Genomic DNA, 104414 nt, shown 5'->3' with positions numbered 1-104414 from the left:
AATTCATTTTGGCACTTTTGACCCTCCATCCCGCCTTGTGGCGCTGTACACTTTCTGGTAATCGGCAAGAGGGCGACATCGTCATCCCTCATGTCGCTCTTCCTCAGCGGCGAGTACTGTACTAGTACAGTTTACTCGTCCTGGTGACGTCATCTACAATACAATACAACAGGCGATTCAAACAGGAAATGAGTAATGCCTTCAAAATAAATGATCCATCTAGTGTTTGACAAACATCGTTTCTGGTTTTATTTTGAAAACCAACATCGGAAGTGTAGCCATCACCCTTTTCTAGTTTGGTTCTTGTGAATGCGGTGTGGAAGGTTGGCGCTGTGGTGGAGGCATTCACGCCTGCGACAGAAAAACAAACGAGTACATGTATTGCTTGAATATTGCCGTCCGCGATTTCAACAAAAAGAAAAATCAGCAAAAAACATCATTCGCTTTATTCAAACGGCCGTTGTTTGCCTAAGTTACTTTTGCCAGGCGGCTTTTTTTTTCCTGGGGTCGTGCAGTGTTTGTCCCTGAAGCCAACATTAAGGTAAGCTCCGAATCGTGAAGCAACTTAACAACTTTTTACCCTCCAAAAGCCACATGATGCTGTGTTGAACGTTGTTAAGAGTCGCAAACGGCAGTAAAAGTTGTGACGAAACGCCTGCTTGCTCTCGTCACTTTTGAGGCTCTGACGCAGGGTCTTTGTCCGGTCAGAAGCGCGACTGCCTCCGCCACTTGCGCCGCATTTGGCCTGCTTTTCCCCAAAACTGCCAATATATTCCATTTTATCCACCCCATTTAATTAATAACCCGAAACAGCTTCACTACATGTGTTCAATTGCCGTGTGTGAGTCCAGGAATCGTTTTAATCGTGGCATAGGCGTCTACGCGCAGCTGTTTTGCTGGATGTATGATTTTTTTTTTTTGTAGTAGTAAAACAATGGTGTCAACCCAAATGTTAGGTTTTTAAGTGGCTACAGTATTGAAATCTTAACATCGAATCTCACGGATTGTCGTCATTAGTTGTAATGGTTCTTCATGGCTACTGCAACCTGTCTTGCTTGGCTGTTCAATGGGCTCCATGTACACATTTGGGGATTTCTCCCTGACATAGGCAGATGTATTCATATTTCTTACTTGAAAGATTTGTAATGTTGAAGTTTGATGAGTGGGCTTCGGGTTTCGGTGCAGGTCTATTTTGCAAGTCCTAGCTTTTTTGCAGGCACACCCTTCCTGTAAGGCCGGTGGTGGAGTGCTGGTACAAGGTTCACCTAGTTAGTTGTAATGTCAGGTATGTGGAAGGTGAGCGGACGAAAGAGTGTAAGGAATGTTTTGAAGAAACTTGCCTCTTACCTCATTGAAACACTCTTCTCAGTGGCCTAATTTATTCAGTTATAAGGATAACAAAAGTTGCAAACCAAATGACCTAGTCTAGCAGTGTATAGAATTCCCTTGCTACAACTATTTTCAACATTCAACGGCACCATTCCATTGTATTTAAATCCTTTTTTTGGTACTCTGAGGCCGGTCGGTGGTGTATGCGGGTCGTGGACCGGATGGCGGTTCGGCGCTTGGAGGAGACGCAGTTTGGAAATTGGAGCCTTCTTTTTGTGTGTATGGTGCTCATCGCGGACGCGGCGACTGCTTGTTTATGAGCTAGCTTATAAGCAAACTTAGCTTGTAGCAAACGTGTGTGACGTCATGCATGTTGAGATCGTGTCTCTGATCAACTGCTGAAAGGAGACTGATTCTGTCCTCTTTCATCTAAAACTGCTTCAAACGTCAAAACGTATGTTGGGATGGAAGAATGTTGACTTGTTGTTCTTATCCTATTAAAAATTCCGTTATGAAGTGATAACCGTACCACCTGAGCCAAGCTCATCGTTGTATAGCACTGACAATGTAGCATGATGCGGCTGTAGTTGGTTTTCATTATTTTCCATTGGCAAAAGCTCAGAGTATGTCTAAAAATGAGAAAGAAATGAGGATGACAATAAACAATAGCTAACATGAGTTTCCCTGTTAATGTGTCTTGGCTCTGGCTGCCGCAGTGTTATAATCCGCAGTCTCCATTTTGCAGCAGAGATCAGTCTCCTAATTTCATTTGTCTACTTGCAGTGAAAGTCAATACAAGAGACCTCCATTTTTGTAGTCCTGTAGCATGTTTTGCTGTGATTTAAGCATTCAGTGCATTTGCTTTGACGTTTTACCATGGCACTGCCTTGAATGATGTGGGCCACCAATTTCCTCGAGCCGAGGCAAGTTAGCTGAGTCGAGCTGGTGCTATGCAAGGCAAGAGCAGCATCAGAGATCCTGTACGGTCTGATACTGCAACTAAAATGCTAATGTATAAGAAATCAGACAAAATACTTCTCACTTCATCTTTCCCTTTGTAGCAGCTTGTTGTAATGTGTAGCTGACTGTCTATCCTGTCTTCAATCCTGCTGATTGTTTGTAATTTGACTTTTCAGAGATGAAACCCTGAGTCACCAGCAACTCTTCTTTCTAAATAGATGCATGATGTTGATATTGTGAAAACTGAAAGTGTCTGATTTCCAATTTTACACACAGCAGTGCCAACTATTTTTGTCTGTGTCAATATTTGCTGAGCACCTCAAACGATTGCGTGATTGAAGCTTGATTGCCCCGTCATGAGATAAGACTAATTGCTCATTGTGGGTTTCTGATGAAGGATTGGAATCAGGAACACTAATGATTACCCTATTTCACACAGACATCCTGCAAAATGGCTTCATCGGAGCCATAGCAGAAGATATGGCAATAGGCTGGCTTACTTTTTGCACGGAACTCTGCCAAGGGGGGTTGTTGACACACAGGTGTACTTTTACACATTGACAATGAAATGGTTAGATTTGTGATGATGTCAGGGACTGGTTTATTCTGACTAGGGGTGGGTGATATTGCTTAAAAATTCTATCTCGATATTTCAAAAGAAATTTGCGGTGATGATATTTTTGACGATATTGGTAATAATTACTGAACAATAGATTTGTGATTGACATTTCAGAATAATAGCACTTTTATTGCAGCAACAATATTTAAGCCACCATTCTTTTCCCAGAATTGAAATGTAAACAAAGTGCAAATATACTAACTGAAATGGAATAAAATGGAAATAAAAACAGGCCATAGTGTTTACCCTGCGAATTATAACACAACTGCTTAAAGGACATTTACTTAGCAAATACAATGAAAGCACATACCTTCAGAAATCAGTGGCAAATTGCATGAGTCAAAAAAGTCCACTATTTTCTCCTGTGGAGTTGAGCCAACCGGCGGCAACCCGAAATTGCCGCGTTTCCTTGTAGACATTACTAGCAGGTATGAATAACACAAACGTGCACTTTTAGGGCGCTGCATGATCGAAACGTGCACACCTTCTCCTCGAGAGCATATTAGCTTAGCGGTCGATTAGCATCACAAACTCACGTGAACTAGATGGTGAATTATCGGTCACGGTAAAATAAACACCGCGGATTGTTGATCTTGGCCAAAGGATACGCGACCGTTTCAGTATTAACCAACCACCGTCTGTTTCTTTTTTTTCTTTCCCATAAGTAGTGCGTCGAATCAAGAGTGCTCCAGTAATTAATGAACAAAACAGCCTCCACACGATGAAGCTCACTCCCACTTTGTCGAAGACACGACAGAATTGAGCTCTTGCAGCCTCACATGCTCCTACATTGTTTTTTGTGCAACAGCGAACGGCGCGTGGAAACGCATTACGTCATCACGTCAATTTTGCGATATGTCAAATTTTTAGCGCCTAAAAAAATACATCAGACGATATTTTTTGGAACATCCCTCGTTCTGACAGTGACAGTGTTCTTCTTATCTATGACTTATACAGTTAATACATTCAACCAACAACAGGCTCTGCACTATTCACACAATCTCGTTTTATTTCAACCGTTTCCTCTCTTTATCTTTTTATGACATTGTGAGTGACATGACTGCAGTGATCAAGGCAGGCCACTTCCCAGTTGATCGCACAATTTTGCTACTTGTCGACTGAAAATGACCTCACAGTTGCTCAGGGCTCACGTAACGGCCAATCATGGCTTCCTTGTTTTCTGAGTTTGGTGACTTAGACAAGTTGAGCTGTGATTGATCAGAGCAACTGTGATGTCATTTTCGGTCGACAGCAAGTGGCAAAATGTCCGCCTCCTGTGCTGGATAAAAATGGGTGCATTTTGCTGCTTAATTCATATTCCACGAACGCAATATTCATCAGAATGCCGTGTTCAGACTAGTGGGGGCGCCTACAACATATTATTGTCAAGAAGATTTTGCGGTTGACTTTCTTTTAAACTTGACATCCCTTCCCAAAATTCTGTAATAGTTTGCACACAGGTAGCGGTCCGGCTGTGATGCTACCTCCGAAGATACTTAATATACTGGAAAATAATTTGAAAGCAAGGAAATTGCTCTGGTTTTCAGGCAGTTTAAAAGAGACTCCTGATTATCTGGACAATCCCACTGTTTGATTGATGGGAGTCGTTTGCATGCAGCGAGCGTACTGTGGATTATCCCATGAATCGGTGTTTCAATGTTGAAAGTGAGATTTACGGCCCTTGTTGGAGCAAAGAGTTTAATGAAGAGCGAGCACAGATGGGCACACTGGCGACGAGCGCGATTGGGTGGCAAGATAAAGGTCATTCCATTGTTATTGTAATCAACTGTAATCTGGTCAGTGGGTAAACATTAAACTCCCTGTGTTTGCCGCTAAGACAATGGCGAACACTGCTCAAGCGCCATTCGTCAGGAAGGAGAAAGAGGATTTGTCTTATTTTTAATTTGTTCACTTTTCAAGTTGGCATGTTAAGCTCTTTGTCCTTAGCATTCCCCTTTGTTTGTTCTGGTCTCGACGCCATCCGTGTCTGTCATCGCTTCTATCGGCAGCCACCCGGGCTGAATTTCTAATTCACAGTCCAACAACTGAAGTAAGTGTCTGTCAGCTCACACACTTGCTACCACCGGGCACCAGGCCTAATCCTGCTATTGGATTCCGAGGCAGAGAGGAGAACCAATGAGGAAGGAAGCTGGGAGTGAGTCAAGGCTGTTCCAGTATCTGTGGTGTCAGAACTCCCAATAGTACGGGAAGTGAAGTGAAGTGAAGTGGAGGTAGAAAAGTTGGAATGTGACGCTGATATACAGAGACGCTTTGGAGATTTCTTTGCTCAATTTAAACTGCTGGATGAAATTTAAAAAAATAAATAAATACAAAAAAGACTGTGTGAGTTTAACAGCCTGGATACATTTGTTAACATGGCCTCCAGGTACCTGTAGGCCATGTTTGCACTGCAGGGCATGATGCCCAATTTAGATTTTATGTTACATTTGATCTTTTTATGTCGTCGTTCACTTCACAAAAACAAATGCACCCTCTAATGTGACCAGAATGTGTCCATGATGTGACACGCATGCACACAAAGCACAATATCGACTGCCATACTGAATGTACACAAAAAACCCAACGTCATTTGGCACAGTGTTTACAGAAGTAAATATTGTCCTGTGTGTGCCTCATCTTATCATCTCATATCAACAGTGGAATGAGGCGAGAGGAGGTACAAATATTTTGCTCCAGAAAAAAGTATGAACAATGACATTGCTAGTCAATCAAATGACCAATGGGTGTGCTAATACTTTGGCTAATGCTATTGCTAGCTTGGTTCATGGTTCAACAGCTGTAAACAAGTCAATCCACCTAACAGATAGGCAAACATCCTCACTTAACGTTTTCCAAGCCTGCTCCTTTTTGGATCAATCCTGTCCGGTATTAGAAGTTGGCTGTGTTGTGCAGCTCACGGTGCCTCGCCGCATCGCACACCTGTTTATGTGAATTGCATTGGCACAATATGTAATTGCATCATGAGAATAGTTTGCGTTTGATCCGACATTAGCATTAGGAATGTCTGCACAACAAATTGGTAACAATGTGTATCAAGTTGAAATAATGCAATGATGTTATGATACTGGTAGCATTATCCTTATTCAAGATTGATTCAAGCAAAGCACTGGCAATCAGTTTTTGGCTTCCATGTCTGATCTTCAAATCAAAGATAAATGAGGAAGGAACCTCGTCCGCAGCAGAAGTCCGTATTTGACATTGTCAGCAGTGGCAGCAAATGGAACAACTTGTAAACCATTTTAAAACATACTTTCATTGGTTGATTATTGCTAAACATACAATTTTAACAGTACATGCCCGAGAACCTCGAGAATCTCATTATGTTAGTCTGGCTCTTTGTGAATCTTAGACTTAGACTTGACTTTATTGATCCCTTTGGGATGTTTCCCTCTGGGAAATTTACATGTCCAGCAGCAATAAGAACAGATCATAAAATAAAAAATAAAAATTAAGAGGCAGAAAATCAACATATGTCCATAAAATTGGCAAAAATGACTGAATTTTGACAAGAAGAAAGAAAAGTCTAAAAACAAACAACAAAAACGGGTGACGGAAATTAGAAGGAAATGTTTCTCTACGTAGTTGATGCTGCGTAGTTTTCTGTCATGATGCAGCTCTAATTAGCTCTTGGGCCCACATTAACAGTAGCACACTGTGTCCTTCACCACAATCATCAAATGTTTTTCGGCTCCATTCGTTTTTTTGGATATTTATTTAGCTTAAAATGGCTCTTTTGACAGAAAAGGTTGCTGACCCTGTGTTAGTCCAAGTGGACGAGGTTGTCATTGGGCACTGACATATACTTGAATGATGAATGAGAGACAGTTCAGCTCTGCATATTGGTTACGCAATATTTTCCAGTAGAACATTTTAGTGCATGCCATGAGGAGAAAAACGCGTTAATAGTTGTGTTCCAGAGAAAATCAATATTTCCTGCATTTGTGTGTTTATGTGTGTGTGTGTGTGTTTTTTTTAAGCTTTTAGGGTTTCTCCAATTTTTTTGTGACTTGTAATTAGTGAAAATGTTTGAGGTGTTTATTCCATCGTCTTGTTTGGATTGGACGCCACAGCCCTTCATGCTCTAATTCTCCCTTTTGGCAGCCAAACATTCATTCGTCTCGACCACAACATGATCAGCATCTCACCGAGCGCTCCATGCGAGCGGGTTCCCCGTAGAGCGACAGTACGCAGCCCGTGTTAACATGCCTCCCTTTGAGGTTGGCCCTCATTAACAGTCTACTAGCACTCCTGCGGAGGCAGCGAGAGGCGTCCGGGCTCCACTAACCACTCCAATTCACAACTGGAGGTTGATGGGGAGGGAGGCTAAAGTCAATTGATCTTTGCTCACCCATCACCCACACCGTTCAATAATACGACTATGTAGATATGAGGGAAAGGGCACCCTGTTGTTCTATGCGTGAAAGTAGCAACTTGACATCAGCATGCGACTGTATCAGATTCAGACAGTATGATAACCTTGAGCAAAGATTTTTGGGACCGTCGATCAGCGAATTTAAAAAAAATCTGCGATCATAAGCCACAAATGTATTACTTGGGTACTGTGCTATCAACAGAAATATTCACCAGCATTTTCTCCAGGGTTTACCAATCCGTCTTTGCCATCCCCCAAGGAAGGAAAGTAGGGAGAGAGAAAAATCAAGGGATGTAATTTGTATTATCACAGCAGAACTTTTGTTGTTGTTGTTGCTGTTTTTAATAACAATCTACCTTTAAAACATGCAGTGCACAAATTCACAACTGCTTTTGTTTTAACCTTTTCAAAATGATTCAAATGAAGAACGTGGATTTATGCATGACAGAATGAAGTGAAGCAGGATGCTGATGAATTACAGCACTGTCATCTTCTTCCTCTTTTAAGGCATTATGGAGTGAGGTCATCACATTAGTTGATATAATGTCTTGTTTACAAGGATATTTTGGACACATAAAAAAAAAATTACAATTGTGAACCATAATGGAGTTGTGCTCTCTAAAATGTGTGTGGAGGTGTAAAAAACTAAATAAAAAAATCAGTCGCTGTTAGAGGTGGGAATCTTGGGGCACCTCACGATTCGATTGCGATTACGATTCAGAGGCTACGATTCGATTATAAAACGATTATTGATTTCCCCCCAGGCAGCAGAAAAAAAACAATGTATTTTGGTGCTTTTAATGTTTCGTACATTAGTTACAAAAATAGTACAAAAGTCCTCTCAGGCCTAAACAAACTACTATTTCAGTATCAAGTTAACAGTTCAAAACAGTAAATAAAATACTCAAGTCCTCATTCTGTAACAACAGCTTTTAAGTATATTCAGTCTTCAACAGAATAAAACATAGCATTGAGCAAAAATATATTATTTTTATCCACTCAAAAGCGCACTGAGATATAAATGAAAGACAATGTGAACTACTACTTCAATACAAATGCCTAAAAAAAAAAAAAAAGTGCTTTCCTGCTTTTTAAGTTGTGTAAAGATGAACATGTAAACATTAAAGTTTCTCAGAGGTACAAAAAAAAAAAACCTCAAGTGCTTTTCTGCTTTTTAACTTGTGTAAACATGAACGTGTAAACATTAAAGGGATCGTTCGGCTTTTTTAACATGAATCTCAATTTGATCCTCACCTCCCGTGTGTGCGATCAGCACTGACTTCTTTCTGACAGCGTTCGGTGACACGCGTTCATGTTCGACGTTGGACGAGAAGAAAATAAAAAAGAAAATAGTCCAGCAAGCTGGCTGGGGTCTCGGAAATAAAGCGTTTTTCTTCTAAAAACTTTTTGTTTTCAAAAGCGTGATACATTTCCACCACAATACTCTTTTCTGAATAAAGTCAGACACCATTACCGCCAGCCACTACTTTTCTGTTCGTTCGTTCGTATCACTGCGCGGCGCCCTGTAGAACGCTAACCGACGCACTGCAGCCAGCTAGCTGATACTTCCGCCTGAAGTTGTTTGCCTTTTCGGAGCAGGTCTGATCTGACGAAGAGGTGGGTTGGTCAGCTCAGCCATGCTTGTTGTTGTTTTGAATGTCGAGGCGTGAGTTGTGGATGTGTACTCTCGGTCCGTCCCATTAAGCGTCCCGAAGACCGCGCGCGCTACTGCGTTTCAGTTCCGCGTACTTTCCGCTCCGGTCCACTTTTAGTTTCGGTTCCCTTGGCATATTTATATAATCGGAATTTGGACTTTTGTGAATCGTTCTCGATTGTTCCACGGCCGAATCGTGAATAATCTAAGAATCGGAAATTTTGCACACCTCTAGTCGCTGTGCTTGTGATCGCTTCGGTTCCCATAATAGCATAAGCACGGAATAATCCCAAAAAGATGATGACTGCGGGCTTTGGCCAACATGGAGTGGTGTCTCCAAGCCAAAATAAACACAGATGACAAAAAGAGCACCAAGTTTGTTGTGACGAGACCTCAGACCAACGTTGCACCTGCTGGAGTGCCGTCATCGATACTTGTTGAAGCCATCAATGCCTCTGACCATAGGGGAATTTCTTCAAGACACAGTTTTATCAACAATAAATTCCAAGAATTATAATACGGTCATTTATTGAATCCATTACTTTGCCCATTCTTTATCCCTGCTGTTAATGCCCGTGTCCCGTTTGTCTTCAATGTATCCTTGTTGTCCTTTACAGAAGGACTTTTGTTTTTGTTCCCCCCCCCCCCCCCCCCCCAACATTTGCATTGGCTTACATGTCAGATTGGTTCATGGGTTGGTTGTTGCGACACCTGTTGCTTTACTGTGTGCTTTGCAGCCAGCAAATGTATTGCAGCAAATGTGGAGATTTTTTAAACATCGTTAATGTGTGTAATTTCTAAAAATATTATTACAAACTTAGACACGTTTAATTTAAACAAGTGGCCAAGGTGGTACGTTTCTTTTATTTAAAAATGTCATAAACTCAATGTGACAAAGCAGCACTGTTGATTTCTTTTGTTTTGTTTTGTTTTGTTTTTAAACCCCAATGATGGCTGTTACTAATCGATTTTTGCGGTGGTTTCAGCTTGAAAAATGTCTTAACTTTGTAAAGATAATGAAGTCAATAGCCATCTCATTTTGAGCCTGTGCTGTTGTCGTCCTCAAGGACATTCGTCCTGGGATGTGCTGCTGAGATGAATAGAGGAATATGATAGGCTTCCTAATGGGGATAGACCGATAATCGGCTGGGACGATTATCGGCACCGATATTAAGCATTTTGACGAATATCGGCATCGGCCATTTTGAAGAATCATATGGCCGATAATAGATCCATTTAAAAAAAACAAAAAAACAAAACAAAAAAAAACTTAACTTCAAGGAACTAATTTAAATGTTTTTTGTTTTTTTTTCAATTTAAATTTTCAGAGACGCTGCTGACCCTGGGAACTCTCAGCACCATCTGTTTTTGTTTGAAATTAAAACTAAGATAATTTAAAAAATAAATAAAATACTTCAAATATATTGAAATACTTTGTTTAGTGTAAAAAACAATTGTTTGTTTTTATTTAACTTTTGAAAACATGCCACTGCACCTGGGAGATCCTGGGACTTGTTAGATTTTAAAAACAAAGATGTCTATTGACTAAGATTTAAAAAAAAAATTTTTAAATCCAATATTTGACTAACCCTAAAAGTTGCTCAATAAGTATATACTTTAAAATTAAAAAAAGAACTGAAGTTTGTATTTTTTCCAAATTTTGATGCCAATATTTTCCCTTTTTAGTGAAAATTAATATCGGCTCCAAATATCGGTTATCGGCGTCATTGACGACTAATAATCGGCATCGGTATCAGCCCTGAAAAAACCATATCGGTCTATCTCTACGTTCCTAATCCATTTGTCCCCCACCTCCACCACCTCCCCTTTGCCTCGCTCTTGACGCGCACGCGCAAACATGACTGCAGCTGAAGGAAGTCCTGCTTTATTTATGAGCTGGATCGCTGTGAATGCCACAGGGCTCTCTTGAGGATTCACGACGGCACACAAACCGTATTTGCTCTCTCGTGCTCAGACACGCACACGCACCAATACACACTTCTGCACGTTGGTTCTTTCTCGGCAGTACGCGGAGAGTTTAACAGCAAGCGATGAGCACAGTTCCACACGTCTCCCACTTGGTGTGTTACATCACCCACTCAGCAGCTGAGGCTGAACTTTACATTTGGATGAAATGAAGTCCGCCGTCACATTCTACAGGCACACTTAACTTCTACTGCTGAGCAGTGATACCCAAAAGTGGGTCGTGGATTCATCTGGGTGGGTCACGGACAAGTGGTAAATAATTACAGGGGGTTCTTCGTTTGATTGTCTTACAGTCATGTTTATTCACAGATACTTTGTTTACTGAAAGTCCGCTCATGTAGCCTCTCTTCTCTGCTGCTTCCTCTCCGGGTACACGCACAGCAGCGAGCAGCTATTTAGCACAAATCATTACCGTGCGTGGTTGTAGCAGCTGGTTGTCGGAATATTCATGAGAGTTTCTCTTTCGGCATCATTGTATGGATTCGGCGGGGCGGAGTTATGTGCACTGCCTTGCCCCCAGCAGGCAAACATGGTCAAAGTTTGTTGATGTTCTTAGCACATTGTGGGCAAAGCCGAAACGCAAAACTTCATGTGTATAAGATTCTCTGCTTGTTCGATTTCACTTTGGATGGTGAGGACAGTGATGGACGCTTGCTCCGTTTGCAAAGCAAAACCTCCATTTATTGCTAACTTCCAATATAGTGCTTTGTGAAACAATAATGTTTTGGACACCTTTGGAAAAAGAGCATTCAACAAGAAAACCACATATTTTCCCCCCTCAAAAAAGTACACATATGGAGGAAAAATAGTCATCTTTTTAAGTGAATAGTGAACATCAATTCCAAACTAACAGAAGAAGAAAAGAAGCTGATCACCATTCTGCGACTATTGCTGTGCGATACTGTAATGATTCAACCTCGTCGAAAACGAGCTTTCTTCCAGAAAGATTTCATTATTTACTTCAATCTTTTGTCTTGTAACATTACTACCAGTACTTTGTTTTCATAGGCTATTTTTCTTTTCGGTGAAGTTCTATAACCACCCTTTTGTGTGATCATTATTCAAACTCATACAGAGCAAATTACACTGAAATGACTTCAGTAACAAACACTTCTGTTCTACTTGTTCTTTTTGCAAAACAATATTGTAGAGTAGGGTTTTTATTTTTCTGGAAAGCAATTTCATCACAACTTCCTCCATTGTTCTCTTCCTTCCTGAATTTACACCAATGTTGTTGGATAGTGTTGCCTCATTGTTTTTTCATCCATTTTTTTACGGTTGTGCCAGGGGACACGAATATTGCACTGGAGCGCGAGAAAATAAAAATAGCAACGTTTCTTCCGACGGAAAAACCTTCATGATCGCAGCGTGCAGCAGGGTTGTTGCAGGGAGGAGAACTTTTGGGGAAACGAGCGACCCCGGAGGGCCAGCGTGTTTTTTGGGGAAAAAGAAGAACTGCACTGTTTGGGAATTGAGCAAAGTGAGCATCAAGGAGCTCCTCCAAAAAACTCAAATCATCCATCCAAGTACAGTAAAATGCAGCTTCTGTTTGATTCAAGCACAAATGTGCAACTTGCATTGAACTTGCTTTTAGCGCAGAAATATTGTGAATCTCGGCGGGTGACGGAAAGTCAAATTCTTTGGCAATGCCCCCGTCACTGAAAACGAGACCACCCAGCAATGGTTGCCGTGGAGACTCACTCAACAATGTTGGCTATGCTGATGTGAGAGAGCCCTGGAAAGTGATGGAAAGTGGAAGTGACATTAAAAATTACATTCATAAATAAATCAAACTTAAACAACTGTGTTGCATTATGCTACGTTAATTTGCAAGGAAAACCTTTAACTGATGCTTTGCATTTATAGAACAAAGGATAATAACCCTTTTATTAATGAGGGGTGCAAAAGTGTTGCGCAGATTTTTTTTCAGGTTATATTGTTTGTTACACATAAATGTTTATAATGGTTGCAACTGTCGCTAATGCAACTGAACAGTACTGCTGCTAACTAATTGCAAATCTTAGCATCAAATGCCTTTGCAAAAAGGGATGCGTATTATTCCAGCTGCTCGAGAGTGATCATTAAAACTTAACGTGGAAATAGTAAGCAATCTGCATTGCAAAACATCAAGCATGTCTTTGGGCTTGTTGACTCTCATGTTTATCGGCAAAGCTGGCCCAGTTTGGGGTTGCGGTCGACCTTTTTTGTCATCCCCTTGATGGGTTAAGACGAGTGCACTAATCCTAGCCTAAGCCTCGTCCTTTTCTGCAAAGAAGTCGACTAGCAGACAATCCATAAATAAAATTCAAATCAAATCAAATGTATTGCGCCATTTTGTCTTGACACAATTAATCCGCCATCAAGTCCATGTAATTTACAGAATTTTTTTTTAGACTGATAGTTTTAGTTAATTACGATGTCCATCTTTACTGTCGACTGTTTTGATCAATTTCATTTAAAACCCCTTCAAGGAAACCGCCTAAGATATCCTCACAACACGTGCGTGTGCATGTGTGTGTGTTGAGGCGACAGATTGAAAGCTTGTTAAGTTGATCAACTGTTCTAAGAGCTGCCAGTCAGTCAACATCTTTTCGTAGTGATGAGCAGCAGCAGCAGCAGTTGCTGTACTTGTACTTGTAAACACCAGCGAGCTGCTTCGTGGGCCAAAAGTATCTTTGAACAGCACCACTGGCGCGATGAACATTGTCGAGCCTCAAAGCGAGCTGCTGGCTCTGCTCAGTCAATGTCCAACATTCATTGAGTGTTCTCTTAAAGCAGCTTCCCTCTTGAAAACCGTGTGGGATGAAGTGGAAGGCGGGTCGGTGGGAATTTGTGTTGCCATTGGCTGAATGCTCCTCGTGTTTGACCTGAATGGCAGACAGCGAAAGCTCTGCCAGACCTTTTTCTCTTGAAACGTCTCCTCTCGCTTTTTTATAATCCCCTTTTCTCTTTGTGCCATGTTGAAAGAACCCCGGAGCGTTCCCGCCTCACTCTAAGGTGTCGTGACGGGTCGGCGAAGGCCAGTTCAGCAGCCTGCAGCTCAGATCATCTATTTTGCCTCCTCTTTCAATTCTCAGAGGAAGGAATGAACATCTTTCGCGGGGGTGCTCTCACGTTTGATTGCAGTGCAGCTGCAAATAACAACCTGAAAAGCACTTCGGAGGAAGCTTTGATGTCAAATTAACTCCAGGCCAATTTGTTCAGTGTATCGCAGTGTAGTTCTGTGTCAAGTAGACGTGTTGCATGCTGTCGATGTCTCTCTGATGCACATAATCGGTCTGAAGCGGCATCCTTGCTCTCTGGCAAATGACCAGAGACGTCCCTGAGACAAAGAAATGGATATCATGAAGCAGAAGGGACGTACAACAAGCTTGCGACGTTCCGCTTGAATAGTTAACCATGTGGCAATTCCTGCTTGGAGTTGTCATGTTTATTCTTCCACATTTCTAAAGGCCAACTGATACAAACGATATGGAACCATTTCTTAGTTTTGTATTAACTAGCTCATATTTAACAGATTTTTAATACAATTGTCAAATATGGCCTGATGGTATCATTTGCTGGTTGATAACTGTGTCTTTGCTATTTGGCCGTTAAGACTTAAAATTGATTTCCTTGCTTGATGGGGAACTGAAAATAATCTCTGAATGTTTTTTCCACTGTAGTGGATGTTTGCATGCATGTATGTTGCTCACCTTCCGATAGCAGCCAATGTTATGTTTCATGACTTTATACAGCAGCCATCAAACGATACAATATTTACTATTTGGTTTAATCATTTGAATGTACAATCAAATGTACACTAAATGTTTTTTCGCCTACATTTTCATACTCGTTAACATAAGTGGAAAACGTTTTCAAACTCGTATAAATATGACTTCATCTTCTAGTCAATGATACAGCAATTTCATAATAATTCATAAAATTGAGTTAAGATTAAAAATGTGTACTGCGCTGTAAAAAAAAAAATAGTGTGATATTGATTTGTGTTGGTCATTTTTCTGCTGTTTGTGACGGCTCAATGCATTTTTCAATCTAATCTTTAACATGAAGTAACTTGTGAAAATCTGCACATTTTTAAAATTGTAAAATACAACTTGAGCCTAGTCTCCACAAATATGTGCATTATTATTACATTTTGACGTGGACGTGTCTGCTGCATTGCGACTGGAGTTGCCCCAGTGCAGTTTCAAGTCGGGCTGTCATTAATTGCGCGTTAACAAAAATTGGTGGTGTGAAAGGAACTTTAAATGAACTCAAAATCAACACACTAATTCTAATGACAAAACGGCCAATAAAGTGAATTCTGTGCTAGTTGAAATGCAGTTGCAAATTTGTCATCACTGGCGAGCTGTGTTTTGTATTTTCACACTCACTTGTGCATTTCTGAAGTACGCACACTCGCGTCCACTCAAGTGACACTTTATGCCGATCAGATATTTACAAATATGCAAATAAGATTCACTTTAGTCACATCAGTCACAAATTATTGTCCGCCATTTGCGTAATTGGATTACTTTCTGCATTGAACAAGTCGATATTGCAATAATCCAATGTTAAGAATCACCCATCCATGCAAGGAATGGAAATCGAAACTTGCTGTGATTCAGCAGCTGCAGCCCGAGGCGGACAGAAGCCGCAGCTTGTTCGCATACCTCAGTCCTGTCTGATGGAAGAATCGATGTCATTATCGGGCTGGTTTTCCTCTTGCATTGAATTTGGTCTTCTGCAGCTGCTCAGCACTTTGCGAGTGCCTCATGGAAGTGAAGTGAAGTGACCCTTCTCCAAATCTCCACTGCCCTTGTTGCCCCGTTAGAGGCGAAATCTCTGTTGAAAGCAATTCCAACTCTCCCAGTGCCGTGTTGCGCAACTTCTCTCAAATCAAGTTTGACAGCTTCAGTGACTGCAAGCACGGACATATTTATTCTCTCCATTGTAGCACTTTCAACATGCTCGTGCAATGATGTCACCGCTCCTTTTTTGCTTTGTGACTTTAGGTTTCCTTCCACGGAGATTCCACAAAATCGCTGCATCAGACACTTGACGGAAAACCTGCCACTCGCTTTCTAAATGAAGCCAATCAAATGCGGGACGTTGCAGATTGGGAGCTTTCACGCAGCAACGTAGGATCTTGCAATGAAATGATTAAATGCAGCATGACAATGTTTTGTCATTTGCAAAATACTTAAATGATTACAAAAGGATGGGAGAAACTCATTTTGAGTATAAAACTTATCCTTGTACTTACAAGCGCTTAAATCGTTATAGGATAAAAAGTCGGTGTTTCAAAATGTTATATTTGAGTTTGTTTAAAGTTCCTTTAGCGCCATTATTTATTTTTATTTTTTTTTTAAACACGCGATTAATGACCACGTCTTGACCACGAGGAATTCCAGTCACAACACAGCAGACATCAGCAAGTCAATATTTAGCAGTAATCAATTTAATAATAATGCAAATATTGGTGGAGGTCAAGTTGTATTTTACAATTTTAATAATGTGCAGAATTTCACAAGTTACTTCATGTTAAATATTCGATAGCTCTTAATATGAAAAGAAAAATGCACTGAGCTGTCACCGTCGTACAAATGCAATTATGCCATCTAGTGGCAGAAAAATGACCAACACAAATCAATATCACATTCGTTTTTTACAGTGTTGTGTACTGAAAGGTTTGGATCCCAAATGCAGACACAAATAAGATTTTCTCCTTTCATTCACATGGAGAGGCCGAAACTCAGACGCTGTACACCGGACAGTTGGACAATAATCCGGCAAACCACACACAATAATTCTCAGTGAATCATAAAGGACTAAAGAGCGACATCACCTAAAGGATTAAAGGTTGACGTCGCGAACATCACGTTTTGTAAACAGACACTTTTTACATCAGTACCTAACAGACAGGTCATGAACTCTGGCGTACAAGACCCAATATTACTCCTGCATGACTCAAGTCATGACATACAGTATAGTACATCTTTTTCATTTTGATTCAGTTTTGCCAATGATTGTGAAATGACTAAAAGATGCATCCATATTGGTTAGTTGAACATTTTTAACAAGTGTCGAAAAAAGTGTCGGATTTTATTGCATTTTATTGTATATTTTGAACAGATCTAAAATTTGTGATTAATCCTAAGTTAACTATTAGTCATGCGATTAATTCCGATTAAATTTTTTTTAATTGCCTGACAGCCCTAAATAAAAACAAAAAACAAACAAACGCATGATGCTTTACAGCCGTGAATTTAGTCGTATTACTTGTCGCAATGCTCTTATTGAATTTTCAAGAATCGTGTTTTTGTTTGGTTCTGTGTTGATCCTTGAAAATGACCAGTGAAACAAAAAAGTTTAGGGACTACTGCATTTAAAAAATAAAATAAAATAAAATAAAATTCAGTTGTTAAAGGAGCATTGTGGACTTTTTTTTTTTTTTTTTTTTAAGCTCATCACTGCCACCTTTGGCCTACAGCATAACTGCAGCCCCTGTTCAGCTGGTGCATGGCCCCACCATCAACATGGGAGGAAAATGACCAGGTTGGCTTTATTCTCCTCATTCCGTGTCGTTGGCGTTTTTGTAGAAATTCCTAAAATGCTGTCATAAGCGGGCTGTATCCAGTCAGGCTGCATTGTGGAACACCTGGTGAAGATGAAATGTAAAACTTCCAGACTGCTCTCCTCTACCCGTTTTTTTTTTCCCACACACAATTGGATCTTTTATGTAACCCAATTTGTGCGGCTGCATTCCTCATTAGCCGTCACTCTCACTCGCGCTCGCTTGGCTCCTCCATTAGTGTCGCATTCATCCGCTTGAAGTTGTATCACGAAGAATCACTTGAGCAGAACTGAAGTCGATCCCACTTGAACCGCCTTCGCTTGCGAACGGTAGCGGCGCTTGAAAACGAAAGGCACGCGTTGGAATAATTGCATTTGACATACTGCGGAGCTAAATAGAAACTTGAACGCTCGGATGCTTCTCATACCTCGAGACTCCCGTTTTCATCACAAAACGGAAACAAATGGAGCTTCCCATATCCCAGCATGCATTTCGCCCAACGACCTGCTGGACCGTCAGACTTGTCTTAAACTGGAGGACATATTATTACTGTTTTTGCGGATATTCCAATTCTTGAATTTGTCTTTTGTTGAAAAACTAACAGCAGTGAGTCACTTGAGATGTTGAGATGATCCAAGGAATTGATGTAATTGTTAATATGACAACAAGCTTTTCCAGATTGTCATTCAACCTTTTGACAAAAGTGCATATCCTCTCTCACGGCCAAATCCTGATGACTGGATTCAAATTGTGGAACTTTGCTTCTTTGCCAAGGCCGCGGAGAGCCGGTTTGCGCAGCATCTGACGCACGCATCTCTCTTCCTTCCGCAGGGGGACCACATGAAAGATGACAGAGGAGGTGATTGTTGTAGCCAAGTGGGACTACACGGCCCAGCAGGACCAGGAACTTGACATTCGAAAAAACGAGCGTCTCTTCCTGCTGGACGACTCGAAATCGTGGTGGCGCGTCCGCAACGCTGCCAACCAGACGGGCTACGTGCCGTCCAACTACGTCGAACGCAAGAACAGCCTGAAGAAAGGTTCGCTGGTGAAGAACATCAAGGACACGCTAGGTACTCTAAATACAAATTGGGTGCTCTCACTTGCATTCTGGTGGCATCACCAACTTCATTTTTTTCTCAATCAATAGAGCCACGCATGCCAAGCGTCTTAAATAAAATCTTTTTTTACCTTTAACCTGTACAGTTAAATAAATGGAAAAAAAAGGAACGAGCTCTGGTAGCAAGGAAAATGTGGAAGAAAAAAAAGGAATTGGTCTCTACCTACTCCTCAAATAGTTATTAAAGATTTAAAAAGTGTTCTTGTTTTGGTTTGTTGAAAAGAAAAAAAAACAATCCTGGGTGGAAAAAAACAAACAAACAAACTTACCTGCACGCCATAGATAAGGACTAATAAAATCACATATCTGCAAGTCATTACTGTAAGTCAAGTCATATAATCTTGCTCAGTTTTTTTTGTTTTTTTTTAAATTAAGCCTCTTCAGAGCTGCTTCCATCGCTCTTGATGTTTGGGTTGCCACTTCGTACTACCAATAAGTGACACTGACTGGGTTGCCAGGTTGGTGCGAATGAAACGGAAAAAAAATCTTTTCCTTTCTTGCATCCTTTCAAAAAAAAAAACAAAATAGGAAAGTGTGTTAGAATGCATGCAGATTTCCCAGCTATAAACAAGATGACTCGTCAACTCATCAAGTTTCAAGTCTACGTCAGGTCAGTTCTCTTGGATACCAAGTTGAAGTCAAGTTTTTCCGTAGCTTTTGTCCTAAAAATGGCAACTCAAGTCTGATTCGAGTCAAGTCGTATGACTCCAGCCTTCCATCTCTAATATGCATCTATTAACCAGGAGTAGCCAATAATATCATAAATTACTATTCATATCAGTAATGTTAAATGTTGAATTGTAATTTTGAGTTTTTATATAATTTTATACAATCAATATGCTTCTCAAGATTACAATGTCTTTTGGTTGTTGTCTTTGTTGTTCTCATAAATTGCTAAAGAGTTATACAACCCATTCAAAAATACATCCATCACAATTTTACACTCACCATGAAGTCGGATTTCATTTGTACTGTGAGATGAATTTGAGGTTGCATCGCTTTTTCACCTCACTAATTGGGCAGTTGAGTTCATTTTTAAGTATCTCTGCTGCACATTTCGCACGAGCAACATGAAGTCAAATCTGTGGAAAACAAGCTTTTAATTAGGAGACTCTCTCGGAATGACTCGTATTTCCATGCCAGAAAAAAAAAGAAAAAAAAAAAAATGCTGCCCAGAGGAGTCATGACACCGCTTGGATGTCGTTCGACTTCCCACAACAGATTTTGCACAGCTGTCTTGTTTTCTTTTCCCGTTTAGTTTTTGTGTGTTACCTAAAATAACACTTAACAAATGTTTGACGCCTTTAACTTCTGCTTAAAAAAAAACCCCAAAAAAGTTATGACTCATTAAAAACAGATCACAGACCTCAACTGTTACAAGTAAGCGCTACTTTTTTCTTTTTAAAGACAAAAATGTTTTGTCTTTACTAAGATCATGTTTTACAAAGCTGACACATTCTATAGATGTGAAATATGGAAAGCAGATCTGACCTAGTTGCTGCTAAACTTGGATGCTTTACTTTATATATTGTATAATAATCGAAAAAATGTCTAAATGACTTATTTCGAAATGTAAAGTTGTCTGACAGTGAGTGCCACTGCCACCTACTGGAGTGGATGTACAGTGCAGTTACACTTTATTCTAATACGGCAAAAACAAATGAATGACATCACCGTTTGCCAAAGACGGAGTTCCATTAAACCAGGGATGAATGAATGAATCATGATTCACTTCCAAAGGTGGGAAAAGGGCGGGAAATCCATCTGTTATGATATTTGCAGCATGACTCGCCTCTTGTTGCCTTGACCAGGACGGAGAGATGGAAACGTCAGTTTTTATATATTTATGTTAATATATACCCTCATAAGACACAACATTAGGCACAACTAATACAGATACAATTATCATTTGTTTATTTGATATTTTGTTTTCTCAACTGCAGATTGGGGATGCCTTTATTTGTGGGGAAAAATGTATGTAATAATATTGAACAATATTTCTGTTTATGTCACGTGAAAAGGCTGTTTTTCACTAAAGACTTCTATGTTTGTATCTGACCCAACTGCAAACTTCCGTTTCTATTTGAGTAGGAATCCTTATTTGAGGAAATCCGGTCATAATGCTCACCTTTGATTGACAACGTCCGCCTGCTTGTCATTGATAGCGGTGCAAAAAAGCGATGGCGTCAAAACTGTGATTGTTTTGCGACAATGCTCCTCGCTGGTAGTGTGAAAACTCAGTTGGCTGCTTTGACAGGCTGCACGGCACAGCCTGTCACCGTCACGTCACGTCACTCTTTCTTTCTCCACTCTTTTACATCCCAACAGCCGCACTGTCCCCACATCGGCCATTTCTGCCCACACCCCCGCCAGTCACTCGATTGATTAGAAAAGAAAAGCGTCCATCGAATGGATGTGTTGCAATGATGAATCACTCCACTGTCCCAGATTAGAACATTAGCGACCGCCACATTATTGACCTCGTTTCATTCTGCCAGTCGTCACAAGCATCCGATGTTGAAAGCCCGAACTTATGCTGCGGCGGCGGCGGACATTTTCTTGATGAGGTGATGAGCAAGACGTGAGGTCAGAAGCTTAATGGAACTGACCTGCTTGAGTAGGCAATGGAAATTGGTTCAGTGTGTGAGTTGTCTCGGGCTTATACTCTCATCTTCTTTCTCTGTAATTAGGCAACCTTGTATCGACTTTTCTTTCTTTTTATATATATATATAATTTGGGGGGGGTGATCATTGTTAAATTGCTAATTCACTATTCACGCTAAAACATGCATTGTAGTACCTTTAATATCGTTATAATGAAAATGCTCATCTAAGTTAAAAGAATATAATAATAATAATAATATATAAAAACATATCCCAAAATATTTCAATATAATAGCCCAATGGTGTAATACTTTTGTTAAACAATCTAAACTTATGTCTGAAAATGGGGCTGTCAAACAGCATCGCAATCTACATTCGATTTACTGCAATGATTTGGTGAATAACAACTTCAAGTGCAAAAGCCGCCAGGCGCCATTTCCACAAAAGTAGACACGCCTACCAGACGTCCTGTCATTTTGAAAAGTTGTCTTTTCAAATTAGCCTCATAGAATGAAAAAATTTTTTTTAATGTAGAATACCCAAAATATTTTTTGTATTTAATTGGGAAATCAGAAATGTAAATAATAATAATAATAATATAATACTGTTACTAAATTCACAAGAATCTGAGACGTCTGCTTTAGGATTTGAACTTTTCAAAAAAATACATGGATCAAAGAAATGTTTATCTTCAATATAATATTAACTTCAACCTAATTGACACATGCTTATGATTAGCATTCAACAAAAAGCACAGCTGCAGATGAGATGTACTCACTAGTCGGGCTGGGCATCGATTCTAATTTCCGATTCCATTTTGATTCACATTAGTTCAGTTTGATTTGATTTCGATTATTTTTATTTTTACTTCAATCCAATCTGATATTGATTAATTATTGAACATCAGTTCTTCTTAAATATCAAGGACATGCTTAAAAAAAATGATTAAATGTTTTACGGTATTTATTATAATCACTCAAGTGTTACAAAAATATTGACACCAGCACGGATGAGATAAAAATGTTTTCATAATTCTAAATCAATAATTGTAAATCTAAATTGAAAAGATTCTGAATTGTTATAAAGTGCAATAATTTGGGTCCTTTACAAATGTAAGAAAATACTTTTAAATTCATGTGAACAGCAAATTTCAAGAACATACAAGAAAATGGCCTTTCAATTAGTCTCTTAATTTATGGGGAAAAGAGCTATTAAAATAATCGATTTATGGTTTTGTGACTCGATATCACGCTCAAAAAGGAATGTCAAATCTATCGATTATTTTGTTTTTTTAACCCATCCCTACTCACTAGTTCCAATATTAGGTATACTAGTTGCACCATATAATGAGATAACAGAAGTGGGCAAAAGCGTCGTTATATTGGCCCGTCATTGACGAATACCCCCAAAAATACACGGACTGAGCACCAACTAACAGTTCTCCTTCTCTGGGACCACTTGGGAAGTAACTGTTTGTGTTTACGTACAAGCAGCAGCTGGAGAACCCCCTCTTACGTCAAACTCCAAACTATACTGTACATAAGACTATTAAACATGTCGGATGTGTGCTGCGTTATCCATAAACACGATCTACTTGTGATTCCCGCCTCATTGTCAGCTGTGGTCTTCAGCTCGCCAGTAGCAGCTTGTCTTTTTCTCTCCCCCACCGACGACTTGCATGCAACTCTGCGTGAACGCCGCTCCGCTTCCAACAATGCAAATGTGACATTTTGTGGCATTTCGGCGGCGCTCTGTGGACAAACTGTGAGATGAGCTGTCGAGGCGTGCACAATCCAAAAGATTTGCTGACAAAAGCCTCGACCGTCCGATGAACTGTTTGCTTGGCAGATGCATGTGGCCATCCAAATGGAACGCCGGTTTTAGCGCTTGCGATGCTAACAAAGAACTCTCGCCACCTGACTTGACTGCTCGTATGCTACGTTGAGCACTCAAGTCGCCCTGGCGACTTTCAAAATTGACCAATTTTGTATTCCGTGGGCTCACAAAGCTAATAGCAAAGCAATTTTCTTAATGCATCTCATGCTGCACATCAAATTTGTCTTCGTTTATTGATTTATTTTGGACGTAGTTGCAGTTATTACATGAAACTTGGTGCCAAGGGGAAAAAAAAAAATGTCCTTGTTGTTTTAGTAAACGTACCAATGGAGGACCAAAAATGGCAAAATCAAAAAGAGATAAACAAATAAAAGGGAAAATTCAAATGGATTTAAAAACATCATTCAAAACTTAAATACCAAAACAAGTTGACACAAGTTCCTGTAAACAACAAGGTCCATTGTTTCTTAACCAAACAATTTGTGCATCCCGACAGTAGTTTGAATTCTGCCTTACTGTGCAACGGCCAACATAGACTGTCAATCAACCAATAGGGGAATAGTTTGACCCAAGACCGCCCTCTCATTTCATAGTGACATTTAATTGTATTTATATATTTATTTTGAATTTTTGTATTCATTGTTTCTTTTATTTAAATATTTTGTTTTTATTTCCATTTATATTAGTTTTTTGTGTTTATTTTTTTTATCATATACATTTTTATTTTTTTATTTTTCATATTTTGTTTTTATTTTTGTATTATGTTGTTTTATTTACATTTTTCATTTTTGAATGCTCTATTTTTGTGTTTCTTGATTATTTTGTCATTTTTGCTCCTCCGTGTCCCCTTCAAGAGATGCTTGAAGTCAGTCAGTGGTGGCTTTGATGTTGCCGTCCGTCCGTCCCGGGCCGACTTTCGCCTCCCTGACTGCGCTGTCTGTCTATTTTCAGCCTTTTGATGAGCATTGGACGCACGCACGCACAATGCCCAGGGGAAATGTGATGGCATGTGGGAGGGGAGAAAGCGTCGCCAGCGGCGAGTTGCGGGGAATCGATGTCAGGATGTCAACGTCCTTTTCTTGGGACGACGACGACTCTTTTCCCTGAGGAATGCTGACCTGCTTTTTTTCTGGTTTCCATGACGACCTAACAGCGTTCTAACGGAGAGGGTTGAAACCTGCTTTGGCACCGTGGATCGGTTGGTCTCAAGTGGCTAAAAGCGAGATGGCGTTTTAGTTTGGTTGCCATGGCTACGTCTGCAACTCGTTTGGATTTGCTTCCAAATGTGGACGAGCGAGCGATTAACGTCACAACAGCGCAGATGCTTACGGCCAATCATAATGCCAGGATATATCCAGGATATCCCTGAAAAAGGGAAACCGAGAGATTTTTCAAATCTTTCTTGTGGTAGGTTCCATATTTTTATAGCAATAGGACACAATATTCTGTGGGCCTTGCAAAATCAGTCAAAATCCAGCAAAACAGTGAACGGGATTGCGAAATGTGAAAATGAGTTAAGGAAGTGGTCAAATTATCATTAAAAAAAACAAAACAATATTGCAGATTTTCACCTGTTGGTCTTAAATGTAATGAAACTTAAGAAAACAAAAGGTGACGTTTGTGACCCTTATTTCATTCTGGCTGCAGGTTTGGGAAAAACCAAAAGGAAAACGAGTGCCCGCGATGTTTCGCCAACGCCGAGTTGTGACACGGAATATCCCACCAACGGCGGCGGCGGCGGAGGGGCGGCAGAGAGAATCAACGACCTCAACGTTCCCGCCGTGGTCAAGTTCGCCTACGCGGCGGAGCGGGACGACGAGCTGACCTTGAGCAAGGGCTCCCTGGTGGTGGTGATGGAGAAGTGCAGCGACGGCTGGTGGCGAGGCAGCCAGGCGGGACGCGTGGGCTGGTTCCCCTCCAATTACGTGCAGGAGGAGACGGGAGGGGAGGCGGATTCCTCGCGGATATACCACACTCAAGGGACCGCGCTGGCCAACGGCGGCGGCGGCGGCGTGCTGGACCTGGTGCAGACCCTTTACCCCTTCAGCTCCGTCACGGAAGAGGAGCTCAACTTTGAGAAGGGCGAGCTCATGGAGGTGGTGGAGAAGCCGGAGAACGACCCCGAGTGGTGGCGCTGTAAGAACTCGCGCGGCATGGTGGGCTTGGTTCCCAAAAACTATGTGACGCTGCTGGAGCAGCCGCCCGGCAACAGCAAGCCGGCCTCCGCCAGCGTCTCGCCGCAGAACCGCCACGCGGCGGCGGCGGCGGCGCGCTCGGGCAGGTTCGCCGGCAGGGACTGGTACTACGGCAACGTCAGCCGACACCAGGCCGAGCGCATCCTCAATGAGAGAGGCGACGACGGGGACTTCCTCATACGGGACAGCGAGTCGTCGGTGAGTCCAAAGATACGTTTGTTTCTTTTAGGGTTGTTAACACTACATTTACACGGAGGGAAGAAGAATTTGAGAAAGACTTTAAAATAATACGTTCCCCCATAAAATCACCCTAAATCATTCAAATCCAAACGCGTGTAAAAACGTTTAATACTTCACTCCCCAAAAAGTGTTTTCTTTTTTGGTTTGAATGGTCGAGCATACAGAAGGCTTTGATGCAGCTTCTGACATGAAGAGGTGGCTTCAAGCAATCATAGTCGTTATAGGCCTTATTTTTTTTTATAAGCCCATGTAAAGAAATATTATTCATAAGTCTTATTGATAAGATTTGACGCTTATGAGCATATTGTTTTGTTGTATGAATACATCCACCATACTTGGTACTCAATGAATATCATCAGCATTTCCAGTTTCATTTACAGTATCTAAATGAATGATTCACTGCATATGCTCACTTGCTAGTCAAATGATCATTTCTGATCAATTTATTGTAGCTATTTTGTAGCTTGTAAGATGTCGTCATTAGCAATGAAAAAATAATGAAATGATGTTAAATGCATATATTTCACTTTTTTTTTTTTTTCCCAAAGACGCCAGCGGTAAAGAAAACAATGTTTGGGTTCAAGCCATCACGCAGGAGCCCGTAATTGACATATTGATTGCGTTTCAGCCCAGCGACTTCTCGGTGTCCTTGAAGGCGGCGGGCAAGAACAAACACTTTAAAGTGCAACTGTGCGACGGCATCTACTGCATCGGCCAGCGCAGGTTCACCTCCATGGAGGAGCTGGTGGAGCACTACAAGAAAGCGCCCATCTTCACCAGCGAGCACGGAGACAGGCTGTACCTCGTCAAAGCACTGCTGTGAAACAAACAAACAAACAAACAAACAAACAAACACGACTGCTCTGTGTTGGGAGTCAAGCCTTTATCAGGACCTCTTCTGGCGGCATCAACGCTACATCCGCGGCCTCTGTCACCCTCTAGTGGCCATCAGGTGAAGCTCCCTCTTATTTTCCCGGGGTTCTTCAAAGGCTCCATGTGACGTCATGCGTGTCACGTTCAAGTCCGACCTAACACCGTTGCTCTTAATTAAACAGTTGAAAACGACAACTTGATAGTTTTATTGTTTTGTTTTGTTTCTCTCTGGTGTCTTCTCTTTACTTGTCTTTCATTGCGACCACTTCATTAAGTGACCAGAATCGCTCGCTTGCCTTTTGTCACTTCATAACGATTTTGTTTTCCAGTTTTCACTTCATACCAAAATATACTCAGTGTTGAGTTCCTTTATAGCCCAAGTTATTCATAACACATTTTTACTTCATGTTAATTATTCATCAAATCTGGACACATTTGGAGTTAATGTCAGGCCAAATATTTTGAGGATTTGCAAAGGCCAAATTATTCAAAAGTGAAATTCATTTTGGGATTAATTATAAACAACCTGGATCACATGTACACATTTTTTTACCTGAAAATGTCAAAAGATGGTTTGTTAAAGCAGAAGTCGAGTTTAAAAAAAAAAAAAAAAAAGTATTTACATACAAGTTCTATATGTCCCCACAAGTCTAAAAATTGATTTCTGATCAATATTGCGTTTGTGGAATATTAATGAGGCAGAAAAATCTACCTGTATGTATCCAACTCAGCAGGCGGCCATTTTGCCTTGTACTGATTTCATTTTCAGTTGACAGCAAGTGACAAAATGGCCGCCCCTGAGACGGGTTAAAAACTGTTGACTTTTGCGGCTTAATTCATATTCCACAAACATAATATTAATCAAGGTTGCGCCTTCAGGCTAGTAAGGGTGCATAAAACTGTCTCACTTGACTTCCACTTTAAGAAATATTCCAAATATATTTCGGTTTATCAAGAGTTGAAAGTTTTGTTGTTGTCTGAAAGCCACACAAACAAATATTGTAAATGGATGTGAATTGCAGTTTGACGAATTATTGTTTCCCTGAAAATGCTCAAATCAAAATCGCATATGTTGTGATCTTTCTCATCAAGCAGTTTTTAAGAGGAATAACATTAGTACAAAAATAATGTTTGCGCCAAATCACGTTTAGTACCAATTTTCAAAAAAACAAAACAAAAAAAAAACACATTTTGACTTTGTCTCCATTAGTATCGCTGTGACATTTTCTTTCCCACTGAAGTCATCAGATTGTCACGGTGTCAACTTGGAACTTCTTTTGGAAAGCGACTTAAGAAACGTCGTCATGAGATGGAGCCGACTGTGAAAATTGCTCGTGTGCCAAATGTTTGTCTCAACAACAACAACAAAAAATTCCAAGTAAAGCAAAACATTCACTTCAACTCTTTGCTTTGTGTTCGCTTTGTTTACCGATAGAAGTGTTGATGGTTGGTTCACTTTTTTTTTTTTTTTTTTTTAATGATCTATCTGAATGTTATTGAACATTGCTATTTAATTCTTGCCTCCACTGTATGTATATATTCCCAAATAAGACACCAAGCGCTCGGGCTTACAATTATGGTACTGTATCACCGACAACCTGATGACAATTGTTCAATAAAAGTTTTTTTTGTTTTTTGGAAGAATATTGAAACCAGCGCAAAGTGTGATTGATTGATTGATTGATTTATTTTAATCACAAATTGACTATTTAGGTTTGGATTACAGTAATGACAGCAACAATAATTAATCCACATTATTTTTCAGTACGTTATCAAAAAAATAGTTAAGCGTAAAAAAAACACGATGGCTGATAGAATAGTGCAGTAGTAGGAAATGTCCACTGGGTGGCAGTAATGTTTTAGTAAAGGATTTCTGCATTTTCAAGCGTAATTGTGCACTTTGATGATTGCTACATTTGCAAACGAGAACATTTTCCAAAAAGGGCAGCACGAATTAAAAAGTTAACAAGTAAAAGCTACCAAAAATGAAATGTTTGCCTCAGTCAATCAGTGCAAAAAGGAGAAACAAAACAATTAGAGCAGCAACGCTTTTTGCGTTGGCCTGATTGACCTCATCAAGCTAATCACTCAAATGGATCCTGCAGTGTTATGTTACTCGTTGCCATGGTGACAAATCCCACATGAAAAATTTGACTATTGATGAAAACAAAACTTAAAATTATGTGTGATTAAAGTCAATAGCTTTTGTCGTTCGAAAAGACTAGCAGGTTTATTAGTTATTTTACTAAATGACATGACCAAGAACGTTTTTATTTATTTTTTTAATCGATCCACACAGTGTAGGTTTCAAACGTATAGATATAAAATTAGATGTCTTTTCTTTTTTGGTGAAAAATCAACAGTTAGTGGGACGAAAGTATAAATGGCCTCATTTGGGCAGACTGAATTCAGATCAGAAGCTGGTCGCCATTTTGAACAGCTGCGTCCTGAAGTTGAAGTCTAACGCGGGCTCGCTTGAGAGAAGGACCCGGTCCGGTCCGTGACTTTCATGCTTCCTTTTCATTTTCCGGCCCGCTGCCGCCCCGCCCCCCTCCGACTTTGATGACCCTGTTTTCACGGGCCAAACTGGGGGGAGAGTTAGTTAGTTTCCTCTATGTGCATGTTTTCCCTTCAGGGGTTTGTGTATTTTTTGCTTGTTTTTCCATCTGCAGGAGCAACTTGTGCTGGAGGACGGAGGCAGCTCGGAGCTCTCATTTTCAGCTCCAGTCAAATCAAAGTGCATTCATAATAATTGTAAACATCTGCCCGCCGTATGTAGCGACTGTACTAATGTATTGTCAGAGCCAAACAGGATCGTCAAGCTGGTGAAATAATATTGGACGGTGTCAACGTGTCATAGCATTAGAGCAACAACAGTCGTGAAAAATAATCTGCTATATGAGAAAATGGTCGCATGAAAACCTTCCTCTCTTCTAACTCGAGTTTCCATCCATTGGGGGAATTTGCTGAAAACGTTTGCCAACATCTGGCTGCTTCCTGCATTCCACTTCGACCTGCACGTGCATAAAGACGCCGTTCAACACGTACACACTTTCCTGTTGTCACGTCTCTATGGGGACATAACGCAAGATGGCCTCCCTCACTTGTCCCAAAAAAAATATTTTTTTAGTAATCAGTTTTATAATGAGCAATACTTCCATGATTTACGAAGTGTCCCTGAACGCACCTCACGCAGTCTCAATTTCAACATGGATCCTTTGCATTTCTCTTCAATCAATCAATCAATCAATCAATCAATGTTGCCTGACTAGTTAACATAATGACCGCGTTGAGTCTGTCAGGGTTTGAGGCAAGCAACTCAGCTGTAAAAATGACATTTTCAAAATCAATCAATACAAGTGATGGAGGCGTTTTTGTGTTCCTTGCAGCGAAGAAAACAAAAAGCTAATAGTCCTTAATAAGGCCACGAACAACAATCGGCCGTCCCACCTGAGATCACGTGAGTTTCTACTCTTTCGTCAGCGACTTTATTTCGTATTTCGTCAGAGGACACTTGAACATTTGGAATGAAATCGTGTAAAGCAGAAAGCCTGCCTCCTCTTTCCCTTCCACTGCAAATGCACCAATCGCGCCTCGCAGCTGCATTCTCGTCTCCACAGGCGACATTCCGCCTCACTTGCAAGAGTCATCCGGCAGGCAGTGGAAATTCCAATTCAGGCGCCAAATCTCCCCCGCGGTTGTCCAGGCGCGGTTGTTGCCTGCCAGCTCAGCCTCGTGCACGACTTTTCCTTTCTGGCGTGAAGATGGCAGCCCAGCTGTCGAGTTGCAAGTTGTTGGGGTTCGCAGCACTGCTGATATTTTGGGTTCTTACAGGTAAGTCCTAATGGATTCCTTTCATTGACGCTTGACACCTGAAGAAGCATACAAGACATTTTCTCCATCCCCAGAACTGACATTTGCAAATGTTTTCATCCTCGTATTTTTTTTACGAGTACAATTCCAATTCACTTGCAAGTCATTTTGAGTTTGCAGACAAGCTCGTCATCTGTTCATTGTGTTGACGTTCGGAACTTGCACGTCTCAACATGTTGACCATTTCTTAAATGTCCTTGAAAGTTTGCACAAACTACATTTGTAAACACGTTATATACTGGACGACCAAGATTTGTATCTTGATTCAATTAAAATAAATAAATCGCTTTGTCTAGTCAGCAAATTCACTAATTAAGAACAGAAGCAGAAGCAAATTGCATCAAATATTGCACCACTTTTCTTCCTGTCTTTTTTCAGCAAACATTAATAACAATACTCACTGTGGTTCAAATGGTTTATCCAGATGTCAAAAAAAAAGAAAAAAAAAAGCCCACAAGGGACACAGGAGAAAAAGAAGAGTGGAAAAAATGAGTCGTATTCGCGCTGTGAAGAGGCTGTTTGCAGAAAAAAAAAAAAAAAAAATCCGTTTTATTTTCCCACAAATAATGAAGCACTCCAAGTGGAAGATTGCTCAGTTGACGGCATGAAAGGAAGTCATTGGTGAAAGTTGGGGGCAGTGTGGACGACGCGGGGGCGGGCTTGAATGAGGTGACGTGTGCATCGGAAGAGTAGAACGAAGCTGACCTGCAGTGCATACAGACAATTTTTTGTGGTGCTTTGAGATACGAGTTACATGAGCAAACTCACAACTCAAAACTTTCTACTAACTCACTGAGTCACAGTTGTGTCGAAAAGGATGAAGAAGTTATTTCTTTCGACATGTCTTCACATCATTTGTGTTTGCTATTTTGGTGAACTAAATTAACTTCAATTAGATGAGCTTTGACTTCACCTGTTGTCTTTCATCCCAGCAGAAGTTTCAGGTGACGGCAAGAAGCTGCACAAGATCTTGACAAAGAGAGACGGTAGGTGTCCGTCCACACAAAAAAAGTTTTTTGGAACAATATGTCACTGCTTCATTCCAACAGCGTAAGAATAATGAGGAAAGTATTTGTTCCGTGTCGTTGCAGTGGCAGCTGTGGCTCCTCCCACTGCCGCCTCCTCCAAGGCCTCCGTGGCCGTGTCGCCCTCCAAAGCTCAAGAGTTTCTGGCGAAACTGCGGCGTACCAAGAGGAACATTTGGGACCGCAGCCGACCGGACGTCCAGCAATGGATTATGCAGTTTATGTACATGGGCTACGACGAGCAGGTGGGCCACGTGAGCGCAACATCGTAACAGGCGCTTTCAATATGGAGATCCACAGAAACGGTGTATTATAGTGCCTGTCAAGGGAGCCGAGACCATGATGATTATGATTTATGTCTTCTATGTATGATATTATGATTATGATGATGATTTTACTCTTGCTGACTGATAACTGCTTCCCCCAACATTACATCGCTTCTGACTCATTGTTGCTGTTCAGTCATTTGACTGCGTATGTAATATCGATTTATTCATGTATAGTTATCAGTTCACAACTGGTTTACTTCGGGATATTGGACATTTGGGCAAACTTAAAAAGCAGGCAACTTTCACGAGTGGAAAGTTTCCAGGTTTACTCATGTCCATCCATGTGTTTATTATTTCACTACTTTTTACACAACCTGCTGAACTGAACATTTCAAGAGGTTGTTTGATCAATACTGGACCAATAGAATTCCTATTTCATATTCTATTTTATTCACATTTAACTGGCTCTACTTATTCATTATGCTGTTCACATTTTTACATCATGAGAACAAGACATTAAGACTCAATCGTGTCATCAGCAGATTGCAAGAGAGACGAGAACAATCACAGAAAGATCGAAATGTAGAAGGCCTCGTTTCATTTGTGGCTTAAAGACCGAGTGTGAATTTTGCACTTCAGCTTCATGTTAGAGAACCTCAAGTTGGGGAAAAAAGTACTGAAATATTGGACATGCATTCCAAAAAAAAAAAAAAAAAAAAAGTCCCCTGTAAAGGTTAGTGTGCATTTTAGGCTCATTGTTAAATGTCAACAAAAACCCACAATCCCAACTTTTTGTGAGTCATGCATAAAGCGCACTCTTCACATTTGCATTTACATCTGTTTATTCATGTCACCCCAAATAATACTGCTGCTCATATTTTTGTTATTTGCTGATGTTGTGTTTTGCTGGTGTAAAAGTATAATGAAGGTCTGTCATCGTCTCAATGGCGTGTCCGATGATATGAAAATGACAAGCCTGACCAATTTGAACACTTGAGCCATACGCAAGTCCCCGCGTGACCCCGTTCATCAACGACCTTTGTCGCCACATCCCTGAAAGGCGAACGCTGTCGAGGCCTTTGTTGGCCTGCTTGCCGAGTCTCGGCGGGTCATTTGATCCTAACTCTCTTTTTTCCTCCTCTCTGTGGCCAGCGGCTGGAGGCGGACCTGTCCTACTGGATGGACTACGCACGCTCCCACGACCACGGACGTCAGCATCACTATGACGAGAACGCGCCCATCGGCCCGCGTGACCCAAACTCGTACCGACACGGCGCCAATGTCAACTATGACTATTATTAGCGGCTAGCTCGCATGCACGTGGCACAGAAACCAAAGATACACGTACCTTTTTTTCTTTATGCAAAGTAGCTTGCTGCCTTCCTCTGTGCTCTGCTCAGAAATAAAACCAAAGGACGGGTTAGCTCTGTGAAAATATCCTTGCTTTAATAAAATGGTATGTCACGTGGTGATTAAAAAAAAAAATATTTTCTCCATTTAAAATCTACGGCTTGTTCTGCTTCCTATTGTTTGCAATGCAACTTCTTGGGTCCTTTATTTTGAAATCTGAAAACATCGCCTCATCACTTCAAAAGGCCACTCAGAGAAAAATTCTATTCCAACACATTCATTATTCCACCAACTCATTTTACATTGAAAATAAATGTCATATTCAAAATATGGCAAGCTCATCTGAGCACAGCCAATTTTTAATTTTTAATTTTTTTTGTAAAATGACATGCTCTTAACATCACTTCCCATCTAAATCACTGGTAACTTGAAGTAAATGAGCAACAATTCTAGGAATATTATAGTAGTTTTTTTTGTTTCAGTTTTATATTTACTTTGAGGAAAGAAAAAACAACAATCCAAAATCTTCCCTCTAAAACTTACCAAACTAAAATGACTTAAATGGAATAGGTCAGCACTTCTAAATAGGACTGAATTTAACAATCCATCAAATTATGTGGACACCAATCTGAAGGAAATCTGAGCATTTTGCACACGTTGTATTATGCACTTCATTATGCTTCAATATGAAAATACAGTCTGAGAAAGTCTTACATAAAGCAGTTAAAAAAAAAAAGAAAAAAAAAGGGTGAGGTTAGTGACATTTAAGAACAAGGTTGTGCCACGTCATACCACCATGAGTTATTGTAAATGTTTTATTAAAATAATCATCTTCACCTGTATGAATAATGCACATTATGACGTGTGATGTTCCACAAAGTGAAGCAGTGTCACAATAAACTTTTCTTTGCCACAAGACAAGCGAACGACTTGTCTTTGAAAAATCTATTTATTTTTTTTTAAAAAGAAAGAGCACAATGCACTAAAGCACTCCGAGTGTTTTACATATCTTAAGCATAAATTGACATGAAAAATAATAGACGAATGGGGAAAAAAAGATGCTATAGGCTGTGTTTTAAATAACTGGCTTGTCCAATCTAAAAAGCTCAGGCGAGGGAGGCCCCACAGTGCAACTTGCAACTCCTTATCAAGGCAACAATCAAAGTCTTCCCGCAATAAATATCCCAGAATGCACCTCTACACACGCTTCAAAAAAGGGAGGTGGGTCCTGCTCAAATGTGTCTGGGTCGGCCTTTCTTTATGCGGGCCGCTTTGGGTTTGGGGATGTACTGGTTGTTGGCCTGGTGCTCCAGTTCTCTGCTGAAGTACTGGATGGTTTTCTTCAAGCCCTCCTCCAGGGGCACCTGTCAACGCACAAGCACGATGACAGCTCATCATGCAATAAATAATCATTTAAAAAAAGTTTGTTTTCATTGGTCACACAAACCTGACCAGATCCAGCACTACTATTGTCTTGCAAAGAACATTTACTTATAGGTACCCAATTTAAAAAAAAAATAAATAAAAATGCGCATTTTGTCAACAGTGATGCTCGTAACAAGTTACTCTAAAACAGACGAAACACTTCTTTTTTTTTTTTTTTTTTTTCCCCTGTGAATCTACCGTTATTTACAAACAGATAACTTGATTAAAGTTACTTACCCATGTGTTACTTGTGTGCTGAAGATGAGTAACTCAAGAAAAGGTTCAAATACAGCAAACTCCCCTCCATCATGTGTTGCAAGTAATGTCCCCAAGTGGGGCTCAAAATGCGTTATTGTGCCAATATGTTGTCTGATAACTAGTGTTGTTCCGATACCGATACTGGTATCGGCAGGGGGTGCTGGAGCCTATCCCAGCTGGCTTTGTGCGGTAGGCAGGGGACACCCTGGACTGGTTGCCAGCCAATCGCAGGGCACACAGAGACCAACAACCATCCACGCTCGCACACCAATCAACCTGCCGTGCATGTCTCTGGAATGTGGGAGGAGACCGGAGTACCCGGAGAAGACCCACGCGGGCACGGGGAGAACATTCAAACGACTCGAACCCGAGTCCTCAGAACTGGGAGGCGGACGTGCTAACCACTCATCAACCGTGCTGCCCTGTTTGTTATCATGTCCTTGATATTTAAGACTTGATGTTCCATAATTAATCAATATTGGATTGAGGTGAAGTAAATCGAATAAAAAAATAATAATAATAATTGAAACCAAATCGATTGAGGAAATTAGAATCGATACCCTCCCCTAACTACATTACGTTCTGAATGGGGACTCAGTAAACATGATACTTTTACAAGGTAACTGACAAGATTGTGAGCAAAAAAAGATGTATTTAGTTTTTGCCATAAGAATATCAACAAATAAGAATACTTAGTTAAAAGCTTTGACTGTCAGCGAGGTAATAACTTAAGATTTTATACACATCAATCAAATTGTAGCTTATTAAGGTGAGTTACTGGCAACTTTGTAGAATGTTGACAGGGTTCATACCACTGGTTCCCAGCCCAGCATCATCTTGGCTTTTTGGATGTCAGGCCTCCGCCTCTGTGGGTCATCCTGGGCCTCGGGAAGGAACTGGATCTGACTTTTGCTCACTGTGGGAGTGGACAACGTGGGCTTGAGATGACTGGAAAAATAACTAGATCCCATACTATGTGCGCAACAACGTATATACGCATTTTCATCAAAAAAAAGAAAAAACTTGTGCCTGTCAAGAGTGCAAGTGCTGCAGAATAGGATTTTTTTTTTTTTTTTTTTAACTTGACAGAGGCCTGCCCTCTACAGACCGATATACACAGAGAAAAAAATAATAATTTAACAGAACATAACAGATGGCAACCCATCCAGAGTTGAACAAATCAGGATTCAAGTGGCATGACAGTCCGACCTCTGAAGTGGGGAGAGAGTGAGACAAAGCACTTTTCTGCATGTGAAGCGTCTTATTCCAGTGCTGATGGAAGGCCTCAACCTCTCCACTTCTCTTCTCTTCAAGATGCTATACGTCATACGAGGATGATGGTGTCGGCTGTCAAAATGGGCAACTAACTCCAATGTGCACATTCAAAGCATCACAAGCATTTGGGGCTCGATACAAGGACACTTCCACAAAGAGAGACTGAGGAGGAGCTGATGGCGTTCTTTGGCTGTGTTGTTTGGCCTACTCAAATGCAAATTTCATGATTCACCTTTGCAATACTGCAATCGTCGTCGTCTGAATGAGTATTATTTGACCAGTAAAGGACTTTCAACCTTCATAGACGTCATCATTTTCTGCACACGTTAAATCAGAGGCACTTTAAAAAGGAGGGTGCAAAGACAAAAGGTGAACGACATTGCAAGATAAGCATAAGGGCTGGCTAAATCTGCACTGATATAGGTGAAGAGATTGGCCAACTATCTGGATCCATCAAACACACTTACCGACTAGACTTTTGATGATCTGAGCGAACTTCAGTATGGTTTGCTCCTCTGGATTCCCCTGCAGATAAAAAACAAAAAAAAAAACATTTGGGGGAAGTGTAAAGTGTAAAAAGTAGTGTTGTTCCGATACCGTTTTTTGGCCCCCAATACCGATTCTGATATCTAGTTTTACAGTATCGGCCAATGCCGATACCGTACCGATACCTAAGGTTTTTTTTCTCAACATGAAAACGCTGTCGTGCCTTTGGTTCAGCGCATTCAAGGGCCAATAGAATATCTTCGATCCACATGCAGTGAACATTTCACATATCAGTGAATGTCGTGCATGAACAAGACACAAGATGCTGCATCCAAAGTCCTATATTAGCATTAATAATAATCATTTTACCATATTATTAATGCTATCGGCATGTTACTTGTTAGTAGTCACCGATAGCGATACCACTGTTTTGATGCAGTATCGGTATCGGAACAACATTAGTAAAAAGGTTTTTCTGCTCAAGAAGCGGAACTCACCAGATTGACCGGACTGCTGATGTTACTGTTCATCAACACAACCAAGCCGTTAACCAGGTCACTGAAATTCCAATCACACATAGAAATTCATTTACAATGGGCTCAATTCTTGTTCATTCTTATCGTGGGGCCTCGCGCAAATTGTTTTGGTTCATTATAATAACAGAACCTTCCATATATAGAGAGGCAATTGTTTCACACATTTCAACACATTTTGCCATTGAAGTTCATGATGCAATAAAATGTGCAAAGGTCAGGTAAAACATGCCTGCAGCTATTTCTAGACATGTTGCTCATGAGGTCAATAACTGAAGTCAATTTGGGCGCAACTGAAAGTAAAATGGATATATAACGATACCTTGAGGTTCTACGGTTCGTAACTCTACCAAAAGTCGGAAAGCACGAAAGTCAGTACAATCACGTCAAAGGCTCAACAAATGGGTAAGACCATTGAGTGCTGAGGAATGTACTTCATGTAAAACAAAAGAAAAGGGTTTAGAAGTCCTTGGATATACAGTTTATTGCTGTTGCTGCCATAACGGCGCACACATCTTGACAGGCTTGTCGTTGGTGGGCTTACTGCACAAAAACAATCCAAGTGGGAGAGCCGAAAATTGAAAGGCAACAGTGGTAGTAGTTCATGCTGGAGATTAAGGGAGTCTGATTGGCATGTGCACACGATGTGAGCAGGAGTGCGGGAAAACATGACCAATAAATCATGTTCTCTAACTAATGTTTTGAACCTTTAGGAATGTTTGCCCTTGTGTGAGTTTGCACATCAAAATAAATTTGAATCCATTTGGATGGACAAAAATAAGCATCTTGAATTTTTCCATTCACTCAAGCATCAAGAATGGGGAAAACAGCACAACCTCAAAATGTGAACATCCCTTGATTTAGTACCATTTTAAAATTGATCAATATTTTGCTGATCTCCACTTGTTTTACTTTTAAGCTTTGCAGTAATCCCCTGATGACCATTTATAGATTTTACATATTCTTTTTTTTTAGTGCATTCGTGGAAGGCAAGTACAAACACTTTTCAGTGGAGTGTCAATTGTGTGTGTGTTGTTGTTGTTTTTTTTGCTACTTCACAGCAAAGCTGGGTCCCCATTTGCAAGGGACTACTGTACTGTGACGCTGCCACATAGGGCAGTAAAACTGATGGAAATGGGAAAAATGTGATGATGAATAAGCAATTTCATTTCTTTCAACATTTCTAGGGAATAAATATGTGAAAAATCCATCAAAAAGCGAGCACGCTGTGACCCCCCGACATCTGGAATTTGGCCTAATTACTGTTCCTTTCTCCATCACCTCCCTAAAGCATGATTTCTTTCAGGCCAGAAGATGCTGTTGACCTTTGCAGCAGATGCCGTTGATATATCCAGCTGTGGGCTTGTGAAGCCACATTGAGAGAACTGTGTGAATGAGGCGATTGGCATTCTGGTGCCGTTAAATTTCATGTCATGATTAATGTGAACATTTACTGCATATGAAAATACTTTTCGGTTGTAAATATCCAAGGATTGACAATAAGTATGATATCGAACGAGCATGCCTTCTGTTCGTAACCTTAAAACTGTCATATTGTGCATTCCACACGATTTGGACGGATCCAAGGGTGTGCACTGAAGTTTAAAGGGAGTCTATTTGAATGAGTTCATTTCCACAAAGTCACATGAGACACGAAAGCTTCAAATACGCTCACCTCTGATCGCTTCTCGCCAGGCTGATCAAATGATCTAATTACTGAGTCAAAGGGAAAGCAGCGCTCCTGTCACCTTTCGTTTATTTACCACAAATGAAATTTGAGCCAGTTAATGTCAGCACGCCACACAATTTAATAATCCAAGAGATTGCTTTCTTAGGTATGTTAAATAAATTCAGTGCTGAATGCAACAGAATCCTTCATTACATGACAGGTGTTTGAAAACAGATGCATTCGCTGGCTTTAGAACAATCATTTAAGTGGTATTGACCATAATTTAAGCTTATCCCAGTGAGGTAGCAAACGGGAATTATTTCAAGAATGTTCCTGCTTACCTTACATACTGGAAGGCTCTTGTTTGGGAACCAGTGCCATAAACCTAACACAACAACAGGAGATTAATGAGAATGGTGCACTACAGGTGTCTAATGAAATGCATTCAATTACTGTACACGCACACCAAGTGATTACTTTTAGCTTGATCGGGTTCCCAGGTGTAAATGCATTTCACATTCACTTAAATTGGAAAACTTTGTTCCCTGCTAGACAGTTCTGCTTACAGTCATGTTTGTCCAGTGCTACCAAAATTATTTTAAACACAGCTTTATGAAAACAGCTTCACAGTAACCTTATCAACGGCAATCCAAATTTAGGACACTTGATACTCAAATGACATCGAGTAAGCTTATTTTTGTCCAAGTTTTTATTTTATTTTATTTTATTAAGATGGGAGAATGTCTCTCAAAAGTTCTAAACTCCAGTTTCCATGCCATTTTCATAATGAACAGAATATGTTCTGCAGCGATCTCGCACAACTTCTCAAAGGTCATATCATGTCGCTCTGCTGAAAATGAATCTAATGTACGGTGCCGTGAAGAACCTTATTTCAAGGTATCGGTAGGAGAACATTTCTTTTAATTTCATTCAATTGAAGAAAAATGCTATATTGGCATGTATAGGTCATTCTTTAAAATGAGCTCTTTTTTTTTTTTTTTTTTTTTTTTTAATATATCCAAAGTACTAGTGGTATCAGTACTTGTACTGATATCTGTGTGGAGAAAAAAAAAGTGTTATCAAAGCTGTTAAATCACAACACAATAGTGTAGTAATTGTTTAAATTGTTTTTAAGAAGTTTATTTTCCCTGGCAGCCAAGCTTGATTACCTCCAAACCTGTTCAATCAGGTAATCACTTCAATAGAATCTGTCTGACAAAATCAGTCAGTCAAAAGATCTCAAAAACCTACAAATAACCATGACCCAACAACATTCAACAACAGATGACACATGAAGTAAGACATTTCTTAGCCTTCCTAAAGCTTTAGAGCTGTTAACAAACCACGGTGATTTCTCACCAAAAGGAGCAAACATGGAACAGTAATGAAGTTTTCCCAAGAGTGGCCAGACTTCAAAAATGACAAAGAGCACAATAACGACTCATCTTGTATGCTGCAAAGGAATTGAGAACAACATCTAAAGAACTGCTGACCACCCTCTCCTCAGTTAAGGTCATTGGTTATGACTCAACAATAAGGAATCAACTGGGCAAAAATTACATCCATTGCAAAGATCCATGTTGAAAACCACCGAAGCAATTAGAACGTAAAGGCTTGTCATACTTTTTTTTGGGGGGGGAACAAACAAAAAACTCCTGAATGATTCTAAGGCTTTTGTAAGAGTATTCTGTACACTGATGAGACAAAACTTGAACTCTTTAGTTATGTCAAAGTGGGAACATTGTGAAAAAATAAGCAAAACAACAATTACTTCATTTGAGAGGGCATTATGTTTTTCCAATATACTGTATTTCACAAGTGTGACACAAACAAGAAGAAAAAATATTTTCATGGGGGCTCTTACTGTGAGTGGCTCTCCCTGGAGAGCCTGCAGGATGAAGTTACTGACTACTCGCCCATCATTCATGTGCATTCGGGAGCCAAACGTGTTGAAGATTCTCGCCACCCTCACCTCAACTCCTTCCTGAAGGCACATAAACAGAAGATCCCCTTGAGAAGACATGCCAGATTGTTGTCAATTATGCGAGTTTCTTCAACTTCACTTTATGTCCTACTGTATTCAGTCATATTGATTCATTGCCTTTTCAGCACTTTTCAATTAAAGGAGTGCATGACACCAATAAGTGTAAATGTAAATTCCCTAAGTGTCATTTGGTCCTTGTAACAGTCTTAAGCACACACAGTCACACACAAACTCAACCAAATGAGATCACGTGATCACAAATTCTTTTCGAAACTCCTTAGCCTTCGCAGGTGGACGTAATGCATCAACCTTCTCTCTGAGGTGCGATATCATGGACACTTTGGAGGCTGAGCAACATGAATAAAAACATGAAAATTATGCAGAGCACTCGCTGCTAAATGGGGAATTTGTGGACAGGTAGCCAAATGTATTCAGCGCAGTGAAGAAGAGCAGACACAATGGGGACAAGGTGTTAAAAAGGTTATAAAGTGTGGGAGGTGTAAGCAATTTTAATGCTAATAAATGAGATCAGTTTAAGAATATGTATGTAGTGTCAATTGTTAGTTCATTCATGTAGAATGAATGAGTTGTTTGTGCACCTTAAGCTAGTCTGTCCATCCTGTGTACTACTTACCCTCACCGGGGTCGTGAGCTTGCTGCATACTAAATAAATACTATTACTATTACAGTATTATAATTATTATTGCATAAAGTAATCAAATTACTTTGCTCTCATTATCCACATACATAGAAACACAAATAGCATCCATGAGAAATTGACCTTTTCAATGGTATTCATCGAATCCTTGCAGTACAAAGATTTACATTCCCTTCTGACTACACGTTACATATTTTTTGTGTCGTCCTTTGCATAACTACAGTCAACATGTGTAAAGGTTAATGGATTTTGATTACATGACAGGGCAATAGATCGAGGATGTGATAGTCTCGTCCCTGCGCACCAGTGACTGACAGTTGATTATTGAAAGCAGGATGTTTTCAAGAATGATCCAAATGAGTGTTCGAGGGTAAAAAAGAAAAAAAGAGCAGCTGTGTGAGGAGCAGAGACTGAGGCCGATAAATATCACTTGCCTGAACCAAAGGCAACACAAGTCAATCACATCAGACCATTAAAGGCTGGCATCAATCATATCTAATCAAGGGCAAAATTATTCTGAAAAACACTGGAGTAATTTGTGCAGTACTTGCTTGTTCAAACTGCATTTTGCTCTCTCTATTTTTATTTATTTTTTATGTTTTGACATCAGAGGGCAAATTCAACATTTTTCACTTAAACACAATACTTCTTGTTTACATGAGGATTTCTGACATAAGAAAAGGTTGATATGACAGTGTTGCATGCAGGACTTTTTGACTATTTAAAAAAATAAAAATAAAATAACATTTAAAAAAAAAAATTTAAAAAACAAAAACAAATCTACAGAAAATAACAATGAAATTGCCACCTTTTTTTCGGGCCTAAATGATAAAATATAAAACAAATAAACTAAGCTGCCAATATGACTACAGGTCTATTTTTGGTAGCAATACAAGCTCTTAAAAATAAAAATAAAAAATAAAAATAAAAAAAGTTAAACTACGTAAACCCTCTCAAAAAAAAAAGTCAAAGCACCGTATTAATCTGGAAAGCTATTTAAAAAAAAAAAAAGGTTGATAAGACAGTGTTTCTGCATGCAGGACTTTTTACTTTGTACTGTTACTTTTAAAGAAGAATACAAAATAAATCCACGGCAAACACCACTTGCCACTACAGTATTCAATTAGGGTTTACTCACTACTTTGTAATCGAGTTTTAAAACATTGGGTAATGCACACCAATAAAGACTATTAATTTGCTTCATCGCATAGTTGAGTGTAATGATGATACCTGCTTCATGTAGGCATAACACATGGTCTCTGCAACACGTTTTCCTTCGTCGTAGCATGCTCGAGGACCGATGGGGTTTACGTGGCCCCAATACTCTTCATTTTGGGGGTGTACCTCAGGGTCTGGAGCCAAAACATTTCAGTCACATAGCAAGCCAATCTGATCAAATTTCATCAACCAGTGGAAAATCAGAAATTTGAACACCCTAAAGGTAGAGCAAATTGGAACTTAGTCCACTAAAATGTCTCAAAACTTTTGTGCTACTTCAGCTCAGTGAGCATTTACGGAATTACATCCACAAATATGTCCTGCCTTTTCATTGGAGGGTAAAAAAAAATGTATTAAGGATGATAATGATGACACAACAGCATGAATAGAATCCTAAAGTAGCACCAGTATAGCAACGTGTGAATTCCACTTTCATTCTGTAATATTCTAATCTAGGATATCACTTCTGGTATTCTCACAAGCATGAACAATTCATGTAACCATGATGAACTGCTCTCATGGACTTTACAATCTTCTGGATACCCTGGCTCCTCAAAAGACTATTTTAATCACTCATTAGTTAACACCTGAACTCCACACACGCAATGCTAAAGAACAACAACTGGAACGTCTCTATTAAAAAAAAAAAAAAAAAAAAAAAATCTGTTTACAAAGCTACAGTATCCACTCTAAAATTAGCTCCATTTCCATTCAAATTCCATTCCATCACTCCTTCGACCTACTTTCACCTGCACGATCCTGCCTCCATCCATCTCGCTCACAAAACAATATTGCCACTCTTATTCATACACTAGTTCAGGATCCCTTCACACAAGTTACATCACAACTGCTTTATAGCAACTTCAATAACTGGCCATTCACACAGTATATAGCATGCTACCCCACTCATTTAAAGCCAACAAAAAAAACTTGGCCTGCATTATCTCACCAACCAAATCTCTCAGGTCTCCCTCATCTATAAATTTACTTTTTTTCAGCCATTCGGCCACCCACATTTGGAACACTCTCCCTCATTAGATTGCAAATCGGATCACTCTTAAAAGAGCATGTTAAAATTGTCATTATTAGAACTGGTTTGGTTATGAGTACTTGATAATGTAACACAATAGTTGAAAGGGATTCTTACCTCCATAAACCTCCGAGGTAGAAGCCAAAAGAAGCCTGGCACCCACTCGCTTGGCCAACCCTAAGAGACAAAAGATAAAATTATTTGTCTACAAGGCACAAAGAAGATATAATAACCTTGCTAATGTGAATGCATGCGTAACATGAGGGCCCGAGGGCACAAACTTCTACGCATGGCTTTTTCTGCACTTGTCAAAGAACCATTGCACTAAGATTTTACTCACCAAGCATGTTCAGAGTGCCGATGGTGTTGGTCTTAAGGGTTTTGATGGGGTTATACATGTAATTGGGGGGAGAGGCTGGAGAGGCCAGGTGGTAGATTTGATCCACTGCCAAAATAAAAGAAGCAAAGGTTATCCTCTCGGTTTTCATTCCAAAACCGTGTGACTCGACTGCTCATTTCCCGGAATTGAACCACACACAAAGTATCCTATGCGCATGGCTAAGTTTATTCAATATCTTCTTGTTGAGTGAGCATTGGCGAAGAGCAGCAGCGAGCGTATATTGAAAATCTCGTGTGTGCTTATTTGTGGAGCCTGACTGCTCAACAGGCGACCACAGCGTCAGAGGGTTTTTTTTCCAGCTGCAGCATACAAAAATGGTAAAAATTTTCCTCTTTTAAACTTGCTGTCTTTCATGTGATAATCTCAGTTTTCTATTAAAATATTAAATTATTCTCTATAAAATGTTAATACTGCAGTATTAGTGTTTAAGGGTTTTGTATAGCGACACAGTTGTTCGGAAAAAGAAAAAATGGCCAAAGCCCTGGGGGACACCTTGGGACAGATGGGCACAAGATGAGATGCAGTTGTTGAGATGGATAAATTGTTTTCACTCTGTCTCAAAATGTCTCACCTGTTCTGTGAGCTGAGTAAGTAAGCCAACAAAAGGTTACTTTTGTTTTCTCATAATCAATTAAGGAGAAATACCCATTTCTAGCTCAAGCCGCCAGAGTCTAGCGGATGTAATGTTGAATCAAAAGTTGTATTTTTGTATTATATATGCTGTATTAATAATGCCCGAACAAAAGGCAGGACTCCATTGCCAATTTAAAAATCTGTGGGTCTGATGAGCTTGAGATAATGATTTTGTTCCAATTATGATTCTGGGGATATGGTGTTGTCAAGGGAAATAACTTTACCATCAACATTGCTCGAGAGACATCCCACTACTTTTGTCTTTCTCCACTGTTGCACAACATAAACAGTGAACTTTTAAGAGAGCTGCATGGTCATTAAAATACTCAAAATACTACAACAGCAGTTTAAAAAAAAAAAAAAAGTTCTCACATTCCCCAGTGTTGGTCCGTTTAAGTACAGTTGATGAGTGTAACACTAGAAAATGTTGCATAATACTGGTGGGTGAGATGTTTTGCTTAAAGTATTGTTGAATCCATTTTAACTGACAACCTCAAATTCATTTCCCTCATGGTTTGGTTTATCTGTCCTGGTGTAAACACTGAACTCGGGGTGTGGGCAAACAACTGCTCTGGGGGGAAAAAATAAAATGACAACGAAAAGGAAAACGTACCAGTTGTGTTGACACAAGAGTCGGTTGTAGTCAGCAACCTCAATCTGGTCCGACTATTAATAGCATAATGGTGATGTAACTACAGTAACAAGTAGTGTGGCAAATCATTTAAGTCACCTTTACATGATTAACGATCTATCAAGAATGTTATTCTTTGTTTGTTTTTTTTTGCAAACAATTCATGCCCACCTTATTATGCCAAATGGAAGAGCAAACATTAGTAGTATAAAAAAATTGTATAAATATGGCCACAATTAAAAGGCAATTCTAACCCCTGAACTGATGGATTGACTAATTTGACTTGGGTTAGTTTTTTTTTTTCTCTTCATCTTAAAGAGGAAGTCAACCTAAAAAGATTCCTTACAATAATGTTCTATGCACCTTCACTAGTCTAAAGACAGCATTCAGATTAATATTGCGTTTGTGGAATATGGATTAAATAGCAAAATCCACCTGTTTTGATCCATCTCAGTGGGAGGCCATTTGCCACTTGCTGCCCAGTCAAAATGACATCACTGTTGCTCACTTTAACAACCAATCACGGCTCACCTGTTTTCTAATGCTGAGCCATGATTGGCTGTTACATGTGACCCGAGCAACTGTGATGTCATTCGATACCTTCACACATGCATAATAGAAACAAATTTCTGCATTCACTTTACAGGGTATTAAACCGCGTCCTAAATGACTTTTGTCAGATTGTCTGTTCCCAGCAGCTCACTGCTAATCCAAGCATCTTTGATTGCTCTGGACAGGATGGTCCAATTCTGATACCAACGTGCAAAGTGTGCTGAAAGAAAAAAACAAAACAAAAAACAATAACTTTTTGTCCTTTCCTTACCCTCAATGTACAGTGGCTCCACCACATCATGATTGATGAGCTCAAAATTTTCATGGCCAAGCCAGTGCTCCACATTCCTTTTCCTGCCAGTGAAAAAGTTGTCCACCACAGTCACCTCGTGGCCATCCATCATCAGCTTGTCAGCCAGGTGGGAACCCACGAAACCCGCACCGCCAGTAATCTAGAAAAATAATACACTTTTAATATCAATCAAAAAACAGGACATAACACAAAGTGACACATAGAAATATGACAAGCCTATACGATAACAATGCTTTTGTAGCAAACGTGTAAAATGCATTTTGTGATCTCATGCACGCCAACAGAAAAGTTTGTATATCCAGCTGTGTTACTTTCCTACAGATAAACCACAGCAAACATGATGCCCAAAAAATAAACATCGTAAAAACAACAGCATGCTCCAGAGTGCAAGTGCGCATTTTTTTGTTTGTCTTACATACCAGAATCCTCTTTCGATCCTTCTCCGACAGAAATTTCACAGGTGGGTATTTTTGAGAAAAACTGGAGAAGAGAACAACATTTGTGCAACAAATAGCCATGAATCACTCATCTCTGACAAAATGCACCACCATGAACGCATGACCCTGAGAAATTCAAACAAATGGCATCCTCCTAAGTATCACATAAAAAGCTCTTGTTTCCTGAATGAGTGTGGGGGGATTTTTAACGTGAAGCTGTGGCTGTATTTTTACTCAACTTCAAACTCTAATAGTGCTTTATGCTTCCACAGTCAAGATAGCAAAAACGTTCTCATGAATGTTAAAAAACGGAAACTAAAACCCAAAGGAAAATAAGTCAAAATGATTTTCAGCACGGACACCACATCATAATTACATGCCTTCCCCTTAGCAGCTATGATATGAAAATCATCAGTGTCATCATTGCCTCATCGTATTCCTACATAGTTGGAAATTTAATTCAAAATAATAACTCATGGAAAATTATGACAACCAAATATTTCGATATACAGTAAACGAGGGGTGTGCATCTCCAATAGAATACAATACAGATATCGATAGGGTCAGATATGATTCAAGGACGGCATTGAACAAGTCGATTCAATTCAGAGGCATTTACGATTCGATTTGATGTGGTATGGTTCAGTTCAATAAGGTGCAATGAGTTTCTTGTTGAAAGTAGGCAATCATTTTACAATAATAATCAATTAGCCAATTAGGTTCATAACGTTCAGTCATTTCTCCCAGCGGACTCTCAAACTGTGTTGATCTCAAATCGAGAATGGGGCATTGAAGTCATCTAATGGTTGTGCATCAGTAAAGTTGTTTCCAAATTTGGAATTTACAGTAAGTCAGAATCAGAAGTCATGGTCATGCTTTGACAATAACAACAACAACAACAAAACAAAAAACACAAACCTCTGCTCCAAATCATGAATCTGCTCACGGAGAGGCGCCAATGCCTTAAATGAAATGACAAGTGCATGTAATCAGAGTACATTTGACTAATGTATTCGTGTAATCACAGTCAGGGTTCAGACATTAAAAAAAACATATATATATATATATATATATATATATATATATATATATATATATATATATATATATATATATATGTTAATGGCCCTACCAATGTGGTATATATTGCATACAGCTAACTATACATATAGGGGCATATTCAATAAGAATGTGCTGCGTCCGGTAATAGCGCGAAATATTGCACCACAACTGCACCCGCAGTCTGCGCCCAGTTAGCCATCTATTCACTAAGGATATTGCTCTAATCATATACCGGCGCAAACACGGCAACAAAACTGACAGCTGGGAACAAATTTGCACCTGATTTACCACGCATGGCATTGGATTTACGCCAACAACATGGTTGTATAGTAACAGTTGCGAGAAAGATGACATTATCAGAAAACGAGGTTGGACCGAGAGGTGCGCGTTTTCCTCATTAAGCTGTACAGAGCAGAGGACGACAACGATGTCATTCATTCATAAAGTATGAATTATTGCTACGATCATTTAAAAAAAATAAATTTTCAGAGGTTGACGTGGGCGTACAGTATGCATCAGGCACGTAAAAATGATCGTAAAATGCCATTGCCGATCAGCCCGGGTTACATTATGTGTCCTAAACTAACACGGAAATATTTCCCACTCTCTCTCTCCTCTCTGCATGATCTGCCGCGGATGTTGTGCTGCAAATGGCACGTAGTGCTGCCATGATGCCGGGATCGAGGTCGCGTCAGGTTAATACATGCTTTCCAAAAACGTTATTTGCGTCACGCAAACGAGGTGTGGCTATTTGCGCTGGCGTTAGTGAATTAGACGCTCTATATCAATGAGTCTCATTTGCATTGGGGTAGGCATATTTTGTGTTAAATGTATGCAAATTACCTAATTTACTTGGGCGCAAATAACACTGGTGCACCGTGACGCAATCTGTTTGGCCGCGCACTTAGTGACGGATTTCCCCATCTGCGCGTTTTGTGAATTAGGCTCTCCCAGATTTCTCCATTTTTGCCGGTTAGCGCGGTGCAAAGGCGACGCAAACCTTTAGTGAACAGGCCCCATAGTGTATTTGTGCTCGCTTATTAAAAACTGACACATTGGAGGCTCTCTAACAAGGACAAGTGGGGAAAAAAAAAATACCCCAAATAAATGCCTTAGTTCTCATGAAAGTAATTTAGAAGCCTTACATTAAAAATTCATTACGTAGCAAACGTTAGATTTGATTTTGTTAAAAGGAAACTAAATTCAAATTTTTCGCAAGAATATGTTAATGTGGCAGTACTAGTCAAAACATGGTACTCCGATTAATAATGTGTTCAGGCACTAAGAATTAGACAATAATTTGTCAATGTAAGAGCAGTGCCACACTGGGCGAAAATATCCTCAACACTTGTAGCCACGACAAAGTGCCAGTAGACGGTTCCATGCTGCTACAGGCCTCAATTCCACAATGTCAGCAGTGCCACTCACCAGTCTGTATTTGTAAGTGGGGTTGGCTAAAAATGAAAGGAACTGCAACTGTGTCAGGCTGCCTGCGTCAATGCTAGTGTGTAAGAATCCTTTCCACTATTCAACTGTCTTCAAAAAGTAATTTGCAAGCCACCGGTTAAACGTCTCTTGCCACTGACGTGGGCGAGGTGCTGCTCAGGGAGCAGCTAGCTGCTAGCAAACAAAGGCAGGCAATATAAGGTGTAATATAAAGTAGGATATCAACTTGAACGATACAAAAAATCAGCAGTTACGAGGCATGCGAGATTTCATCCAACTGTATGGTTAGTAAACAAAGCGGGCAGGAAATTGCTGACACGTCATATTCTCGTGACTTTGCAGTATTGCAAGTGAAACGACGTAAAGATGGCAGCCTCCGTAAGAAGATGAGAAGATGTGATGCTTTAGATCATTTTTTAAGAACAAACACTGCGGTAAATACATTATAATAGGTGCCCATTTAAAATAGAATGTTTTGTTCCCCTTTAAAGTTTTGAAATAATTTCACACCAGTTTTTTCTAAGGCAGAAAATCCTGCCTGCTACTTTTTAGTGTGTTCAATTTCTACCATATATTTATTTTCTGAACTGAGGCAGCGCAGCATGATTCTGTTCAACAACAAACGGCTCTTATCATATCATTATGTAAAAGTGTCATTTATAGCTGAATAGCAGCGGGATATTTGAATCTGAGACGACCAGATATATTTGGACGATACAGTTACCTACGACGCTTTAAACCTTAAGGTCACCATGATAACAAAGGAAAAATGGGAGCACCTGCAACATGCGATAAGCCATGCAGAAAGTGATTAGAATTTGTGTTACAAAGAGTCCGGCACATAAACAAACATACTGATATCAAATGGCACACTGCAGGACGCAGCTAATAAATAGTAGAGGAAAGTAATTATACTGTGTAAAATACACAGTGCTAAGTTTTGTACTTTTTTATATCACCGCATAGGTTACAGCAATTGGTCAGGTGGAAGCAGGAATAAGCGAAACTCACTTCGTCAATCTTCTGCTCAATCTTCATCTCCCCATGGTCTTTTGTTGATCTACGATGAGGGAAAATAAAGCACAAGGCAACCAGTAGGATATTGACGGTCATAATCGCAAGCTGAAGGCAAGTGAATAAAGTCGCTGAATGTTAACACGTCATCAAATATTTACCTCATGTTTGTGAATGTTCCCCAGACAGCTGAAAGAGAAGAGAGATACAATTCAAAATAACAGAATCAATTTTAAATTAGGCCTCTTTGGCACATGAATCGATGGGTGGCTTTGAGCTAACCATTGCGTTGCTGAGACCTTTCTCCTGGCTCTTCATCTTCCTATCCATCTGCACCCTTGCACACTTACCATTTTAACCCAGTTATGACCATGGAGTCACACAAAGATACCAACCAAATGCATTGTTTTGGTTAGGCTGCACTCCCACATGGGCACAGCTAAAGCAGTATTAGAATAGGGAGTGTTTTTGGACACATTCGGCCTTCTTCCGCATCTGGCAGAAAAAAAGCTCCACAGCTGTGTGGACCTTGATCTTGATCTTTTTGGTATTCATTAAAAGTTCAACAGTCTTCCAGTAGTTACTGATAATATAGTGAAGGTTAAAGGCAAAAGGACCGGTGAAAGTTCCAATTCATTCTCGCCAAAATATGAACTTTTTACTGCTGAAAACGGCTAAATGAGTCAAGTATCCCCTGGGCTCGCCCGGCATTTCCTTAATTAACACCTAAATATTAGGCTGAGTTTGACATTGTTTCAGCATGAAATGCACTCGGGGGTTGTTTTGACGCTGAAATCATCCTTCAAAAGGCTTTTAGATACCAAGAAGGTCTGAAATGACAAATTCCTGTCGACCATTAACTCAGTAGCCAAAACAAAGATGCATATGGGACTAAACTGCTATGTAGATTGCAGAGGTGGTTATCTTGCCAGCTGCCTGTGCAGCACAGGTCTGGCACAAGCAGATAAGAGCAGTAATGCGATTGATGTTCAACATTTTATATACAAAAACGCCAAACTGCCTCCAAAAGTTAATTTCCATTAGCACAAGGATGTTAAACTCAATCGCACAGGAGTCAAAATAAAGCATACTATGTGTTGCAGCAGGCCAATCACATTGTAGGACTTTCCAAGAATGTATTTGTGTATTACATGAAAGTTCGTGGGCCGACACCTAACATTTTCCCCGAAAATGGCCAAAAGTGTATTTTCAAATTTGTAATGAAAGACGTCCATAAACAGGATGTTGTTCAAACATAACAAATGTGACCAGCATACCATTGAGTGGATATGAGGGCAGGATTCATAGTTAGCCTCATGTTATTAGCTTTGGCTAGCACGATCACCACTAGCCAAGTTACAGCACCATACAAGCGAATGATACAAAGTGAAGCTTCAGTGCCAGATTACTATGTCCAATGATGTGCGTACATCTGTGCGCTAACAGGAACTTTATTCATGATTATTCATAATCACATAAGAGTATAGTATAGTACTATGTGGCCCCCTAGTACCACTGATGAAAATTGGTGGCCCCCTCCAGCATTTAAGTTTCACAAGCAGCTATCTATTTGCACTTGTCACAATAGCGACTTGGACTGTTAAAAGGATTCATTCTGTACATGATGCAAATTTTTAGGCCATATTGCTCAGTCTCCACTTGACTCTTTAGTCTGACGTAGCTATTTTTTTTTCTCAGCAATTCAACAACACAGTAGGAGGGCAGTGTCTTCCCTATTGGGTAATGCAGATGAAACAATCGAACAACGACGTAGGCGGCAAGATGAACAAAAATGTGACTTTTGCCGTGGTGGGCATGAAGCATCCCAGACACCATGCAGCCACTTGTTGAGCACACTACACTACACACACCACACAGGCTAGTTATGTCAAGACAACTCAAAAAAGTGTCCACCACATGCTACATTTATCGGTGACACGTGTTACGAGTCAAAATCGGGCAACATTCCTGTAGTCTGACCAAGGCATTAGATGAACATGTACCCAAGCCAATATCGCTTTTTTATGCGGGCAATTGTTTTTAAACCCCAAATATTGGCAATATTTGGTATGGCCATGAAAACATGCAAAATAACCCAAATATGCTCTTATTCGGGTGTTGAAGAACCCGAATAAGACCCCTGGGTTACCCCTTTCATAACTGGAATTCTTGCTCATATAAAGGCATTTGGAATACCTCGATCAAAAGGGGAATTGTTTTTCGTATGTGCGTATGCTCGCTATTTACTTCTTCATCTTCTTCGCTTATTTGATTCACAACGAATATTGGTCTATGTATCCTGAGGTTGTTGGCAATACCCCCAAAAGGCACACGTTTGTTCACCTGGGCCCTGGACCCTGTTTTGGAAAATCCTGTGTGTGCCAGGAGCACTTAAACAGATTGGGAGAAAATTCTAAGTGTTATCTTCAAAGTGACCAAAACTAAGCTGATACTTCAAATGGTTCAAGAACAGCTTCAAATTTACTTTGGGTGCACCTTTTTAGGCGTTTTTCACAAAAATAGCAGGAATAGTGTTTTTTTTTTTTTTTTATTGAATTATTAGTTCAGCACAAGGATTGCACAGTGTCACTTTAAGTTGCACATTCGGATGTAGCGCAAAACTGTATTTACTGACATTGGTTTTCTGAAGTGCTTCTGAGCCCATGTGGTGAAATCCTCTTGTCTACACATTGTTGTTGTTTATTTTCTGTAACACAACGTCCCAACTTCATTGGAATTGGGTTTGTATGAAATTACAAAATAAAGAGGACAAAAAGCTTTCAGAAGATAATTTGTTTTCAGGACGTAATAATTATTCTAACTCTTCATGAGGTAAACTTGAATGCTCGATTGATCAAATGGTTCCAAGCATCGATCTTGCGCTTGATTAACAAGACACCTTTCAGCATGAAAGACAATAGGACCATCATATTTTCATGGAATGAGCAAGGCAAATGAGAAACAAATCCTTTCTTTACTTACAGGCAATCAAGGCGAAGGCAAAAAGTAGCTTCACCATTCTTCTGTTTAATCTTGATCTCAGCCAGATGACTCGCTTCATCCTCCGCGACATGCAACGAGGCACACGTCCATCCAGCTAGAGCATTTTGGCTTGCTCCTTGATGTTCGCCGGTGCTTTTGAAAAGTATTTAGCTTAGCTTAGCCAGTTGACAGGCGAGCTAAATGTTTGCTGCTACGTCAACACCAATCAGAAGCAGTTTACGTGGCTAACGTAGTAGCACACACAGGTAACATCTGTGGACAAGTGACAGGCTGCAACACTGTTGGGTGTCATTATTACGACATTTGCTGTCCCACTGCGTTAAACGACTGCCGATCCGAACAATTCAAACATTGGCGGGTAGCAAACATTGAGAATTGTTGACTCCAGAGGGGGGCAAAATGTACACACAGCAGCCAACGAACAGTTAGCACCCGGTTAGCAGAGTTGGACCACTTAGCAGCGGCAAAGCTAAAGTAATAATAACACGACAAAGACAAAAGTCGACGCTGCCGAGATGTTAAACGTGTGATAGCGTCATTAAAAAAAATATCAATATAAAAGAGACACTTTACAACTTGTTAGAATTGATTTTAGCCTGTCAACTTCCTGTAGAGACCAGACAACTGGTGCTTCTTCTTCTTCGTCGAGGTTGAAAACGAACTGGTGTAATACCGCCACCGTTGGTTGGGAGGGATCATCGCAACAATATTTTTAAATAATTAACGAGTTCTGTACCGTATTTTTATTTCAGACTCCACAAACACATTTGCTGGTCTCTTTGATATATTCAAGTATACAAACTTACATTATAATGATATTTAATGAAGTTGAGTAGCATATTGAATGAGTGGTTGGCACACCCACCTCAGAGACTCACAGGTGTGAACACCCCTTAGAAGCTATTTAAAGCAATTGTCCCATTGATTGAGCCTGAAACTTGGTTGGGGTTGACAATCTTAAATTTTAAACTTGTGAAATATTTGTGGCTAAAATCGTTGTTGTGTGGGGAAAGTGGAATACTCTCGAGTCATTTGACTCTATGAACTGTTACTGTGAATGAAAAGTAGCCAATCAAAGAAGAGCCATGGCTGACGAACAAGATAGCGGCAGTAAATACAAAGTCTTCTTGTTTTGTTTTCCAATAGAAGTGTGTTCCCCAGACAACAGAAAGTATTTTCCAAAGCAAGTCTTTTTTTTTTTCTGACATACGCATTTTACAATGCTGTTACCCCTGGTCCTATTTTAAAGCACTTTAGAAGTATTCTTAATCATTTTTATAAGCCTCGGAGGACTTCATTTTGAGATCGATGGAAGTACAGAACTTAATGTGTGATGTTTTGTGTTGAGATTATCAGAGCGCACCACACACACGCGACACCAACTCTTAAATGTTTGATTTTCTGTCTTTATGTGTGGGGTCTGTCACGGATGGTAAAAAAAAATTGTTTTAGATTTGAAAAATCCTTGTGTGTACAAGGCCAAACCAATCATTTTTATAATCTTCGGATGACTTCATTCTGAGATCGATGGAGGGACAGAACTTAATGTGTGATGTTTTGTGTTGAGATTATCAGAGCACATACCACAGACACAATACGACCAACTTTTAAATGTCAAAATTTCTGTCTTTATGTGTGGGGTCTGTCACGGATGGTAAAAAAAAATTGTTTTAGATTTGAAAAATCCTTGTGTGTACAAGGCCAAACCTCCTGTTGCATTTATAGAATTAAAGCTTAAACAAGGTAGGCCAATATACAAAACACAAAAAGAAAGAAAAACATAGCAATACTGAGATACAGACAGAAATAAATGACATAACAGAAAGGATGTTGGTCTATATCATATGCAATTTGGAAGCGAAATATGACATAACCCCAGTCATTTTATTTGTGAAGTAAAAAAGGCTTTTGCCAGGCTCGGGGGACAGTGTCGGGCCATAATTTGATATGCGGGGCTGATGGAAGCAATGTTTCCATGACCTTTTTGATCAAAGACAGTGGATTGCGCATTCAAAAACAAATTAATATTATTAACGTACTGTAATTTTATTATTCTAAAATTCTGAGTGAATTTCTCAGGGAAAATGTCCAGGACCAAAATGTTTTCATTTGTCATCTTTCTGTATGGTCTGCACTACAGTAAGTGATTATTGTCTGAAATCAGATTTGATTGGCTGCTGTCTGTGTGAAGACACTTGGCTGGAAATAATTGCTCTTATTGGTCTCATATTAACATCATCTCTGTGTCAATCCCTGGATGATCAAGTGATCTCACAGTCGATGTGAGGGAACCTAAGATAGTAGCCTGCACGCCTGTAGTGTGCCTATGAATAAAACATAAAATATTACACCAAAACTATCAGCCATGGGAAGTTGAGCAAATTCTGAGGGCAGAATTATTCTGTTCAATGCTGGCGATGAAAAAGGAGTTCAGAGCAAAATTCTCCCATCCAATTATTTGTCTACTGCTCTCCAACTGATATCCTGTAAATTTATCTTATCATATCTTATCTTATCTACCTATATCTTGTTTTTTTTTTTTTTTATGTCCACATATTTATTAATGTATTTATTTACTGCCCCATGCAAACCATTTTGTCTGAAGTAAAAAAAAGATGGACTGAAAAAATCCATTCTACACAGCACCAGAGGACCTCATGTATATTTTGTAAAACAAAATAATAAAAATAATAATAATAATATGTCCAACATTCACTTGCAACATTTGATTTAATATTCTCTTCATGCGCTGTTTGAGAGCCTCCTTTATAGATAGCATACAGCATGTGCTATACTCTATGACATCTGCCACTGCAATTGGCCATAATTACACATCACATGACTCCTGCTATCGCGTCCTGTAAAAATCATGCAAGATTTCATCCGAAATGTTTTTCAATGACCATACATGTTCTCATTCTGCTCCTTTTTGCTCGAGTGTCCTTTCTATTCCATCACATACTTCTTATAGATTCTCTTCCTCTTTAGGAAATTTTAACCGCTGTTTCATGAATCATTAAACCTTTGGGATGGATTGCAGTTATCTACAGGACACGGCTATTAATCTCTTCTATTGAGTTTTCTGCCTTCTCTCGAAAGATAGCCAGAAACAAAGTTAGTGTTTTGTCTGTGTTTCTCTTCAACTTTTTTATCTTTTTATCTAAAACTGAAACTACGTCATCTGAAATTGTTTCGAGGCCAGTAAATGCAGGAAAAGAAAAGTTTGGTCATTATCTAGATCAAGAGTATTCAACTCAAATTTAAAAATTTCTGGAAGATGATAATAATGTCTTGTAAGTAGTCTTTAGTTATATCTGCATGAAATCAACATGTTAAATCAAAAGACACATAAACGCCTCCCCTACAGCAAGGTGAGGGCTCACAGAGGGAGCTTTGCACGTTTCATTGAGAACAATTTTATAATTAAAATCAGTAACGTGTGTGCTTTTTTGTGAAGTCTCAGCAAGTACATTTGAATATACAGTATAGCGATTTTCACAGAGAAAACTCACAAAGTGCTTTATAGTTTGTGAGATGCTTTTCACAACACTCAATTAAAACTGCATTTGATATCAGTATCTGATGAATCGTGGAAAATTCATAGTCAGATTCATAGAATTCACATATTAAACATTTGGTGTACTGTAACGGTGAGACATAGCAAGTGGCTACACTGCAATATTTTGTTACGAAAACAAATCAACATTCAGTCATAACGTCAGTTTTGACGTTCATAAACAAAGATCATGTCATCTTTTGACATTTCTATTTTCAGCCTGTCCCAAGACGGGTTATATCATTGGCTGATAAAAATCCCTCCGAGATCATTTATGCAGTAAGCCATCTGTCGGGGAAGATGTTCTGTAAGGGAGCATATGACGGCTGTTTATAACGAAGATTGACATGAAAAAAAAAAAAAGAAGAAGAAGCTAACAGAGCTTATCTCTCATAATTTGTGATTCTGACACATTATGGAAAACACTGACACAGAGGATAAAAGATGCGATTAACTACAACAGCAACTTCCCGCTGCGGTGTGCCAACTGTTGTGCGTTGTAATAAAACTCGATTCACGTGAACAAATGAATAATGAGGGGCAGAAAATGACAAAGCACCTACAGGAGAAAAGAACAACTCAAATAATAATTGCAGTTTGCAGCAGATGTTTGCTAAACACAAAAGTTGAACAAATCGCATCAGCCTCGCCGAGTCGGGAAATATTGCTGCAATAAATCCATCACGGATGCTTTTCTTTGTTTACCGCGCCACAACAAAGAACAGCGGCTGCTGTGAAAACATATTTGAAACTGAATGATCAGAGATGGATGGGCAGAAAAATCCCAGTGGGCTTTGCTGGCTATTGAGACTCAGAGAAACAATATTTGAGGCTTCAGGGAAGACATGACGAGGAATTCGGGACCTGTGCTAATGCGATACATATTGTGCCAATAAAATAGATGTGGGGCCGGTTTTTGTTTTTTAGTAGTAAAACTCCAAATTTCTAAATAAATAAATGTAAAAACTATATGGTCCAAGATATGTAGTTTTGGTGTAACTTGGACATTGAGAGACAGAAATAGTCAAGACGATTCTCCGTCGATTGCCGACAGGATGAGTAATAGACTCTCACTGCAAATAGATTTTTTTTTGGAAGGATGAGGGAGGGGGAAACTACAGCAGGACAAGGATGTAAATGAGGGGAGAGTTGAAAGAAGGTCGCTCTCACTCCGCAGCTCGCGAGGCGCGGATGACGTCAAAGGCGCCTTTAAAAAAGATGCTCGGGCGCACTTTCACGCAAACCGGCGGGCGTGGATTCGACTGCAGCATCGAGGAAAAGGACTTTGTCAATAATTGAGGCCGAAATGGAGAAGTTGGATGGCAAGTAACAGTTGGGACCGCGAGGCGTCACTCTGAAAAGGAAAGGAAAGGAAAGCTCGCGCTCTCATGCATGGATGCCAGAATGTTCTCTGGCCCGGCGGCTCTCAACTCGAGCGGCTCCAACCTGAGCGCCGATCAGGCGGATCAGGCGCGCCTGTCGCCCGCCGGCTTCGCGGTGCTCTCGGTGGTGCTGGGCTTCATCATGACTTTCGGCTTCCTCAACAACCTGGTGGTGCTGCTGCTCTTCTGCAAGTTCAAGAAGCTGCGCACGCCCGTCAACATGCTGTTGCTCAACATGAGCGTGAGCGACATGCTGGTGTGCGTGTTCGGCACCACGCTCAGCTTCGCCTCCAGCATCCGCGGCCGCTGGCTGCTCGGCGCCAGCGGCTGCAGCTGGTACGGCTTCATCAACTCCTGCTTCGGTAAGCTTCACTCGGGGACGGGGAGTCGAGTCAGTCGATCGGGGCGATGGACTGCGCATGCTCACTTCATCGCACAAAACAATGAGGCGAATTGCCTCTGCTGTTTTTCCATCTCCATTCATTCATGTGACAAGGACAAGAACTTGGTATCGCGTGACTCCAACTCCATCACATCACCCGAACGTTCGCATTGATTGTAGCAGTCATTAGCCACACTTTGTTTTGTTGTGTGAAAATATTGACAAAGAACAACAATGTGAACAGAAAACGCCTACCAAATGACAAAGGGCCAAAATGAGCAGAATTATGGACAAAGGATGAAAACAATCGACAAGAAAACCAGACACAAAATGAAACAAAGGTACGCAAAGGTAAACAGGACGCAAAGAAACAAAAACACAAATTAGAGTGAAAGTGATTCTCCAAACCTAAACAGGTACATCAGAATTTCACTTCAATCTTGACACTAATTTCTTCTTCCTAGGAAAGTCCCACATCAATATAAACGTCAGAAAAGGGCCTCCAACGTTGGATCCAAATTTCAATGTGGACATTTGGCAAACATGTGCTGACAGGATTCAGTCCTGACCAGTTCTAGGCAGCCACAGCAATCATCAATCCTGTTTGCCAGGATCAACATTGCGGAAGACTCATTTTTGGCATAAATAGGACTTATTTTGAAATCAGCCTCCGGCTCGTTCCGTATAAATGCATAACAACAACAAAAAAAGTCTTCCTCTTTAAAAGTGCCACTTGAACATTAAAGTGTAAACTTGCCCCACTGACTTTTTCTTTGGTGATTGAGCAGACGCAAGCAACACGAAGACGTCGGATATGATTCATCAGTTCCAAGTTCATCTCAGTGGGAGTCTCGCCATGCACAGGAGGTGCAGGCCAGTCGGACGCTGAACCTTCTTGTTGTTCACGTCCGTTTCTCCTTTGAGGAAATCTCAACCTTAACAGGGGGTGGGGTTCGCTTTTAGATTTTGATGCTGCAATTGAAGTTCAATTTCGTGTGGAGCAGTCGGGATTAAATGTGAAGCAGCACGAGCTCTCTTCCGGGAAAATGACTCTCGAATGGTGATGCTCGGATTGCCCCCACACTCATTTGTCTCCCACCATCAGTGTTAGAATTCACAGACGGCGCAAACCATTCACAAGCATTTCATAGCAGTGAACATCAACACATTTGGATTCAGTTTCCTGCTCACGTCAGATGTCGAGACTTGTTGACAGGCGGAATCAATCAGAACTGCCCCGAAGGCCAACGAGAAAAATTGGCACTGTTAGTCAACACTGGGAGGCGCTTCGATAATGTCGGTGCTGACGAAAGCAGGATATCACACACATTAAAGTTATTACAGTACGATTATGTGCCACAGGGGTGCCCGAGTTGGGTCCTCAAGAGTCCCGATCCAGACAGTTTTCCGTCTTTCTTTCAGGATCAGGATCGTTTTCAGGCTTCTGCAAAGCTTGCCGATGAGCTGATCATTAGATTCAGCTGCGTTGAAGGAGGGAGACATGGAAAACAGCTTTGACTTGATATACTACAATGACATTTAACGAGAATATTATTGAAGTATGAATACAGTCATTAGAGTGGGATCGACTCATGGGGCCCGATTTCATGGGTGGAGGTTTAGATGACACTTTGTTTTTTTTCTGACAGCATTATGGCCCAATACTTGTGATATAAAGATGTTGTCCTCATAAGGCTTGGACGTATTTGTTTTTGTTTTTTTTATTCTATCAGTCTAACCGTTGCACTACATCAAATAGAAAACATATTGTAAGGAAAGAAACATCCGATTGGCCATTTTGCAAATGTTTGGATATGATTACACGATTTGAAGAATGAAGAGTTGTGGGCTCGGTGTGTTTTTCTTCCTGGGGTTCCTGCAGCTGCTCCCGATTATTTTCTCCTGCTGTTTTGCTCTGCTCGCGTGGAGACGCATCGCGTCGCTCGCAACCCCACCGAGTGATTTGGTTGAATCTAAACGAGCAGTGTGGGATTTCCAGCATCACAGTTGGCAGTTTTTGACTAAGCCCACAAAAATTCAACAGCACTTTTTTCTCTGGCACCAAAGAAAGTTTGCTTGAAATCACTCTCCGAGGAGACCTCTTTGCTTATTTATGATTTTATCTTGAGAGGATGCGAAAGCACATTGCGCAACGGAACAACAGCTGGACTCGCTCCGTCCCTCAGCGGGACGTCAGCTTGTTGCATGTAAAGCCCACAAATGACGAAGGAACTGTCAAAAAGTTGTCAAGTACGACTGATTTGTTTATTTTCATCAACTATCAAAGTGACGAAGCCGACATTCAAACCAGGAACTGCGGAACTGTGATGCAGAAATATGAAACACGTTGCTGCCAGCTTTCATTCACTAAAATTATGTAACATTGTTAAAGGTTCATTTGTTAAGTCAAGTACTAGATTTGATGTTATGTCTGAACATAATTGCTGAAAATGTGTAAGAATGACAGATATGTATGTAAAATATACATTTGGAAAGGTTGTTATTAATACATTTGAAAGAAAGAAAGAAAGAAAGAAAGAAAGAAAGAAAGAAAGAAAGAAAGAAAGAAAGAAAGAAAGAAAGAAAGAAAGAAAGAAAGAAAGAAATGTCACCGAATTTGAGAAATTGGCATCAAATAAGTTGATGATTTTTATGATTTCCTGATTTTTGTTAGTCACTGGCTGGATCAGTCAATTTGTCTTTTGGCCCGCATGCAGCCACAGGTAAACAGAGCACACCTGGCGCGCTCTGTTTGCTCGGTTTACAGAGTCTGCCTGTTTGAAATGCTCCCACGCTAACTGCGATGCCTCCTGAATACCAAATGGAACATTTTGAACCGTTTTGAACAACCAATCGGTGTCAGGTTTACACGTACTTAGTTATTACATCGTGAAATTGGAGAACACAGATTTAGTCTATTACAACATTTACATGCAATATCCACTCACAGAAATATTTTAAGCCTAACTTAAAATGTATGTCATTTTTTTTACATGACAAATTCCCATTTATTTTTTTATTTTTTTATTTTTAGATAATTTAAACACAAACCTACCAATAAAAAACCTTATATGATACATATTCATTAATCTAATAAATCCAAAATCCTCAGGTTTATGCATTTAGTATTAATAAAGTTTAATTACTTTAAATTAATAATAATTAGAGTATTTATTTAAAACATGTAAAGTATATCGTTTGAATTGCATCATAATCAAATAAATAAATAAATATGTAAAAAAAAACAAACACATATGTCCATTTATTTATTTATTTATTTTACTTTTTTTTCTGTTTTTGTGATGAAACTGAATGCAGACATCCCGAAAATGTAAAAAATAATAATAATAAAGTAATTATACTTTATTAATAGTCTTGAAATAGTTTTGTGAGTCTTGAAAACAATTGCACCACACTGGCGTTCAGCGCAAATTATGCATAATTGTACATAAAAAAAAGAAATACATAAAATAAAAAGACAACAAGGCCTTGGCACTGCAAAAGTCATCCAGTAAGAAGACTTACACAACTACTACGACTCAAAACTACAGCAATATTTGCTTTCGTAGTTGATTCTCACAGAGGACACAGAAAATATGCCACAACTGATCAGTTTTAAGTTGCAATAACAGCGTTCAACGCTAGATGGCAGACATCCCTTATCAGCACTTGCGAGCGGTTCATTTCCATTTGTGGCGTTATAGAGAAGCTGAAGGCAATGGAAAATCGTTCAAAAGAGTAAAGAAGAGAAGTCAACGGGATGTTTTGTCGGTCACCGTTTCATATTGACAACATGCAAAAATCTGCATTCTATCAACTACGGGGAGCAAAAACAATACTAATAATGATGAATGTTAAAGTCCATGTGTCTTAGTTCCTGCACTCCAAGTGCAATTATAAAAAGGGCTTTTTTTTGTGCTCAGCCATCGCCATTCGCATCCCGACAGCAATGTTGTTGTTGTTGTTTTTGTTTCTCACCAGACACATGACACGAATGTCAACAGCAGCAGCCTGGAGGGGCTGCAAGCGAGAATCGTTTTGAAATATTTTGAACAGATGAAGGCTTTGTTTGTTAGCTGGCAAGATTTCACAAAATTACAACGCTTCTAACAATGGTGGCAATTTCTGCAATTCGGGGCATTTTTTTTGTTTCTTTTTCCAATCACATTAATCATGATTGTTATGCTATATATTAGTATCGCTATCAGCGCACTGCTACATGGGAGCGCTTTTGTTTTGTCTGCACATTCTGCAGGTATCGTGTCGCTGATTTCTCTGGTGATCCTCTCATACGACCGCTACAGCACTTTGACGGTGTACAACAAGAGCGGTCCCGACTACCGCAAGCCGCTGCTGGCCGTGGGCGGCTCGTGGCTCTACTCTTTGTTGTGGACGGTGCCGCCGCTCTTGGGCTGGAGCGGCTACGACATCGAGGGAGCCGGAACCAGCTGCTCCGTCTCCTGGACGCTCCAGAGCGCCCAGTCGCACGCGTACATCATCTGCCTCTTCGTCTTCTGCCTGGCCTTGCCTGTCCTGGTCATGATCTACTGCTACGGCAGGCTGCTCTGGGCTGTCAAACAGGTAGAAACTCTGTGGGAGATGCCAGAAAGCAACGCCAGCGACCGCTTGACTCGCACCCGCGTTGGTGTTGCAAGGGGCCATTTTGATTGTCTGAGGGCGCATCAATTGGACGGATGAATGGATGACGGGTAGGACGAGAGATGTCAAAATTGATAGATTCTTCGGCGGCAGCTCATCAATTATCAAATCAATCGGCATCCATTTGAATCCTTTGGAGCCATTTTCTCATTTCAAATGGATCGCATGACATATCAACAGTAATTGTTCACTGATTTCTGAAGACCTCCATGAAAGAAGAATGATTATCTTCCGCGTTTAGCAGAGTAAAACATCAATACCCCTTTTTTAGTCACTATATTATGAATGCAAAGTCCTTTTTTTTTCCCCATGTTTTTGGGGTGACAAAATACTGCATCAGGTCTCAGGCCTTCTTCTTCTTTTTTTATCACTGGAATGACTTTCAAGTGTGCATAAGCCATTTTTAATTCAAGAAGAAAGTTTAGCCTTCACTTACAATTACTGAATTCATGTTTCGTTCATACCTGGCAGTTTGACCTAAAAGCAATGAGTTGCTCCATTTGTTTTGTTGTTGTTTTTTTACCATTTTTTTGCCTCTTGGATGGCTTGTAAGTTTTTCCTATATGACTGACTAAGTATAAAACATGACGAAGCCCCACAATTCAGCACATTCATCTCCACCGTTTTAAAATAAATGTGCTTTATATTGCAGATTTACCTGAAAAAATCAAATAATCATAACAACAATCCAAGTAAGTCTGATGACTTGAAACATCCCGCGCAAGATGGCCTGAAGAAGCTGCTCAAAAAAAAAGCATCAAATTCCATGTAATGATTTGCTGTATGCGAGAACATGCTTCAAAGATATTCTGAACTGGCGTTGCAATCCTTCTCAACTGTGAGCGTATTACGGGGGATTTATTCCCTCGAGCGCCCATCTGGCCGCCGAGGATCATTCTCAGATGAAAGCACCTCATCTCGGTGACTTTCCATGTTTGTCTTCGTGTGCCTGAAGTGCCCTCCAGGAAAAGACCCCGCTGCTCTTCTGGGGATGTTTGATTTGGTTTGTTACGTTGCTGTGTTTCCATCCAGATGTTGAAACGGTACAATTCCTGATTGCGCAGGTGGGAAAGATCCGCAAGACGGCGGCCCGAAGGCGAGAGTACCACATCCTGTTCATGGTCCTGACCACGGCGGCGTGCTACCTGCTGTGCTGGATGCCGTACGGCGTGGTGGCCATGATGGCCACCTTCGGTCCGCCTGACGTCATCAGCCCCGTGGCCAGCGTGGTGCCGTCGCTGCTGGCCAAGAGCAGCACCGTCATCAACCCGCTCATTTACATCCTCATGAACAAGCAGGTGAGTCCACAACTTTATTGACATTGTTAGAAAATCAACAATCGTACAAATGCAAAGATCCATTCAAGTGTGTTAATGAGGAAGAAAATGAAATGTGCAAAGGCCCGATAAGGCTGTTGGGAGCGAATGTGGTGTCGCTTCACTTCTTCTTCTGCACCACAAAAGATGTTGTCACAGGCAGTGAGGTGCACCGTCCCTCAAATTTCACCACAGGTCGTATCAAAAGTTGACCCCCCCCCCACCCAGAAATTGGCACAAGCGTATGAGGCGAAGATGAAATAATTGCGACGAGGCAGTTATTTGCAGCCAGACCAAAGCATGCAAATGGCCGCCACCACGCAGAAGAAACAAATAAATACATCTCACAATACAGCACAGACAGTTTGAAGACACGCCTGGCCCCGCCCACCTGCTTTGCATGCCACGTTCTTCACCAACGTACATTTTGTACACGATTCTCAATGTCAGAAATCAAATCCACAGCAGGAGCGTTCAAGTTTCATCTTGAGCAATTTCATTGCAAAAAGCTCCATTTGCCCTCAGCTATTAAAAAACACCTTCTGATTGAATACATTTGTTCCAAAATTGGTTGCTAAGGAGTCCAAACTTTACAGTCCACGATACAAATATTAGATGTATTATTTTGCTTCTGGAAGTGGCTGCATCTCTCCAATGTTGCCGATATTCCAGTTGTACGAAGGCCGTCCGTCGACACAGTTATAACCGACAATTAATCCACTGATCAGTTATGGATTCACCGATTTTTTGTGTGTCAATGTGACGCAATACTTTCATGTTTCAAGCTGGTCACTACAAGTTATTGATTGTATGCAATCTTGCTTTTATTTTGCAAGGCAAAGATTTGATTTGATTTGATTTGATCCATACATCCCAATCCCACATTAAAGTATCAACGATACTTTATTTTCTCATCTAGTGGCCGAGGGGCAATTATTTAGGGGAAATATCATATACGAGGGATGTGTGAGTACCGAAGAATGAAGAATACCAAAGCATGCTTTCCACTCTGTGGCCAAATTACGATCAGGAACTAAAAATGAGAAGAATAGAAAAAAATATCATTTTCAGCAAAAATTCTACATTCTGATATATATATATAAAGTCTTTCTTTAAAATGAGCTGTCACTGATTTGTTTTGGTGGAAATGTTATGTATACGTTTATATACCAATTGGAATCATATTTCACAAATAAATCAAATATGATACATTACAATAGATAGCAAAGAAAAATTGTGAGAAAGGAAACAAGCTGGATGGAATTTGCTCGCCACAACACAAAGACGGACGCACACAAAATTGTGCAGAAGTGGCTGCAAAGCTAAACGCCGGACGTGCTAACGCTAACAGCAGCTCAACCGCAAACTTGTCGTGGCAAGCAAGGAACATGTCCATTCATGTCATCTGGGAAACTGCAGAGGTGCTGCTGTTTTGGTTAGCAACAAGCAGTTGCTTCCAGTTACTAGGCCACTATTTGAGGAAATACAGTATTTCATACAGCTATCATTGAGAATCATCTTTTAATGACCAGAGCCAAGTTCTTACATTTAATATCAAATTCACTTCTGTTATCAAGCAACCAACACTTGCTTCAGGAGCATTTCTGAACAGTAGCACACATTTTTCTGTCTTAAAAAAAGAAGAAAAAAAATCTCTTATGGGCAAGAAAAATGCTGCCCATTGGAGCACTAACAGGAAGAAAAACATCATAAATCAAATCCCCTCGGACAGAGAGTGCAAATGTTTTGACCGGGTCACATTCCTCGAAGCCCGACCAATATTTGAGCCCAAATAAAGCAGCTTGCGATTTAGCTCCGTGACGACGGACTCGAACATCGCATCAAAATATCCGTTTTGGTTAACAGGCTCACCATGAAAGCAGGCAGCCGTCGATGATGGGAGAAAGCCGAATGCGAGTCCACGTTACTGTGCGTGACATGTGGACACGCTTCCACAATCGACTGCCGCTTACCCAACCGCCTCTTCATATATGCTCATCTTTCAAAACATCTCATTTCAACGGGATCGGCCCATTGAGACCAAGTGGATTTCGTTAGCCTCATCGCTTTGTCGCACTTTGAAAACATTCAAAGGGAAACTCCGAGTTTGGGTAGGAACGACAGCTTTTTTCTTTTTTTTGTACTTGACAGGAGCAACACATCACATCACACATAACGCTAATCCCTCCAACAATTTTCTGTTGTAGTACCAAGACTGACCTGTGAGAGGAGCGTGGTACCGCAGGGCATCCGCACTTACAGAAAATACAAAGAAGAAATTGAAGAATTACCTTTCAAAATCACCGAGTCGTTTTGTTGACAACACTTGAAAGAATTTGCCATCAGAAATATTGAACTGATGGGAAACAATTTCACTTCCCTCCTGAGATAATCAGCCAGGATCATATTTTGGACACATCCGAGATTCAAGCGAGCCATTACGAGGAAATTGAACAAATTCAATCTGATTGTCAGTTTGTTTGTATCCCGTTTGACCTACTTTACGTCACCAACCTACTTTCCTAACCGACCATAACCGACTTGACTATCGAGCTCCCTGTCCAACACTACTGTTAGCTTACAGAGGATTTTTTCTTCTTCTTGCAAGATCAACAAGCCGTCGTCAACAAGCAGTCCTTATTAATCGTCTGATCCAATCAAACAGGAAGTCTGACCCCAACTGCAGACAAAGTCAACAGTTCTTCGTCAATTTGAAACAAGAAATTCATCCATTCCGTCGCTTCCTCTCCAAAGGGACGTTCAGGATTTGAATGTTATGCGACAGGCAAATGGAGCATCGAGGGGGACTGAAGTGGTCGTTTCCATTTTCCCAAAGCCAAATAACAACATCAGATGAGTACAAAACCATACGAGAGTTGAAGTGGATAGCCACACCGACTATTAAAAAAAAACAAAAACAAAAATCACCTTTACACCAATGAAAACGTTGTTGAAAATTCTCTAGAAACTCTTGAAAATCTGTGCCTATGCTAAATTAGCTCCCCAGCTAACGTGGCTCAGCTAAAGCAGAAAGAGAGTTTTTTGTTTTTGTTTGTTTTTTTTCCCGCGGCAGCATGTCGCCCCAAAAGAACATCTTGATGAAAAGAAGCTCTGGCCAAAGCCTCTCTGCCGGGCTATGGCTTGTGTTTTTCCTCAATCTAATCCAAAACTTGTCTGGTCGTCTCCGGTGGCGTTATTGCGCCGCGCCCGCTCGGGGCCCACAAAAGCTCCGAGTTACGTAACGCGGGCTCAGTGAGTCCGCTCTGGCGTCCTCAGACGTCGCAGTCCAAGGTGCGGAAGCCGGGCAGCGTGACCCGCCCCTTCCGCCGCAGGTCGGCCTCCGTGCCGCCGTTGATGCGCTGGATCAGGCTCTTTTCGTACAGGAGGGGGTGGTAGGCGCCAAGAGTGCACGCCATGTCGAAGTAGCGCTCGTAGTAATGACACAGGTCGCTCTTCCTCATGGAGGGGATGTACTCGTACACGTGCACCTGCTCGCACAGCGCCATCATCAGGACGATCCCTGCGGGAAAACAATTCAGGGTTCAAATGCAGACAAAAACACATTTCGGCCCTCCGCTGTCGACTGTCCATCAAATGGCGCATATACATGACGTCATCCCGACGTTTCTCTTCCAAGATTGTCTTGCAGTTGCTCACAAACCGACAAAGCGGGTTTGGACTCCAAATCATCCCATAATCAGCTTTGGATTTAGACAGGCCGATCATATTTCATTCCATTTCCTATTTTTGGTTTATGTGATTTCATTTTCTGAGATCATGTTGGTGAAAAGTGCACTACAAATTGAATGTATTATTAGGACTTAATACAGCCATAAACACAAAATTCTTGATTATTTTTTCCTGTTGTAATACAAATACTTCTTTATATAATTGAACCAGTTTTTTATGTTCTTTTGGACTTTTTTAAGTCATTCATTTACTGTATTTGTTCATTCATTTACATACATTTCCAAATTCCATTTCACGTATTGATTCATGCATTCACTTGATTTATTCTGATTCTGATTTATTTCCCTTAACACGTTCAAGTCGTAATATTGATAAAGTCAGTGAATTTCTTCTTTGTAATTTTATGCTTTTTTTTCTCGATTCATTGAGTGAGTGCGATTGTTATACTCCTTCCTAATGCGCCATGAAAGTGGTTAAGAGGTTTTTGTACAATCCCTTCGGATTATCAATCATACACATTTTTATTTTGTGTGATTGTCGATACGGGGAAACCACGGTTCAATATTTGGCTCACGATATCGATAATATCACGATACATCATATCTATCGAATATATTGTCCAAATAAAAAGCAGCAATATATCACGATATGTGACTGAAAAAGCCAACAAATGCCCATAAAACGGAAAATGTCTAATTATGCATTTATTCAATGCCAAAACTGTACAAAGTTGTGCATCGTGCCTCACTGCCTCTTCGTCTTTAAACTGGAAACATTGTAAAGTGAGACAAATGAAAGTGCACAACTGGACACATCACATCGATATTGACCGTCAGTGTATCGAATATTTATTGCAGCAATATTAATTGTTTTTCTCCCAACCCTGTTGTCTAGCAGTACGTACGCTGACGAGTTCTTTTACTTCTTTTGTCTTGAGTAAATCCCATGAAATCGGCGCTAATGAACAAAACAAGCTGGACTGTTTTTTGGAGGTAATTGTGAACAGAGAAAAAAAAAAAAAAAAAGGGACTCAATTTGGTGACAACTTAGAAGTCCCGTTAATTTGAAAACACTGATTAGTGACGACCGAAATTGGAGCGAAAGGGTGTCGAATTAGCAGCTCCTCAAATCACAGCTGACACGGACAATTCTGGTGCAACTCAATTGGCCGCACGCTGTTTGATCCATTCCAAGTTCAATTTTCCCATTTTCTTGCCAGAGGAAAAATGTTGTTTGTTTTCGGTTCCCCCGCGTATTTATGGACTCCGCGTACGTGCGCTCGCTCACAGCTGAAATCTGATTAGGAACACGTCATGAGTTCCACTTGGCTGTGCAATGCAGATTTGTCACCGGTGGTCAGCAGTTAAAAGCTTTCAGGGCCTTTTCAGGTACAAATGTCGTTTGAGGGGGAAAAAAGAAAAACAAAAACAGTGTTCATGTTCAGCGAAGCCTTGTTGGAGCGAGCATAAATACATAAAACATGAAGCCCAGGCAGGCTCAGCATGTTAGCATCGATGCTGCGTTATCTGTCCAACCCAATTTCTGTTTATCATTTGGTCTGCCAGGATTGTTATTCTGCTCGCAAGTCCTCTCGCTCGTCATTCGCAATCTGATGCTCAATCCTTCCTCGTAAGCGGCGAAGAGTCACGTCATCGTGTTGAATGCGTTTCCCTCATCCAATAAATATGTCACAGAGGCAGTTCAGTTTCGATGGACGCCGTCACAGATTTGCGCTCTTCATGGGCAGGTTGATTGTGCAGGATAAAAACAAATACTTGGAAAAAATTGAAGATGCTCATCAACGAATCAGGATTGTGTCTGTCAAAAGGCAAAATTGCAGCACGGTTCATTTTGGGCCTTGCGAAATATATTTAGCACTTTGTAATGGCTGATTGCATCTTTAAATATCATGTCTGAAGCCAGCCAGGTAAAATGGCACCACTGAATGGAACCATGATGGGCAAAATGAGAGGCAGCAGGGAGAACTTTTCTGCTCACGTGAATAAAACAAAAAGTATCGTAACACATCGTCTATTCCTACGGAAGCACATAACAATTTCTGTGTTTCTGACTCATTTTTGTTTTGTTTTGCTTTTTTTGGGGAGTATTTTTTTTCTGTTTTCTTTTTTGGAATATTTGTTTCTGTCATCTAAAAAATATTCAGAAAAATGGGAGGACAAATAAATAGATATATATTGGCCGATGGTATTCAGGTAACGCTCCACATGTCCTCTTAGATGTTTCCAAATCAGGCGTTGGAGCAAACCACTCAAGACTGTGTGAAGGCCGTCCATGACATGCAACAGGTCATTCGGAGGTCGTTTTCTCTGCTTCCAGCCAATGAAAGTGCTTTGAGCGATGATTTGTGCTCCATCGCCTCCAACGCCAGCTTGTGAGAACGCTGACATGAGCCCGCTTCCCGTCTGTCCTGCTAGTTCTACAGATGCTTCCTCATCCTGTTCCACTGCGACCACTGGTCGGGGCCGAGCGGCAACACCTCCGTGCCGTCCAAGACGAGCGGCATGCAGCTGAACCGGCGCATCGCCAGCAACACGGTGGCCTGCGCCGCTCACGTCTCCAGCGAGGTGCTCCAAAGTAGCGTCGCGCCGGCCGCCAACTTGACCACGCCCCCCGAGGTGGTGACCTGAAAGCGGGAAGCGGCAACGCTTCCGCCGGTTGACTGCCAGATGGACCGTGACGTAGTTTACATGTGAGCTTTGTGTTTATATAGAGAAGATTCACTTTGTGGCATTTTTTTTTCATCTCTGCTTAATATGCTTCATGCAGAAAAAACAAAACAAAAACATGCTTAACATTCACAATATGATTTGATGTACAGTTCATGGACTTGTTGTATGTCCAAAGAGACTCTTGAGCTCGTTTTGGGGCAGGTGGCGCTTCATTTCAAAATTGTACCCCAGGAAACTACAAAACCAAACCCGCATTTGATTGCGTCAGCTGGAACGACGCAAACTAACAAACAAGTCAGCCATGAAGAGACTGCGGGCCATGGCAACAAAACGGACACTATGGAAAACAGTGCTGAGGTGTCCAAAGGCTAACGTTAGCATGTGTGGTGTTGTTGTCGTTTTTTTGTCCTTGCATCCAAAAGTTACAGTGACAAATCTGATTGACCAGTGAGAGACCAAAAGTCAAACTGTACTTTATTGTATTTCATGATCATTTATTAGGAATGACATTGCCAGTTGATATCTGTTCCGATGTCACGTGCAAAACATTAGGCTTGCTAAAAGAAGCAAAATACACATCAAGTTTTTTTTCATTTTCTGCCAGTTGTCTTGCTACAAACTGAAAAGCTCTAAAAAAATAAAACCCGATTTTCAAAATGAAGATGACCATGATGACAAGATAACTTGTCATATGCATTCCAAGCCAGAAGAGGGAGACATAGTGAAATTAAACAAATGCCCATGAGCGGCGTCCAAATGGATGGATGATGCTTGTTGATCATGGAAATGAAAAAATAAACGGTGAACATGTTCAAATGATTCTGCATAATTGTTGATGGCCGTCACAGTGCTTCAACATTTACAGCATGTTATCCTTTAGCACTGAATGATATAGACAAAATCTTGATATTCATGCCAACAGAATGCATTCAGAATGCAAAAGAGCAGTTCAATTGATCAGAACTCAAGATTAAATGCAACGACACTAATGAAGAAACAAGATAGAAAACATCTTATGCTTCAACAATAAAGAACAAATATAGTGCAACTTCACGGAGAAGGTGTTGCAATATCTGATCGTCTCAAAAGATTATTTACACAACAGAAGGACAAAAAGTGTCCACGTGTGTTGTTCCTCGGCATGCGATGGCGTCAGATTCTGATGCCATGACAACCGTCAGCAAAAATATCTGTTTGACTTTATAGGTTGGCAAACTAAAAAAGGTTTCATGTCTATATATATTTCATAACGTCTCATTTGCTGGAGGGCAAAAAGAACAAAAAAGTCATGTGATTTCAAATATTTGCGTTTGGGGAGAAAGACTTCATTCAAATACAAAGATGGACTGGTCGCCATCGACCAGTCAGTTGCAAGGCACATTCCGTATTATCAAGCAGAACCGTCTAGAGTTGGTTTGCCACATATTGCCCAAATTGGCAGCCAGTTCAAACTGTGAAACCGCATAAATGTACAATTACTCAACTCAACTTTATTTAGAAAGTACTTGAAAGACATTTTTCATGGATGGAAATCAGCTTTATTTGATAAATATCATTCAAATTGTTGTATTCCTTATTGTGAGATTGAACGCAACGCAACAAGACGGCACAATACAAAATAATTTAAAAATGAGAAAAATCGGGAGGGATTTTCCTCCTATTTTAATACCTTATATTGGAATCCAGGTCACTGGTGCGTATTATTACTGTATATTATAAAGAAAGAATTACACAACTGTGGTGATGCTAAAAAAATGTGCTTTCAGGGTTTTCGAGATGCATTTATGATTGATTCCCAGAAGAATCGATAAAAGCAGCAAACACCTCATCGAGTGCCTCCCATAACAGCAAAAAGTTTATTTTGGATTGCAATGTAAACACAAACAACTGCACAATGATCGAAATAGACGTAAAGACGACTTCCTGTTGTCACATTGGAACAGAAACAAAAACTTTTCTTTTTCTTTTTTTTTTGCTGCAGCGTCGCACAATAAAACGGCATTTGGTAGCTAATAATAAATAAAATGCCATCAAGTCCTGAAACGTAGCTACAAAATAAATAGACCATATTTGTCATTAAATAAATAATTGTTTAAGGATATATTGTACAATGTAATTTATTAGTATGCAATTTCACATTGTAATTTATTTTTGGATTTTATCCGTTTAAATTATTTGATATATTTTTTCATTGACTGTATTACACAATGTCATTTATTTGTAAGCGATATACTATATAATTTCATATTTGAATTTATCATATTTTTTTTCATGACAGTATTGTGGTGACGATTAAATGTGGTGGATTTTTATGAAACTAACATCTCTCATTTTACCTGTTTCATTTTACGTATTAAGAGATTGTATTTTATTTTTTTCAATTCATTTCTCCCCAAGGACGGTTGAAAACAGCAGGGTGGATGTTAATGAATGTTTTTGTTGGAGGAAAGCTGTGTGAAAGTGCGGCTCATTCTTTCTGTTCTGTGTTTAAATGGGACGAAATCAAATAAATATGACGCTTAACTCCGAGAAAACAAAAGAGGCTCCGTGCGTCACAGTCGCCATCGAACACTTTGTGAATCCCAGTCGTGATTTTGAAGTGGCGACATCAAATGTTTTGCTCTCCTTCTCACTCGTTTTCTTAGCATTCATTCTTTCAAATCAAACGTGTTCTGAAAAAGTTGCAGTGAATTTGCAAGCTAGCAATAGCATTTAGCATGAGTCAACATTTTAGAACAACCACTCGTGTGAGGCTTCCAATTTTTAGCTAGCGTTAGCGGGTGACTTTTCAGATGGTCCTACATTGATTCCATCTGAAGACCAACTAAATCATTTTGCAAGTGACTCGGCGAGTTATCTTATTTTATTTTTGTAACGTATTTCCACACACTTGAGGCACCGCTGCGAGTTTGTGAGGACGAGCAAGCACCTTTTGATTTGAATGGGAAAGTAGAAAACAAAACAAAAAGTGCATGGCAGCATCGTGCTACTCATGTTTCGACACGTTCAAAGTGTGTGTTTGAACAGGACAGATCGAAATGGCGATCCAAATTCCAAAAAAAACAAAAGCAAATAGGTGCATATCACTCATTATTCTTTCAATCAATTGTTCCAAAGTGTCTCTCTTTTCCCACATGAAGGCACAAAAAGCGTCATGTTTTTGCCATTTGCTGAATATGTGACATTCCTCATCTAACGGACTCGGTGAGTGAGTGGCGCTCACCTGTGAAGCCGGATGAGGGCGGGTTGGGTTGGATGTTGGGCCGAGTGTTGCTCTGAATCACATCCCACAGGCGCCAAATGTATCTGGGATGGAGGATGTAGAAGGGCTGGTCGGGATGACGCTTGCGGTGTTCCACGTACGGGCTGAACAGGTCGTAGTCGGGGCTGGCGTACCACTGACAAAACAAAACAAAACAAAACAAAAAGCGGAGGGGACACTGCGTCAGGCCGCATGTTTTCATGAGCTTTTCCACAGAAGTCAATGTTGGGTGTAGTTACAGCTCATTTCGGTTCATTGACGAATCCTTCAATGAGCGCTTCCACATTTCCAAAAATACACACAAAACGCATATCCTGCGCTACAATTTCGACCGGGGAGGAGTCGCGGGTCACCTAAAGCAGACTTGCCCCGGCACCAAAATGAAATTGCACATGGCCGCCATTCTGGTTCATTGAACACTTATTTTGTTTGCTTGTTTGTGGAAGGCAGCCGGCAAATGTGCCTCTGAATCAGTGAAAAATGTTCTTTGCGGCGCCTCTGACAAAGATGAATAAGAGATATAAACTGTCGATGACTGATGAGTTCCTCGTCTATTATTTGCCAGTGAAAAATAGAACGAGTAAACCTCGGACAAATTGATTCTGTATTGCAGGAAGTGAAGATCCTTTTTAATTCCATAGCAGAGTATTATTTTTGTTATCTTACACGACAGCCTTTTCATTTCCCTTTTTGTACACAATTCTGGCTTTCCATTAAACGATATGCAGTGCACTCGATTCTGAATGGACGCAAAATTAATTTGTCAAAGCTGAACATTGGGCAGAGCCAGCAACGGCCTGCAAAAGGTTATTCTTTATTATATGTCAACGTATAGCTATTTCAAATCGCTACTGCCCCCTGTGGCCGAAAAATGCAAATGCATTTCTTCACTTCAGATGGCAAACAGTGGGCGGGAAATTCCAACTCAAATCCCGTCTGAAAATATTGACCAGAGGCTTGCAGGAGTTGCCATTATCAGCTAAAATGTTGATTCAACTACGGTGATTCAAAAATGTTTCGGTCATGCATGGTCAAATATAAATTGTATCGTAAAGATATTTTTGGGCAAATTGTTACAAAGTGCAGCTTTAACGTTGATACATTGACCTGTAAACAATAAATACAATGATATAATTCACTGAATTATGTAATTGTATTTTATGATGAAACTATTGGCTGACTGTGATATTTTTAAGCGCAGAACAAAGTCATACATGTGTTGATTATTGCGTTCTGACAATAAATCTCTACTTTTTGTTTTGTTTTTTGGCAGGCATGTGGAATGCGACAAGAAGCTGAAAAAGCTTGAAAAGACGTCCGACTGCCTGCATTGAGATCACAACACCAAAAGCAAATGAGTCTGTCGTGCAACATGGATTCGCATTGCTGAAGATTTCTTGAGCCAACCAACCTTGAGCATGTTGAGCGTGTACGGCGCAGGGTCCCAGGCCACCAAGGTTACATTCTTGTAAAGAGAACTGCTTTGGAAGCCATGCGCTGGACTCGCCATAACCTGGCGAGGAATCCGACACGCTTCGTTTTAACGATGCCATCAAATGCACATGAAAATGCAGGAACAGTCGCGAGTCCCGCTCGATGCTAAAGCTCACTGGAGCACATGAAGACAAAAGTTGAGTTCGAAAGAGGACCATCATGAAACACGCAAATCCAGGTGGATCGTTTCACAATATTTGTGGACCAGTTGTAATATCATATCTGGAAGATACAAAAGGAGCCAATCAATGCGCTCGATGAGCCTCAGCAATGGCAGAGCAGAGCAGGTGAGGAGGCGGGTCAAAGTCGTGCCAGTGGGTCGGATTGCTGCGTTTTTACAAGTATGAGTACAGTCGATCGTGATATATAAGAAGCGGCACTAATGTTGGCTTGGATATCGGTCACTCATAATAATGATATATATCATCTCTCAGAGAAGAAACTCGTTCTTTTAATTCAAAATAAAGTTATGAGAATGAAGACAATATAAAGAATACAAGTTGTATCTGTAATATTAATAGAAGTGAGTGGTAACATTCTGCTTCTCAAACTGGCTCCAGCACACCCGAATGACGATGAGCGCTACAGAAAGTGGAGACATAAATGACATCATCATCATCATCATCATCATCATCATCATTCGTGTTCTCACCATTGAGTTGATGACGCGGATGGTGGTCTTGTTGCCCACGTCTTTCTCGTAGCCGGCGGTGGGCGCCGCGTTGAACCTCAACACGGCATCGTGAGCATCTGAAATGACAAACAAACGGCAATCAATCAATCAATCAATCAATCAATCAATCAATCAATCAATCAATCAATCAATCACCTGACGTGACAAACTGAAACGGCCAGCAACGATGATGACTCGCGGAAGATTCATTCAGAATTCGTTTGATTTGTGTCTGGTACATGACAAGGTGTTGAAAAAATAGCATTCATTTCATACCATATCTGCAAGCCAATATTGATCATTACAGTTCAAAATCTTTTTGAATAGCATTCAATTCAGTTTTCAGAAGTGCTTCTGAAAGTCCCTTCACATTCATCAGAGAGAAGTTTTCTGTTTCAAAATGACCCCCGGTATCAAATTTGGCTGCTCGAGATCTTCATTTGCATAAGAAAATCTTTCAAGCATGAAATGCTGCAAGAAATCATACTCAAATTTGAACATGATTGAGTAGAAGCACAGGAAGACATTTTCATCGTCAAGTGTTACAATCATGTCACACGATTGCCCTCTAATGGTCAGTCATGGTAACTGAAGACTTCCACATTTCCTTAGTTGGAAATTGGTGCAAATACATGTAGTGCCCACAAGATGGCAATATAGTGGCGGAGGATGTTAAATAGTAAATGGACTACTTTTTATATCCTATTTTTATATGTGGTGCCCAGCTTACTTTTCTCAAGTTTATTTTCATTTACAGGGCTAACATGAACATATGTTTAATCAAAATGATATTTACACTTTGTGAATGAAAGCTAAACTGTCTGTAGTGTAAAGAAAGTTTAGTTGAAAATCTTATTTAATGGTCTTAAAAAAATAAAACAAAAAGAAAAAAAAATGTATGCACCAATATAAATATCATTTTCTTATGATGGGGAAATATAAAAAACAAACAAAAAAAACAACCATTTGATTAAGTCCTAAACGTTCTTCGTAAGCCTTCCCGTAAATACATATATTAATTACAAATAAATACAACATCAAAACACAAGAATAGAATAAATACAAACAAATAAAAATATCATTAAATATTTTTTAAATACATTAGTAAATGTAGCAATATTGTACACTGTATTGTAATAATAATAATAATAATAATAATAATAATGGATGTTATTATACTAATATAAAAAAATATCCAGCTGAACTAACTGAACAAAAGTAACGTCCCACAAAACTGTAGTGAGCGTTTGAAAGGTAGCTTTAACTTTTGTTAAAAAAAAAAAAAAAACTTTTGTATCTAAAGCTGCAGTCTATAGTGTTGCCACACGAGGGCAGTAACACATTGCACAAGGCATCAGGAATCCATGATTCGTCATCCTACAAGTAACAAATCATCCATCCATTTTCTGAACCGCTTGCTCCTCACAAGGGTCGCTGGGGGGGGTGCTGGAGCCTATCTCAGCTGTCTATGGGCAGTAGGCAGGGTACACCCTCAACTGGTTGCCAGCTAATATATAAGTAGAAGGTTCAGAAATGTAAATTGGTGTTTACGTTTCATTCCTGCAGATTTGATGTATTCTGCATTCAGCAGTCAAATTCAAAGCGGCTCCATGTGCCGCAGAAATTTTAGATATGAGCACTGCATGGTGGCCGTTAACTCAATTCGGCTCATCTCACAACAAGCAGCAGTTTGACGTAGTCAACATATCTTCAAAAAAAAAAAAAAAGATGCTTCCAGCTTTTTATTGCAACTCCCAGTTGAAGTTGACAGTCAAACTAAAGCTAAAGAAAATGACACATTGATTCCAAACAAACACATAACTGTGCTTAGAGTTTGCTGGATCCGTGTAATAAATAATGCAAAACCCTATAAATGGCGTAATAGCGTCGCTGTTGCCATTATTTATTGAAGTGTACGATGGACAGAGGAATTCATTGGCGGTGTAGGTCAAGTTGTGGCCTCTCAAGTAAACAATGCATTCATCGGGTATTAATCGGGTTGTGGCGTGCATTCGAGCGGACGCCTCTATACATTGATAAGCAACTGTTAATACATGATGTTTTTGTGGCGACTTTCTGATCTTTCAGGGCCTTTTTTCTTCGATGCACAGCTGCCGCAAACAATCTCAAGCGCAAGCAGTCTGCATGCTGTTGATGTTAACAGAAATATGTATTAAAATAATATGAATAATATTCCAAATATAAAATACGTATTCTGCATTCAGCCGTCAAATTCAAAGCGGCTCCATGTGATGGGTTGCGCGAAGGGGGGCTGCTGAGCACGGGATGCAAGCCTCATTTTCCCCCCTAGTGAGCCATCTGTCATGGATTTCCCACGAGCAACTGGGGTGTGTACACATTGGAAAGGTGTGCACGCCTCCAACCGCGGGCCTCGCTTGACATATCAATCAGTGCAGTAACTAGAGCTGATGCAAAATCTGGCTAGTGCAAATGGAAATATTCCAAATACAAATTCAATTATTTGCAGGTTTTTTCAAGGAAACTTGTTTTCCGTTACTCACTGGAAAATCTGCTGCAAAAAAAGTGGGTTTAATGATCAATAATTGCCAAAACAAAATAAATACAGGAAATGCGTCTATAATTCAGCAAATAATTCAATGAGTCATGGAGTATTTCATTCCAAATGTATATAATTCATTCAATATTTATTCATTTCAATATCTATTTAATTATTTCGATTTTTGTTTTCATTTAGAAATCCCATGAAACATACTGGCCAAAGTATAAAACATGACTAAAAATGTGTCTCCAATTGGATTGGTGCTGAATAAGGCCAAGCTCCGCCTTGTGACCGCCGGCTGACTTTGACACAAGAATGTCGCCATGACAACGGTGACAAAAGAAAGAAGAAAACAATTACAGAGCAGAAGAATTAAATGTTACAGTGAGTGAGTGAAGAGAATAATCAACTTTCCACCTCTGACTACAGTAGCCAAAATATTTGTGACCGCTCTCATGAGTGCTTGTTTTTCCGCACATCGGCAAATCACCCTCACCACTTCACCACTTCCTGTTAGCCGTCGACCGCAGCGACAGACGCGACAACTACGTGACAACTCACATCCTCACCTCACATTCCTTTTTGCCATCACTATGAAATGCTTCCATGCAGACCCATGTTTGCTCATTTCATACTATTTGGACCAAAAAATGCATTCCAAGGTATGAAGATAAATGAAATGGAACAACAATAAGCATTGACACGAATGACTAACCCACTAAATAGTGCCTTGTGGAACCATATGTGGCTCAAGTGGAGATATTTTATTTATACATTGTTTACATCACGGTGGAACGGTGATGGAGTGGTTAGCACGTCCGCCTCACAGTTCTGAGGACTCGGGTTCGAGTCTTCCTGGGTGGAGTTTGCATGTTCTCCCCGTGCCCGCGTGGGTCTTCTCCGGGTACTCCGGTCTCCTCCCACATTCCAGAGACGTGCATGGCAGGTTGATTGGGCGCTCCCAATTGTCCCTCAGTGTAAATTACTTGCCTTACCCTTTCTCGCAGCAATGTTTGTTTCAAAGTATGATATAAATAAAGTTGAATTGAGTAGAATGTATCCTTGTGATCAATTTGACCTGATGGTCATACATGATTCAAATAACCTGTGGGGGAAAAAACCAAACAAATCCGCCTTCTCTGGCCTACTAATCCAAATGAAGACAACTCACCGATCTCTTTGCCCAGTCCCGACCGCAGGATGGCACCAGCCGAGGCGACCACGGCGCAGGTCTTGAAGCCGCCGTGCAGCTGCTCCAGCGGGACGGACGGCACCATTCGGGCCCATCCCAATGAGGAGAAGGGCTTCTCCGATCCGTCCACCGTGCTCAGCCGGGCCTGAGCCTTCATCTGGCACAGCAGCTCCTTGGCACCTCGAGAGGCTCGGCGGGGCCCCTTGTAGGTCACGTGGTGTTTGTTGGCCTTCATGTACTCGTTGCGGGCCCTCCGCAGCCTCGGGTCCAGCATGTCGGTGGACAAGCGGCCCCGCCATGCGCGCTTCAGCGGCGACGCCGACTTGGAGGAGGAGTTCTCCTCCGGGTTGGAGGAGGCGTCGCCGGCCGTCCGGACGCCTTCGCTTCCTATCCTGTTTGTCTTGACTTCATCTGCGTTTTCTCTCTCCTCTTCCTCCTCCTGCTCCTCCGCTCTGCTTTGACATTCCGTCGTTTGGGAGGTCATCTCGCGGCTTTGGGCCGCCGGGTCCGAGTGCGAGCCCACGTTCTCTGTGCCGAAAGAAGACCAGGCGGCCAGAGTCTGGGGGTCCGTGTAATCTTGCCGGCTGATCTCCCGGCTGCCGTCATCGGCGTGGGGCGCGCCGGTGCCGGTGCGAGGCTCAGCTTCCGGCAAGGCGGAGACGGCGTTCTGCTGACGGGTGGCCTGAATGGAGGCCAGGCGGCGGGTGTCGGCGTGCTGGGACAGCAGCGAGCCGGCGGAGGTCGGCGACTTGCTCGCGCTGGCGTCCAGGAAGTAGGAGAAAAGGGCGAGAAAGATGAGAACCCAGGCCAGCATTCCCACCAACACCAGCCGCCTCCACTGCCTCATGCTGGACTTCATTACTGAGCGGCGCTCGCCGACAACAAAGCCCTGCAGCTGCAGCTGGAGCAGGAGGGGAGGTCAGGGGTCAGACAGCCGAGACGTCAGCTGGAGGAGAAAGGAAGAAAGATCATAAGGAAGGAAGATCTGGTCTGGTATGTCTACGTTTGTGAGACAACATATCTTTACTCTCCAATAAATGGCAAGTATGTCCCAATGTTAGGAGTTTTTTTCCATCGGGCAAATTAAAAACATGCCACAGATCATTGTTGTCATATGAAAAGCATCCATCCATCCATTTACTTCCACTTATCCAAGGTCGGATCTTTCGGAGGGAAACCCAGACCTTCCTCTCCCCAGCCACTTCAAGCAGCTCGGCCGGCGCGACCCCAAAGTGTTCCCAGGCCAGCTTTCAAAATCAGCTTTCAAAATCAGTTAGCCTTACTTGTCTCTCAAGGCCCTCTATAAATGACTTTGAAAAGTTAATACAGGAAATGTTATGGAACCATTTCAACACGACACTTATGAAATATATAGTGACTCAAAATGTGCCAAACGATTTAGTCACGGGGTGAAAGGTGATGTTAATTGTTTTCAGACATGTCTGAAATAGAAGTTTAACTGTACACAGAAAAGGAAGTGAATGAGTGAAGCTTTAAATACACCTGATGTAGCTAAACATAATTATAAAAAGATGGTCTCTTAACGTGCGATAGGATTTTGTCCGTCTTGTCAAAGTGAAAGCTGTCGTCGTAATTACAGTTTCCTGTCGGTCCTGCCGGGACTTGCAGAGTGCAGCAGAAACGCTGCCACTCACGTAAACCGACGTCACCTTTGACCCTCCGCATCCGCATGCGCATGCGCGCACACGCACCAACTGGCCTCGGCCGCACGGGAGGCCAAAGCTCAAACGCTGACTGACCTCCGTCAAGTTCCGGCAAGAAGCGACTGGGCCGAAGAGGAGCGATTGCATATCGAAAGTGGCGTGCTTTGCAAAAAAGGGCCACATCAGGTGGGAGCCGTGATTCGGATGCACTTCCAACACGTCTCCGGGAGGTCAAACGCTTCCCAGTGGGAAAATCCGACTTTCAAACAAGTCTGACACTCGCTCACTTGAACAAATACGACACAGCTGAGCAAATAACATCCCCGATGTGCGTGAAGTTGCCCTCACCTGGCGCCATTCAGGTGGCGGCGACGAGCGTCAAACAACAAAAGCATACAGATGGACAAACATTTTGGAAGCAAGATGAAAAAAAAAGAGAAAGATGACTAAAAGCCCCCAAACGATGAGTTCACTTGAACCTTTTTATGGCATTTGGCTTTGAATTCGTGTAAGTCATACGAATGCTCACTGAGCTGCGTTTTCCGTTTTCCTCTCGAGATGCCGTTTGGCTCTTTGTTTTGTTGACGGTTACGAAACGTTCGATTATTAAAGCTTGCGTGAATTATCGGGAATTATCTTCATGGAATTTGCTGAAGATTGTCAAACAAAGACGTTTAGTGAATTTATTCCTCTCAAACTTCTTCGCAGAATTTAGTCTTTGAAAATAATTGCTTTGTTATTAGCGGACATAATTTAGCAGCTTTTTCACATAACTTCTATGCATCCATTTTTCAATAGTTCCCTCCAAATGTTTTGGAACGGCAAGAAAAGCCAAATTGTGGAGATGTTCTTGATGTAAATAGCATAAAATCAAAGCTGCAGTTCTGAAACCAAAGCCAAATACTTTTGGAGGAGCTTGTAGCTGTCAGTCCGTCATCATGTTGTAATATTTAGAAACAAATTTCACAATTCACTTTCCCTGCTCTGTAAGCGGACGTCAGCATTTCATCGCGATGCTGGAAAATGTCTCAAAACGTCACATCAGCATTTTCTCACACTTGAGTTCCTGTGACGGCGCGTGTGTAATTCAAAGAAAGACGAGATAAATGTTCACAGGCCACGTAGGGATAATTGCGTGACATACGACCTCTATGACAGACTAAGTAGAGGAACATGTTGAGCACAAGGGATGAGGTGGCAGACCAACTCACTCACTCACTCGTGTCATCGCGTGGATGATATTGCTCATTGCTGACTATGAAAGAACAAAATTGATACATTGACATGATGCAATGCACGCTGTCATGGATGGGTGTGGTGGCGATGGTGGACGCAGATGCAGGGAAAAGCGCTTGGAGGCAGAGGTGCATTCAAAAAGGATTTCATTAACCAGAAACAAGAAACTGGCAGCAAAAAGGAATAAAACAAAAAGACTCATACAAAACATTGGCGGAAATTCTTAACCAAAAACCGGAAGCACGACTCGAGGGAAACGTGACAACAACAATGAAGCAAATGGAAAATAGCTGACTAAATACACACAGACGAATTGGCAGGGGAAGCTGATTGGTCGATACACTGGAAGGGGAAGACACACGCAGGTGGACAAGGTTAACAATAACGAGAGCAGGGGAGACAAACCACAAAGCACAAACAGAAACATGACAAACGCAAAACGCCGACAAAAGCAACAAAAACCCAAACCATAACAGTCCCAAAGAATGTTTTAGTTGCTTTGCAAGCTCAGCTAAACTGTGCTATCGTCAGACTATTCATCAGTCCGCCATCTGTTTGTGGTTCTACATTCAAGGGAGTCATTCCATCCGTGCATCCATTTTTTATTTTTTTTTGCAGAGCTACAGTGGTAACGGAGCCTCTCCCAGGTGAGCCCTGGACGGACCATCAGTCAGTCACAGGGGCGAGTTGATGGCCTAACTTGCATGTTGGGAGGATCTCGGCCTACCCGGAAGGAAATCCAGGATCCAAACGGGGAAAGAAGTCGTCACACAATGAAAGGCAGGCAGGATTCCTATGGGGGTGGTCTTTGCTGATGGCCTTTCCATACATACTCGTGAATGGACAGGAAGATCTCAGAGCAGAAGCAAACCACAAAAGAAAAACATTTTCTTTGCAGAAGAAACTTTTCCATGACTTGTTCCAGCAATGTTCTATGAAATCGTCCTCCTCAATAGTAGCGAGGTCAGAACAGACCGTCTCGTCTCGTCTTGTCTCGTCTCGTCTCGTCTCGTCTCGTCTCGTCCGCACCTACCAGCAGATGATTGCAGGTTTCCGTAATCACTTACACTCGTATCAAGGAGTGTAAAAATGTTACACATTCTGGTTGGTGGCTTAAAGCGCAAGTCCTCAGCCATGGAGGGAATAAAGGAAAAACATAGTTAATAATAATAGTGTCAGCTTGACTTGACGTTTCTCTAACAGTTACACCTCCGAAAGAGTTAACCCAGTGACTCCAACGGTTAATCAAATAACTTCAATGATTTGACTGGCAAATAAGATCAAGGCAAAATGACCACACGGGTAAATGAGCACACGTTGTGTTGACTAAAACGCTGACCGATGATGGCCTTGTTCTTCATGAAGTATTGAAGACTCAAAGTGGAGCTTTTTGCCCGCATCTCCGAAAATAAAGCTTTAATATTCGCCTGTGAGCAGCTGAGGCGGGCGACAAACAAGCAGGTACATCGCTGCGAGGCAACAACATCCTTTTTGCACACAAACACAAGCACATGAATGAATGGGTGCTTTTCCCGAGACTTTGAACATAACACGGAATTTGCAACAATACGCAGCAGCTCCAACATTCACAACCTGAGTCGTCGGAAGAAGAAAAAGCACACACAAACGTATTCATTATTTGCACGTCTATTTGCGTGCGCCTGCCACAAATCTTACAATGGAAAGTCCTCCAGAGCAGGACACAGAAAAGAAAGTCAGAATTGGAAGCTGTTGTGTGAACTCATTCCCAGCAAGTTCAGGCCTGTTGGTCTTCAGACTCGTTTGTCTGGCACTCTGCTTTGCTATGTTCACTTTCAAGCAAAGTCTAGCATGCTGCCGACAATACGATGTTGAGAGTTGTTGCTGGGCAAAAATGCAAAGAAAGGATGCAAATTGAGGAGCGGCGATGGGCACAATAATCCATTTCTGAAGAATTCTATTGACTGTGTAGAATTTATTGAGTTGAGCGATCGAGGCTGAATGGCGTGGATTCACGCTCAACCGTCTCAACCGGGCGTACTGTTTATTCCATCGATGATTTGGGGCAGCAAGCCAACGAAATCTTGGACCGAGCCCCAACACAAGCTGCTGCCCCGACATCAGGCGAGTGTTCCGCTACGTGCCCAAAACAAGAACTGACTATTTCCAAAAGCTTAAGAAGAAGGTACGGTATGTTGAGAAGCCTTCTCTAACCATCCGCAGACGAATATCTGGATGAAATTTTCATCAGCACGGGCTTGCAGAAACATGACGACCGACATCAAAGCTTACTTACTTTTGAAGTTCACTGTTGGCTACACTGACCGCGGATCTCTCATCCCTTAATGAACCACTACGAGAAATTCCAGCCCTCGTTGGATTGGGGAGGCGATGGCACTCCACCTTAAAAAAAAATAAAATAAAATAAAATTGGGTTGGACGTGATTAAATTGTCGATATGTGTTTACTCATGTCTGATATGCGGACGATTTAATTCTGACTAGTCGTAATTCCAGTTCAAGACATCATGAATTCAACATATTTACATGTCCCCTTTCAGATATCTGAAATCGAGTAAACTTGGGGAAGTGATGTTGTAGATATCCGCAATTTGAATTACAAACCGGAGTTACAGATATTTAAAATCGAGGCGTAGACGTCGTAATTCAACAGCCAATACAGATACTGCATCTGCGCCTTTGACTCGTCTAGGGCAACTAGATTGTCAAAATTAAAAAACAAAACAAAACAAAACGCGCTACAAATAAATTGAAATATAGAAAATACATTTCACAAAATTTAATTGCTACTTACTTGTCAATCTTGGTTAAGAGGGCTATAGGGGCTGGGTATGAATTGCTAATGCTAATCTTGGTTGACAGTTCACCAGTGCTAAACAATCAATGCACTCGTTTTCTTCTCTCCCAACAGCTATTGGAAGCTGGCGGCACAGTTCACTTCACGCCGGTCACACATTGTAACATTAAAAAAAAAATACCGCTAGAAAGCTCAGCTTACATTGCATATTCAGGCACGCTCATTGCTACTTACGCCACAGCTAGCTGGCTAGCTAGTAAGGAGTTTTGGCTGGCTAACTAGTGTGGCTATAAACATATTACAGAGTCACTCCTAAATCAGTAACAATCCATGGTGATAAATAAGCTGCACTTGTGATAAGTATCGTTCTCGCGAAGGGATGACGAGATGTCAATTCAAAGAAGATGGCGGCCCCATGCTAATTTCTAAGAGAAAACTGACATGTAAATGTAAAACATCAGAATCAAGCGCCTGCGTGATTGAGTACATTTTTCATCGAAGTTTGCCTGCGGAGTGCATCCAACTTTGAACAGCAAAATAGTGGACAATTTAAAAAGTGTCTCGAGAGAAAATTCCACTCAGTAACGACTGTGGCAGGAGCAGAACCGGAAACGATGGTTACCGGTAGGACTGCACATGCACACTGGACCAGATAATATACAACACATCGTGCTTTTTTGACCAATGAAAAGTTTGAGTGAAAAAGATGCATTCTTACGGAAGCCATCGCACGATGAGCCCAGTGATGGCGCACCAAAAGAGAGAGAGAAGAGAAGGTGATGAAATTCTCCTTCATGCTGAGGGCAAGTGGTGAGTTGATGATAATCCTGTTTGCGTTTGCCTCTTTTTTTTACACCAGGATTCTCATTTCATTCACCACGGTATTAATGTATTCAAGGAGGCTGCTAAGTGAAGAAAGGCTCAAGCACAGAACAGAACGTCCTCTGAGGGCCATACTAGATTCATGGAGAAAAAAGACATAATGCAACAATCCAATGTATTATTGCAGTACATATTATTGTTATCCTTATATTGTATACTTATCCCTTATCTTACCTCCTTTTTTTTTTACACAGCTCCATTGTTAAAAACTGCTCAACCAAAAATGTGCTGATGAGAACAAAACAAACAAGAAAGATCTATTTTCTTTGGACTGTGGAAGGATTCGACACGCAATTCAGGGTCCACCGAGGTCAGAGCAGGACAAAGTGATCCCACTGAGGCAGCTGAAGTCCGACTTCCTCCGACAACCACCTCAGAAGCGATCACACTGGCAATGTAACGCAAACGTCCGTTTCTGCAAACAAGTGTTGTGAAAGTCATTAATCGTGCTCTTAAGAGGCCATTAATGATCCGGCAGATTGTTGCAGGGAGGCGAGAACTTGCCCAACTTTCGACAATTTAGGATTTGGAGTGTATGCAGCACCACGATCAACATGGGATGAAGGTGCAGACGTTCAGATGTCATTGAACAGGTTGTATGGATCATTTTGGAATTGCAGCCATTTTCAAAGGGTCAAAGGTAACTATTCACAATTCCGCTCTTTCGTGTAGCATTATAGTCCTTGGATACAGATTTCTTTTTTTTGATACAGCTCCCATCAGATCACTTTTTTTATGCTGCAGATGGGCACCTACAAGCGCAGCAAGGTCACCAATTAGCGGCCGTCGTGAAGTGCTCGAGCTCGTCGGAATTACAAGAGCAGAGCGCAGCTCCTTCCGTCCTCAAGAGAAGAACAATGTCAAACTTGTTCAAGCTGCAGACGCCATTTCGCCACAAGTTCGGTGGAGAAACACAAGAGTTGAATCATCCCGACCTTGCCGAACGCATCCCGGGACATTGACGACAGCCTTTCACCGCGCCAGCGGGAAATACGGCCTCGCGTTACGGCCCATAAATCCCGCCAAGGGAGCCGCCGGGGACGCCGTTTGATGTGAGCGAGCGGAGAAAGTCCGGTCAGAGTTCAACTCTTTGTTGCGGCGACATGAGCGCTAATTAGCCCTTCTTTGATTTCGGCTCATTGGGATTGCTGACGTGTTGACCTCGAGACTTTGCCATTTGAGTTCCTCGTTCGGGGTGAGGGTGAGCTGGAGCCTATCCCAGTTGAGTTGAGCGTTTTCCCTGCGCACCCGTGGCGGACGAACCTGGCAACAGCCAGATGGATATGGTGCCGCTCCACAGTAGTTTGGTTGGGAAAAGGCGGGACATTCTGTACAATAATTCCAGCTGATTGGACGATGCCACATCCTACATGGTTGAAAAAGCGCAAACATCTTCAAGCTAGAAATGCACACGAAGCGCCTCTCATACTGTCTCGCAACATTCAACAAGGAAACGCTGAGTCATTCTGCGAGAACAGAATTCATTGTCCGTGTTAGGTTTGTTTGTTAGCTCCGGCGTCGGCGCTGACTTCCTGGTTTCGTCACAGCTGCATATCCCGCCCCCAAACACAATGTCGCTCCGTGATTGGTCCAAACCATCAGTGGTTCAGGAACGGCAGTTTTCTGCGATTCAAGACGGATTCTCCCGCGTTTGTGAACTCACAACTACAGCGCGAATTCATCTTGCGAGAGCAACGTTAGTAGCATGGAGGCTCCAAATGGCTCTTTGAGTATTTAAGGCAACTATGTGGCAAACCTGCCAACATTAGAATGATCATACGGCTTAGCCTGAGCTAAAGCATGCTATATGGTTCAAATGCATTTGGAAATACATATTTGAGTTTGCCAGTCAAAAATGTTTTCTACACATTGACAGTTCCACACTTGTGTAATTATATGCTACAAGCTACAGGGTGCAATTTAGATTGGTTGCCAGTCCATCCCACTTAAAGCATAATATTTCCATATACATAAGATCAATGAAAATTCCTGCCGGGAATGCCAATTAAATCGTGTGGCTCATGCAAAGACAAACATGAATGCTGCAACATTGTGGAGCCATCACATGGCAGTCTACTGGAATGCTAATTTTGCCATTTTATCTCCATAACATCAAATTGGCCAGTACAAAGTCCAAAATGATTTTGAAGCCGTTTTCTCATTTGAATTACTTCTTGTATACTGTACACCACTATTCATTTGACTATGAAAAATGACTAATGTAAAAAGAGAAACAATAGTTAAAATTGCTTTTGTCAGCGCCTACAAATGTGTTTTGCATGATGACTATTGTATTGGGAAGAAAAACTGCTAAAAAAAAATGCAAAGCTCCGCATCCACTTTCCGACATCTTAACCCGTATCATCTACGTGAACTCTAAACGCCAAACATGGACTCCGATTAGCAGCCTATTAGCGACTTACGGCACTACTTTGATACACAATAAGCGGCTCGCACATGCCAAGTCCCTGCTTAAGAAGCTCCAACGTAAATAGCCGATAAATAAACATCACTGGCCACAATATTGCATACAAGAAATGCACAAAAACACAGTTTGCCTTTAATAATTCTAATTCTCTGCATCCTTCAATCCATATTGACATATTTACCTCCATTTTGGTCAATTAGTGGCCAATTCTAATTCAACATACAGCCCTTGTAAAAGGTGGCTAAGTCGGCGCCTTTCGCGTGGCAAATCCCACGATCGGCCGGTTGCGGCGATCGTCCGGTTGCGGCGATCGTCCGGTTGCGACGATCGGCCGGTTGCGGCGATCGGCCGGTTGCGGCGATCGGCCGGTTGCGGCGATCGTCCGGTTGCGACGATCGGCCGGTTGCGGCGATCGGCCGGTTGCGGCGATCGGCCGGTTGCGACGATCGGCCGGTTGCGGCGATCGGCCGGTTGCGACGATCGTCCGGTTGCGACGATCGGCCGGTTGCGACGATCGGCCGGTTGCGACGATCGGCCGGTTGCGACGATCGTCCGGTTGCGACGATCGGCCGGTTGCGACGATCGGCCGGTTGCGACGATCGTCCGGTTGCGACGATCGTCCGGTTGCGGCGATCATCCGGTTGCGGCGATCATCCGGTTGCGGCGATCGTCCGGTTGCGACGATCGGCCGGTTGCAACGATCGGCCGGTTGCGACGATCGTCCGGTTGCGGCGATCGGCCGGTTGCGACGATCGGCCGGTTGCGACGATCGTCCGGTTGCGGCGATCGGCCGGTTGCGACGATCGGCCGGTTGCAACGATCGGCCGGTTGCAACGATCGGCCGGTTGCGGCGATCGGCCGGTTGCGGCGATCGGCCGGTTGCGACGATCGGCCGGTTGCGGCGATCGGCCGGTTGCGACGATCGTCCGGTTGCGACGATCGGCCGGTTGCGACGATCGGCCGGTTGCGACGATCGGCCGGTTGCGACGATCGTCCGGTTGCGACGATCGGCCGGTTGCGACGATCGGCCGGTTGCGACGATCGTCCGGTTGCGACGATCGTCCGGTTGCGGCGATCGTCCGGTTGCGGCGATCGTCCGGTTGCGGCGATCGTCCGGTTGCGACGATCGGCCGGTTGCGACGATCGGCCGGTTGCGACGATCGTCCGGTTGCGGCGATCGGCCGGTTGCGACGATCGGCCGGTTGCGACGATCGTCCGGTTGCGGCGATCGGCCGGTTGCGACGATCGGCCGGTTGCGGCGATCGTCCGGTTGCGACGATCGGCCGGTTGCGACGATCGGCCGGTTGCGACGATCGTCCGGTTGCGACGATCGGCCGGTTGCGACGATCGGCCGGTTGCGACGATCGTCCGGTTGCGACGATCGGCCGGTTGCGACGATCGGCCGGTTGCGACGATCGGCCGGTTGCGACGATCGTCCGGTTGCGGCGATCGTCCGGTTGCGGCGATCGTCCGGTTGCGACGATCGGCCGGTTGCGACGATCGGCCGGTTGCGACGATCGTCCGGTTGCGGCGATCGTCCGGTTGCGGCGATCGGCCGGTTGCAACGATCGGCCGGTTGCGACGATCGTCCGGTTGCGGCGATTGGCCGGTTGCGGCGATTGGCCGGTTGCGGCGATCGTCCGGTTGCGGCGATCGTCCGGTTGCGGCGATCGGCCGGTTGCGACGATCGGCCGGTTGCAACGATCGGCCGGTTGCGACGATCGTCCGGTTGCGGCGATCGTCCGGTTGCGGCGATCGGCCGGTTGCAACGATCGGCCGGTTGCGACGATCGTCCGGTTGCGGCGATCGTCCGGTTGCGGCGATTGGCCGGTTGCGGCGATTGGCCGGTTGCGGCGATCGTCCGGTTGCGGCGATCGGCCGGTTGCGGCGATCGGCCGGTTGCGGCGATTATCCGGTTGCGGCGATCGTCCGGTTGCGGCGATTGGCCGGTTGCGGCGATCGTCCGGTTGCGGCGATCGTCCGGTTGCGGCGATTATCCGGTTGCGGCGATCGTCCGGTTGCGACGATCGGCCGGTTGCAACGATCGGCCGGTTGCGACGATCGTCCGGTTGCGGCGATCGTCCGGTTGCGGCGATCGGCCGGTTGCGACGATCGTCCGGTTGCGGCGATCGGCCGGTTGCAACGATCGGCCGGTTGCGACGATCGTCCGGTTGCGGCGATTGGCCGGTTGCGGCGATCGTCCGGTTGCGGCGATCGTCCGGTTGCGGCGATCGGCCGGTTGCGGCGATTATCCGGTTGCGGCGATCGTCCGGTTGCGGCGATTGGCCGGTTGCGGCGATCGTCCGGTTGCGGCGATCGTCCGGTTGCGGCGATTATCCGGTTGCGGCGATCGTCCGGTTGCGACGATCGGCCGGTTGCAACGATCGGCCGGTTGCGACGATCGTCCGGTTGCGGCGATCGTCCGGTTGCGGCGATCGGCCGGTTGCGACGATCGTCCGGTTGCGGCGATCGTCCGGTTGCGACGATCGTCCGGTTGCGGCGATCGGCCGGTTGCGACGATCGTCCGGTTGCGACGATCGTCCGGTTGCGGCGATCGTCCGGTTGCGACGATCGTCCGGTTGCGACGATCGTCCGGTTGCGACGATCGGCCGGTTGCGACGATCGTCCGGTTGCGGGGGGGGGGCACAGCTGGTCCCGATGATTGCGGCCGCCGCTTTTGAAGCTCACGTAACTGCCGCTCTGGTCAGTTAGCGAGCATCTGAAATTACACCTCCACCTTCCCACAGAGCCCCGCCCACTCGTCTCTGATGCTCCGGCACAGATGAGGCCTGCAAGTGATGAGAGGGGAAACTTCTCCTGCGGCTTCCACCAGCAGGCAAATTACATACCAGCGTTTTTAGGATCCCAACGCCGAGTGGAGACTTTTTTTTTTTTTCACGTGGACACGCTTGCCCCGCTCGCATGTTTGACATGTAGAACATCTGATGACGCCATTGGGGGTTAGGGCTTCTTTTTGAACTTTCTTAAAGTGCACAAAGTGATCATATGAACAAATTTCAACAAATACTTTATCATATATACTGTTCAAATATTTTCAAGTTCAAAACTGTACGTGTTCATGCAATCGACTGCAAAGATGAGAAACGATGTCACGTGATGTCACACGATCGAAACACGACTGTGACATGCTCGTTATCTGTTTGACCAACCGGCAGCAGTGCATAAAAGAGCCAAACTGAAACTAAACGACAAAATCGATATTTTAGTGCCGATATCCATAATGACTTGGTATCAATAATATCGATATTTGGAACGATCTGCCCACTTCTAATAAACGGGTCCATGTTATTCGCATGCACAATTTAGGAGTGTGACGATATATCGATATAAGTATTGCGATATTTGTAGTTAATATACAGCCACTATAATGGCTCCATTGTTAATTACTTATTGAGAAATTACTTGGCGGGCCACTAGGGGGCGTGCCTCATAAGTATGGCGAAGAAGACTCATGAGCTGAACTTTTACTTGTGTAAGACAATTTATCTGTCCAGCAACTGACTCAGTTCTGCATACGTTTCTATGACAAATAGAATCATTTTAACATTTTAAAACATATTTTATGTTTCGACTTTATGAAGCACGCAATTTCTGAGGAATATTAATATTGATCTAACTGGACTTAATATTTAAGTCATTGTATTTATTTACTTTTGACATGTTACACAAAAAATGGTGTCACAGTTTATAAAATGAAACAATTGACTGACATGACAATAATGTTTAAGAAAGACTCAAATTTGTTGACGGAAAGTAGCCTGGAACAACTTGTGCCACTATCGGATTTATTAAAGATTGAAACATTTCCTAAACTAATTGCTGGATAAGTGTGCATTTTATGGCACATTTTTGACAAGAATTTTACAGCAAAACGACCAAAATATCAGACGTTCTCCCAAAACATGCAAATGCTGTCCAGTGATACAGCAAAAAGGCAAATGAAAGCATGAAAGCCGTTTGCATGACTGATGCTCATTGCCACATACAGTAAGTGGCCATCAAGTCGGACTTCCTGTGCGCCGCCACAATCTGTGACTAACGATGTTATCGGCTCATCACTGACTGCAATTATACATTTCATTAGTTACTGCACTGCTGTGTGACAGCCAATCGGCCTTCAAAACGTCCTTTTCTAGCCACTGATTTTCACAAAAACCTTTGGCAGCATTGGAGGTGTGAAAGACTCATCGGAACTGTTTTCATCCGATCCGCACGACTTATCATATTTATTAGCGCCACTTTGTATGGAGGGGAATGACCCACTTTCAATGAGTGATAAATAATTCCACTCCAGTTCTGTAGGTGGTGGTTCCATTTTTTAAAACGGCTTCACAACTGCCAAATACGTGAAGTCGAAGAAATTCCGATTCAGCAAACCCAATCAAGGTTCTTATGCCTTTAAGCCCGACGCTATTGTCAGGCTTTTGCTCCAAAAATGACATCCCCAAAATAAAAAGAGGATTTCTCTGCAAGCACAAGATCTATTGGAATCATTCTTGTGTCACAATGAAGGGAACACTTGTAAGATGAGTTCAGATGGTCGCTCGTGTGTTTTGCAGGAAGTAGCAGAGTGAGAGAGCAGAATTATTTCACTGTGTGGCACAAAACCAATTTCTATATTTGATCATTCAATTAGCTGGCGTTTGGGGCATGTAAAAATGGCTTCTATCTTCTTGTAGTTGAATTTGATATGCGACATGATTTTATCTTTCATTGTTTCACACAATTTCTTCTTCAAAGTCCGAGAGGCCCCAAATTCAGGCTTCAAATGTTATCGTGACATTAAATACAAAATAGCAAAAGTGATGTTGCCCCCATGGTCGGCCTCGATTGATCTTGTGTTTCGGACCCGTTCTTGATTACTGCCTCTGTGCTCTCTCTTCTTTTTTTTTTCTTTTTTTTATCCAGCGTTTTTCCGCCACTAGTATGATTTCTCAATGTCAGCCATTTCCTCAATTTATCAGAGGTACACATCATGCAGGGGCTGGTCTTACCATGACAGCCCATCTGGCTCCTTCTCCTTACTGGGATTGTTGCATGAGCAGGTGGTCCCTTCTGTTTTGAAAATTGGCTTGACTTAACTTGGCGTGGGATTTTTTCTTTTTCTTTTTTAATCTGCTCTGAAATCACTCAAGGCCAATAATCAAAAAAGATTGAAAGATATTCATTGAACCAATTGTCACATTACACACACTAATCAATGTCCATCATTAGTTGAACTTTTTTGCAGCACCTTAACTCATTCGAAGTGCTTGAATGAGTTTCACTTGCCATATTTAATTTAGTAGCTGCTCAGCGGACTCCGATCATGAAAATGAAAAGACAAACACATTTTCCTGACATTGTCATGTGCAGGCCTGATGCATTACAAGAGCACATTTCATTGCAGCCGACCAGAAAGTGGAGACGCAAGTTTGTGTATTTTTAGTGAAATATTACAACACTTCCTCAAAACGACCGTTTGATCTCCAGCACGTCTTGAGTGAGAAAGCGAAAAGCAGCAGTTTCCTGAAGGTGGCAGACGTGCAGGCACTTCAAACGCAACACACGCAGCCGCAAAAAAAGAACAAAAAAAATACACACTTAACTGCTGTTCACGCTCGGTCGTCAACATCCTCAAAACTTCTCAAGGAAACATATGAAGCAAGCACATGGTCTGACTTTGTCTCGTCAAAGGTGACAAAAATAAAATAATAACTTGCACCCCCAAGTAGAAAGGAGTTGAGTTATGAAATACAACTCCAGTTAAATGTAAGCGTTTTTTAAGTCCTTTGGGGATCTATTTCTAATCTTTTCCTCAAAAATAAAAAATAGAGTCGAAGTCATATGGAAACGCATGTGCATGTGTTATCTTAGAAAAGTGCCATTCTGCCAAATGTGGCATTTGCTTGCCCAGAAAATAAAATGTATTAATGCACAGCAAACATTAGAATCAATTTCAAAAAAAAAAAAAAAAAGATGATTTATTTTTTTTTTTTTTTGTTTTTTATCAAAGTGCCCACCACTCTGATTGCATATTTAATAAATACCTTAAACAAATGGCAAAATCCAATTTGATGCCTGTCCCCACTTCATAAAATTCGATTTCACCATGAAGAATCCATGCATCCCTTTTCTAGAGCACTCATTCCTCACAAGGGGGTGCTGGCGCCTATTTCAGTGTATCGGGAGGCGACTCATGGTGGCAGCCGATGAAGAAGTTGAAAGATTGGTCATGTTCTTGGGTTTTCACTCAGCCCTGTTGGCAAAACAACACATTGCCACCTCTGAGAAATTTGCAACAAGTCGGATGAGTCGCAGGAAGTTGCATCGTTCAGACAAGCTGCGGGCCACAGCAAGGTCAAAGGTGAGTCCGTTCATTTGTTTTTGGAAATATTTGAGCATTTTTCATTGTGACTGTGAGAGGTTTAATCTTAGCAAGTCACGTTACCTACATTTTGTTGTGTTGTTTCTTTTCAAAATTCATTTTTGTGTTGTTGAATTTTGTGTCAAATCCATTAGCATAAATGCTATGTGGCTATATTTTCAATCAATTACTGCGCTAGGCTAATTCACACTGAGTAGTTTTGGTATTCCGATCAATGGGACTGATCATGATGGGATTTGCAAAGGCATCATGCGATAAACATAACGTGAATCAATGCCGGTCATCAACAGCTCGAACTTTGAACCCTGAAGCCAACTCCAGATCAGTCTGTGTGAAGCGACCGGTCGTGCCTCCTCCTGCTTTTCTGAACACCAAACCAAGTTGGGAAAAACATGTCGCTCCTTTTCATCATTATTTCTAAACGTGTTCTTTAAAGTTTGTTTTTTTCTTGATCGCTACGTGTTCGTGACTTTCACATTTTCTGAACATACATTTATTCTTTTGGCGACCATGAAGTCCAATAATTAGCCTTCATTTCCAAAGCACTTAGCCAGCCTTTCGGATTAAATGAATGAATGAATGAATGAATGAATGCATTTGTGTGGCTGTACAGGAAAATAAATTGAGTTCTACTGCAGCGCTTCTGAAAGCTGTGGCAAATGAGGACAATTCAATTATCGTAAAGATGCTAACAAATCGTCTCCATTCAACGGAACTTGACTGCTAACCAAAACAGCAGCACATTCTGAAGCATGATTTTAAACCTACAGAGTTCATTGAAGTGCAGTCTTGCCACACTGGCCACAATTGACAAATTGCTTGAGATAAGAACAAGTTTTATCTCCATTTGTGATCTTCCTTTCCAAACCACGCAGTCAGTTCGCCGAATGAGCTGAGCGCTGATTTGATTGAATCATAAACATGTTGTGTACAGCAGCGTGCACGCGCAGAAAGCTTCACCGACGTGCACGCGCCCCTCGTGTGGGAATGCAGCTTGGATGCGCGCGACCGGGACAAAGAGCTCGTGCACAGCGTGCAATTTATGCAAACGCTGTTATTGTTTTTCTTTTCTTTTCTTTTGAATGCATTTTTGTGTGCGCGCGTGCAGACAGATGCTGATCGCGATGCCTTGAATGGGAAGAAGAGCCGGTGGATGCATGTCGGAACAAGAAGAAGAAGAAGAAAAACAAAAGCCTACCTAAAAATCGCTGCTGTGATGCTGAGGTGGTGGAGGTGGTTCGGTTTTGCCAAGGCAGAAACCTGCAAGCAGAACCGACGGTCCGCGTTGTCTGTCTGTCACATAGTTGCTGCTGCTAATGCTGGACCCTTTCGATTCTCTTTTCTTTTTTTTTTGGCATGCACATCTGAGTGAGAGGGGCGGAGCTGCTGAGGAGCTGCACAAAGCTACAAGGGGGGGACGGGGGGGGGGGGCTTATTTACGGCGGATGATAATCATTCAGTTAGGAAATGATAGTATAACATTGACACTCACACAATTGAGTGTTTTGGTGAGAAATACAAAAATGGCTGGTAAAGATTGTAATATGCATGCCAGACCTCTAGTTGGCAGTGTCACTTTCCAGCTCTTGACACGTTCATTCCCTTGTCAACATCCGTTATTGTTATACAAAGTATATACAGTGGCTGCTTATTATATTGTGGCCGTTACATATCTGTTCGCAACGTATACGACACTTTAAAAATGAGCAAAAACAGAAAGTTCAGTTGTACGTATTTGAAACACAGATTATTACCAGTTTGTAGGACAGACCAAGCTAACAGCAGAATTGTTGGAGTGTTTCATATAATGAGCTTAAAGCCTAAATAAAAAAAAAAAAACTCCCCAAAATGATTGTTTCCCGACCATTTTCGGCCGATACAGTGTCGAGTTCGATTCCTCTGAATATTCCATTTTCATTGTCGTAAGCGGGTGAAAGTTGTTTTGTTGTCTGTGAGCTGTGCCGCGTGTGGCCATGAATGTATAGCAGGGCCCGAATGTCCCGGCCTCTTTTTCTTGGGCAGAATTTGGCAGCGCACAAGATGGAAGACATGATTGAACTCTGAATTGACTCCAATTCAGTCTGGTCACACACAAGAAGGACCCCCAGAGCATCAAGCCCCCCTCGCCTGCCTGTTTGTTTTCTCACGGCTCGCTCGTCACCTCCAAACGCGTTTTTCTTCTGATCACTCACTTCCGTAACTTTCAGCTTTTGCTATTGGAGACGAGTTGCTCTCCTTTTATTCTTGTAATTTCGATTCATGTCGACATGTGTCACTGCTAAATTGTTCACTTTCAAAATTGCTGGATGTGCAATTCAGCATTCTTGATTCAGGTCAAACACGTAAGCATGCTTGCTAGCTGGTTGCATACAAGTAAAATAATTCTTACTTTTTAGTACAATTTTGTACTTTGTGCTTTTCTCTTAACTGCAGTGCAAACGTGACAAGTTAATCTGATCAACTTTAAAAACAACAACAACAAAAAGGAAGGCTAGCTAGCAAGACCAGCAATGATGATTAGTTACAGTATAACCATTCAACTCATCGACTGTGGGGAAAAAAATATCCTTTTTTCATATTTCTTATATAAACAAACCAAACTACAAACAAGCTATTTACATATAATCAACTTGTCAAATAAATATTCACCACCAATTCTTGTTGGCAACTTGTCGCGCTAGCTAGTTATCGCTAACAAAACAATAATTGTTGAACTGGAAAGATAACAATAAATTAATAAATGGTTACATATTGCATGAGAGAAAATATGAGTGAAATTGTTTCAAATGTATATACGTGTATCTTATAAAACCTTCACAATTGAAAATGTGGAGGTAAAATCACGTGACGCTTTTGATTTGAACTTCAATCTGTTGTCTTCACAAATGAAAGACGATTTCGAGCGAGACGATGATGAAAACAGAAAGCTTCATTTACACAACCAATGAAGCGATGTCACGGATGTCGGCGCGATAATGAAGTGCTGCAAAGCAGATGTCGATTGCTTGACTTTGCCATTATCACATGAAAGCAGGAAGTGGCTGATTGAGCTCTGATGTTCGCCATCGTTTGACATTCGGCTTTAGAGCACGAAAACATGACTTACAAATATGCTAAATGGATTCAGGAAATTTGATAACACGAGATCAGGCGTCGTTTTTATTGAGTGACTTCAAGATATCAGATTGCAATTGATTTGATTCAGAGATCCACATTCGAGCATCACATCACCACCTCGTTAGCAAATGTCAATGTTATGCAAATACAGCTTATACTTTATCATTTGAACATAACATATAATACATAACGTATGGCTTATGTTTGCCTGGTGATTACTTCATTATGGTCTTGCCTAGAATTAACTGGATAGGCTCAATTTGAACTCTATTAGGATCCAAAACAGCCGCAACCAAGACATCGTGTGTTACAAACGATGAACGGTCCAATAAATTCCACGTTTTTTTTTATATAAAAAAATCTATTTGGGTAAAGAAGAGTACCTTAATTCAAAAAGATATTAAATACTGTGTAAATTGAGTAATTTACTTTAATAATGTGTTTTTTAATCTTATTCCAAAATGTGCAAAAATATAAAGCTCCCTTTTAAAGGGACAGTGTGTTGAATTGATTGTCATCTAGCGCCCAACTAATAGAATTGAGCTAAATTGCACCTGCATTTTGAAGTACTACGGCGCCTCAGAGAGGAATTTTATCTTTTGCCTAACTTGTTGAATAATTGTTTTGAATGATTAGCATAAGGTTCTTCATATAGATGAGTATTATTAACTATTAAAAATAAGATAATGAATGTGATTAGTTTTGTCAATTGAGAAGTGGTTAAAAGTTGTTAAAAATTGGACATAAGACGAGGGTCCGTTTGGTGTGAGTGTGAGACGACGTCAGTTTTGTGCCATTGTTGCGTTTGATTCGCTGGCGTTAATTGCCTCATCAGTAAACGTCAAACGTTGCAACGAGCTAAATATCTGGATTTATTCGGTTGTTTGCGCTCCATCAGGCGCGAGCTGCCGTCATTTGCAATTACGGCCTCACGGCTGCGCGCTCGTCGACAATAAATCGGCCTGCAAAACACCTTTAAGGCCTCGTTTGTCAACTGCAAAGTCAGCTTGCACTTGAGCTTGCAATGAGAAACAATCGTGTGCTCCATTGAGACTTTTGGGATGTTTTTGTGACTTTTCTGATGTCTTGAGTGCAGCGTTAGTGAAATGTTTTTGTTTGCGCTTTGTGTTTTTATCACCCAACTTTCATCTGCCTGAAACACTGCTTGACCAGATACGAGTTGATTTCAAAGCTGTGGCAAGATGAGCACCAAGAAAAATGTAACACGGCATCAGCGTCCACCACTAACGCATCGCGATAGTAATAACTGAGTAATAAGCGTGTAATAACTCATGATGGCGCTTCTTCTCTCTGGTTAGTTTGATTGTTTCTAAAAATCCTGGCAAAAACACTTTGCATCCTTTTGTGTTTAGATCAACTAACCACTAGGTGGCGATGAATCTAAACTGCCTTGACAATGAAGGAGTTTTGGTAAAGCTCCAAATGACAAACAAAAAATGGCTCAAACAAATCAGAAAGCTTCACCGGAAAACGTGGTCTGAGATGATCAATTGGCTTTTACATAAAAGTTTGTCAAAGTCAAGCCGTCGTTGCTCACCTGACTCAGGTGCGTATCAACTCGCTCCAGCTGCTTGTCACTCAAACGCTTTTCATGACGCTGAAGCCTTTCAGTGGTGGCGAAAATGTCGGTGTCACGATGTGGGGGTGTTGGAGGCAGGACCCAAATGCAGGGGGCAACAAAAGCAGGGCAAGGCAGGGATGCAGGTAAAAAAGGGGATTTAATTAACAAAAACTATAAACAAGGTACTGTGGAAAAATTAACAAGATCAAAAAACAAACACAAGGCATGGCATGGCATGGCATGGCATGGCATGGAACACAGGGACAACAACAGGCACAACAGATACTATGACTCCACAAGAACCGAACGGAAAACAGGGGACTAAATACACACAGGCTAATGACAATGACTAGACACAGCTGGGCAAGACACAAGTGGCAGGGGAAGCCGATTGGTGGATACACTGGGAAGGGAAGAAACACTCAGGTGGACGTGGTTTGACATAACGGGACAAGGGAAGAAACAAGGAACACATGACAAACGACCAAAAGACAACAAAAATCCACCCCCACCAAACCAAAACATGACAGTCGGAAGGCAGCAGAACTTCATCATGACCGAGAAATGACTCACTGCTTACTTGATGCATTCGGTACGTTGACACGCAGTTTCATCAAGCGTTGACGTTCAACATTTTCATTGCTTAGCATCAGATAGAAAATGATCTCATGTCACATATTTGCTTTTCTTTGTCTTTTTACTTTGAACATTTGAATTGTGATTATGATCACTTTTAAAAGTCGGGTGGTAACAAACAAGCTGCTGAGACGTCACGATGTGTTTTAAGTTTCCTACTTTGAGAAAATGACTTTTGTCCAAACTCGTCCTTACGGGCAGGTCGTAGGGGCCGTGCCCCCCCCCCCACACTTCAGGCGCAGATCGAAAAAAGAAAAAAAAATCTATTGTTTATATCATCAGAGTAGCTATTAAATATGAGTGATGTGTTTATCACTAATTTATGTATTTTAAAAAAATCCTCTCCCACCTGATGCTAATCGTCTCCAGCACATTTTTCATGGTGCATAATCGTCGGACAAAAGCGCACGTGAACATCTGTCCGTTTCTCACACCACTAATTGACGGCCATTAGTCAGCCTGGAGAGTGCGACGGTCGCCATAGTGATGGCGATGCGCACCAGCGTTATCTCGGCCGTCGCGTGCCATCTGTTTGTCCCGATTGCGCAGCCGTGACTGATTTCCAAATGCTCCGATTCGCGTCCACTGGTTTATCTTCGTGTTTATTTATATGCGTGCGCGTGTGCGAGTGTGTTTGTGATGCCGCCAGGAGCGCAATGATGGTGGGGGTGATAATAGCCATAGAACAGGAAATCCAAATGATTGTGACATCGGAAAGCTTCTTGCTGCTCAGTACGATTAGAATGATTTAAATAAATACGATACTGCATTAAAACTGAGTACTAACAGGTAACATGCCGACACCTAAATTCCAACACTAATATCGTACTTTCGACGCAGCATCTTGTGTCTTGCTCGTGCGTGACAGTCGCTGATATGCGACATGTTCACTGCATGCTGATCTTCGATATCCGATTGGCCCTTAAATGCTCTGAACCAATGGCAGGACAGCACCCACAAAAATCGGGGCCAAAAAATGGAACAAAACTCTTAACATGAATCAACTTTTTTTGCCATGGGCAAAAGTAGAGTAGTTTTGCCTTCTCTTACTTTTATTCAAGTTAATCAAGTTTTTATGATGGTGACTCAAATAAATGAACTTTATTGATTTTTTTATTTCCTATGGGGGAAGTTGGCAGCAATGTGAAGTTGACGTGTGTTGATGAAAAAGCAAATGAAAAGTATCTCTTCCATTTGACAGTCTAACTTATTCGAAATTCACGTCATGATCACAGTTGCGCTCATAAAGGCTGAGAAACAATATGCAGGAAAATATGGATTGAATAAAAGTCCCAGCTGTCGCTTTTGACCTGCTCCGCTCTTCATCTGCTCCTCCAGCTTGCGGCCGGATGAAAACATGGCGGGACGGCGAAGGCGATGACGTCATCATCCCAAAACGCTTTCGGAGCGTTTTAGTGAGCAGCAACAATCTGACGAGCTGCTGCTGCTGCTTCAATATTAGTTTCAATCACTTTTGGTTTCCAAAGCAAATACAGTCAGTCTGCCGTCACAATTCAATCTGACGGGAGCACCCGAAATAGAATCCTTCGATTTGTTGGCTTTTCTACGCCTGCTGGAGTCGTAATCGGAATCGCCGCTAGAGAATTGCTTGTCGTGTTGTTGTTAGGAATGTGACAAAAAAAACAACACTTGTATCTCAAATGTTTGCTTAAGTCAAGACAAAGTGCGGCTCATATCTTGAAAAAAAAGTATCTCAAGTATCTCAAGGCCTCACGAAACTTGACGTGTGAATATTTTTCATTTGAAGCCTGAGGAATTCGTGCTCATTCATTAGATGTGTTGTTTGTATCAATTTGTGCGAAAGGGATGCCATCTTCTTGGTGACGGTTGTGGTTTGCATCATCTTCAGACAGCAGGTGTCATTTCCTGGGAGATGGCGACTCCATTTCCTGAAAACGCCAGCCAAGCAGATTTCACCTTTGGTCACTTCCTTTTTCTCACGTTTGCCTCGTTTGTCATCTACGTTGAAACGAGACGTCCATAATTCCTCTCAGATCATTTGATGGCGTCCTCAATCTTGCCTGCCTCTTTTCTTCTATTTTGATCTTCATCCCTCATTTTCTGCTTGTAATCTGCTTTTCTTTTGTATCCACCTAATAGAATCTGCTAATGATGCCGTGAGATTTGCTTCCTTCTCGAATTCTGTTAAGTGACGGGTGTGTTTTCGATGACAAAAAAGCCCAAAGAAATCAAAGCAATGTGTCAGCTGGCGTTGCACTTTTGCTGGCCTTCCTCGCGTCATTTCCCCGAAGCTGCAAAAGACGAACGTCTCGGCGCCGGCCCTTTAAGAAGATGGCCTCCTCAGGCAGGCGAGGCTCCGTCTGCTCTTCCATTAAAATGGCCGCATCTGCCATGCTCCAGCTTGGAACTGGGTTGTTTCCATGGTGACCACATATTTGATGGACAGGTGGATGCACGACGGCCGAGATGCCGAGCGTGTCTGCACATTCCGTGCAAAAAAAAGAAAAAAAAGAATGAATACGCGCTCGTTTTGACTAATGGGCTGTGAAAAGAACATTTATTCACATTTCCCGACTCAACTGGAGCAGATTGTGCGTCTTTTAGTCTTTTGTTCCGTAATCCACATTTTCAAGACAAGTGAAATGTGTCGTTCCATAACGAGCGCTCGTGACGCTTGCACATTTCAAAAGGTTTGAACGATGACTCGTGCTCGGCATGGAACGGAAGACCCGGATTGATATGCGACATGTTTTCATTCGCTTTGCTTTTCATTATTTTCATTGATCTTAGTCGAAGTCTTTCCAAATCTAATAAAACCACAATAAAGTGATTGTGGAACTTCTCCTCAGCGAGTATATTTTGCTAATATGCCACATGATGATTCTGCCTCGTAAGAAATGAGTCACAGACGTGTGTCGAAATGATGCTGACTGTTCTAATGTTGTTTTATGATTGGCGGAAGTTCGGAATCCCTGCCGCATGTTTTTCTTCTGCTGGGTCCATATTTAAAAGCTGAGGTTAAGAAAGCACACAGATCCTTGTATTACTTGACAATTGATATTTTGGAAGCAAGAAAGAAGAAGCAAAGAGTGAACAACAGGACGAGTGGTCATCAACAGGACGAGTGGTCATCAACAGGGACGAGAGGTCAAGGTTCGGCCAGCGAGGCAGTGCCGCATGCTGAAGACGTTTTCTTGAAACTCTTTGAGATCTTTTTGGTTTGATTTTGTCAGTTGGACTTAAATCATTTATTGATTGCACAAGTCTGGATGTAATCAGGTTTTGGTGTGGTCAGTGGAAATGAAGTCAGCTTTCCAAACAATTTGATTAGCTACAGAGTAACAACGAGAACAATGACAGTATTTTTCCACAAAGGGGCAGCGAGCTTTGATTTTTTTTTCTCCCCTTCGTAAATAAAATGGTCGTTTCAAAACGGAATTTTGTGTTTCCGTTTTTCAAATGTGTCCACATGGAAAGGCCAAATCAGAGATTCAAACCCAGAACTTGAAAACTGTGAGGCAAACAGTCGTGCCGAAAACAAAATCATGAAAATCTGCTCCATCTTTCTTCTTTATCAAAACAATGTGTGGCGGAACAGCCAAATGTCGGAAACGCGAGATTATAAAACATTTTTTCAGTAGGCAATACATCGTGAACAACAGTGAGATGCAAAAGATTTGGAGAGACGTGCACGCGTGTGCGTGTGCGTGTGTGCGGATGTCGCCAGTCAGTGTGCAGAATATGAGTGGGGTCAGATTCCATTTGACAGGTTACATCATTGGCTGATATTTAATACTGTATTCAACTGTGAGAGATATTGATTTGTTTTTTTTAAGATATTGATATTTTTTAACATGTCATGGATGCGTTAGCGTTTTGATCAAACACAATTTTTTTGACTGTTGGAAGCGAAAGTGGAGGTCTGAATGGTAACGAGGACGACTTTCCTGCGTCTGCACAGACAGACGGACTGA

The 104414-nt window shown here is 41.5% G+C and overlaps 5 protein-coding genes across 14 annotated transcripts; 3 read left to right on the top strand and 2 right to left on the bottom strand.

The window, feature by feature from the left end:
- The first annotated feature begins 270 nt into the window (after positions 1 to 270).
- nck2a (NCK adaptor protein 2a) lies at positions 271 to 28020 on the top strand. The gene is made up of 4 exons (XM_077536205.1): positions 271 to 541; positions 18332 to 18573; positions 24708 to 25453; positions 26124 to 28020. Exons 2-4 carry the CDS (start codon positions 18348 to 18350, stop codon positions 26316 to 26318), a joined length of 1167 nt encoding a protein of 388 aa, XP_077392331.1. The 5' UTR covers positions 271 to 541; positions 18332 to 18347; the 3' UTR covers positions 26319 to 28020.
- A 1467-nt stretch (positions 28021 to 29487) lies between these two features.
- ecrg4a (ECRG4 augurin precursor a) lies at positions 29488 to 33778 on the top strand. Of its 3 annotated transcripts, XM_077536208.1 has the most exons (5): positions 29488 to 29828; positions 29989 to 30202; positions 31174 to 31227; positions 31333 to 31511; positions 32688 to 33777. In XM_077536208.1, exons 2-5 carry the CDS (start codon positions 30133 to 30135, stop codon positions 32835 to 32837), a joined length of 453 nt encoding a protein of 150 aa, XP_077392334.1. In that variant the 5' UTR covers positions 29488 to 29828; positions 29989 to 30132; the 3' UTR covers positions 32838 to 33777. The 3 variants fall into 3 exon arrangements, with proteins under 3 accessions (XP_077392334.1, XP_077392333.1, XP_077392332.1); XM_077536207.1 differs by lacking the exon at positions 29488 to 29828 and having other exon boundaries at positions 29869 to 30202; positions 31177 to 31227; positions 32688 to 33778; XM_077536206.1 differs by lacking the exon at positions 29488 to 29828 and having other exon boundaries at positions 29873 to 30202.
- On the bottom strand, positions 33687 to 53579 carry uxs1 (UDP-glucuronate decarboxylase 1). 4 transcript variants are annotated; one of them, XM_077536201.1, is made up of 16 exons: positions 53486 to 53577; positions 52892 to 53044; positions 50071 to 50098; positions 49907 to 49955; positions 47306 to 47349; positions 46370 to 46430; positions 45909 to 46089; positions 43762 to 43866; positions 43539 to 43598; positions 42404 to 42525; positions 40396 to 40515; positions 38873 to 38916; positions 36827 to 36887; positions 36311 to 36368; positions 35381 to 35484; positions 33687 to 34249 (listed from the first exon to the last, which is right to left on the bottom strand). In XM_077536201.1, exons 2-16 carry the CDS (start codon positions 52980 to 52982, stop codon positions 34118 to 34120), a joined length of 1260 nt encoding a protein of 419 aa, XP_077392327.1. In that variant the 5' UTR covers positions 52983 to 53044; positions 53486 to 53577; the 3' UTR covers positions 33687 to 34117. The 4 variants fall into 4 exon arrangements, with proteins under 4 accessions (XP_077392327.1, XP_077392329.1, XP_077392326.1 ...); XM_077536203.1 differs by having other exon boundaries at positions 35347 to 35484; positions 52892 to 53579; XM_077536200.1 differs by having other exon boundaries at positions 52892 to 53578.
- Positions 53580 to 57622: 4043 nt separating this feature from the next.
- tmtops2b (teleost multiple tissue opsin 2b) lies at positions 57623 to 75249 on the top strand. 3 transcript variants are annotated; one of them, XR_013287240.1, is made up of 5 exons: positions 57623 to 58212; positions 62488 to 62813; positions 63956 to 64189; positions 70333 to 70607; positions 75123 to 75249. XR_013287240.1 is itself a non-coding variant. In XM_077536604.1 (4 exons), the coding sequence occupies exons 1-4, from the start codon at positions 57861 to 57863 to the stop codon at positions 70543 to 70545; spliced, it is 1125 nt and encodes a 374-aa protein (XP_077392730.1). In that variant the 5' UTR covers positions 57623 to 57860; the 3' UTR covers positions 70546 to 71253. The 3 variants fall into 3 exon arrangements, 2 of the variants coding, with proteins under 2 accessions (XP_077392730.1, XP_077392731.1); XM_077536604.1 differs by lacking the exon at positions 75123 to 75249 and having other exon boundaries at positions 70333 to 71253; XM_077536605.1 differs by lacking the exon at positions 75123 to 75249 and having other exon boundaries at positions 70135 to 70440.
- On the bottom strand, positions 64191 to 96467 carry st6gal2a (ST6 beta-galactosamide alpha-2,6-sialyltranferase 2a). 3 transcript variants are annotated; one of them, XM_077536601.1, is made up of 7 exons: positions 96322 to 96455; positions 84905 to 85011; positions 79709 to 80675; positions 75996 to 76093; positions 75261 to 75362; positions 73811 to 73985; positions 64191 to 67727 (listed from the first exon to the last, which is right to left on the bottom strand). In XM_077536601.1, exons 3-7 carry the CDS (start codon positions 80586 to 80588, stop codon positions 67480 to 67482), a joined length of 1503 nt encoding a protein of 500 aa, XP_077392727.1. In that variant the 5' UTR covers positions 80589 to 80675; positions 84905 to 85011; positions 96322 to 96455; the 3' UTR covers positions 64191 to 67479. The 3 variants fall into 3 exon arrangements, with proteins under 3 accessions (XP_077392727.1, XP_077392726.1, XP_077392728.1); XM_077536600.1 differs by lacking the exon at positions 84905 to 85011 and having other exon boundaries at positions 96322 to 96467; XM_077536602.1 differs by lacking the exons at positions 84905 to 85011; positions 96322 to 96455 and adding an exon at positions 81275 to 81423.
- Between the last annotated feature and the right edge of the window lie 7947 nt (positions 96468 to 104414).

The sequence above is a fragment of the Festucalex cinctus genome, chromosome 11 (assembly GCF_051991245.1).
Source record: "Festucalex cinctus isolate MCC-2025b chromosome 11, RoL_Fcin_1.0, whole genome shotgun sequence".
Classification (NCBI taxonomy): Eukaryota; Metazoa; Chordata; class Actinopteri; order Syngnathiformes; family Syngnathidae; genus Festucalex; species Festucalex cinctus.
This window is presented reverse-complemented; position numbering and strand designations above follow the sequence as displayed.

What these genes read in the sequence shown, in the direction of transcription:
- nck2a (XM_077536205.1), top strand. Translation starts at nt 18,348, where the DNA reads ATGACAGAGGAGGTGATTGTTGTAGCCAAGTGGGACTACACGGCCCAG. An exon ending in GAACATCAAGGACACGCTAG is followed by an intron (nt 18,574 to 24,707) that starts GTACTCTAAATA and finishes TTCTGGCTGCAG; the next exon opens with GTTTGGGAAAAACCAAAAGG. An exon ending in TACGGGACAGCGAGTCGTCG is followed by an intron (nt 25,454 to 26,123) that starts GTGAGTCCAAAG and finishes ATTGCGTTTCAG; the next exon opens with CCCAGCGACTTCTCGGTGTC.
- ecrg4a (XM_077536206.1), top strand. Translation starts at nt 29,896, where the DNA reads ATGAAATCGTGTAAAGCAGAAAGCCTGCCTCCTCTTTCCCTTCCACTG. An exon ending in GATATTTTGGGTTCTTACAG is followed by an intron (nt 30,203 to 31,173) that starts GTAAGTCCTAAT and finishes CTTTCATCCCAG; the next exon opens with CAGAAGTTTCAGGTGACGGC. An exon ending in GATCTTGACAAAGAGAGACG is followed by an intron (nt 31,228 to 31,332) that starts GTAGGTGTCCGT and finishes GTGTCGTTGCAG; the next exon opens with TGGCAGCTGTGGCTCCTCCC.
- uxs1 (XM_077536200.1), bottom strand. Translation starts at nt 52,982, where the DNA reads ATGTCGCGGAGGATGAAGCGAGTCATCTGGCTGAGATCAAGATTAAAC. An exon ending in ATTCATGATTTGGAGCAGAG is followed by an intron (nt 46,431 to 47,305) that starts GTTTGTGTTTTT and finishes TCTCTTCTCCAG; the next exon opens with TTTTTCTCAAAAATACCCAC. An exon ending in AGAGCCTTCCAGTATGTAAG is followed by an intron (nt 36,888 to 38,872) that starts GTAAGCAGGAAC and finishes TTGGAATTTCAG; the next exon opens with TGACCTGGTTAACGGCTTGG.
- tmtops2b (XM_077536604.1), top strand. Translation starts at nt 57,861, where the DNA reads ATGGATGCCAGAATGTTCTCTGGCCCGGCGGCTCTCAACTCGAGCGGC. An exon ending in CTTCATCAACTCCTGCTTCG is followed by an intron (nt 58,213 to 62,487) that starts GTAAGCTTCACT and finishes CACATTCTGCAG; the next exon opens with GTATCGTGTCGCTGATTTCT. An exon ending in TGCTCTGGGCTGTCAAACAG is followed by an intron (nt 62,814 to 63,955) that starts GTAGAAACTCTG and finishes CTGATTGCGCAG; the next exon opens with GTGGGAAAGATCCGCAAGAC.
- st6gal2a (XM_077536600.1), bottom strand. Translation starts at nt 80,588, where the DNA reads ATGAAGTCCAGCATGAGGCAGTGGAGGCGGCTGGTGTTGGTGGGAATG. An exon ending in GGGACTGGGCAAAGAGATCG is followed by an intron (nt 76,094 to 79,708) that starts GTGAGTTGTCTT and finishes TTGTCATTTCAG; the next exon opens with ATGCTCACGATGCCGTGTTG. An exon ending in GCCCTCATCCGGCTTCACAG is followed by an intron (nt 67,728 to 73,810) that starts GTGAGCGCCACT and finishes GTTTTCCCGCAG; the next exon opens with GGATCGTCCTGATGATGGCG.